Here is a 144,179-nt window from a genome sequence, read left to right as displayed (position 1 = left end):
GCAAGGCGTAGGTTTCTGTGCCTGTTAATCTCACTTGTTAAGTTACATCTTTTTTAGACTTAGATTTATAAACATTTTCAATTAAATTCAGACAAAAGTATAACATGTGCATCTTAGTTTAAACTAGTATCATTTATTAACATGCCTGTGGTGGCAAACATAATAAATGTGGTTATTTTTTCCTGCCACAGGTGTTCCAGATCATCTTTCTTTGATTTACCTGTAACCCAACAGATCTCCAGCTTCAAACCAATTTCTAACTTTTCCTTTAAACCTTCTCTTGGGACTGTGTGAAAACGTTTAGTGTCAGACAACAAATGGCCCCATTTATTATATTATTAAGAAAATCAATTTGTTTCTCCAGGCCCTTAAAAAGAACACAGAGTCATATAAGTGTCACCTGGAGAGACGGAGCTGCAGACACACTGTAATTTATCTGTCTCTGCTTGGTTATCAACTTCACCTGCATAACACAGCAGCAGTGGCGCTAATCACACCTGAGTGAAGTGCAGCTAAAGTGTACAGCTCAAGAAAACTTTATAAGAATAGTAGCCAGAGATAAGAGTGTAATCTGTGTCATGAAACCCAAAGTGCAGCGGACTTTTAAATGAGAGATACAAGTTGAAGATAGAGCAAAATAAGGCTTCACTAAAATATAATCATTAACATTCCCACAGAGAGCAGTGTCTCATGGACTCAGCAGTGGATTGTTAATGACCTTATGAACTTTGTGTTTATATTTATTCCTGTATTGTTACTGTTATATTCATATATTAGTTACACTCAGATCATCATAATCACTTTCTGCACTTCCACCAACGTCATGTTGTGTTTAGGAAAATCCCGCTGCATCATATTAGCTCCGATGCTAATAGGCTCAGGGCAATACTACGTATTACTAATGATCAACCACATTGATACTACACTGAAAGATTACATGTCTAACCAATAATTGTCTAAGTATCTTGTTGTAAACCACCAGGCATGTTCACAAAGGAGGTCAGTGGCTTCTGTGTCCATGCTGTTTTTGTTTACAGCCAAGTTTTGATTGCAGAAAGCGCAAACTGTGTCTTTTTTCTCTGTACCTTCTTCATTAGAGAGAGAGAAAGTCAGAATTATATGTGCTTGTGGAAAATATTATATTATGAAGAAAAGGATTACACCTGTTAGTCATTAGCATTCAGAAGAATCCTGGATTTTCTTTTCTAAAAACAGCTCACGTACAGATTATATGTATCTGTTTCTGTGCCAACTTATACCTTAAAACAAACTGTCTGTACAGGAAGCTGATCTGAACTGCTGGTCTCAGGTCAGTTTTCTGGCTCCACCACCTTCTGCTTACACATTTTATGATTTTCATGATACTGTGGATATACAGTGAGTCAACATATATGACAATTTTTTATCATCTTGTTACAATTTAAGAATTTAGTCATACAAACTTTAACAGTTTAAAGTAATATTGATACATTTCTAAGTGTAAAGCATGCTAGTCAACTAATGCAAGGGCGTAGGACTCATAAAACAGGGGCTTCGGTGTGTCTCCTCCAGAAAAGTTTGAGCATCAAACACTTAATTTCCTGCAATTTGGTGACTTTTCATGCATCAATTTTTGCCTTTTCGGCATCACTTTATGGTGTAAATAATGTACATTTTTACAAATAAAAGTCCTCTGCTACTTTAATGTTTTTCTTCCAGGGGGACAAATGTACATGTTCTAAATATTGAGGGGGACATGTCCCCTGTGTCATCCCTGAAATCTTCACCCATGAACTAATGTAATTTGAATAGCCTAGAAATAATGTTCTTTTTGCAGGGTTTATGTATGTCAGTAGGTAATGCAATTAATTTTACAATACAGAAAGTTCATAAAGATATTTTGTCACTGTAAAAATACAATTTTTTACCACTGTGACTCATTTCAGATGCCATTTAACTGTAAATCCAGAGTATATTACTTGTTTAATGCCATTTAATGTTTATTATTTAATATTTATCATCTCTGATACACACACTGATCTACATCAGGCTATAGAACTGCTGATGTAAAGCTGCAACATGCCAACACATCAGCCAACACAATAATAAATGATGATGAACAACATACAGCTCAATTATAACTTTGGGTTCAGTTATTTTACTTTTATTTATTTATTTATTTATTTATATTTATTTGCCAATGCTGTAAATATCTGTGCTACATATTTAATGTTTCTTGGTGTGAACATGACAGCTGTTTAATTCTAAATTGTGAAAGGATCGACGTCTCTGTACGAATCCAACTTGAGTTTTTAACTTTGAGTTAACCAACATTTTTTATTTTTGACATTTTCCGCATGTTCTATAAAAAAACCCATCACACTCTACCAAAACGTATGCACTGAGATTTATGTTGAAAAGTCTTCATGCAAAAATAAATAAATAAACAAATGCAGAATTTTTGCAGATTTAGATTAAAAGCACATTTACTCTGACAGCTTCAGATAAAATTTAAACCACCTTTGAAGACCAGCAATTTTCAGACTCATATAAATCATCAACAGTGAAACGAGGCAAAATCACTCATTCACGTACTTTACTTTTCAGGATTTTTGATCCGCTAAATACCCCTTATTGACTATATCCAAACCGCAGGCAGCTGGAGAACATACCATTTGATGTTTGCAATAAAATCGTGTTTAATAAAGCTTACAAAATAAATGTGTATGTGTTTACTTGGACCTTACAGCCACATTGGACACCTTGAACATCGCGCTGCACCTGCTGCTCTGAGTTCAGCCCTCAGTCAGTCTTTGGTTCACATGGCACAGCTAAATGAGGATAAACAGCTTTATTATTGTTTTATTTACAGAACAGTTCCACCTGGAAACAAAGGTGGAGAAAAATCCTTAATTAACCCCATTCTGCTTTTACATTAATGATTAATGGTTTGTTTAACTCCTGAGTGAATTGAAGGTTTATGGGTCTTTTTCTAAATTTGCAAAGTGAGATAAAACTGAGGAGTTTCATTTAGCACCTTAAAGGACCCAATAGTTTATATTGTCATTGGGCGCAGATAAGAGACAATTGGAGCAATTTAAAACTTTTTAAAGGGATTTTTGTCCCAAGTTTGAAGGTATTCTGTATATTTTTAGATTATTATAACGTTTTATTTACACATGTAATTCTGGAGATGGGGCCAAATTATTTTTGTAGTGATTATTATGCCAGTTTTTTCTCAGAGAAAGTTAAAAAATGAAACCATTTCTTCTTTCTAATACATTAGCATTTTTCTGTGCACAATGTGAGTATTTGCCTAAAAACTAATTAACCTGGATGATTAGGCTTCATTAAAGGAAACAAACAGCTCGTTAACACCTATACGATTATCTCATTAAGTAGGCCTAACAATAACAATAGGCTACATATACAATAATAGAAATGTACCCCTTTAATAAGTAAAATAAATAAATGAAAAGACAAGGGGTTAGGGTTAGGGACAAGACAGAGAGACAAGAGACAAAAGCCTCCACCTGTAGAGCTACATCTACACGCCATTATAATAAAACTGGATCCAGCGGTGTGAATATGTGCAGCTCGCCTTTCTTAAAAGTCTTTACTGCGTATACAACAGGGTCCAAAGTCCATGAAAGTTTTGCTGATAAGGGGAGCCAATAAAAGCAGCAGTGCAGCAGAGTAAACACATGTCTACCTCGGCCCAGAGCGGGCCTTATTCAGTGGATTTACATAAGGCTCCCATCAGCCGGCCCACTCATTACCACGTTTTATATCCCCCTGCACTCAGAAAGCATCATGACAAAGTAGCTCCATCCTCCCCTTCAACAGGGAAGTGAAGCAGCTTCTCGGAGCAGGTGTCAGCAGCCGCAAACTCCCCACCACACTGGAGCAGAGAGGAAGAAGGGAACTTTATTTTTTACTTTTTTTTATCACACCCCTCTGCGTCCTGTCTTTTCCCATCTGCTGCAGCGCGCGCACACAGCAGGCCTATGTTGTGTTTTTAATGTTTTCTAAAATGGTATCCAAGCTGACATCCCTGCAGCAGGAGCTCCTCAGCGCCCTGCTGGACTCAGGAGTTACCAAAGATGTTCTGATCCAGGCCCTGGATGATATGGACCCCAGCCCGACGGGCTTTGGAGTAAAACTGGAGAGCCTGCCCATGTCCCCCGCTCCGCCTCAGAGCGTCAAGATGAACGGGGCGGACACCGACTCGAAGCCCGTCTTCCACACGCTCACCAACGGCCACAGCAAGGGTAAGCTCTCCGGGGATGAGGGCTCCGAGGACGGGGACGACTACGACACCCCGCCGATACTGAAGGAGCTCCAGTCGCTCAACACGGAGGAGGCCGCCGAGCAGAGGGCGGAGGTGGAGCGCATGTTGGCGTAAGTTCTCCAACTTTTTTACAGAGGTGTAAAAACTAGTTAAAAGTAAGTTAAATCGCAATTTGAAGGGCTGAAGAAAAATGTGAAAATAAGCGCTTATATGGCTTTATTTTGTTTATTATAGCGCACTTTAAATTATTTTATTTTTTACGTGTAAAAGTTAGAAAATGACGCACACATTTAAAAAAAATGGCCCTTCATATACCAAAAGTCCTTTCCCCTCTGTGTTTACAATTTTAAAATAACCCGCCACGGCTCTGTTTTCACATTCTGGTTACTAATTATCCACATGGATTATTATTTCTTTACCTTTGCAAAATATCAGCTGAACTTAGATCCTATTTATTATTAACTATACACTCCACCTCTCCATGATAAAAATCCGACATGGAGACAAAGTGAATCCAAGCAAGTCTGGCTGTGAATTTAGGATGGAAAATAAGCTTGGGAAATATAATAAAACATGCGGAATATTAATATTAATATTAATAATACATTTAAATTTAATTAAAATAAAACAATTTTAACTTTTCCATTTATTTATGTGTCAGTAAACTCATCATGACATAAACAAAATACTAATTGGACATCCTTAACCCTTTTATTAACTCATTTATTTCTAATTATCTCCATTCAGACCACTTGATTTACTGTAACACTAATATCTGAGGCTCCAACACGGACCGAAAGAATATCAAAACTAACCACGTGTAGTTAAGTTATTATTAATTTTATTCTATAAATCATCAACTGAAAGATACACAGTGGCGTGTGATTAGAGTGAATGGAGATCTGGTTATTCATTGTCAAAAGTTATAAACTAACATCTCCCACTTAACCCACAGACTTAGATGTAGGCCTTCACATTCTCCAAAACAAACAGACGTGTGTAGATTTGCTATAATTACCGATGTCAGTGTGACTGGGCCCGCTAATCTCGGACTGTAGGATTAGGCTGCGTTTTACCTCCGTGTAGTTTATGTTACACTTTAAAACTGCTGCCAAAAATTGACTAATAATGGAGAAGTTAAGTCTACAGGTAAGACCATGTTTTAATACTAAACGTGTATTTGGAATCAAAGAAAAAAATCTTTCTTTTTGCTGAATTTTGCCTTTCTTTTAAATTAACCTCTTTATATCATTCATTTTACAGACAACTAGTAACCCTGACCTTAGATGACATTTATAAATTTTCATTTATACTTATGTATAGCCTACAAATAGGCATATATATATTTATATGGAGACTGAAAAGTAAAAACTACTTGATTATAATTACAAATTATTTCACAGTTTTTGGGATCTTTTTAATTTAGATTTGCTTCCTTTAAATTTACATGAACCTAATCTAACTGTTTCCAGGCTGAAACGCTAAGTCCAAGTTTCTCAACCTGCCTCAATCCACTTGAACTAACCTTTGAAAATATTTACAGCCTATTGAACACAATGATAAACAGGTCGTCAGTAAAGGGACTTGTTACCCTTTAAACTTGAGGCCTTGAAAAACAGTGAAGCTGAAGAACAGGAACAAGCTCATATGTGTGTGTGATTAGAGCATTTCTATATCTGTAGATTTAATTAGATATGAATAAACAACTTTCAAAACAAAACAACAAAACTACCAAAATTCCCCCTTCACATGAGGCATTTCATGACGTATGACAGCATGACATTGACCAAACAACTTTATTTCAGCCATTAAATGTGATTAAAGCTGGTTTTGCTCTTTACCACTTCCCTCTGAGAGTCACACGAAGTTCAGTGGTGAAATGAGTGTTTTCTGCTCCTGTGTTTTATCTGAACCCAGAGAGGATCCATGGCGTGCTGCCCGCATGATCAAAGGTTACATGCAACAGCACAACATCCCCCAAAGGGAGGTGGTGGACGTCACGGGGCTTAACCAGTCTCACCTCTCCCAGCACCTCAACAAAGGCACGCCCATGAAAACACAGAAGCGAGCGGCCCTCTACACCTGGTATGTCAGGAAACAGCGGGAAATTCTCCGACGTAAGTTAATATTTGAGTTTCTCACAGCTTTGCCCAGGCTTGTATGTACAGTAGTTTGCAGCAGCACAGCGATTTATTTGGGTTTCAAACCTGTGGGGATATCAAGTTGAGTTGACATACACATGCTGGATGACACATACATGCACCTACAGCAACAGGCCTGTGCTAAATCCCACTGCAGTTTGTCATAATGCATCAGAAGAGGAATTTTATTTATGGATTGAAAACACCACTTTCATGTGTCTGACTAACTTTTACAAATGTCTTCTCCTGTAGTTCCCATTTTTGCAATAAAAGAAAACACTGTGTTTTGTTGAATGAACCTCTCCTTGTTTTGCAGAGTTCAACCAGGCAGTGCAAGGCTCTGGCAGCAACATGATAGACAAAGGCAATCAGGATCCGATGTTTTTTTTCCCAGAGTACAACCCAACCAGTCAGGGCATGGGCCAGCCTGGTGACGAGGTCGGCAGCGAACCCTCCTGCAAGAAAATGAGACGTAACCGTTTCAAATGGGGTCCTGCATCCCAGCAAATCCTGTACCAGGCCTATGAACGGCAGAAGAACCCCAGCAAGGAGGAGAGGGAAGCTTTGGTAGAAGAGTGCAACAGGTAGATAAACATGACACCTTCCTCTACTCTCTCACGTTAATCTTACCCAAACAACGCCAACCCCAGTTTCTCTCCGTGCACATATGTCTCCTGCAGAGCCGAGTGTCTCCAGAGAGGCGTCTCCCCTTCCAAAGCTCAGGGCCTCGGCTCTAATCTGGTCACTGAAGTGCGAGTCTATAACTGGTTTGCCAACCGACGTAAAGAGGAAGCCTTCAGGCAGAAATTAGCCCTGGACGCCATCAACGTACCGCCACACAGCATGAACCCTCTGCTGTCACACAGCTCGCCACATCATAACAGCACTTCACCTCCCAGTAAGATGCCAGGTGGCTTTTCTTTGCATGCAGTTCAGCATCACAGAGAGCAGACAGGATGTGAAATGATTTTCCTTTACTCTACCAATTTAGCATTGCACTCTCATAACAGTGTCAGGCCATTTAAAAAGAAAAGTCTAAAAACTGATGCAGCAGAACAAGAGACACCGTCTTTCTCAAAACCTGGTGCCTACATTACCCATAATGCACATTAATTCCAAGACCTATAGATTGAATTTAATGTGTAAAATTGGTGGCATTCCCCTTCAAATGTCATGTGTACAGATTCATTGCGTAGGCTTAAACATTCCACACAAGTGACACAGAGTGCCCGAGGAAATATACACTAACTTAGAGGAAAGTTTTGTTCTTTGGTCCCAAATTTTAGTTAATATTGCAAAAAAAAGTGCATGATTTAGTTTTCTTCGGTGTGAAAATGCCATCAGAGGTTTGAAGCACAGTTGATGTGATCAGAGGGGCAGAGAAAGAGGCAACAAGTGATCAATGAGCATGAGTGAGTGAGCTGAGCAAATGCTATTGTTATTCTGATCTTTGAAAACACACTGAGAACAATCCACATTGTACCTGCAATCTCCACTCCAAAGTCAGCATGGAGAAGCATGACACAAAGGGCAGCAATCCTGTCAGGCCAGGGTCAGGCCAGGGTCAGGGAGGGGGGACAGACACATCCAGATTACCTCGACATAACGCCGTCATTTCCACATTTCCTCCTCCCATGCAGGTTGCTAATGACTCCGCTCAGAGAGTCTCCAAAACAAGGAACCGCTGTGCGTTATTGCTCTGACCATTTCACCCTGACCTGATGTTTGCATTTGGAGTAATTAGTATTGACTGAGTCTACCTGGTGTATACGACATAAAAACAAAGCTGATAGGCCTCACGGAGCATTATCCTCCGTGCCATCACTCACCCTCCATAAAACTGTGATTTGAGAGTCTCTCTCAGAGCCCATTGTTGTCCCCTCGTGTTCGAACACGAGGCGAGCTTTGAAGGGAAAACAAACTGTTTGCTTTGGCTTGCTCTTTTACCTTTGGTGATTGTCTGTTTGCTTGAGGTTTTTGTGTTGTTGTTGCTCAGAACACCTGACCAGGCATTGAACTCAGGTTGCCAAGCCAGAGAGGTCAGCGATAAGGATGCAGAAGTGAAGGGTCGGTGCATGGCGGAAAACACCTTGCTCCTCTGAAAAGAGAAAAAAAAAAACCCTCAGCTGGCTGCTTACAAGGTGTCCTGCTGGCATCCTGCCGACAGCATCAGCTGTTTTTCAGTGTCAGCCCCTGGCCTGACAATAATATCTCAACGGGGCGTCTCATTGCGTTGCTAGGGCACGGCCTGTATTATGCATGCTTAATGGACAATTAAAATCCTTTGCTACTACATCTCCCAGGCCTTTGATAAGGGGCTTCTCTGACTTCTACACTCTATACTCTCCCTCAGCAGGGGGTCCCATTGTCTGTGGTGTATTAGAAGACTGCAGTGACTGTAACCTAGGTTCATTTATCTCTGCTGGGCCTTGAGGAGAACTGATTTTAAAGCCTCCCCCCTCATCTTTATGGGCTCTGGTATAGTTGCTAGGGCTGGGTGCAGACTTGGAGCAGCAGGAGCTGTCCACTGGGGTATTGGCTCTTTTCTGGCCAGACAGGACTGATGACCCCTTCTTCGCCTACAGAGAAAGCTGGTCACCCCCATCCTTAAACCCTCCGTCGCCACACCTTCAGTCATACGAGAAAGGTCACTGCAGGGTCAGATAAAAGGAACTCCTCTGACTTTGGGAGTTTTTATTGATTCTGCTTCAGTTCATTGAACAGTCGGTCACAACTGGATAGACATTCAAACAGTGTGACGTGCAGTTTTGGTGGTGACCTTTTTTACTTTCAGAAATGGAACTGATCTCAGGCAGATTACATAGCTGGCCAGCAGGTGTATGTGTGCACACACCTGTGTTTTTCTATGTAATATTTATTCACCGTTCATCCACTAATTACGTTTACTGAGCTCAAGTAATCCGTCTTATTCAGGCCATTTTACTATTAAGCATTAATCTGTGCTAACAAGTTAGTTAATGTCATAAATTCATAGACTGAGTCATAACTTACAACTGTGTGTTTAGAGTCAATAGATTTTCTCATACAACAATATTCTAAAGACTAGGTTGAGAAAATGTTGTACTTTTGCTGCACTTTATTAAAGACCTTTTCAGATTCAGATTTTACATTAAATATGATAACCAAACAGAAAACGACGCATTGTTACGGATTAAACCACTGACTCAAGATGCTTGATCAATCAGTGAACAATTAGTGTGTGGTCGGGGCCCCTTGTCAATTTTCAGATGTCTATGAGTTGTTAGCTGCTCCACCAAAAATACTTTTCCCCTCTAAACTCTCCAATATTTCACAAACAAGACAAATGAATGTCAATGACGTTGCGCTAACACTTCCGGATAGACAAGTGGCAGTTGTTTTGAATTTCGGAGATGTGTATATCAGCAAACTTGTTTAATTCTCTCGTCATTTCTTCACCCGTAACTGTAATGTTTAAAGATATATAGTTAAAAACGGTGGTCCGACATATCTAACATTTCTGCTATGCTTATGTTATGTACTGTGCTGCTTTCGTAGCATCTTTGATAAACCAAATCTACTGATACAGAAGCTCAGTTTGACCTTACACACTTACCAATCGAGGCAGTGGTAGACCAGCAACTCCTGTATTCTAAAATGACAATTTTTGTCAGTAGAGTCTGCTGGCTTTAATATAACAGCTTAAATTCACTGTCAGAAATCACTGCCTATCAGCAAAGTAAAGCACTGAAGATATTCTGAATATAACGTACGCTGAAAGTGATACAAATTTTTTGGGGTGGGCCTTTTTTTAGGTGGCTAAACAGTAAGCAATTGAGGCAGTGTTTGCTCAGCGCCATTGCATTTTATGTTCATGACGTAGAGGTTTTCTACCTGGAAGTTACTGAAAACAAATATTGCGATTCGGTGCATAACAAATGAATACAACTCCCTATTGCAGAGCTTTATTATTTCTTCTTTCCTGCCCCACTAATCATCTCACAAACCCACAGATTTATGTTGTGACCCTTTGGAGGGGACCGACCCCTAGATTAAGAACCACTGCACTAAACTACCTAAACTAGCTACAACACTAAGATGCTGCCTACACATTGGCACATCAGTAACAATCTCATCTAATACTTTAGTCACAAGGGTTGTTTATCTGCTTGACAAGTACTTTTACTTTTGACACTTAAAGTACATTTTGCCAGTACTTTTAGTTGCATAGGGTTTTAAATGAAGGACTTTTACTTGTAATGATTTATTTTTAGATAAGTTCTTATTCAGCTACTGCTCATTTGGCAGCTGAAGTCACCATAAAACTGTATCATTGCCTTGTAAGCTGAGCTGCATCGTTCTGCATGTTACAAACTAGCAAACTCAGAAGTTCCTGATCAGACACAGCAGTGGGGGGATTATCCGTGGGCTGTGTTGCTTTCCGTCACCTCAGGCTAGCTTGAAACAAGACACACACAGAAAAGGATGGCCTAGCTCTGCACTTTCCACTGCTCTGTGTCTCCCAGTGAGCCACAAAGAAGGGACTGGATACGTCCTGCAGAGACCCAGGAGGTCTGTCATATGCAGCGGCACTACAATGAGCACTGCCTGGGGTTGGGGAGGCATGCTTTGATATTACATGGGTCACACAGGGAGCTAGAGCCTTTTAAACTTGCTGAAGATCCTTGCTACCACTCCTCTTCTGAGGTTCTCGCCCTCCCCCTGCTCTCCTAAAGGATGCCTCCGTTTTTCATGGATTGTCCCATCTTGCTGAATTCAGTTTTACAGAATCCCCTAGTAGGATTAGTAAGTGTCTGTAGAAAATCTTCTTTCAAGAAACTCAGAGTCTCTTCGTTCAGATCGTGGAAGTCCTCCTTACTTACTCTGAGGTTCCCTGCAGCTAGAATTACTGCCAAACCCAAAGAAACAAAACTGGCCTGAATAGCATCCTTTTCTCTCTCTGACACTTTAAGAGGTCACCCAGCACCGATATAACTGCCTTTTTATGAGTCCTCCTCTATTCTGTGGCAATGGGGGTCATGAGTCCAATGGAGTGCTTTATTGTTCTGCGGCAGTGTTTACAAGGCACGGTGGAGTGTTGTGGGGTTGCTAGTATGTTGCTGAAGACAATATGAAGTCTGTGGGCTGAACAAAATGGACGACAGGTAGTTTCAAGGATGAAATATGGCACTGTGGCCTCAGACATGGCGGTGTCTGTATTTTAAGTGTCTGTAGTTAAAGGAATAGTTCAGCATTATGGGAAATATGCTTGTTTGCTTCTTGCTGAGAGTAAATTGAAGATTAATTCCACTCTCATGTCTGTGCATTAAGACCCAGACACACCAAACCAGTGGCAACAAAGGCCAACTGTTGTGTCACCTTCTACATGCTCTAATCCCAATTTGTCAAATGTCATCAGTAGCTACACACATCAAAATGTGACACACTGGGATACCCTCCTGCATTTGTTTTGGATGTTTACAGACGACATGTCAATTTACGCTTGTCACATGCAGTGAAATCTTTTCAAAATACACTTCCCTCTTCACAGGAAAGGTACAGTTTCTGTTTGTTTCATGCATGAAGTCTTTTTCAAAATGAACGTACAATGTGGGTAAAATAATTCAATTTTAGGTTGATTTTAGGATTAGGCAACAAAAGCATGTGGATAGGATTAGAAAAAAACATCATGGTTTATCTTAAAACGCACACAGGAACCAAACGGCAGGCTCCCAGGTGAAAGTCCAAAGTTTGTTTGACCCATCCAACTGGCCTCCCGCCTGCTCTGCATGGACTTTCTCATTCCTTTATATTACGAAAGTTGCCAGCAGCGCAACAAACCGCCACCGACTGGTGTGTATCATACTGCGTCTATGTCTGAGGCTGAGGTCCACTTACAAAGCGACAGTATTTAACTACTTTGTTGCATGCTGCCTTTAAAACTGATGCGCCTGGTGCTTTTCATATGCCAAAATCACTGACAAAGCAGCAGTATTTGACAAGTTGAGAGTGAGAACAGGCTGGTCACCTCATGTCCTCTGTGTCTTGGCCAAAAAGTTACGCTTGAATGCACCACAATGACTACAGTCAATGGCAAACTAGCACGTACGTGAGCGGAATTAAGTCTTCATAGCAGCAAGCGGCGGCAGTCTGTATTCATCATTCAAAAAGGGAAACAGGAAGACTGACAGGATGGAATCAAGATGCTAGTTAGCCAGTTAGCACAATAACAACACAACCAGATGTTAGAAAGAACAAATGATATCTACCGTACGAACAGTTTCTGCTGAAGAGCTCCATGACTAAAATAGAAAAATCTTACCTACCTACCTACCTGTTTCAATCTCACACCCTCTTAACTAGTCGTTCACTTTCCTCACTTCTGTTTCTCTCCTTGTGCGCTGAGCTGAACTACCAATAAGAGCGATTTCATGCTCTACTGGGCTCCGCTGGTCTGATGCCGACATGCCGAATCAGCTGAAAAACAACCGACAAAGGCCGACTAGTGCCAACGATGAAGGGTGTACAAACTAGGGCGACAGTCACTCACTGACAGCTCAACATTTATTGACAGCTGACACAGCTTGGTATGTCAGGACCCTTAAATGTAAAGCTGAAGCGTAAAGACAGATCACTTAGTTTAGCATAAAAGCTGGAGACAGGGGGAACCAGCTAGTGTGGCTCTGTCTAAATGCAAAAAAAATCTGCCTAAAGTTACCAGCATCTCTAACACTCACTAGGTAGGCTAACATGTAATGTCTTGTTTGTTAATGCTGGTGAGTGAATTTTGTTACTTGTTTGTAATCTTTATGCTTAGCTAAGATAGCCGGCTTCTGGTTATAGCTTCGAGAGTGGTATCAGTGTTCTCAGCTAACTCTTAAAAAGCTTCAAACTATTGCCTTAAATGTATGACATCGTTACAATATTATTACGATTACTGCTGGGATACATGTGAATCTGCACACATCAACTCAAAGATTTTGCAGGACTTCAGGATATACAAATGATGCCCAGTTGTTTCCCTGATACCTGAAGCAAACATTCACATCTACAAACACATCCTGTTCCAGGTTCCAGCAGCGACAAGAAATCAATGCCCTCCTCATTGGCCTCATTTAGCGTCAGCGCCTCTCCCTCTTTTATCTCAAAACGGCTGTATATCAATGCCTCCTGTCATGTGTGACCGACTTCGGCAGGGCATTCAGGCTGTCACACCTGGGTCAGGGACGGAGGGCTCGGGGAAGATGGGAGATCTGAGCGCAAACAGAGTCTGTCTCTACACTGTCACTGAGGGAGGGACGCTCTCTGTGTCTGTATGAGGCTGAGACCACAGGATAAGAATGTGTTTGACATTGCTTGTAATTGTGTAATGTTTACTCTGTTGGTATCAGAGGGGGCCTGCATCAGCAAACAGGCATTTGATTGTCGGTGCTGGTGGGGTGAAGCATTCCTCTGGGCCTCCAGTGAGAGACAACAAGAAGTCTAGACACAGGATTAAGCGATGGCACTAAAAGAAGAATTGCATTTTCATTTCAACTTCACTGTGAATATGTGGACAAAAAGTACATTTACTCAAGCACTGTATTTGAGTAGAATGTTTTAAGTACCGCATTTTCCATTTACTGCCACTTCATACTTATACTCATCTACATGTCAGAGAGGAAAATAATGTTTTAAAAGATTTTATATGAAAAAAAAAAACCCAACAGAAGACATATAATAAGCTTATGAAATACACTTCTCTGATGTTTAATTTAGGCTGGAAGAGGTACATTTATCCAATATTTCCCCAAATAAATGTAAGTAGCAAACTGCCAGACCTAGCATGTTTGGCACCCTAGGGAACTTCCCCTGCCACCCCACCCAAAGAAAAATAAAATAAAATAAAATAAAATAAACAACAAAACAAAATAAAATAAAATAAAATAAGATAAAATAAAATAAAAAATCATAAAAAAAACAACATAAAAAAATTAAAAAATATGAAATGAAATGAAATTAAATTAAATTAAAAGGAAATTTACATGTTACATGGTGGCCACCTATGTCACCTGCAGGAAAATCCACCACTGTTGTGACCCTTTGGAGAGAGTCTTACCTCTAGGTTGGAAAACACTGGACTAAACTACCAACTGTTTATCAACAGTAAAATGCTGCTTACACACTGATGTATCAGTATTAAAAATCTGGGGGGGCTGTTTATCTGCAGAAAGAGTACTTTAATTTCTACGTACAGATATTTCTTCTAATTACATTTTGTTGTTGGTACTAATGAAGCTTCAGACTGACGTAATTACGAACATCATCATTAGGATTTGTGTGCTAATCAGACGGGAGTTCTGCTGTTGTGAATGAGTGAACACAGTGAATGGCCTTGGCTGAGCTACGCAGATAGCAGCAGACGGATCAGTGTGTTTGTTTGCTCTGTCCTCCCCTGTCTGAGTCAAAGAGCAGGTTGGTTGGGGAGACAGCGTCGTTTCTCAGCACAGAATGAGGACTGCGCTGCTATCTCTCTGCCCTACTTAACTGTTTTAGTTGTAGGACACCGCAAGTGAAACTAACTGTCTCTCTCTCCCTCTCTGTCAGTGCGTTACAGCCAAGGCCCCGGTGAGGTCACCTCCTCCACGGCCATCAGTCACCACAGTAGCAACGCGATGGCGACCAGCCAGTCAGTGCTCCAGCAGGTGTCTCCGGGAGGATTGGACCACAGCCACAATCTGCTGTCACCTGACGCCAAGATGGTGAGTGAACACACCTGGGCCCTCATGGCCTCAGATTAGATAAGACCCAGCCTGCGCTTAGCATAAACGTACAAAGCAGGTTCCTGAACCTCCTCTCCCATGGACCCATGGGCAAGAGCCAACAATTAGCACATTGTGCTGCTCTGTTTGGAAGGTGGAGCTGGGGTGGCAGGCCATGGCTGGAGTAGCATGCAACCTTCACCAGAGTGTACCAGGCATGTATGTCGCTCAGCCAATAAACCTGACAAAGAAACATTATGCTCTTATTGATTAAATGCCTCGCAAAGAGGAGCCACAGGTGGAGCGCTGCTTGTTCTGTCAAAGAAATGACGCCAACATTTGATTGTAGCAGATTTTTTTTGTGTGTCTACCTCAGAGTTTCTCCCTTCTGCCCTAGTCCAATATTTGATCAGTGACAAGGAAACCTGTGCATGGATCTATAGCGTTTGAGTGGTGGTGCAATACTTTTGATATATGTGATTTACTGGAAATTGTATACTATTTTGGTATAAAAAAAATGCCAACAACCCTAAATTCTACCATTTGAACTACTTCTGTTGTCCAAGATGACATAAAATATAAAGTTAAGCAGCTGCATGTAGTTCACTAACTTCCCTGTCAGTTCAAAATACTTCTCCCTTTTGGAGCGGCAGTATGGGAAATGACCACATCGAGGGCAGGCAGTGTAGAGTGCAGCAGGTCAGAGCTGACAGTTTCTTATCGGCAGATGTGTGTTTGACCGGTCTGCCCACTGTGGGCAGCTGGCAGTAGTCAAATAGTTGCAGCCCCACCGAGTGGGAGGATCTCCATCCAGATAGCTGATACTGTAAATGCTGTTTATTTAGCAAATACGTGTGTAAGCATTTGTATGAATCAACATGCAGTTACAAACACTGTCAGTGTGCTTCACAAACTCATGTCTTCTAGCTGCATTTTTAGGACGATTTATTTCTGCACCTTTTGTGTTTAATCAGTATTTGCTTGTGTGCTGTGTACAAGTGGAGTTACACAAGCACAGTGTCATACAAAAGAATCTGAACCAAGTCAATATTTATGTCTTTTGTTTGTTTTGCAGCCAACATCTATTTTACTTTGAAAATACATTCATGTGAATTTACACAGCAGAAAGTCAAAGTTCTCATAACTTACGGTGTTGTAGTCTGTTATAACAAATATTCCAGCATTAAATCAGTACTTTCACTTTGCTGATTTCCTTCTTCTTTCCCCAGATTTCAGGTTCAGGTGGAGGACTTCCTCCAGTCAGCACACTGACCAACATCCACAGTTCCCATCACGGCCACCAGCAGACACAGAACCTCATCATGCCCCTAACTGGAGTCATGGCCATAGCACAGAGTAAGTCCTCCGTCCCTCCTGGAAAAAAAGTCATTGAATTTATTTCATCATGGTATAGTTTGACTAAGGTTTCTCTGTGTCTCATTAGGTTTAAACACATCGCAATCTCAGACAGTGCCAGTGATCAACAGCGTGGCGGGCAGCCTTGCAGCGCTGCAACCGGTGCAGTTTTCCCAGCAGCTCCACAGCCCCCACCAGCAGAGCCTGATGCAGCAGTCCCCCAGCCACATGAGCCAGCAGCCGTTCATGGCTACTGTCACACACTCGCACAGTCAGTAACACTCAGTTCTACCCTCAGCTTCTTTGTATATAAGCCTTTAGTCATGATATATCTGTTATATCACCAACCTTTTTGGCTTGTGTTGCTTTAAAAGCTATAAAGCAGTGAACCTTAACTTGTGGCCCACGTGTTGGCTGATCCACCAACCATTTTCTAATTCACAATAAAAATAAATTGATTCACACTAGGTTTTTTTTTTATTATTTGAATGCGATTAAGGTGCCAGGGTGCATAAAAAGAAGCATTTAAATAAGCCCCGAAAAAAAAGTGCTAGGCGTTTGAGCCGCTGGACTCCTCAGCAGAGGTTTGCACTATGCCCCAAATTTCCTTAAATCCTAGAAATGGCCCTGCTCACACTTTACTAGTGCAGGGCTGCTCTGACTGGATTTGCCTTTTCGCAAAGATGAATAAGGACAGCAAATGTCAAAAGCTTTAAAACAGGCAATTCATTCATTATATATGCTGATAAATATTATTGTTCATTTATTAATTGGCCCTTGGTCTTTTGTCATTTTGCAAAAGTCGTCCCCAGGCAAAGCAAATTAAGTATCCCTGGTATACCATCTGTGTGAGCAGTTATAAAGGTGATTTATCTCTTTTAATTTGCTTACCACAACAATTTTTGAGGGCCGAAAAGCTAAAACTGTCCAGTATTTCCCAAGGCAAAAAATGAATAATTGAAGAAAAAATAAATAAAATGTACCTTTTAGAGGTCTCAAGCTTGGTAACCAGTGAGTAATAACAGCTGGATAGATACTGCAGTGTAAACTTCTCAAGCACTGAAAGCTAAAATGCGTATGAAGTTTAAGAAATAAAGCCTAAAAAACAACCTATTGTGATCTAATAGGTTTGATTTTGTTAACCAAAATCTGATTTTGGAGTCATGCATGGACACAACTCGGCCCAAATGATGAGAACAGTCAAATTTTTTGCCACTTTCTAATTTGTCTCTCAATATTACAGTAAAAGCAGAAAGATAAAGCGAAAGCTTCACTCACAAATTCTAGATTTTAGATCAGAACTTCTCTTGCAACTTTAGCATCTTCAGTAACTAACCCTCGTTATTTAACAAAAAAAATTGTTTTTTTTTTCCTGTTTCAAAAAAAAACACGTTCCACTGTTGAAACCTAATTATTTGTCTGTCTTTCCTTTGCAGTGTATCCTCACAAGCAAGAGCCCCCGCAATATTCCCACCCGTCACGTTTCCCCTCGGCCATGGTGGTCACAGACGCCAACAGCATCAGCACCATCAGCTCCATGTCCTCGAGCAAGACGGTCAGTCCTTACTCTGTCACATCATATCACATCACAGAGGCCACACTAAGATGCATGTTCTCACCTCTGTCTGCCTGCCATTGTGTGTTTTAGTGTGAAAAACTCGAAGTCTGTGATCAGTGTGGGGGCGTTTGCATGAGAATCAGCAGTAAATCTGAGTTGTTACTGCAGCTTTTGTTGTAATTCTTACAATTTGCAACAGGGATCATGACCTTTTCATCAGATCTCAATTTTCAGAAGTACTGTAACACTTTGATTAGCTCACTCCTCACCTATTGATACACACAAATCACCCTCACTCTGCTCTGTTTGAGAGAAAAGACACAATTAACAGCGCACACTTAACAGTAGGATCTACATCATGACAGAGAGAAGTGTGTGTGTGTGTTACGATTGTGTGTTGACTTGTTTAATTCCTGTCACATTAGGACGCTCCTGTAAACAAGATGGTGCAACTCGGGGGTCTCTCCTGGGTAAATACAATTTTATCAGTTCAGTCACGTAGTTTAAATGAGTAAAATCACCAAAATTGCACACAAATCATTTGAGTAGCCGTGCACACTGCTTCTTTAACTGTTCAAAGTTTTTGTTTGGGGCTGCTGCTGATGTTCAAATGCTTTCATTTGGCTCCAAAGTCATAGACGAGACAGATATATGGATAGTTTACTCCTCAGAATTCCTATTTCCTCTTAAACAGACATCTAATCAATCACCTGTTCCCTCAGCCTGAACGCCTCTTGATTAATGGTGCCTCCTTTTACTCTCCTCTCCCTGGTGAGAGTTGCCTCTGCGATCAGGAAATGAGCCCCGCTGTTAATCAAAGTTCTCAGGCCTTGTGTGCTGCTACTTTCCTCCATGCTACAGTGAGGCTGGAGATGAGATGGGCTGGGTGGGGGGGTGGAATTTTTTTTTTTTTCTTTTTTGGTAATTACACCTCTTCCTCTTTCCTACTTCTCCCTGCTCTCGGTGATCGCTCTAGCCTGAAATGTTGTCCACGGTGCTTTCACACGCTCGATTTCCCACGCTGAGGCCGAGCACTCGTACCACCACGCTGCTACTGACAGACAGATGGGGTGATGGGATGATAGCTCAGAGTGTCATGTATCCTCTGCAGAGGATACATGGCAGAAGTATAACAAATCTTTTTGAGGCTGCAAAATATGGGTACACTTTGGCCAGGGTGTTACTCTCTCTGTTGGGGACAATCTGCTGTTTATTAATGCACTTAAAAAAGTATGTTGTAATTAAAGCTTTACCCAGTGAAGGAAGAAGTTCTCAGATCTTTTACTTGTGTAAAAAAACACAATGTAAGAATACTTAAGTTTCAATATTAATTTCTGAATTTTAAATCATCTTGTCAGTTTGATGGTTTATACTCAAAATAATACCAATAAAAATAGTCATTTGAGTATGTCAACTAATACTATTTTTCACTGTTACACCTTATTTGTGATAACATACTCAAGAATTACTGTAATACTTCAAATACTGTAGGAACAATACAGATGAAGTGGTTTCAGATATTTGATCGACCGTTCCAATGTATGAAAACTAAATATTGACTTGACGAGGAGCTGATTTTTATAAGGAAGGTCGCAAGCCAAAAAAAAAGTTGGGAGCCACTGGTTTAATCTTTAACAATACATTGTAGGACTGCAACTGGCCATTCATTTTGTTATCAGTTAATCTGCCGACTTTCTTTGTCAATTAAATGTTTCAAACATCAGAAAAACTGTAAAATACCTGAGGTGATGTCATCAAATGTCTTGTTTTGTCTGGCCAACAGTCCAAAACACAAAACTAATTAATTTATCAAGATATAATACCAAGAAAAGCAGCAAATTTTCAAATTTCAGAGCCTGTAACTATTTCTTTAAGTATTCTCTCTTGACTTATATTCTGTTGATCAACTTATTGATAGGTCTACTAATCGTTGCAGCTCTAATGCAAAGCAGGGCAAGTTAATTTTATAGCACATTTCAGCAACAAGGCAATTGGGAGTGCTCTGTATAAAACATCAGAGGCATTGAGACAGAGTGCAAAAGAAACACATCACAAAAGGACTTTTGAATACAACTAAAAATGTCATTAAAGACCTACAGTATTGAAAATAACACAACCTAAAATATACTAAGATGGGTACAAAATGCAAGAATAAAAGTCACAGTTCAGTGTAAGAAATTAATAAATATTTGATTTGATAAAATGCAGCAGCAAACATAAAAGTCTTCAGCTAAGCACTCCCTCCTAAAATGTAAAAATGCATTGTATTTTAGAAGCATTTTCCTGTTTTTTTTTTTGTAAAATCTTAATATGACAAGTAGCCACTCACACGTCTGTCAAAAAAATGGAATTAAAAGTAAAATATTTCCCTCCAAAATGTATGGGAGTAAAAAGTACTAAAAGTAAACCACAAGTACCTCAAAACTGTACAAAATTACAGTACTGGAGTAAAAGTACTGGTGGTTACTCTCCACCACTGGCATCATCACCGGGTGGCATTTCACAAAACCATTTATTTAGAGAGCAATTAGCCAGCAGGCTCTCCCAGGTATTTTCTTATCAGGACTTTATTTGGACGGGGCAGCCTTCTTCTCGTGACACGACCAGCGCGCTCGGGCTTTATAATGCTCATTGTTTACCGAGAACCCTCCATTATACCTGAGCCTGTTCCAAACTCACCTCTGCGTCTAATGACTCGAGTCTTAGCTGCAGGTCAGCTTTATCAGGTGAGGCTGTTTGCTGGCCGCAGGGTCACGCCGGGGTCACCTGCCTCCACCCTTGGAGAGGCAGGGGAAAAATAAATTCCACAAACAATCTAAAAAAAGAGAGACTGAGAGGGCATTTGAATGGAAACAAGGCTTTACAGAGTCAGGAGAAGAGGGATGAGGAATGTATTTGGTCAGGTGTGGCATATGAAGGTGCAGGGGTGATGTATTTACCAGTGGTGGAAGAAGTATTCAGATTGTTTACTTAAGTAAAAGTACCACATCATGAAAACACTTCATGACAAGTAAAAGTCCTGAAATCAAAGCAACTAAATCTACTGAAAGTTTCAAAAGTAAAATGGATCTTACCAGTGTTTTATTACTGAATCATGTAACCTCCATTTTATGTTGTAGTATGTTATGATGGAGCTGTTTTACTTATTACATATAGTAGATTAATCGTAGCACCAAATTCTGTTCCCTTTGCAAAAGCAGTCTCGATGTGCCCCCTGCCTTTCCTCTCTTGATCCATGCCTCTGTCATGTACCACGTGATTTTTTTTCCTTTGTTTCTGGAGTCCTGATATCCCTTTCGTGGGGAAAACCATGCATGCCTTGGTGCTCTAGCCACATGAGCAGTTATTTACTTAGCTCTAGCTGCATTAGTGCAGGGGCGGCCTAAACTGTTTTGCGCCCTCAAGGGGTGAGAGGGGCCTCAGGGAGCCTCCACTACTTCTTTTGTATACAAAGTTTGGTATTTCAAACAGTTTATTCATTCAGTTTTAATTTAGTTATGGAGCTGATGTCTTAAAAAATAAAATATTGCAAATAAAACTAAACTTTTCATCCCAGGCTTTTTGAGGGCCCCTCACCCATAATCAGTCCTTTTTCTCCCCCCACTACCATGCCCCTGAGTTTAACCTGTATATTGTGATATATTTTGCATTTGCATCTTAATCTAAAAAGCACAAAGTAACTATAGCCGTATAGGGCTGCAACTTATGATTATTTTCATTATTAGGTAATCTGCAGATTGTTTTTTCAATTAATCAATAAATTGTTTGGTCCATAAAATGTCAGAAAATAGTGAAAAATGTCTGCCCCAGTTTCTCACATTCCAAATTGATGTATTTAAATGTCTTTTTTTAGTCAGTCCAAACCCCCAAAATATTCAGTTTAGTATGATATAAAGTAGAAAAAAGCTGGTATTCATATTTTTGAAGCTGAAAGGGGCATTTTCTGCCAATTTTGCATGAAAAAATGCTTTAAATAATGAGCTAATTGTCCAAAAAGTTGCAGATTATTTTTCTGTTGACTGACTAATCGATTAGCCAACTAATCGCTGCAGCTCTATAGCTGTAAAATCAATATACTGGATTAAAACATATAATATATATAGCCCAGTAGAAGTATAAAGTAGCATAAAATGGAAAAACTATAAGTAGGCTACCTTCCATGATGAAATGTACTCGTTGCTTTGGTATTTATGTATGTTTCATGTGTCACTTTAAGGAGGCCTTGATGTACATTACATATACCTGTGTCACTGGACAGATTGTATTTATTGTTTTATGTAACACCTGCCTACTTTGTCTCACATTTCTCTCCTTCTCCTTTCAGTGTCCTCTTCAAGCTTGGTGAGAGCGTCCACCTGACTTCCTCGGTGCCCAGCAACCGGAGCACATTTTTCCACCCTCTCACTGCGGTAACCATGACAACTCTTAATAACCGGCAACGGCGTGCTGGATGATGAGTCAGTCAACAAAACAAGAGGAGCAGCGTCGACGGTGGGCCAGGCGGTGAAATTGAGAAATGGGTACAGAGAGGGGGGAAAAGGAAAAAAAACCTCACTGCACCTGAGAGTGAGGAGACTGGATCCCCCTCTGTCGCACACAAATGATCAACAAGGATGATTTTAACACAATCTTTGAAAACAGTATTCAGTTTTTTTTAATCCCCCCTGTCATCCTCTTTTTCTGACACTACAAAGGAACAAAAACCAAGCATCCAAAAAGTGCTCACAAACTGCTGCGGTACGGACTTGAATGAAGGCTCTGGGACATCTTACACTGTGATTTAAGGTGGAATTATGAAGAAACCCTGACACTAACAGAGACACTGATCAGCCTCTGTGAAGGCTGAAAGACTCACAACAAGTTCCTGGATGCCTCCTTCCACACTTTGCCTTGCACGTGAGCAGAACTGTGTGACAATCACAAAAACCCCGTATTGATCTTGTGCATGTATGTGACATTCTTACTGGGCTTTAAAGGAGTCTTCCATGTTATTCTTTCACGCTCAGTTTTGCTGTGCTAGCGTTAGTGCAGGTGATGAATGCGAGGAATTCATCATTTGGAGTTGTTCAATGTGTAAACTGTGATTGAAAAGACTTTGACAATCTTGAAAGGACTATGCAATGCGTCAATAGTTGTATGCAATGCTTTGAATAACTGGATTCTGCACAGAACTCCACACACTCGAGACTGGAAATGAATATGCACTATCAATGAAGTCACCAATAGGTATATATATAGATGTGCTATATAGGTATATATACTGGAGTTGCTGTTGATAAAGCTGCCTTTAAAATAACACAAAAGCAGATGGATGTGACAAATATGCCAAAGAATAAGAGTCAGCCTGCAATGTCTACGCAGGGAGGGCTGACTCACACACTTTAACTGTGGCCCTTCCCCTCCATGTTGTTTGCACACAGGTTCAGGTGAATTTCAGGAATGGGACTCACCCTCCTCCTCCTTCTCCCACTTCCTGCCTCAATGTGAAGAGATACCAAATAGGACAAATATTGTTAATAACTCCTCATCATAAGTCAGGACCCCCCTGGGGGTGGTTAGAATGAAAATATTGACAAGTATTCAGAAACAAAACAGTCATCTTAGTCTGGTATTTTGTGCAGGAGAGAGACATGAAAGACGGCGGTGTTGTGACAGCAGCTGCTCTAATCATGAAGGAATCCACAAAGACTGAGAGCTGTTGGGGAAAGGAGTAGCTGCTGTGGGCACAGACGCCCACACACAGTTCCAGTTTCACTCATACTTTGACTTTGCTGGGTGAGAAAGGTCGAGATGGGGACCAAATATGGCAGCATTACATCATCACTATACTACCCATGTTTCTACGAGACAAAAAAAAGCAATGTCGACTATCAAACCCTGCATATCGCAAGCGTGTCAGATCCAGTCTCCTGTTCAATATTAGGTCATTACATTTGTTATTATTATGTTGGTTGGTCTGTGACTGTTATTATAGGCACATCTACTGCCATCTGATCAGAGGGCACTCTTACTTGTGTGACAGGACATGATTTTTTTTTTTCTCCTCCTAATGTATTATTTTTGTATAAAAATTGAAATCAATCATAAATCATTATTTATACTTTCTGAGAAAATGTTGATATTTCAAGTAAAAGTTTTTTTTCAAAATGAACACATGGTTTGGATTATTTTGTTAAAGATAGATAGATAGATAGATAGATAGATAGATAGATAGATAGATAGATAGATAGATAGATAGATAGATAGAAAAGTGGAGTAGAAGTTTAAAGTAACTTAAAATGAAAGTACCTTAAATGTGTACGTAAGTGCAGTACTTCAGTTACTTTCCACGACTGCAAAACTTTTATGGCCTCTACAAAGATGTTGTGGTGCAGCTGTGTGATAAGACAAACAGCCTCTTTGAAGTTCATAGATCTAAAGTGCACATTACATTTCAGGCAACAGGTTCACTGAACCCGATATGTTGATAGCATAATTCATTTCAGCCCTTATCTGGGACTGACACAGAGCCCACTGTAAAAAATATATAGCTGTCATCATAGTTCCTGTAGTGACAAGAAACACAGCTTTCAATTTTAAGGGGTTTAAGTTGAGGAAAAGGTCGTAGTTAATTTTAACATATCACACAGTTTCTAAACTTTATATTCCATGTTATGTCTAGTTGGTCAGGAGGTATCTGAGCTGTGTGGCCTAGGCAATATTTTTCTACCCATAGTACGGTAAAATCTCATATTATAAATTCACATATTCTTGAATGTAGTTTTTAAAAGAGAACAAAACTAAATAAAAAATATAGAGAGTTTGGTGAGCAGTGACATAAAGTCTGACACAATTCATTGGCCTGTGCTGCTTATAAAACATTTTATTATATTAAAAAAATCATATAGAAGCTTTTAAAACATCAGCTTTAAAATTAGAGTTAAAAAAACCTAACAGGGTTGTGAATTATGTCACCCCAAAGACTTTATCCCTACGCTGACCTGCAGCCTCCATAGTGGAGCCCTACTGAGGGGATCCTTGTAATCCACTGATGTTGCTCTATTTGGTTTATAATGGGGCCTTTGATTTTCAGACCCAGGAGGCCTCTAAAGATCTGACCATGTCTCTTTTACTCTGTTCTACAAAAGAAACTGAAATAAGGCTCATTAGCATCTGTTAGAGTCGGAAATAAAACACTGAACTCTCTAAATATGACATTAATTCAGCTGGGATTGATTTGTTAGCAGGTTCTTGGACAAGTGTTAGAAATATGCTAAAGATTTTTCTGGCTGTAAACACAGTTTATATTCGCAGAGCAATTAGTGATAGTAGTATTAGGCTTATTGTATTTTTAGGCTTTATCTCCCAAACTGTTTTATTGTAGGTTAATCTAATATTTGAGTGATGCGTTTGTGTTTAATCACCAAGTGACACTTCTGAGGAAGGCGGAAGTTTCCGCCGAAACGTGTCAAGGTATGTAACATCCTAACATGTCTGAGATAAAAGAACAACTAAAGTCATTGGAAAAGTTTTGTTGATTCATTTCATTCTTACCTCACAGCTAACTTTGAATGAAATACAATGAGTGGTGTTCTGGTTATACACATACATGATCAACTTGATGGACACTTTTTTAAATGTCCATCTCAAAACACATCTTTGCCATAACCAACATGCTAAATGTTACAGTAATTACACCAAGAATTTAAAGTTACAACATGCTGCCACGTGCTGTTCTGTGTTCACTACTAACATTCACATACTCACATTTAATCTTTGGAAAAATATTGTTTTCAGTGTGACAAATGACTCTTTATTGCTCCATCAGCAGGGGGCACCATAACTCATTTGGGAATTTATGCCTACTATATAATGTACAGTAGATTAACAACAAGAAACTAAAAGAATTAAATTCGTTTTTGTGATTTTTTTTTTTTTTTTTTTTTTTTTTTGGTGGGGGGGGGGGGTATTCTAGTGACATTTAACTCAAATAAAATCTGCAGCTTTCACTTGAAAATGTTCATTTCAAACTACTTACTTAATATTTGATCAACATGCCTATGTGTGAGGAGCCACATTAGTTATTTAAAGCTAATTAAACTCCAAAAGATCAGAATCAATTTCTCCACTTGCTGGACAGCTTCTTTGCACAGGAAGTTTTAGCCAGACTTCAGGACACTATTCATCCAGTTTTACAAGACAATCGTCACCTCCTTCACAGCTCTCTGGTACAGCGCTGCTTCTGTCTGATCAAAGCACAAAACTTCCAGGGAACAGAGGATCATTGACTCTCCCTTCACCTCCTGTGAGAGGGCTGGCATGACTCCCAGGCAGCGGAGCGTAAAACAGGGAAAGTCATGACTGATGCCAACTCTGGCCAGACGAAGTTCATGTGGGCACATGTTGTCAGTCAAAACATGACGTCTTCAAAAAAAAGTTTATCACTTTAGCGATAATTCAAACTAGTACATGACTTTTTTTATGTATGAAGTCATTAAACTCTGAACCTGCTCTGCATATGTTTGCACTCAGACTGAGGTCAAGACTCTTGATCCACATTCACACTATGAGATATATACTGTAGAACTTACTGCAGTAAAACCATAAATACAGCTGCCGGTATCACTGTTAGCAAGTGTCACTGCCCCTGTATTGGTTCTTTTATTAGTATCATTTAAATGCCTATGTATTGTGATGTGGAGAGCAGCTCCATTACAAAGGTGGTGACACATGTGACCTACAAAACTATTGGCCAGTATCTACGTCCTGCTGGTGTAAAATATTTGTGGATGAACTATATCATATAATAATATCATAGTCATCATCATCGCAAGTGCTTGCTAGATATTCCTTATAGTGTTGATAAATTAGATCATATTCATGTCAAGTCAAGGTAAAGTCACATTTCAGTCTAATTATATACATACAGCATAACAATCATAGAAGAAGATATACTTTATTAATCCCTGCAGGGAAATTTTATTTTTTCACTCTGTAATCATGTACACACAGGCCCAAAATACACACACATACACAAACAGGACCTGAACATGCATTAAAAGGAGAGATGTCAGAGTGAGGGAGCTGCCTTGGACAGGCACCCCAAGCAGTTCTGGGTTCAGTGCCTTGCTAAAGGCTAAAGTTTACTTTGTTTCTGTTACCATGTGCATCGTGTTCTTTAATGTCTGACTACTTTGTCTTGTTTATGAAATGTACACTGACATACCAAGGCAAATTAGAAAACATTATAACCCAAAGTAAGTTTATAATCAATTGCCTTCATTGACTGATAGGCAGTGGTGGACTCGGGCTGTCTGAGGGGCAGGGGCGAAAAAAAATAAAAAGGGCACCAGGACGCACAAAGTTTTCTAGCATGTAGGGTGGCTTATATGGTACTAGATCATATTTTACTAATTTTAAGGCCACCCTAGAGGGCCCTTTGTTATGTTTTATCTACTGTTGACTGAATCACATTGTTAAAGATAACTTCCGGGTAGAAAACCTCAGCCTCACATACATAAAATGAAATGGCGCTGAGCAAACACTGCCTCAACTGGTTAGTTTTTAGCCACCTAAAAAAAGGCCTACCAAAAAAAAATTAAAAAAAATTAAAATTAATATCAGTTTAAGTGTATGCTATCTTTAGAATATCTTAACCAATTTACCTTGCTTGAAACAGCCCGTGAATTTGAAGTCCTTATCCCAGAGTCCTTTGACAAAAACAGTATTTTTCAGTTTTATCTTAGAGAATATCAGAGTTGCTGGTCTACCACTGCCTCGATCAGTGTGAGGTAGTGTAGAGAAAATAATCCAAATATTGTGAACACTTCAACTGATATTGAGTTTTTCGGGTGGCTAAAATACATTTTGCTGCAGCCCCCCATCCACAGCAGTACATTGTAAGCTTCCATGCTGGTAGATCTGGTTCAATAAAGACGCTAGCAAAGCAACACAGTGCATAATATTAGCACAGCAGAAATGTCAGATAGATCGACCACTGTGTTTAACTCTTTAAATGTTATAGTTTGAGCTGAAAATGACAGAAATAACCAAGTTTGCTGATTTTGTTCTCAAGTTTGTCTGTTGTTTACCCGAAAGTGACTGTTGTTGCCAGTGTGATTTCACAGTGATTTGGTCTATTGGGGCATCCAAGAGGACACTTTTGCTACGGTTTGTTCACATATGGGGGTAAAATGCTGTTAAACTGGTTTTTGGATTCAGTCCATCACACCATCCATTCTACACTGTATATAAATTCAAGTAAACATCTCATCTTTTACCGAAATGTATTTATTTAACCTTTATTTTTACAAGGTAAAATGGCTGGACATACATTTTTTGTAGCACACAATGTCCTTTTAACAGAAAAATAGAGACAAAATAATGGGAACGGGCAGAGTCAATAAATAAAACTGACCATTATTAAAGAGCAAGTAATCACAGTTAGGGAGAGAATGGTTGAAAATAATACAAATACAAGAAGAGGACACCATGCAAACTAAACAGAGATACAGTGTAGAAGATGCTCTGTTAGAGAGTCTGCTGCAGCAGTGTGGTGGTGCTGGAGGTGGACCAACAGTTTCATAGCGATCAGGGACTCAAGAGGTCAACACAAGGAGTGAGCTGACACCCGGGACACAGAGGAGAGGGCCAGAGAGACAGAAAGTCGAAGCTGCAGGGTGAATGTGGCCCGTGTGTTTAGCAGCGCCAGAAGAAAGGACACTACATCAACTCCAGCTGGGGCCCAAGGGGTTAATGGATAAGACTACCCAGCAGGGGTCAAGGGTCAGGAGGCCACTCTCTGCCAGGGCTAATTGGTCACTGTGACGAGAGCTAACACCACCTTTCTATGGAGAAATACATACACATGTATGGAGGCGCTCTGACAGGAGTCTTCCATCAAAAGCCAACATCAAGGAGGCCTCTGTTGTGTTCCTGCACAGTCATGGAGATCAGTCAGGCCTCCGTAGTAACAATCAGTGCCCTTCACCGTACATCGCCACCACCGCCACCTACAGTGACAGCTAGGCCGGATTAATGGAAAGATGGGTGGCTTTTGATCTCAAGTTATGTCATTCACTTCCATTCAGCTAATTAGCATTCACTTTATTTAGCTTTAATATGAAAGATGATCCCTAGATCTGTATAATTTGGTCTATAAATCTAAAAATTTTGAGCTTGTTTTCATTTACTGTCGATTGAATATTAGAAAACCATTCTCTCTGTATAATGCATACAAAGTTTCTACAGTATCAGAGAGTATTTCTTGAGTATGTTATTGTAAAATACAAATATAAATATGGGATTTATATCTTGAGCAGAACAAATTTATTTGCAGTATATGGCACATTTCATGCATGAGGGAGGTTTAAAAAATTCTTAGACATTTAAACTTTAGAAACGAATATAAAGCTGGAAGCAATAGTGATATTATAATAAAGACATGAAAGCAAAATAATGGTAATAAACACAACATTAGAAGGCAACAGGGTATTGAGCCTGCTTTTAAAGTTAATTAAATGTATTAATTATATTGTGTGTAACTCTTTATTACAAGCATATGAGGTGCTTTATATTAGATCATTAAATTAATGAATTCATGATTAATGTTCATGACTACAAATAATCCAAAAATAAAGACATCTGAACAGAATATTTACAATAAAATTTTAGGATGTTTCAATCTACAACAAAATGTATTAATCATTTAAAAAACATGCACGGAGTCATACTGACAAATCAAACTGAATGCTATATCAGTAGTGCATCTCACCTCCTTTTTAGGATTTTGAGACAGAGTTAGCAAACTGAAACTCATAAAAACAATCTTTGATCATCTCCACACCTGAACATCTCAGGGTTTGTGCAGTGCAAAGGAAAATGAGACTCACTTTCCACTTTTACCAAATCACACAGCTCATGCAATCTGTTTTTCTCCTGAATAGTTTTAAATCTGCCACCATCAATAGCCACAGGGAGAACACCAGCTCCCAACTGTCTAACTAAAGATCTTCAGCTGTGACATTAGCTAGATATGACATAACTCAGGCATACGTTTGTCAAGTGTACAAATATATCCTTAATTTTGTCTTAAAATGTAGACAAAAAAAAGGTTATTTGAGTGTATATATATTACATGTCACTGAAAATCAAGATTTGTTTATTGAATATAGGCAACTTATAATAAAGAGAAATTTCCTGAAAGAGAAAATTAAACCCTCATATTTTGTCTACTTGAGACAGCTGTCACAAGCATGACCCCAGACTGTGATCAATCTTACATAGGTTTTAAGAGCCGGTCATATGCTTCATGCTGGAGCTATTTACCCCTTAATGACCTTGTTCAGTATCTAATTGTTTGGAGGAAAATCCCCTTGTCACTGTCCAAGAAAAACACCAGGGAAATGATGCTTGTTCATGGCTCTCTATGCGGGATTTACCTGAAAGAAATCATTAAATAAACAAGCATTAAACAAAATTTTAGAGCCACATACGTTGTTACAGATGAGTCTCTGCAGGGCAAAAGTGCAAGTTTCACCAGAATGAGTCTTAATTCACTCAATTTGCATCTGAGGCTGAAAACCTGGTTCAGAGGAATCCTGACAGATTGATGTTGTCATGCTGATGCTGTCACAGGCTTGATGCTGGATGGGTTAATGATTTATGGGGAATAGTGGGATGCCCAGAATGGGACCTGGGTTAATGTTCACCTCTCTTGCCAGACCTCCTCTCTGGGGGGCTGCCCACAGCCAGTCCAGGTCCAACTGTCGAGGGGACGTGACTGACTGAGTGACTGAGTCGGCCGGCCTCCAGCTAAACCCGGCACACACAGCAGGGAGTGAGCCCACGCTCTGCTCTCAGAGGACCGGGGGGGGGGGGGGGGGGGGGGCACGAGACTGACGAGACCTTCCGTCTTTTTAATGAGTATCAATAGAAGCAATAAAGAGCAGCAGAAAATAAAGCAAACAGTTGTAATGAGCACTCATATAGAAATCAACCACACAGGTGATAACTAAAATCACCCTCCACTTAAAATTGTTACTTAAATTGGATCTTTGAGCTTCACTGTGCAGGATAACGTATGTAGTCTGATAATACTGGACAGGAAAAGTTTCTCTGTGTTCACCTTAAATCTACATTTAAGAGGTGTACAAACAAGCAGGATTTTGTAACATTGCAACCAGTGTAAAAGTCAATCATAGTCTAATATGCACAGGATGTCTACTGGTGTCAGACACTTAAACTGAAAGCTTTTTAAGACCTTTTCGAGATAGTTTTTAACCAAATTTAAGACAGATTTTTGGACAAATCATCTTTTTTAATTCAAGCATTGCAGGTATAAAGTTAAGCAGTATATATCTTGGCCTGTGTTTTCTGTAGGAATATGGTTATGAGAGTGAGTTAGGTTAATCTACATTTTGCCAACAGGTAAGTCCAAGTATGCAGACACAGTTTTAGATTCAGTGGTGGGTTTAAGGATTTGTAACATCAGAAATGTGAACCGTCACACAGAAGAGCTTCACTCATTTTGACAAAAATAAGTTAAAAGATGGATAAATGAAATTAGGTAAAATGATAGTGACTGCACAAAGTCAAATTTAAGATTATTTAATGACTTTTAAGGCCTTATTTTTATATAATTTAATTTAAAATGTTGTAAGACTTTTTATCTGTCTGTAGACACACTGATGCAACTTACACAAGAGTGATGCGGAAACATCCAGCACACCGAGAACTGACTTGTCAGTAAAGTTGGACATTCCATTTTTGAAATGAAAGATATGTGCTCATTCATTGATTGAGCTTTTTCTCAATGTGAGTGAATGAGTACATTTAATTTCAAGAACTGTCTTTTCTGTCAGAAAACCACAACACCAAATCAGTCACAAATTATTACTCCAAGCAGAGTATCTATTATAAGACCTAAACATGTCTGGAGGGGGTCTTTAACCAAATTTAAATCCCCAGGGTGAGGAACAGAGTGTGACATTTGGATGTTTAGAAACACATAGGAATACATTAGTCCAAGTTCCCCAATAAAACCCCCTCTATTCATTTAATGTTTTATTCTAATTTGGATGTTTCTTATTTTACTTTTTCAGCCATCTGTTTAAATAAAATGTTCTTACATTTTATTCCCCAACATTAAATGCTGTTTCTGGGCCTTCTGTTTACTTTCATTCCCTTATGGGGCTGAGTATAAAACCTCAATACCAACCAAAATGTGTTGCTCATTGAATGTTTGTTTGGATTCTTCTTCTTGATTACTGCCTTATTCGTCAGATATTTCTCACTTCTAATAAGCCATTGTATCTAATTTAGGCTATATTGTAATTAGGCAAAGTTCAAAAGGGTAAGGGTAAAAATTTGCTGATATTCCCCCAAATTAAGGTATCATAATGTACTTATTTATACAATCAGTTATATGGTCTTTTAAAGATACTGAAGTCCCAATATTTGAAAGAGTCTGGAGTCTAAAAAAAGACAGAATAAGCCTGCAAATCTATCACGTGTGTTTGTGCGCAAGTGTAGAATATAAACTTCTCCTCAGTAAAAAAAAAACAGTTTGCAAGAGATAGTGCTGAGAACGGGTGACCACACAAGCACCATGTCTTGATATCTAGATACAGATCTTTATCAATTGCTCATACTGAATGTAGTTAAATGTGACTATTCACCAAGTCTGATACAGCAAAATCAACTTGTTAAACATCCACCATGTCTAAGTTTCTAATTGTAAAATGTAAACCAACCATATTCACAGAAAAAACATACCAAGAACATGACCACAGATCTGTCCTGTGACACTGGCTGTGATGATGTAAATGAGAAAGATGAAAAAATATTTCTATACTTACTAAAAAAGTTCCCCACTTGCATAAAAAAAATGTTTTGCTCTCTAAGACCTTTATCTGTAAAACTAAAAGTGCAGTTTTTCTTTTAGCTGTGAGTCACAGTGAAACCTAAATGGCCGTATTAGTCCCTCTGTCATGTATATGGACTCTGAATCATTGCTGCTGAATAGAGCAGAGGTATAGGGACGGTTGAGGGCAGACCAGGTGATGGATAGCAGCGGGGCTTGTCATCCGCTGCTTTACACTGCTCTCATTAAGCTGTAAATCTTTCACAACAACACCCGCTATGAGACAATGTTGGGGAGGCTTTTCCTTGTTGCTCCACCTTGTCATTGGTGTAACAATGAAATTGCCAACTGAATCACTTTGTCGGGACACACAATGGCCTCAATACTTCACACAGTCAGTAAAAATGTTGCACAAGACATCAGGAGGATATATACAGGTGGAGTGAGATACAGCAAATAACGGATTTACAAAATACACTTCTAATAATGCAAATCAGAGATATGAAGCCAGTGACACATTTCAGTAAATTAACTTCAAAAATGTGTTGAAATAAGGTTTCAGTCAACAGGAAGTGAAAACAGTCGGTGCCGTTTGCCACATGAACATTACATAATTAAAATGTACAATATGTGTCATAGTGCAAGTTTGGGAATGCCTCTGTTGGTGTCTTTGCCATAGGTCACAACTGTAGGATTACTTCTGCTCACAAGAAAAAAAAATTAAAGCATATAAGTCAAATACAAGATGTTGGTGGAAATATTTTTGTCACCTTTAACCTACTTTATGGAGATTTTTATGGGGAAATTTGTGGTTTGAATGAACATACAGATCACAACTTCCCATCATCATGGTCTCTGTCAACATGACAACTGATAATTAAGATTACTAGAAGGCATACACTACATAGCCAGTGTCACACTGTACAACTGCATGCAGGCTTTGTCATAAAGAGGAGCTCTGCTCTTGTGATTGTTTGTACTGTATGTGTTTACATGGACAAAGCTGCAAACAAGCTAAACACTGACATCTGCTGGAAAAGATCTTTCATTGCATCAGAGGTATTGGGAACTGTCTGCCCTGTGATGTGTCTCTCAGGTAGTCCAGGTGAGTATGCACATGGGAGAAATTTTCTTCCAGGGCTTTCTGGCATAATTATAATACGTATTTTAATTAAGTAATTAAGATTACCCCCTCCTTTACCAGCTACAACATCACTAGTTAAAATTCAGTAGTATACATTATTCTGAGATTGGCCATTTTGCACATTGAGTCATTTCACTTGTGGTGCTATAGGTGTGTTTTGATGCTAATATTTTTCTACATGAATGGAGGGCTACACTGTTTGCAATTTATAACAAACGATCCAAAAGAAGACTGGAAGAACAGCCTGATTGTAGAAGTAGCTGTGCCTGACAGACTTTACTCGGGGACTCACTATCCCATATACACGCCGTCACTGCTGACGTCATCTTCCTACTAGTGACTGCTGTTATCAAGATGGCGCTGCGGCCAGGATCTGGAGGAGGCAGCAGGTATTTTAGCCTTTTAAAATCCACTCAGTCGCTAAAATGTAAAACATTTGTGAAATATGAACCTTGTCTGTCGCTTAGCAACACATTAACCACACAGGAAGGCCTCAAAGACGGCGAGTACAGGCTGGTTTTGTTGTCGGGGGTAGGGTGATGTGATGGTTGTCAGGTGTCACAGCTAACGTTAGTCTACCGGGGGGAGCTAACGTTAGCTAGCTGATACTGCTGTCTGTCCATCTTCAGAGGGGTCCAAAACAATGCCACAGTGTTAGTATATTAACAAATTTCACGTGTCAAGTCTTGTGTAAACGTTATTGTTCCTTCAGCTGACGGTATCCAGTGCTAGAATATGGTATTTATCGAAAATAAATATGCATTACACTGTTGCAGCATTGTCAGGAATATAGCTAGCACCTGTGCAGACAGGCCTGTGGACGGCTGATGGTGTCAATATCTGGCCTTATCAAGTTTCTGACTGTGTCATTATCTCCTGTGGGGGAACTTTGGTATCATATTGATACACTGTTGAGTATTTAAGAAAGTGAAGCAGATAGGCAGTGAAGATAATGCAAAAAGCTGATAAATCAGTTAAGATTGTCTCATCTAACACACCAGCTGTAACCTCTCATCAGTAGTCAGACTGCTTAGCATCATATTTAATGAGTCATTCTTTACTGAATCACACAGTCAACCCTGTCACTCATGCTTATACCACACATCTAACCAGTATATGGTTGTAAATGTGCATGAGGTGTACAGGTGTCTTATTAGAGCAGTGTGATGATGGTCTGCAGACGTGATGAAAAGACCAGCCTCATGATTCTTTCATAAGCTGAGCTCGACTGGTTTGAATAATAAATATGCTCTGGCTACAAACATCTCGACCAGCCAGGTGATACTGATACGACAGGTGAAACCAAAGCCCTCAAGACTGTACATGAGAGTGGGCAGTAGGGATAAGCAGGTGTAATGTGAAAACCTGGAGGTAATAGTAGTTCTCTTTCATATGCTTATCATTCTGTAGATGTCTGGTAGATAGTAATTGACTTGTGCTGTAATGTCTGGTGCCATGGGCAGTATTGTTTACTGGTGTAATGTGCACTTGATGCAAACTTATGAGAAAAATTAGTAGAGCAGGAAAAACTTGACTTAATAATTCATTCATACACAAATGTGCCAGTACTTCTTTTTCACTGCTGTTAATATAGCCTCACCTTTAGGCACTGGTGGATGTGAGAAAATATAAAATTGTCCAGTGTCTGAAATTTAAATGCACTGTTAATATCACGTAATTGTCCTGTCATTGTGTGTTAACGTATAAGTCATTGTGGGCAACGTTTCAAATGAATGGGGACTGGTTTTTGGTAATAATGCATTTTTACAGGATTTTTTAACGAGGCCCAGGCTATGAGATGAAGTAGTTTGATTTGTATTATTTTATTTGCCTTTAAAAAATGAGCAAAAACAAGAAAAAACTAAACAGAAAACAGACCTTCCCTGCTGGTTATGTTGTCCATAAACAGTTTTCCAACTGATTTTTCCCAAAAAAAAGTCCCCATAGTATTACATATACATCCTAATATACAAAAGAATTTATCTATATTGGTCACTTCTAACTATTAGGCCTACCAGTTTTTCACGATGCTAATAAGGCTCTGAACTTGCATTAAGTATACATACTTCAAGCCTGGTACATCTGTTAGCATCTGCAGTATGTTCAAGTCTGTTTCCATGCCAAATATTATGGATATGAAAAGTGCAGTGCAGTGTTTTTGGCTGCCAGACGTGATAATTATACAGCAATAATAACTTAAATGTGTCAGGACTGGCAGAATGGAAAGCCAGGAGGTGGAGCAGTAGCACAGCATACAAAACCTGCCTGACAGCTGAAGCAACCTGTGTTGGTGTTTGGAGGAAATTCATCAATGATAATGTTGCTAACTTTTGAAGTTAAATATGCAGTAGCAGTATGTCTTCCATGGAGATGGTGACAAATATGCATGGTATATTTTGTGTCAGGTGATAATAGCTCCTTGCAGATGTCTCTGTCTTCAACAGGCCATGTGATTGTCAGACATTTGACCTTTTGTCAGATGATGCTCTGTTGTCCTTGTTAACAGTGTATTATTGTGCGGTATGTTTTGCAACTATCGGCCACATTCCACATTGTAATTAGAAATACATTTTCTAAGATTTCTGTCTAATCATCAGTTTTGGGGAACTGGTGGATACATGACAAATAATCTATGACAGCCTAAGTTGTAATTTTAAAGTTATAGGTTTTCGTTGCCAGGTTGATGTGTAGCAGGTAGCAGGACAGAACCCCTCTTGTGCATTCCCTGTGATGTTTAGTAGGCCTGAAAAAAACTTTATTGAAAGACCTTATGCCACTTTCTGTATCATTGAATTGACTCAGTTATTAACAGGAACCAAAGCAGATATTATAAAACTCAAAACACATTGACAGGGTTCCTACTCAAGTATGGAAAGTATGGAAAAGTATGGAAATAAATTTGATCAATTTCCAGGTATTGAAAAGTATGGGAAATGAAAAATAAAGTATGGAAAAATATTTATTTCCAGACTATTACCACTGTTCTAAAATACCGTTTTCTAAAATAGAAAATTAGATATTTCCAAAAATAATTTAATCAATCCGGATCGTGTTTAATGCTGGGCCAAGCACAGTGGCTTGACAATACCGTATATAAATACTGGTTGGCCAAGGATTCCCAATTCACACACAGAGCTAGATGCAAGCTTTGTGTGAAATCATTTGACATCGCCAACATGGGGGAGAAGGCGATTCTGAGCCACATGAAAGGAAAAAACACTGACGTCTCCTTACTGCATTGCTTGCACCCAGAGTCCCAACCTTTTTGCCTCAGCCCAGACATTGAGCTTACCTGAGTTTTTATTTGCATGCCATTATGGTACTTGGCTACAATCGCCTATTAAGAATAATTAAATATGATGTGAAATATGATACACTGATATATTTACTCAGATGTCGCATATTCTCTGAGGGGGGGGGGAAAAAAAAAAAAACGCCAAGAAGTCTGGAAATTAGGGTATGGAAAAGTATGGAATTTTGAAATTCCAAATGTGTAGGAACCCTGCATTGAGTTTACAATGATATTAAACAGAGAGAAGTAGCAAATCCAGTGTGGCTAGAACCTAAAAATGTTTGGTATTTTTTTATTTGGTATATTGATTATTCAGCTTTCTGAGCTATTCTTTCAAGAAGAAATAATGGGTTCAGTGTTTCATCTCAGTCTGTATTTCCCCTTGAAGGAGAGCACATAATATCCACTGTATATTCCAGTATAAAAGCAACTTCAGAATAAGATGAATAATTTTAGTTTTAAGGGCAGTCCATCAGAAGTCCCTGACTTCATCCCTTTTGATTTGAACATCATTTTACCCTAAATAATAAGAGAGTACAAGAGCCATGTTTGTTAGCCCTCCGATGACCGGAAAACAGTACTGATAGTTTTATTTAATATAAGAGATCTGAGGGGTGGTTGGCCTATATGTGCAACTTTAAAGACTCCTGTTTCCTGGATGGTTGCTCATTCTCGTTAATCAAACCATGTTCAAACAAATCTCTCATATAGGAATAATAATTATTATTTAAATAGAAAGGGGTGGGGTTGCCCTTTTAGCTTCCTCAGTGATGGTGACATTGACTTCAACTCCTGACCCTGCTTTCTGTCTCCCAGCTCTGATGATGATTACAGGCCTTTTACAAGGCACTGGCCTGCCCTGCGTTCACAGCAGCTATCACTGCTTATCTCCCTTTATGTTAATCTGCCCAGCCATGACCTGATATTTGCTGCAGGATGGTGGGCAGCAGCACTATAGTGTTCCTATAAAAGCTTTTTTTAAGCTGCAAGTCTTAAAGAGAGAGCAGATGTGAGAGTCTGAAACCCTCCAAGTCAAGCATCATCACCAAAGCTAACACCCTCAAATATGTGTATTTGCTGCTTTTCTCAGTTTTATATCTTTGTAAATTAAAATATATCTGGGTTTTTGTATTGGCGAGACAGTGTGAGTGATGACAAGACGTACGATACATCGGAATTTAGTAAAAGGTAGTGGCAATTTTTAAATTTTTGTGACAGTTTATGAACAAAAAAATTAATTTATCAATTAAAAGATGATCAAAAGGGTTAATTGATAATGAATGCAATGGTTAGTTGCAGCCCTGGTGTACAGTTCCAATACTTGCACTGTCAAAAAATAACATTTTCTTTGTAATGATGAGTTAACAAAGCTTCCAAAAGTTAATTTTGCATGTAAAAGTCAAACTCAAGTCTAAATTATTCTTTATTTGCCGCAGGGAGCTGGTAATTGCTTTGGCAAATGCTTGAACTGTCTCCCAATGAGTTCCCTGCCTCCCTTTTGTAGCACAGTTGTGTCGGTACTAAAGTTATCAGTATGATAATGTCACTCACCCATTGGATTAGTGATGCTCAAATTCAGCTTAGAGTCAGTCGGGGCCCGTCTGGCTCTTTCCTCTGTTTGTCTCTGCATCATCAGTTCCAGCCTGAAGAACTGGGTTGTAATAAGTTATTTGACAAATAGCTGAAGGCCTGTGTGGGTTGGCTCTGGTGAGGAGAGACTTGGCTGACTTGTAGAGACTTCCTCTGATTATTTCTTCTCAAGGCCTCAGCACAGACCCAGTGACAGAGTCCAAGTCGCCTGTGGAAACTAAACTGCACCAATTCTGCTGCCTTTTGGGCATTGATGCTAAAACTTTAAAGAATAATAGAACGTGTCTGAAAATTCACCTTGACTCTGGTCTCTGTGAATAAATGGAGACGAGTTTACAGAACAAAGGCACATTGCGAGGCTGATCAGTGACTGACAACAGCAAACTTTTATAGGAACTTTTTTTCCCTTTTACTAGTCAGATGTAGGCTAGTGCTTGCAGTGAAAGCAGTCATATGGTCTTTGGAATAAGACGCTCCTTGCATTCAGATGCGGTCTAGCTGTGTCATTTCAAGTTCATGTATTTTTGCTTCATTTCTTTGTCAACAACAAAGTACAACCAGACATTAAAACTTAAACACACATTGAAACCAAAGCTAATTAAATGAAATTATTTGATGAGGTAATTGCACTGTTTTTGAGCCTCCACAATCAAGGTCAAGGTCAAGGTAAACTTTATTATCCCACAAGTGGGAAATTCATGTAGTCACCATTACACATTCCATTGTTCTACAGCCTACTGTATAGCATTAAAAACAATAAATACAAAACATTAGAAAAGAAAAATGGGGACAAGACAGACAGAACAGTAAGAACATTGAGTAGGGATGCACCGAAATGAAAATTTGTGGCCGAAGCCAAAGCCGAATAATATTAAATGCTTGGCCGAATACTGAGTACCGAATACCGAATATCGTTGTTTAGTTTTTCATTAGTTTTTGCAGATGAACCCCCTCCAGATTATTGTTGTCACGGTAACAAAATTGGATCCCACTGTACGATACCAATGAAAATATCATGGTTCTGAGTAGTATCACGATACCACAGCGAAAATGAGGCAGATGTGCCTTTTGTCATTTATAAAAAGATAAATCACTTTTCTATAATACATCAATGATATTTCAATGGAATAAATTACTTATTGATTTATTCATACTTCAAAAACAGCATCAATGAGTGATGAACATAGGGGGGATCAAAATAAAATAAATAAATAAAATAAGAATCAACCAGCCACCCTCCTCCCCTTCATAAGTAAAGAACAGTTCCTAAAGTGCGGTGAGGTTTGTGGGCCGTGAACGGCTCGTTTCTCTTCTGACACGTCACGTACCTGTGTTCAGCTGGCTCGGCTGTTCAGGTACTTCTGGGCAGTCCACAAACCAAGAAGAGGATATTATTGGAGCCGACTCCTCCGTCGCCGGTAAGCCGATGGCTGCCGTATTTGACAGGAATACATTACTGTCTGTGTCTGTGACCCCCGTTCAACTAGGGCTGCACGGTATATGCGGTAGACGGTAGAAATGATATAAATTTGGCCCACGGTAGAGATTTGCGCTCTACCGTCCTATCGTCGATGACGTCATCGCACCTGCCTCAGTGTGAAAATGGCTGCGAGCACAGAGACAGCGGAGCAAGAGGAGCTGGTTCACGTCCGTGATTTAGCGTAGCACGTGCAACATGTGTTGCTGGAGAACTTGTGAGTGAGTGAGTTAAAGTTTTATGAACAGCCCCGGACTTCTCAGACTCTTTTAGCGACTTACCGCTCAGAGGGAACTCATTCAGTGTCTCCTCTGGCAGCAGCACAGCGTCTCTCCCTCTCCTCTCTCGCCTTGTGCACACGGGAGTTGATTTTCGGCAAGAGAGTTTGTCATAAACCTTTGGTAATGTAAACCTATGTGACGCTAGGGGCTCCACAAAAAACTCCATATGTGAATGTGTGATAGTTGTGGTGTCATAACAGCCTGTCACAGGTTACAGCGTGATGATTAGAGGAGAAATGGCAGAGCATAAAGGTCCAGGTGGAAAAAACACAACTCAGTCATTTAGGATTTTGCTAAAAGAAGGAAATTACCTTTTGATATAGATCCCAGGGGACATTTTGCACCATAGAGTACTGGGTTTTAATTTTGAGTTTTGAGATCTGCATTCTGCACAATAAATGCTTTAAAAAATACATTATATCTTTGCTTTTGTTTTTTTTTTTTTTATCAATTTAGCTTTGCTAAGGGACTACAAAACCCATTCAGAAACACTTCCATCATAACTTTTACACTTAAATTTATACCGCGATATATACCGTTACCGTGAAGGGATTCGATTTATACCGTGATATAAATTTTAGGTCATACCGCCCAGCCCTACGTTCAACCCACAATCGGTGGGATTCGCCTTTCGTTTCTGCTGGTGGTTGAAATCTGTAGGCTGCTCGCACAGCGTGTTGAATGATTTAAGCCTATTTTGCTCGCTCAAAATTATTTTTAGTTGCAAATGCGAATGCCGTGACGGGCAGATCGCCACACTGCCGACATTCTACTCCGCCTGTCACGCACGCTGATTGATTGCGTTATCAAAACACGCCGCTATTATTTGGCCTTGCTTTTAACTTATTCCACCGAATACCGAATGTGTGTTTTTTTGCAATATTCGGCCGAATATATTCGGTTCCCGAATATTCGGTGCATCCCTAACATTGAGGAAACATGACAAGCGTGCATGAATAAATAAAATAGTTGGATGCTCATATATATGCTCATAGTTTAAAGTGCTTAGGAATTTTTAAATCTATTGTTGTGCAGTGTAATTGCTGTAGGCACAAAAGACTTGCTATACCTTGTGGTCCTAATTTTCCTCTGCAGGATACTGCCACTTGACCTGTTACTTCTTAAAAACTTCAGATGAAGAGGGGGGGGGTTAAGTCATTTAGAATTTGTTCTGTCTTTTTTAGACTGAGGTCGTTGTACAGTTGCGCTCCAGATACCTGATCAACTCCAATGATCCTACTGGCTGTTTTGACTGTTTGTTGCAGTTTCTTCTGATCCTGAATATACATGTTTCCAAAGGCACAAATAAGGCCAAAGGATAAGACACTGTGCAAGAGAGCTTTGTAAAACATCTGAAGAATACAGCTATCTATTCTAAAATTATTGAGTTTTCTTTAAAAAAAACATCCTCTTCTGCAACTTTTTGGTCTTATTGTGTGCACATTCATTGAATGTCAGTTTGTTGTCAATTTCAACACCCAAATATGTGTATGTTGAGACCCGCTCTACCATTTCACCATTGATATTTGAGGGTGGAACTATAATTCCCTTTTTATTAAAATCTATGACCATCTCTTTTGTTTTCTTCGCATTAACCACAAGGAAATTATCTGTACACCATTTAATAAAACCCTGCATCTCCCTCTCAAAACCCTCTAGGGATGCAGTGTTAGACTTTAAAAAACCCACTAATGCTGTATCATCAGCATATTTAAAATAAGTGTGGTCTGAGAGGGTTGCTTGGCAGTTATTGGTGTTTATTACACGGCTCTATTAAATGCTGCATTCTGATTGGTCAGTCGCGGCATTCTGCGGTATTTTGATATTACTGTGTAATGACCGCTGCTAGTAGCAACGGTCATTACACACAGTTGCTATGTAGCCCGGCGTTGCTATAGGGACGCTGCCCTGACAACAGTTACTTTTTTTATCGGGCTAAAGTAGCCGTTACCGCTTACAAAATAATAATTTACAAAATACAAAGATGGAGTATTTTCATGAGATAACTTTTAATATATTTGGTGAGCATGAAAATCTTGAGACATGGTTACTGGCTGAAGATGAGAAGAATGCCGGAGAAGAGGGATGCTCAGAGGCGCACGGGAAAGAGAGGAGACACAAGATTGTGGATGACAGGGAGGTTGATCGCAGCGAAGAAGAAAGACATGAACTAAACACCAAACGGAGCACTTTATGGGGCTTGAAGGTGTTTAATGACTGGCTGAATGAGAAGAAAATGACAACAGATTTAGACAGTTATGGGTCAGAAGAGCTAAACCAAGTGCTGCGATCCTTTTATCCATCGGTGCAAAACTCTAACGGTCAAACCTACTCCGTTGCCAGTTATATCTCACTCAGGGGTGCTATTTGTCGTTACTTCTCAAAGTTTGACATCATGAACAGTGCTGCCTTCAAATCTAGCAATGGGGTATTTAAATCAGTAATAAAAAAACTCCGCAAAAACGGGAAGGACATGAGTCACCACCATCCCCCGATCTCAGCTACAGATATGCAGCTGCTCAGGTGCTCAGAGGTGCTGTCTCCGCACACAGCTGTCGGGTTGGTCCGAAAAGTGTGGTTTGATGTGCAGCTGCATTTGGCAAGACGAGGGAGAGAGGGCAACAGAGACTTGAAAAGAGACTCTTTTGTTTTGAAAAAGGATGAGAACGGTCTTGAGTATATAACCCTCGCTCACAACGCTGAGACCAAGAATCATAAAGATGCAAAAGATCCCTGTAAAGAAAATTACAGAGGTTTCATCTTTGCTGAGCCCGACAACCCAAACTGCACCGTCTCCAGTTTTAAGAAATATCTCTCCCTTTGCCCTCCTGACGCAAACGCTTTTTACCTTCACCCATTAAAAAAAGACCAGCAGCTACTCAACAAGCAACCAGTGTGGTTTTCTCGTGAACCCATGGGACACAATTTCCTCAGACAGATGTTACCTCAGATAAGCAAGGCAGCCGGACTTTCTCAATGATACACCAATCACAGCCTGAGAAGCACCGCTGTCCAGCTTCTCTCCCAGGCTGGCCTTGAGAGTCGTCAGATCATGTCTGTAACTGGGCACAGATGTGAAAGCAGCCTCAAGAGCTACTGGGCTCCGTCCACCTCGGATCGCGCAAATTGGAGCAGGATCCTGTCCTCAGGAAACAGTAGGTCTAGTGGAACGCTTTGATAAAGTCATAGTAGCCTAATAATAGCTTCTTACAACTTGTAGTCTAACGATAAACATTTTGTTTACAGGTGTGTCACCTCCGGAGCCACAGCCAGATGACAACAGCGACTATAATTTTAACATCCCAGCCGTCCCATTTACAATGTCTAATGTCACTTTCAATGGCAGTGTCCAATTTAATATACATTATAAATAGAAATAGCCTAAGTTGTCACTGACTTTTTGTTGAAGACATATAGCCTAATCTTTTAATGGTCAGTGACAGGAGAAATGATTATTGTGTTGTGAAAAATGGAAATGTATAAGCTAGCTATGGTTGTAAATAATAAATGTTGATTCATAATCTTAGAAAGTTAAACATTAGCCTTTACCAGAATAAAAAAAGATCTTAACTTTAAGTCCACTTTATAGCCTATGTGCATTGTTAGGCTATTTTCTTTTCATTTTCTCTTGTAGCTATTGTAGCGCATATTCAGCCGTTGCCGGCAGTTTGTTTTTTCTCTCCTCCCGATTTAATTTATAACTCAATAAAATTGTATAATTAATCAATATTCTGTCTATTCAACTGATAATTAGCCGTGTAATAAGCGGGATAATGTATAATGAGCCGGTGAATACTGGGAAAACAACTCCCTTCAGGGGAATAGAACCCCTCTGCTGCGCGTCGGGGTTCTATTCCCCTGTCGGGAGTTATTTTCCCAGTATTCACCGGCTCATTATACATTATCCCTTACATAAGGTGTATAGAATAGGGGACAGAACGCACCCTTGTGGTGCCCCCATGTTTATGGCTTTTAATGATGACACATGATTAAAAGCACATGAATTGAATTTGACTTGTTGACTGCGGTTAGTCAAAAAGTCATAAATCCACAAAACTAATCTTGGATTTACCCCATCAGGTGGGGTTGGATTGTGTTGAAGGCACTGCTGAAGTCTATGAACACAATCTTGACAAGACTCTTTGCCTATGCAATCACTGTATTAAGCCAAATACAGTTTAAAATATATATACAATACAGGCCAAAAGTTTGGACACACCTTCTCATTCAATGCGTTTTCTTTATTTTCATGACTATTTACATTGTAGATTCTCACTGAAGGCATCAAAACTATGAATGAACACATGTGGAGTTATGTACTTAACAAAAAAAGGTGAAATAACTGAAAACATGTTTTATATTTTAGTTTCTTCAAAATAGCCACCCTTTGCTCTGATTACTGCTTTGCACACTCTTGGCATTCTCTCCATGAGCTTCAAGAGGTAGTCACCTGAAATGGTTTTCCAACAGTCTTGAAGGAGTTCCCAGAGGTGTTTAGCACTTGTTGGCCCCTTTGCCTTCACTCTGCGGTCCAGCTCACCCCAAACCATCTGGATTGGGTTCAGGTCCGGTGACTGTGGAGGCCAGGTCATCTGCCGCAGCACTCCATCACTCTCCTTCTTGGTCAAATAGCCCTTACACAGCCTGGAGGTGTGTTTGGGGTCATTGTCCTGTTGAAAAATAAATGATGGTCCAACTAAACGCAAACCGGATGGGATGGCATGTCGCTGCAGGATGCTGTGGTAGCCATGCTGGTTCAGTGTGCCTTCAATTTTGAATAAATCCCCAACAGTGTCACCAGCAAAACACCCCCACACCATCACACCTCCTCCTCCATGCTTCACAGTGGGAACCAGGCATGTGGAATCCATCCGTTCACCTTTTCTGCGTCTCACAAAGACACGGCGGTTGGAACCAAAGATCTCAAATTTGGACTCATCAGACCAAAGCACAGATTTCCACTGGTCTAATGTCCATTCCTTGTGTTTCTTGGCCCAAACAAATCTCTTCTGCTTGTTGCCTCTCCTTAGCAGTGGTTTCCTAGCAGCTGTTTGACCATGAAGGCCTGATTCGCGCAGTCTCCTCTTAACAGTTGTTCTAGAGATGGGTCTGCTGCTAGAACTCTGTGTGGCATTCATCTGGTCTCTGATCTGAGCTGCTGTTAACTTGCCATTTCTGAGGCTGGTGACTCGGATGAACTTATCCTCAGAAGCAGAGGTGACTCTTGGTCTTCCTTTCCTGGGTCAGTCCTCATGTGTGCCAGTTTCGTTGTAGCGCTTGATGGTTTTTGCGACTCCACTTGGGGACACATTTAAAGTTTTTGCAATTTTGCGGACTGACTGACCTTCATTTCTTAAAGTAATGATGGCCACTCGTTTTTCTTTAGTTAGCTGATTGGTTCTTGCCATAATATGAATTTTAACAGTTGTCCAATAGGGCTGTCGGCTGTGTATTAACCTGACTTCTGCACAACACAACTGATGGTCCCAACCCCATTGATAAAGCAAGAAATTCCACTAATTAACCCTGATAAGGCACACCTGTGAAGTGGAAACCATTTCAGGTGACTACCTCTTGAAGCTCAACGAGAGAATGCCAAGAGTGTGCAAAGCAGTAATCAGAGCAAAGGGTGGCTATTTTGAAGAAACTAGAATATAAAACATGTTTTCAGTTATTTCACCTTTTTTTGTTAAGTACATAACTCCACATGTGTTCATTCATAGTTTTGATGCCTTCAGTGAGAATCTACAATGTAAATAGTCATGAAAATAAAGAAAACGCATTGAATGAGAAGGTGTGTCCAAACTTTTGGCCTGTACTGTACGTAATAGCTTAATGCAGTCATAGTTCTCACTTAATGAAGGCTTGTTAAACTGATTGCATGCCACTCACGCAGTGGGTGTGGAAAGGCACAGTTAATGAAAGAGTGATGGCTTTTATACTTTGCATTGCTTAAGGCTGCAGGCGACATGGTGCTGTTTCAAGCAGTATTATCTCTGTGTCTTTACTTTGGCCTCAGTTTGAACTCACAACCTGCTTTTATGTTTTTTTTCTTCCTCTAGTTTTATTTATCCTGTTGGAGGGGGCCTGGGCCCGCCACAAGGTGAGTGAACTATATTTGATCAAATAAATGAATAAATGAAAAGCATTTTTTCTCTGAATCTGAATTTGTTCGGTGACAGAATTAAACATTTTAAAGGTGACCTGTTGATTGTCTGGCACATTGTTTCAGAATATGTGTTTTTGTTGTGGTGTCCAGAGAGTCTGAGTGTGAACCGTTTTTAACCTGCTATGTGGGACATAGCTCAATCCAGTGCTCAAATAAAATGAGGATGTGACTGCTAGAAGTTTAGATTCAGATCACAACTTGCATTTTCACAGATTACAATCAAATGCAGAACATGTTGAGCTGTCGGGTGTCACAAATGGCACAGTACTGGGTTAACTCAATGAAGATTAAAAATAGATGTCTATAAAAATCCAGCCAGATTTTTTCTTCTTTTATTCTCATTGCTGTTTAAGATTACCATAAGCCATTAGCAAAAGTAAGTAGCAAGGATTTGTCACATTGGAGCCCATACCTTTGCCCAGTGCACTGTGGGGCTCAGATGTACTATCATTCACCTGTGCATGCTCACCGTATTTACGCTGTTGACTTTGCAGTAACGCTCCTGATAAACCATTCACACTCCGCTGGGGGACAAGCGTCTCTAAGGGGTCATTACATGCTCCCATTAGTAATGTCATTTTAGACAAAGTAGATTGTGTGCAGCCACCTAAACAAGCCACTTATTCAGCCCGGTTGAGCTGTAACATGGTGAATCATCTTGAGGCTCCAGTAGGAGCTGGCTGCTCAGCTCTGGCTGTCAGCTCACACAGCATCTGTGAAAACAAACAGACACTTTTCCATTTTTTTCCCTCACTCCTCTTGTTTTGCTCCATGCTGTCACAGTAGTTACCAGAAAAACAGATTTGGTTGTTGCTGAGCCCATGTCTTTTTCCAGCTGTCCAGGAAATTGATTTGCAATACTGAATCATGTCCAGACTCTGGAGACTTTTTTTATTCAATGTCCAGACTTGTATAGGTTCATCAGTGTACTTTAAATTAGGCATACTGTCTTGCTTACTATTCCTTGCCTTGTCTGCAGTGGATCGTAACAATGCTTGCATATGTTTCTGCAGGCATGGTACCCATGCAGCAACAGCAGCAGCAACAGCAGGGCTTCCCAATGGTTCCGGTCATGCAGCCGAACATGCAGGGCATGATGGGGATGAACTTTGGGGGACAAATGCCCCCAGGAGCCATGCCTATGCAGGTGAGCTTCGTGTAACTATTTTGGAGCTTCTATTCATGAATGCATAACACACAAGCACTGCTGTGTTGATTTACCTGATTTAATTCATACAGAGGTCTAGATTTAGAGCTCCTCTTAAACCCAATTGCTTGTTTTAAACGCACATTAAAAGGAATTTATTGCAGCCTGGTGATTTTTAATAAGACTTAAGTCCATTAACGTCATTCTCAACTGCATGGCTTTCCCTCAGTGTGAGCATTTAATATCAAGTGAAAGGAGTGTGACAGTGGGAATGCTAATGAGACCTCTGAGCTGTTGTGTATATGTTATTTTTTGTCTAACAGGGTGGGATGGCTATTGGGATGCAGACCCCTGGGATGCAGTTCTTGGGTCAGCCACAGTTTATGGGCATGAGACCTGCTGGACCCCAGTACACTGCGGACATGCAGAAACAAATGGCCGAGGAGCACCAGTAAGGCATCTTTACACTAATGTCACGGTTCATGTTTGTGTTTGTTTGTGTGTAAGTATGAATGCTCACATCTGCATGCCTGCAATATATCCAGCTGATTAACGCCACACTAGATTTTAAAAAGATGAAGTGTGATGGAGGCTGGGAATACTGTTTTGTTCCCACACCCGTCAGGCCTAACTATCATCATTTTGTAGTTCAACTGTATCCTGATCTAAACTAAGATGGTGAACATGGTAGACGCTGAACATCAGCACGTTAGAACTGTCACTGTGTGAACATCTTAGTATACTAATGTTGAGATTTAGCTCAAAGCTCTGCTGTGCACAAGTACAGCCTCACGGAGCAGCTTGCATGACTGTAGACTCTAAATCTTGTTAAGTTGTTTCCAAAAACTAAAACTTTACTAAGACATTGAATCACTTTAAGCTCCAGCGCTGCTGCTCTTGGGTTACCACTGATAGGAGAACTTTATGGTCCCTCTTTTAATGGTCTTTTTTCCACTTCAAAGGTTATTATAATAGTTCCCCTTTTTCTTTTTCTAAAGGTAGGCTTCCTTTCCGAGCAGTTTCTATTCTTATAGTCCCAGTAATTGCATTTATGTATAACACCATATCTTTGTTTTAAAAGTCTACAATATAGGGGCGTCCTGATGGTCAGGCCCTCACACACCAAGCTGACTGTTGGCTGAAGGTCAATGTCAGGCCATTTGTGAGCATCTGTCCCCATAGTATTTGTGCTGTTTCCTACACCATTGGCACTTGTCGGGCCTTATCAACTATTGTCAGCCTAATTAGCACGTTGAATTGGTACAGTAAATATTCTATGTTCTTATAGCATTGGAATGTGTTGTTCATGTGCTAACCTGATAACTGGCATCTTGAATCATCTTCTGGTTTTGCTTTTTGAATGTGGAATGTACTGCCCTCTGCTGGTATGGAGAGTTATTTTCTCTCACACAGGTGCAGAACGAACGTGCTTGTTGGCTGTTGGCAGTAGTCTTAGCAGTATGTTCAAGCACAACAGTTGGCCTTTGTCACCGCTAGTTCTTTGATATCTGTTGGGTGTGCCTCGGCCTAAGATGCTGACTAAGTAATAGCAGTGTTCCCAGAACAAATCTGGCTCTTAGTTGCACATCATCCTCTCTCTCCTCTCATTTCCTGTCAGCTCTCTACTGTCAACTACTTAAAGGGGCAAAAAGCGAAATCGTTTCACCACTAGGTGTGCCGTTGTGCACTGCCTGTAGACCAAAACAAAGTGTGTCATGAGCCACACCCCCCTCTACCTCTGCTCTACACCCCCCCACCCCCCACCCCACTAGCCTCGTCTGTGCAGCCGAGCACCGCAGCCTCTCCACGGACTATTACATTCAGATGGTCCTGGTGTTTCTTCCACAGGCTCCACTTCACTCAGCCTCACTCAGCTGCCCGATATACCCGCTGCTTCTTCCCACATTAACCTGAATAACAAACCAGGGCTCGGAGCTCCGGTTGGATCCAAACGGACAGCCGGGGCTAGCTGGGAAGCTAGCGGAGGCTAACTGGCTGTGCTGGCAGCTGAGTGAAGTGGAGCCTGAGGAGGAAGCACCGGTTAGCCCTGGTTTCACTACAGGCAGATTCACTCGCCACAAGGGTGAGGAAATAAAACCTAAACAGCCAGCTTAGTTTGGCTTAGTTTAGCAGTTAATGATGTCTTTCACTCACTCTCAGTCTCTGTTGTGTTTAGCTATTTCCCTGCTTTCCTAATAGCGTTAGCACTAGTCGGCTGCCACGCTAACGTTCCTACTCTTCTCCGTGAGCCCCGGAGCCTGGCGGGCTCACGACTCTGGCTCATGCAGAAGAGTAGGAACGTTAGCGTTAGCTCCCGGAGTTAGCACTAGAGCTACTACAGCTACTGGAGTAACTTACAGCTATGGAGCGCTTCTACCAGCTCTACTAGTCACTGAGCCTCGCCTCAATCTCAGCAAATATATTACATTTATTACAGGTACCATCATCACTGAAGTATTTCTTCCAATTGCAGTTAGTAGTCCACACTGTGGTAAATTATTGAATTTAATATTGTAGTTTTTTCCTTGTAACTATCATATATGATTCTAGATTGTTATTGTTATTCTGTATGTTTTTACTATGTATATAATTGTGTCCTGTGTGAGGACCCCAGGAAGAATAGCCATTACTCCCACAATGGAGTGATGGCTAATGGGTATCCTAATAAATAAACAAATAAACAAACTTGTAGGCAGGGGAATAGCTAAACACAGCCCGCCAGGCTGCCCGCCGGGCTACATTTTACAATGCTAATTGCAAATGTTAGCTGGGCTGCCGGGCTACTCACCTAGCACAACCGTAACGCCTGACCCATTGCTGGGACCGAGCCGCTAATAACTCAGGCTCCAGACATTAACCCATGCTATAATTGTAACATTAAATTTAATTGAATCGACATAGCGACATGTGCTGGTATAGATACGATAACGATATATCGTTCAGCCCTCATATATATATATATATATATATATATATATATATATATATATATATATATATATATACATACATATATATACATGTATATATAAATATATAAATATATATATATATATATATATAAATATATAAATTTATTTTTATTTATTTATTTATTTTTTTGTTTTTTGCATTGTATTTTACTGAGTCAAAACCCCTTCCTCTTCAAATGGTTCAGTCCTATTCAGGAATATTATTTTCTTGGCTTTAATGTCTGTACTCATCTTGCCCTTTAGAAAACGTCTGGAGCAGCAGCAGAAGATGCTGGAGGAGGACAGGAAAAGAAGACAATTTGAGGAGCAGAAACAGAAGCTGAGGCTGCTGAGCAGTGTCAAACCCAAGGTGAATGTCTCTCCACATCCTGTTTATTTTGCTATTTTTATGGCACGTCCACTGCCCGTCTCTGTAACCCTTTGAGCTCTTGATCCTCTATTGTTCTGTACTCAGACAGGAGAGAAGAGCCGCGATGATGCCTTGGAGGCAATCAAAGGCAACCTGGATGGCTTCAGCAGAGACGCGAAGATGCACCCGACTCCATCCTCACAGACCAAGAAGCCAGGTACCGTCACCTCAGTGCTTTTAGTTGTAATCCCTGAGATTTTGTTGCTGTTGTTCCTCTCCATCAGCAAATCTGCTCTCTGTTGAAACGCCTCTGTCTGACAATAATAACTGGATTAGAGGAAGGTCAGCATGATGACTGCCCAGCTGGCAGCCAGACGAGCCAAAATTAGGATTTTCTGTCTGAGCTTTTAATATGTAACACAGATTCATAATCACATTTCTTTTATTACATTATTTTCCTGTCTCTCACGTCACCTGTAAGCTTGTCAGTATCAGTGTTTAGTAGTGTTTTAATTTTTATGTGTTCAATACAGCATCTGTTTATGAACCTTAGTCAGTGTTTCCCCTAGGTTGATTGCTTTGGGCTGGTGGCTGGGCTGATAGGGGTGGGGTTTGGGGGTGAATATTTAACAGTTAGCCTACCTTTCCGAATATTTATAAGTTACTTTTCGAAATCCACTTGAACCACCTGTTAAACTGGCATGAATTAGAGCACATTACAGCACTTAATTAAATATAGGCTATGCAGGACTATCAGCTAGGGTTTGTAAATGTGTTAAAAGTAAAAGCCAATCCCAGATTCATTATTTTTTGGTGTTTTACATTACTATGTATGTGTTTTTTTGTTGTTTTTTTTTAAATGGCTGTGTCTCTCAGATGCCTGCTGCTTACAGTCTGGCACCTGGTCAGTATACCACTACACACCTTTAGTGGATCATAAGTGATAATTGAGAGGAATTACTAGTAGTATAATTCTTTACATTGTTTTTTAGTAAAATTGTGCTTCTCTAGTGTATCTTTCAAAAGAAAATACATCACTTTGAAAGCTGGTTCGCTGTTACTCCTGTTTTTTCCGTCTTGTGAAAATGGTGTGAAACACCAGTCGTTAATGCCAGGAGTTGAGTTTTCATTAACTTGGAGAACAATGAGGGCAAAACAGCATCAGCAATCTGTTTTAACCAAATATTCTCTGGTCCCACTAATCTAAAAACACAAAACACTTAATCTGTCAGCATATTAGCTTGTTGTTCACGATTAATCCCCTGTGTCACAAAACAAAAACGTTATCTTCACGTAACCTTTTAAATTGACTTTAGCAGTTTAGATAACAAGCACTCAGCTTTCCTCCTGTTATTACACACGTTAACCGCCCAAACACACTTGCCTTGTCCATGGACTCTTGACAGTGTGGCTGCAGTAGGTCATGGTGCAGGGTGCTGTGCTACAGAATAAATATAGGGAAAATCTTTTTTTTTTGCCATTATTTTTTGGCATTCAGAAAAACCTAAATTTGGCATTACATTTTTTTTTATATTAAAAACTTTTTTGGCATTAAAAATATATATTTTTAGGCAGTCAAAAAAAAAACCCCTAAATTTGGCATTATATTTTTTTATATTAAACATGTTTTTGGCATTACAAATATATTTTTAGGCAGTCAAAAAAAACTAAATGTGGCATTAAATATTTTTTTTTTTTACATTAAAAATATTTTTGGCATTGAAAATGTTTTTGGCATTAAAAAACTATTAATTTGGCATTATTTTTTGCATTAAAAATAAATATTTTTGGCATAAAAAAAAACTAAATTTGGCATTAAAAATATTTTTACATCAAAAAATATTTTTTATGACAAAAAAATATTTTTTGGCATGGCAGGGGTTCGCGTTGGCCTTGCAGCCCACCAGGCTTGTAAAATTATTGGGGAAACACTGTCAGTGTTCACATTCTGAAGTTTTTACAAGGTCTTATAACTGTGGATTTCCCTCACTCAACTTATTTCTGTGCATTTCAGAAAATTGTAGTTCTGCATTTAACAAACACAGCCTGAAGTAATGCTTTACAGCAGAGGTTCCCAAACCTTTTGCATTGTGAAACCTTAGAATGAGGCAGTGTTTGCCAGTGGCTCCTCGTCACAGGTTTCATACATTTATGAGTTGTGAGTAGTTTGACCAAAAATGTATCTTTACCTTAAACTGTTAAAATGTTTTTTCAGATGTTTAAATGTCATTATTATCACTATTCGTAACTAGACAAGCTGAAAATGTCCAGTATTTCACAGAAAGCAAATCTCAGAAAAGAGAATACACATTCATGTTACAGAACAATGTTTTTTTCTTTTCATCTAATTAATCATTTCAAGACCTCTCAGACTTATCTTGTGATCCACTGGAGGGGTCTCAGCCCTAAGGCTGGGTCTGCTGTAGAGTCATTATTCTGGTGTTGACGTTTATACAAATATGCAAATGGTACAGTTTTAAAAACTGATCATCTGTATTCCAGTTAAATAGCATTTTATTATATCTAAAAATATCAATTAAATGCTGTATGTCAAAATTTTTGATGAAACTTGCAGTTCTTCAATTTCTGGTCTCGCACAAAATAGTCTTTATCTCACCCTTGCAATGTGCAGCCCATAATTCATTCTCCATTGTAGTGCGTGTCATGTGTTGTGCCATCATCATTATTTCTTCATTTTTGCAGACTCATCGCCACCACACCCGTCTGTCACCACTCACTCCCTCCCCCCAGCTTTGTCCGAGGACAGTGATGAGTTTAGTGACTTTCAGGGGCCTGTAGAGGCCCCCGCCTTCCTCCCTCTGCCCTCCTCCGTTTCCTCAACCTTCGGCCTCTCCTCTCAGGCCCCTGTCCAGCCTTCGTCCTCTGCCCCCAAGACAGGTTTCTCACAGGACGATGACGACTTTAGCGACTTTGTTCAGGGCCCTCTAAATGCTTTCCCTCCCTCCAACTTCCACCTCTCCACTCAGGCCCAAGTCCAACCTTCCTCCCCTTCCCTGAAGGCAGGTCTCTCCTCCTCCTCTTCCTCCTCCCTCCCTCAGTCCCTCCCTGCCTCTATGTCCATTCCCACTGTCACCCAACACTCTGCTGTCAACACCAGCTCCCAATCTACATTTCAAGGTAACTCTCCTTTGCTTTGTTGACTCCTCCTCCATCATCCTCATAGTTTATACTCATTTACACTTGAATGAATCCGGAGGATTTTTTTAACTTGTAGTGTTGCCTTTATTGCTGATGCTGAATATTTTTGTTGGCATGTGTGGATTTTGGTTTGGTTTTGGCCTGCTGTACAGTGTTAGAGCATGCAGCCAGCACAGCAGATGGCCTGGCCTCATTACCTAAACCTTTAAAGCCACCAGACACTACAAAATAGGCAAGCAAGGATGCAGAAGCAATGCAAAACTGGCTTTGCTTTATCATAAGAAAGTGACAACATTTCTCAGTAGGCTTTAACCATGTAGTAGCTGAATCTATCACTGAAACTGAATCTGTTTGTGGTTTGATAGATTACTGTCATGCTCATGTGTCATTTGCCGTATGATCTCTCGCATGATCAGCTGCTTTGTCATAGCCCTCAGTCTCTATACTATGCATGGAAGGACAGACAGATCACCTTCTGTCCAGAGAAATGCAACAGCAAGCCCTCCGTTGAGTGTCATCACCAATCCTCTGAGACATTTCTGACCTAGTTGTTTAGCATCTGGAATAAGCAGATTAGATGGCCTCAGGATTGCTTGCCTCTGATAAAAGAGAAGAGAGACTTTAGGAATATATTTTACAGCTTCATGTGGGAAATGAGCTAATTTTTCTGGTTCGGATCGTGTAGAATCAATTGCTGGTTGCATAACTACTTAGACATGGTTAACTGGTCTTTAAAAATCTGCATGGTGGAAATAGAGGATTTATATGTGCAGGCAGGAATGTAACAGGTTCTCATATATAGTAGAAGAGTATATATTGAATGGTTCATTTGCAAAAACAGATATCTTTGTTTTTTAATTATTTTACTTTATCATGTTTTTTGTGTGTCCAAGCCAAAGAATATCAAACAAACTGTTGGTGGTTATTCTAATTAAGAACAACTTTTATCTGTTTTTGTATATTAACTCTTGATACATAGCATAAAAGTATAAACACACAAAGGGGGATATTCACTAAGCCTACGCAAATTTCATCAGGGCGCACAATTACACCGCATTTCTTCCATTTAGTGGAGTATTTACTAAGATTACAATGTTAATGAGCCTAGCCACAGTTCATCTGATTTTCATAAAGTAACACTAAATAAGATCTGAAGCCAGGGAAGTTTTTGTCTCCTGGTAAACTTGTAATAGTGGTTAAAAAGAAGACAATTTAAAAACTGGAGGCATGTATTCAAACCACAAGAGGAAGGCTGTTTTATTTAAATAGCCTGTTGTTGATGCTTTCAGCTCAACAGCAAGATCACAGAATGAATGGGTTGCAAAATATAATTATGGGAGATTTTTGGTAAAACCTTCAAACTGCTTTGACGATTAATTCTGTAAATAGATAAAAGAATAATTTCAGAGCCCGCTTAATAAGTATTACTGGCTGCTTTGCCTTTATTTGAATTTTGCACCTGTCTTCCCAAACGTTGCATTTCGGCTACAGTTTCCTTTGGCACAGTGATAGATCAGGTACGGCAGCTTCCATATTTTGTGCCTCTGAACCGAATGTCCAAATTTTTCATTGGTGCCACTTTTCTCCCATTTAACTTGGGGTGGTTCTTTGGTAAATAAGAACCAACTAAATTTTACTGTGAAGCGCCGAAAAATTAGCCACAATGCTGAGTAAATATCCCCCTAATTCCCCCTATAGCAAGTCTAACTGTCAATTTGGCTTCAGAGAAATGAGAAACTTAAACTGCTTTGTATAGCCAGTGTGCATTATCAAGAAATCTGTTCCTCATTCACCCCTCTAGGCCCATCCCTGGAAGAGAAGCTATTCTCCTCATGCGATCTCACTGCTGATAAGATGGCTCAGGTTAGCTTTAAATCCAAGCAGAGTTTGGCTGAAATTGCTCCTAGAACTAAAGTTTCAGCCCAGTATCACTCCAGCACTAAAGCGAGAAACTGGGCTGTTGCCCCTGAGGACTTGAGTTCTGTCTTCGTCACAGAAAAGCGACCTGAGGTCCCTGTTTCAGCGCCCAGCGTCCCCCCATCAGCTGCTGAGTCAACTCCTCAAACCAGTAGTGACAGTGGTGAGAGAAGTGCCTGTTTATTAGACTTCATAGCTTCTTCTTCTTCTTCTCTCTCTTGCTTTGCTGCACACAATCAAGGCAGTGGTTTTCTTTCTGTCCTGGGGAAATATTTTCATACTTTCTTACCCTGACAATAATTCTTTACCTTTTGCAGCATCTTAATCATTTCTGTCTCTTTGGGTCTTTGGTTTATACCAGATTCTTGACATGTCATCATACTACTGTAGCCTGGGTGTGATGTTAAATGAAACCCTGCTGACATTTTGTTCACCTCTAAGATTATTATGGAGTGGTGGTTTCTTTGAGGTATCCTCCCCAGTGTCTTTACATCTTCTCCTAAGCTAAGTCTCTGCTCTTATGTCTGCCCTCTTTATACGTCTGCCACTTCAGGCCAAATCTCATTAGAGAGGCCTTCTTGTGTTGGTTTTCTCAGCACACATTCTGGAAATCGACTGCTGAGGTCCTGAGGTGATACCTGTTGACTCAATAAGCTGCCGTCTGCTCCCTCGCTGTGTAACACCCTCTCAGAGAACGACCTCTGGCGCATGCTGACTGCTTTGGTTTAACAGGGATGTGCATGGATTGGCAGGTGCCACTGGGGCTCCAACATAATCCAAGGCTGATTGTGCATGCCACTTGGCTACTCCTTTGTGCTGTTATTTGTTTGTCTGTGTCCGTGTCCTCTTTGTCATCGAGGGAAATATAGAGGCTCATCATGGAGACCAGGGCGATTTGTAATAAGATTCATCTAACTGCCCAAGACTGATGGGAGTATTATGTGCAAAGTGGCTGCCTGGGTAAACAGATTCCTTGCAGACTCAAAAGGATGCCTTGTTAGGTACTGAAAAAGAGCCATAGCTTTTTTAAGAAAATGTTTGTTAATCTATTTGCAGGAAAAAAAAGTTTATTTAGGTCAATGTCAGCAGTTAAATTAGATTTTTAATTATTTTTTCTTACAAGGCAGTCTCCTCCCTTCCCCTCCCTGAAGCTAGAAACAGCCCACAGACTGATTTATAGATGTCTGACGTGACAGGACACTTGTGATTCAGTGCAGGAGAGCATTACATCTGCACCGAGCCTTCCAGACATCAGGTGTATGATTTTGTTGAGTTCGATACAAGCAGGGCTCAGCTGCCAAGAGGCTTGGCAAATCGTATGGCTGGGCAAGGCTTTTGCTATAACAACTAACTGTGTGTCTGTGTTTGTGTGTGTGTGTGTGTGTGTGTCTGCTTGTGACAGCAGGTGTTGGCGTGTACCCACAACAAGAGCACATCCAGCCCATGCTGCCAGCGTGGATTTACAATGACAGCCTCGTCCCAGGTAAACATTTACACATGAATATGTCCAGTGTAATGAATCAGATATTCATAATTGACATTACACTGTTTTAGAAAAAGAAATAAAACTTGTTTCCTGTCAATTTTTCTTTCTTTAGAAATGTTCAAGAAGGTTCTTGAATTCACCATGACTCCGGCAGGGATAGACACAGCCAAGCTCTACCCAATACTAATGTCATCGGGTCTTCCAAGGGAAGCACTGGGGCAAATCTGGGCATCAGCCAACCGCACAACACCTGGCATGCTGACCAAGGAGGAGCTCTACACTGTACTTGCACTAATTGGTGTGGCGCAGGTAAACACAGGAGTCACAACAAATTATCCCCTTAGAACGACTTTGCTAATCATCGCCCGTGGCTTTCGCAGAGCCTCGCCATAAACTCCACACTGAAATTAGACAGGCTTAGCTAGAAATGGGGAGAAAGAGGCAACGCTGTGAATCAGCCCAGGGCTTGTGAAGCATTGTAAGCCAAATATATGGCTGAGTCCCCATCAGCCGAGTTTGGCAGGAGGCTTCTTATCATCCTTAGCCTGGGCCTGTCACCACCACCCCTGGGAGGATGCAAATCTGTAGGCAGCTCACGAAACACTGCATGCCACCGCTTCCATGCAAGGAATAATAAGACACCTTTGGTGATGTAAATCTTCAAGAGCTTTAAAACACAAACAAGGTGCATTCTCTTGTGAGAGGAAAAGGTTTGAGTCTGCCAGTGACATCTGTTCAAAAGGAACTTGACTGTATTGAATAATTTATACGCAAACACTGTCTTTTTTATCTTGTTTCAGGGAATACATGATTGTATTGATATTTGATGTTGATATTTATAATTTTGACAAATTATGTGTATTTATGAGCAGGTGTGAGGATGGAATCGGTAAACTTGAAAGTCTTAAGGTTTATTAAAAAAAGTGATGTTTGCTTTCTCAAAAAGTTAGTTTTTCCATTTCTGTGTGCTTCATGACAGAATTTGACCAACAATTGATTCTTGCTTTTTTGGATTTCTGTATGGTCTTGGCAATAGCTAGGGCAACTAGTGTGTGTTTTGGTGTAAGTTCAACTTCAGGTCAGTCACCTTTTATGCACAATAAGGGAGAGAGGGGACTGCTGCAACAAGTTTGAGGAAATTTTCAGAGTCATAAAGAGTGAAGGTAGTTGTCTGTGGTGCCCATGGTGCAATGCAAACATTTATCTGTGTTGGAGAGGCCCATTTTGTGCATTTTGTCTTGAGTGGTGGGTATTCTAGGGCGAATCTTATACTAGATTAGCTGTAGATTTGTGCTCTTTTATTTTTGAATGTATAAATGCAGACCTTTGTCAAGAGGGCTGTCTTACAGAGGGGAGACTATTTTCCAGTGAGCACTAGGCAGGCATATGCTATCTGTATAGGTTATTAATTTATTTAAGTTAGAAAGCATTTTGGTGTTTGTAGAACATTTCAAGGTCTCATCTACAAATCAGGATGGCTGTAGTGGATTATTCATTATTTTGATTTTATTTTTGAAGAAGCATGCACACTAATAACTGATTTTAATTGTAGGTACTGGAGGAAATTGCCCCTCTCAGTAACTCTGGGTCAGGTCTTTAACTGAGATCAACGAATTTTCCTGAAATAGGTGGTTTGAAACCATTTAAAATTGCTACTGCTTTTTACTAATAGTGGGCTCAAAAATAATTGAGCTGAGATAACTTTACAGCTTGGCAGGGGTGTTAATGTCCAAATATTTGATTTTGTCATAGATGAACTACTAGTAGTGTGCCTCGTGGTTGTAGGATTCCATGAAATGTCACAGATAGGAAGTTTGACTGATGAGGTCCAGTTTATGGTGTAATCAGAGTTATGAGAAGTTACTTATGAGATTGATTAACTTCCTGTAGGGATTTTTGTGGATCTTAAAGGTAAAGTAAGATATCATCTGCATATGAATTAATTTTGTGCTCTAAGTTTCCAGAGTGAATTTATTGTATTTCATATTTTTGTCTGATGGTACAAGCAATGAGTTAAATGAAAATGGCACAAAATAAAGTTTGAATCATTGTGATATAATCCTGTTAGTGGCGACAGTTGCCATGAGTGTTTTGATAAGTGTTTTTATCCAGGAAATAAACAACTTTCCAAGTCAAAGTCAAATTGTTGTAGAACACTGATAAGAAAGATCTAGTTTACTCAATCAAATGCTCTCTCTGCATCAAGTGTATGTATTATGATTTATTTTCCCAATGGGTCCATTATTGAGGTATTAGAGGAGAATGTATTTGTTTATGAATCAGAATGGATCCACCTCTTTGTTTATTTATAGATACCAGGTTATATTGTGAAGATTTTAAGAGTTGGACTTATTTAGCGAATTGTAAAGGCTCATGTCCACCGTCAATCTGATTCGGTGATCTATGACTTTTATTGCTCTTTTCCTGTGAATGAATGCTACGTTCATCCCATGAAAGGTTGGTTTCACAAAAAAGAAAAATGATAAAAGGCAAAAAAAAAAAAAAAAGAAACATAACTTAGTTACTCTTTGAGGTATGTGGGGCTGGAACGTAGTGTGTGGAAGTCTGAGTTTGTGAAACCGGGAGGCAGCAGGAAGAAAGAAAATGCAGGGATGTGTGTGCAGGTTTGAATACAATTATCTTCCAATTGTATTACCTTAAGTTCCTTTGCTTTTGATGAGTTCTCTGTAGTATTCCAGTTTGGCAGTGATTGGCCAGCAATTTAATTGAAGCTATTCTGCGTTGTGAATGTGATGGAAGATAATTTAGTATCTGAGTGAATTTTGAGCTGAGAGAGCATGAAGGTTTGTAGCAGAGCCTCTGGGACATCAAATGTGTTGTTTTCAGGTATGTCTGAGAAGATCAGATCATAGTGCATACTCTGGGTTTGAATGTCCAGAAGGGATTCTTTAATGTGCTCATTTTTGTTGGTCAGAATGTCCATTTGTTTAGTGAGGATTTCTACAATAGTTTGGAGGGATATGTATTCAATCAGGTTATGTGCAATTTCTAAGCTAGACATGTTACCAACAGGTCAAGGTTATGGTTTAATAAGCATTATAAAAAAAAAAAAATACATATATAAATGTATTTTAATAGTTTGTGTACAACAGTTTAGCTCATTGCATACACTTTTTGGTTTTAGTTCTTCCATTGGATTTGTTAACAGTAAGAAAACATCACTTCTTACATCCTTTGTACCTGTTTCCTGTGTTTCAGAGTGGCCTCCCAGCAATGAATGTGGAAATCCTCAGTCAGTTCCCATCCCCACCAGTGCCCAACCTGCCGGCCCTGGCTATGGCCATGGCCCCTGTCATGCCCCAGCACCAGCAGCCCATGATGACCAAGCCCCCAGTTTCCATGGCCATGCCCACACCAGCACCACCAGTAATGGCCATGACACCTGCAGCACCGGCTCAAGCACCCACAAACACTAACTTCATCGCCAGTTTCCCTCCTGCACAAGTAACAAAGCCGTGCCTTTAGTTCTGCATTATTCTTTAGTTGATCATAATTCACATCTCACTCACTAACATGTTGTTTGCTCAGGGGACCAAAGCTGATGACGATGACTTCCAGGACTTCCAGGAGGCTCCGAAGGCAGGAGCAGGAGACCAGGCCTTCACTGAGTTCCAGGGGGAGTCAGGTGGAAGTTTCCCAACAACCATCGCACCACAGCACCAAAACAGGTAACAGCTATGAGTGCAGTGGAGAGTATGCTGCAACAATTCATTATTCTTCATGCAAAATGCAGTTTTGATTCTAGCTTACATAATTAGCAATGCCTTCCAAAGCTAAAAGTTTAGGTTGGTGATTCTAACTATCTGATATGACCATAGTGCTGAGTTTACATTGCAGGAGGTATACATCTTCAGTTCTCCTCATTATTTCTGTCTCTTTTGGCACACTAACTGTTTTTCTGAAGAACAGATGTAAATGTTGTAGTGATGAGGGTCTAATATTCAGCCCTCTTTGGTTATTTATAGCTGAGCTATTCTACATAATATTTGTGTCTTGCATCGTCTATCTTGGAAACCATACAGACACACTGTCTTAATATCTGGTAATAACCTCCCTAGAATAGCAATGAGTTCGGGTCATCTCTTAATGAATTCATTTCAGTGGACAGTAGATAAGCTCATTTCTTTATATTACTTCGCAAGCCCATATGGAGGGATCGTCCTTTCGTGGAGAGGAAGCTGAAAGGCAATTATCTGTTGAAAGACAAAGAGAAAGCAGAACTAAAGTATCTCACATCTAAGTGGCAAAGGCGTTTTAAATTCCTCCTATTTCTCCCCTGAAAACATACACTCCTGACTGTTTCAGCAATGTAAGAAGAATTCCCCACAGTCTGAGATTGCTGTCTAATTAAATGTGAAGTTGAAAAGCTCATGTTGGTGTGCCAGCTTGGACTGGCAGGCATAACTTACTGTCAGATGTGTTGCAGATAACGGCTTTAAGGAAACCAATATTCACTGAAAAGTGGTTTAATGATTTCACTTAATATTCGATTCTGTGTTGTCAGATCAGCTACTTTTACCATGGAAAGTAAGATTTTTGTACATGTTCACTTTGTTTATTTGTATCTCACAGTGGCATCAGAACATAACACAAATGGTATCATACTAATTCATTAGTTTGTGATACATATATACAGAAAGAACATTCACTTGAAGGGGTAGTTCAACATTTTTGGGAATATACTTATTTGTTTTCTGGTGGTGAGTTAGATACCTCTCTCATATCTGTACAGCAAAAATGAAGCTGCCAGCACCAGCCAGTTACCTTAGCACACGTACTGGAAACAGCTAGCCTGGCTATGTCCAAAAGTAACAAAATCGGCCTACATACACTTCTAAAGCTCACCAACCAGTGTATAACCTGTTTGATCAACTCATATAAAAAACCAAAGTGTAAAAATAATAATTTGTTGTTGTTTTGGCTGGGACCAGTAACTTCCTGGAGTCTCCAGTGTTTCCCTGGCAACATAACCGCCCAGTAAAATGGCATTTTTGTACAGATTAAACAAACAAGATATATCATGGTAATTAGTGATCTTTAGAGGTGCTGGTGGGCGGATTTGTTTTTAATACTTTTTTCCTGTTTCCAGCCTTTTGCCATCCAAACTAACCGTCTGTGGTTGGGTGGTATCAATTATCTCTTCTAACTCAGGACAAGAAAGCAAATAGGCAGATTTACCAAAATGTCAAACTGTATCTTATTACGTTACTTTGATTTAAGGCAAGGTACAAGTTCAGTAAAAAACTTCATGAGAAGGAGTATGAATTTGAAAAACAAAAGCAAAATTGCAAGCACCACAGCAGAGCTGGGCTTTATTGGGCTGAATGTCATTTGGCACCATAACTTCAGAGAGGCCCAGATGTTAATGACAAACATTAACAGACTGCAGACTGAACAAGACATCTGTGAAAACTAACAGACATTTACAGTATATGAAGCTAGACAAATAATGATGTAACCCGAATTTGTGGCAGTTGTTTTAATTGTGATTTTGATTTTTTTTTCTTGGGTTTGCTTGACTAAAACAAATACATAAAAGTAGAGCTACAACCATCCATTGGGTGTCAGCTATTATATTAATTGCCAACTAATTAGATAATCGTTTAATTGATTTGAGTAAGTTTTTAGGAAGAAAAAAATAAAAATCTTATTCCAGCCTCTTAAATGTGATTATTTTTGGGTGTTATTACTCCTACATTACTCCTTCTATGACAGTAAATTGAATATTTTTGGTTTATGGGCAAGACAAGACAAGACATTTAATTCTTTTCTTTTCTTTTTTAGGCTTTTTGCCTTCATTAGACAAGACAGCTTTAGTGTGAAAGCGGGACAGAGAGAGAGGGGATGACATGCAGCAAAGGGCCGCAGGTTGGAATCGCACATGTGGCCGCTGCTGCAAAGACATAGCCTTTATACATGGTGCTCTACTGCATGAGCTACCGGGCATCCCCAAAACAAGACATCTGAGGATGTCATCCTACGCTTTGGGAAACACTCATTGACATTTTTCGCTATTGTTTGACATTTAATAGAAAAAAAAACCAACTAGTTGATTAATCGAGAAAATAATCAATATATTAACCAACAATGAAAATAATTGTTTGTTGCAGCCCTATAAGTATCCTCAGCCTCCATCAGCATCGCTGTCACTATAATAGTACAATGCTGAATGAGAAGCTTTTAACGAACACTCACCAAACTTTTTGAGCCCAGGGCAAATGCTCAATCAGCTTATGGGGATTAAACTCTTCCATTGAACCTCACTCTTCTTGATGTCTGACTGTAGCTATTGTGTCCCTGCAGTGCGCCTGCCATGCTGACTCCAGTGTCTGGTTCCTCGTCCGTCTCCGTCATGTCCTCTGATAAGTACGCTGTCTTCAAGCAGCTGTCTGTGGATCAGCCTGCAGAGCCTACACCCCCTGCCACAGGTACCTTCTTTACCTCTCATGTGTTAGGAACATTGTGTGCTCCCCATGGAATGCTCCAGCCACGTAAACTTGGGAAAAGTTAAAGTGTAGGTTAGGGAGGGAAAAAAATCTGATCTTCAGCTGTTTAAACCAACTTAGCAACACAATTAATGTCTCATCTCTCATATGGGTTTCTACATGTTTCACCATGACACAGTTGAGGTATAGTCCAACCACTTGTTATCCTTTACCGTCTACCTTCATTTAGCATTTCTATGCCTTTGTGGTGGCGATAGCTGTAGCCGGCAGCATTATGTTTTCTGGTTGTCCGTCTGTCTGTCCATCTTCCTTTACCTCTGGAGGCACAGCCCAGAGTTTTTCGACTAACGGAAGCACAGGGGCCTCGGCGATCGCTCACGCCCTTCACTTCCGGCGGTGCCCCTAGGGAATCGCCGTGTTGTTTACAAATACTTACAGACAGATAGAAAACCAGCAGAGTTTAGCTATATATCACATTTTTCACGTCACTATATCACCGTGTAGACTAATCTGATGTTTGTTAAGTCTATAAACACAATGATTGAACAAACGTTACTATTTCTGTGTGCACATTTTGTAATTAACATGGTTATCGTAGATTAGCTGGGCTAACCGTTAGCTGTTAACGTTAGCCGTTAGCGGTGTCTGTAATAACCATAGACTGTATAAAACTAAGGTAATAACTCAATAAACGGTCCGTGAATAAAATATTTTTTCCAGCGGATATCTTAGTTACAACATGATTGAGCTAGCAAAGCAGTTTTGTGTTGCTATGTGTGGTATTTATTCACGATTAATCACGATGTCTAGAAAGCAGCAGTGGCTGCAGCTGACAGGGACATTTAGCAAAGCCTACATCAGGACGTCATCTGTTAAAAGCCTCCCGTTGTCGGATACGACATGAAACTACTCCAGTTAGCTCAATTATGTTGTAACTAAGACATCCGCTGGAAAAAATATTTTTTTTCCACGTTGACGAGACGGCGTTTTGGGTGGAGCGGTCGCTATGGACGCGGAGCTTGCTGTTTCTGTAGGTACACAATTCCTGGGGACACCTGCACGTCTTTGCCACGCCCCCTCCATTGTGATTGGCTAAAGCGCAGCATCGTTCAAACTCAAAGCCCTGCCCTACCCCCCTCTCTACAACGTAAATTGCAGAATCTGTCTTGAGAGATTACTATGACCTTGAATCTGTCTCTGTCTTCTGAGCGTGTAATCTCCAGAACACCCTGAGGGAATGTCTTCAAATTTGACAAAAACGTCCACTTGGACTGAAGAATAACCTGATTAATGGTCCAGGGTCAAAAGTCAAGGTCAACATGACCTCACAAAACATGTTTTTGGCCATAACTCAAGAATTCCTGTGCTACTTTTGACAAAACTTCAAACAAATGTCTAATAGGATATAATGATGAAGTAATGACATTTTATATCCAAAAAGTCAAAGGTCAACTTTACTGTAACGCAGTAATATTCTGCATAAAACACTTTCCTGGCCTTCACTCAGTGTCATATCTCAGGACTGAATTGGTGACACTATTCTTGGGTGTCCACCTTGAAACTGTGCTGATTACATAGATCTGTGTTGTGCTGTGACTGTCACAAATATAGATGTAACCTCTGAGAGAAACTTGACTGGTGCACGGAGGCATACCACTGCAGGGCGGTAATTTTGGTTCTTACTTCTAAAATAACGCTGATTTCTAAACGTCCCCTGATGAAACTTTATGTGCTTAAATTGTAACGCAGAGGAAATTATTTTCAAAGCTACTGAAATGAGGGCACCTTTAGTGTTATGGAAATGTTTTCAAGTGAAATTGTTATAAACTCAGTGGTCCTTGGACAAAAATAGAGAACCATAGCAACCATTGTTTGTCATAGCAAACTGCATTAAGGCAGCAACTGCTTACCTGTGTTGTATTTTCTGTTCATACTTTACCCATTCTTCTTTATTTGTTCTGATCCAGATATTGGAGACAAATACAGCGTGTTCAGACAACTTGAGCAACCTGCTGACAAGAAACCAGTCGGTAAGAAACTGACGTACTCTTTCTCACACATCCGAGTCTCTCTCTGTCTCTAAAAAACACACATATTGTCAAAGCTCTTGTTTTTTTAAAGACATTTTAGGGTAATTCTGAGACAAATCCCTTTGGCCTTTTTGCAAAATACAGAGAGGACCTATTGGGCTCTGAGATGGTCCCTAGTGTGAGGTTCCCTCTAATTTAACATTGTATTAGAACTTTGGTGTACCTCCTTGTATGTGTACACATTATTGGCCAATGAAGGGGATTCTGATTGTGGTGATTCTGATCCTGTAAAGCTGTCAGATCACTACAATGCAATATGTTAATGCCATTTCTTTACAATATATCTTGTTTTGCAAGCCTGTAGTGTTGATATCGGTGTGTTTCCCGTCCCTGTTTCATTAGAACAGTTTCCGATGGGGACAGCTCTTACAACTCCAGTAAGTCATGCTTTGCGGTGACCTTTCCTTGGCATTGTCAGGCTCCATCTCCTTAATGAGCCCATTAGTTATCTCTTTTCCACCGTACACCAGCAGTGTGAACAGATTCTCTGTTTCAGACCATGCATATATTACACCGCAGTGGATTAACAACCGTTGAAACACAAAAATGCATTCTGACTTTTTTCTTTGTGGTTTATACCAGCGGCTTGTTTCAAAAATTTGAGACAAAAAGATTCTGTTCCAAAAATAAGACTTTTGTAGCTTAAATGGAGTTTTTCTCATTGCAAAAAAACAGCCATCTTAACTGGTAATTTCAGCTTTTATTGAATTCAAAACATTTTATCAACAAAAAAGCAAAACAGCCCACTTTATACTAACTGTATAACTACTTAAATTATTTCATTTCATCAAAGAAGAATGATATTTTCTTATTCAACAGGAGGAAACTAGAAAATCTTATTTTGTTACTGAACACTGGCTCTTCTTCTTTCTGCTCATGTACAACTTATCACATATTCTGACTCATTCTTTTGAGCATAAACTTAACTGTGCAGTATAAAAACTAATATTAAAGTAATGAATGTTTTTGTATTTATCCAGCATTCAGTCAAATCTGTCTTCTCCAGACCATTTTTTCTTCTTTTGCCATTCCTAAAAAAATGACTATTGTAGACCATTGTGTCTCCCTTATTCTGCTTAATTTTAAAATATTCTTGACACTAAAAATTAAAACAAACAAAAAAAATGCTGTAATAGCATTGGCAGCAAGTTGACCTTTACTACCTCACTGGGATAAATTTTTACTTGAAAAGTTGAGGGATTTTCAGACATGAGGAGACAAAATAACTTGTTAAGATGGACATTTTTTTTTTTGCAGAATTGCTTTATCACGTTCTGTTCAGTGTGAACAGTTCATTGCATGGTAGTGCAGAAGTATCTTTAGTGTCTTTTGATGATGAGTTTTTTTTGTGCAGTGATGTGTGCTGTTGATTTGACACTCTGCAGCCCACTGTTCATCAGAAGGCTGGAAGTTTACCATGAACAGTCACAAAGCGACAGAGCCATAACTAATTTACCCGTTTCCTTTCTTGTAGGATTGTAAAATGACGGAAGCATAGCTGGTGCAGCTGTCAGTTTCCCATTATGTCTCTCAGCCATGATAAATATTTTTTAATGATCTTAAATTGTTCTCTCTTTGATTTGCAGGGGAAGGATTTGCAGATTTCAAGTCTGTCAGCGCTGACGATGGCTTCACAGACTTTAAAACCGCCGACAGCGTCTCTCCATTAGACCCTTCAGACCAGGCCAAGATCTTTCAACCCGCCTTCCCTTCTACTTTCCCAACCTCTCAGTCTCTACAACAGCTACCACAGCAGCAGCAACAGCCAGCAGTGTCTCTTTCTCAGCCCAAAAATCCTCTCAACATGGCCGACCTGGACCTTTTCTCTTCTATAGCTCCCTCCGTCCCTGCCCCTACTGAGACAAAAGCTAGCACATTCCCTTCAGTGTCTGTGCCCCCCTCTCTAGTGCTCCTACCAGGTGGAGCCAAACCTCCAGGGGGAAGAGCAGATGATTTTGGAGATTTTGCCCTCTTTGGCTCATCCTCTGATGCTGCTCAAGCTTCAGCGGCAGGAGGAGCTGTGGCAGTGCCTCAGGATGACTTTGCAGACTTCATGGCGTTTGGCAGTTCTGGTGGGGAGCCTAAAGGCGAGAGTAGCAGCGTGGGGGTCCAAGGGGAGACCTCTACTCAGCAGCGGCAACAGCAGAGCTCAGACAAGTATGATGTATTCAAACAGCTGTCCCTGGAGGGAGGCTTGGCCTATGACGATACTAAGGAGAGTGGCGGTGGCTCCTTCTCATCTCTCAAAAGTGATACAGATGACTTTGCTGACTTTCAGTCCTCGAAGTTCTGCACAGCTCTCGGGGCTTCAGAAAAGACTCTGGTGGACAAGGTGGCCGCTTTCAAACAGGCCAAAGAGGACTCTGCCTCTGTAAAGTCCCTCGACCTCCCGTCCATCGGGGGGAGCAGCGTAGGAAAGGACGACTCCGAGGACGCACTCTCAGTGCAGCTGGACATGAAGCTCTCGGACATGGGCGGAGACCTGAAACATGTGATGTCGGACAGCTCTCTGGATTTGCCGGGTCTCTCGGCCCACCAGCCCCCCGCCACAGGTGAGGAACTAGTGCGATTGCTCTGGTGAGGCCCCATCCAGTCACACACAGTATTATTTCCAAGGCCAACAGTGGCCTCTCCTCCTCAGTGCCCACTCGTGAGCACCTAACCGGAGGTCAAAGGGCAAGTCATGAGGTCATAATTGAATGAATATGCTCAAATATTGAAGACAGACGTAACACTACATGATAAACATATCAGACTAGATGCATCATATCTTTCATACTACATTTCATCATTCATCTCATCTTATTTATATATTTATGTATTTATTTAAATCCTTAGTTCCTCCCCTCTTCTCTTTTTATTTCCATAGTCCTCACTCACTCCATTCATATATTGTAATTGTAATGACAGAAAGATCCTGGCCCATGTCTCTCTATTTATTTACATATGGCGAGTGCCTGGTTTTGATGTGCTGGCAGTCATAGTTCATAGACAAGGTCCCTGGCTGCTATCTGTGTGACTCGGATAAGCTCCCTGTTTGTTGTGTCCACGCTGCAGCGGCAGACACCTCCCTTCAGTGTACCTTTTGTCTCTACAGGCCATACGCTGCGTGTGTTTGTGTTGTTGATGTGCCATGCAACGCAAACAGAGAGGTTGAATTGAATACAGGCGAGTACAGGAGGGTGTTTCGCCGACGATCCTCTTGTTTATTCTAATCACAGGTTTCGCACAATAGGCTGCGGCTTACCAAAGGCATTATCTGTAAGCCATCATTCACCTTTTTAACAGTTGACATTTGGTTTGTGCTGAGTGCATAATATAATTTTGATTAGCTGAAAATGAATTGTTTCTGTAAATAGGAAATGAGAGATTCTGAAATAAAGCAGCAGTGAACTGTGTCACAAAGCAGCCAAGAAATCAGGTGCATCATAGCTGGATGCAATACAATTTTCAGGCCAGAGTGTTTGAGTGTGAGTGCGTGTTTTTTGCATCTTTCTGTCTGTCAGCTATTGTATTACTCTGCAGTATTTGAGGCTTACCGTGAAGTATTATTTGGATCAAATGGCCCTCTAATTATGAGATAACAATAGCGTGTCACCTTTTCCTCCCCTACCTCACGTCCATGTAATTGGAGTTAAAGTTTACATAAAACTTGTTGTTGGGTCATTTATTAAAAGAAAAGATGGACCCAGTTTTGGTAATAATCAGGTGATATTCATGTCAGACAACGCTCCCTCTCCTCCACTCTTCAGTGCTCATCATTTATTCATCAAGCATATCACTGTCCATGTCATTGCTCATGTTTGACAGAAAATATTCAAGATCAATTCTTAATGTGACCCGAGACAGCTGGTAATTGTTGTCAGGTGAAAGCCTTGCAACTCAAAGCATTTGTGATTTTTAGTGTTTCTAAATCTTAATGAAGGATTTCAAGGGGTTGAGAAAGTTGTACAAGTTGACAAAGTCTTCAACTGACAACATTAACACTTTGTTTTGTGCATTCGATTGTCTGCATGGACAGCAGTTGTTTCCAAGCTTTCAAGGCCCAGTGTGTAGGATTTAAGGGGATATATTGGCAGAAATGGAATATGATAAGTAGGTTTTCTTTAGTATATAATCACCTGAAAATCATGTTTTCATTGCCTTAGAATGAGCTGCTTATATCTAGGCATGGTGCTGGTCCTCGTCTATAGAGATTGGCATGTTTCACCACCATGTTTTCACAGTAGCCCGTAATAGACAAACCAAATACTGGCTCTTAATACGGCCATTAGTGTTTTCATGTCAGTCACTGTAGTTAGCAGCCCCTCCACAATAAGAGCATTGGAAAAACACAGAATTTTTTTTTACATAAAACTTGTTTATTCAGTGTTTTTTCCAATTTAAATCACTGTTTGAGTTTTAGATGAAGAGACCTCTGCAGATAATTCTGCTCCTGTTAAAAACCACCTGAATGTCTCGATCTTAAGATATCAGAGAGAAAAATGAGCACACATTAGCAGGTGCTGGGCTAGCGGGCCTTCTCTGACATGCTGAACAGCATTGGAGAATTGTTGATCTGTAATGTAAAACTGCTTTATTCAGTGTTTTGTTTTCGGGAGGAGGAGACCTCTGCAGGTAACTCTGCTCCCTGTAAAAATTTCCTGAACAGTGAACACGGAAAGAATTGTAACCAGGAGAAGTTTCAGCTGGTTGCAAGCTGCAGTCCACACCTCTAGATGCCACTAAATCCCCCTAAATCTTACGTACTGTTCTTTAAAGTATTTTGACACATCAGTTAATCAAACAACATGTATGTCATATCATTTCATCCAGGGAATTGACAATTTCTCTACCTGATCAGAAGAAATCATAAATGTAAACATCCCCATTGCCTTATTTCATTTTCTTTACAGTGGTCAAAAGAAATCGGGCCCCTCTCTGTACTGACGGAGTAAGATAATGTGTTCAAACAAACAGTCCATGGAGCTGCAGCAAAACAGTTAGGCTACTGCTGATAACAGTGCCCAGTTTAACATCGATACATTCCTAAGGAGCTTTTACTCCACTGTAACAACTGCTCCACATTTCCGTGTCACCCTTATTTATCCGATGTTCTTGTTCTCGCAGAGCTCTGGGACTAACCTGTTGTTAAAGTGTAGCAGGCCGAGCAGTTTGAGCACCTCACCATGCTTTGCACTGTGTTTCTGGACATGTACGCAATCTTAAAGAGACAGTATTTCTTTTGTAAGGTTCCTTTTTAGGAACCTGATTTTATTTTTATTTATTTTTTCACCGTTATCTGTGATATTGCAGCATGAATTATCATGTGCAGCTCTGCGGTCTGGCTCTCTGAGAACATAATGACGTTAGTATTACCCTTCCTGCCTTGCTTTTTGCTGCAGTGTGCCTGCCTTTTCAATTTGTGAAATTGACAAGAACATCATACAAGATAGCATTTTATGCATAACAGTATTGCAAGTTGTTTTTATCAGAGGAAAAAAAAGTGTATACATACAGATTTAATAGTGTATTTTTATTACAGGAATATGAGCTCTTATTATGAAAGACTCCTCGATCTTGTTGTGATTTGCCAACTATGTAAATTAAATGTAGCCTACAGTATTTAGTAAGATTACAATATTTTAGGTTAACATTCCAAACTAAACATTGTTGTCTTGAGTAATAATGATGTGCTATTATTTAGGGGATCATAAGAGTTTGTGCACATTAGCCTGCTTTCACAAACAATCACCGTAGCAAGAGAAAAAGGATACTGTCTCTTTAAACCTGTTTCTGCATCTGTGATTGGATGTAAATAAGGTCCTCTCTGGGATGTCAGGTGTAAGGATGGCCCTCTTTGTTTTCTGTAACCCTTTGAGTGCTTGAACAAGATCACTTCATGTTTTAACTTACAGATTAATGCAGATATTGTGATCACCTCCTCTTATTAAGATAAAAGAATAAACACCAGGACTAAAATCTTATTCCATAATTGTAAATGTATAAAGATGGCAGACTTTTAAGTCCTCACTGCTTCTAAAGTGCAGTTTGTACACAGCCTTTCCACACAAGCATTGATTTTTGGGATGCTGTACCATTTGTTCCCCTCAGGTCCTCAAAGGGTTAATGCTTCCTGCCTTGAGCTTGTTCTTTGAATTATCTTTTCAAACTGGCTTTTCAAGTGTTCTGTACTCATATCTTCTTCAAAACACCTGTTGCTTTACATCCTTATAGTAAAACAGAGTTTGTCATCTCCCCAGAATTACTGATTTTAGTCTGTGAATGTGCCTTCTCATTCTGGTTCCTGCTTCTATATCCTCGGATTATCTTTGTTTTACCTTCTCGCTGTTTGTTTTCTTCCTTTTTCTCCTGACTCTGCATGCCCTTGTATTCTAAATGACTGAAATCTAATTTTACAAGTGTTAGTTTGACAAACCTCTTGTAATGATAGACCTCTTTCACAGTACTTTGTGACCTTTCTCTCTTTCTCTCTACTCATGTTGTCGTAATAAATATTACTGTTGGTATTGCTGAAATGCGTACCGTCTTATTTTCTCCTTTCCTTTCTTGAGAAGCCGTAAAGTGATCTAACGACACAAGGCTTACAACACTAGGTCCTTGTCAATTTCACAAATTGCTCTTTGTATCTGAGGGTGCTGTCATGCAAAATAGGAAGGGTTCAACAAGGTCGATTTGTGTGTTTGTGAGTGTGTGTGCGAGGGAAACTGACATGAATACTTAAGTGCTGACAAATGTGTGCAAGCTTTGTCAGTTAGTATCTGTCATAAAGAAACTGATAACAACACATGTACAAAACAGAGCAGACGTAGTGACAGGAAAGATCTTTTATTGATGTTGTGCGAGCCTTGAGACGAGATTCTTCAGGTTGCATGTAATAGAAAGAGATCATCTCTGGCTATTGTTAGGGAAGCTGTTTGTCACCAATGAGAACAGCATCTGTTAGCCAGAGCAGAGGGACTCATCCACTACAGAACATCAGTGTTAGCGTTCATTGTGTTTCAGTAGAATGACGACTGTAATTTTCTTCTCATAAACATGATTCAGCTCAGACATCAAAACAACTTGTTTACCATTTGCGAGAGAATAAACAGAACTCTCAAAAATGTGGGTGAGAGGATGTATTACTGTGACAACAATAATTAGTCAGGCGCCAGTATAATAATAAAGAAGTCAGCATCACAAATTGGCTGAATTACGATGTATGTGATTGCCCGTGTGCTACAGGATTTGTTTTCACACCTTTAATATAAAGACTATGGGGCAGAGTCCTGCATTGGTCTTGGTACCTGTGAGTACCCGGCAGGTGACCCGCAAAGAAAGTGATTCACCGGTTGTAGTTTGTCTTAATCTCTCTCTTGTGTTCAGTTTTGGGTGAAAAAAGAACATGCTGGTAACATTGCAGGTGTTGGATGATAAATATATTAAAATTAATTAAGAAGAATAATTAATGTTCTAAAGTTTTAGTCCTCATACTGCTGAGTTTGTGTGTCACCTCTGCCTTCTTCGCCAGCTAGAAAATAAGAACCACTTCAAAGAAGTGCGTCACTAACAGGCACATTAAGTGTGGAGATGTACTGCTCAATATAATGAGATTAAGTAAAAAATATTCATTTAAATTTTATTCCAGTATTACCTTTTTACCATTTTAAAATTTTATATCTTAGTTTGACATTTATAAAATATCCCAAAGAGATCACTGCCTAACTAAATTATTTTAACAGCTCATGGTCATTGGAGGATTTGCGTTTTGATCCTATGTCAGTGGGTCAGGTCAGCGGGTTGCATAACTTATTGGTCATGTGCAGGCGGCAGGGCAGGTGCAGTATTGCACGTTGCAGTTCTGGTTCAGGAATGGGTCTTAAAAATCAGACCTGTGCAGGACTCTGCTATCCTTTTGCAATACATCTCATTTTTGTCTCTACTGAATATGCAGGTTAGCACAGATGATGATACACAGGAAGGTGGAGGGTTGGTTTTAAATAACAAAACAGTATATTACTCCCTTACCTGTACCAAGTGTACAATGGAGACTTTTATTTGTGGTGCTTACAGTGTTGAAAAATAACATTTCAAAGATAATTATCAGGTTACTCCACAGACTGTTTTCATAGGGACTATTCTTTGGTTGTCCAGTGAAAACTGTCCACAGTGTGCTTGGATTATCCAGGGTAACCTGGGACATTGTTTTTAGAAAGAATTTTTTTGAAGTGCACTATCTACTCAACACCGCTAGGGGTAAGTGAGGAAATATGTTTTAGGTGAAGTGAATCTTTAAGGATCATTGAAATCCCTGAGTTTTTCTCACAACCTAATGCTCATTAGAGGAAAAGAGATATCACTTGAACCGTAGGTAAGTGACATAGGGACACTCCAACCAAAATCTCAGTCTTTCAGCCAGGCTCATTAATCTACCACCTATCATGACAGCATCTGTGCTATATCTAGGAACCACCGGTATGTCTGTGTTGTCATTACAGAGGGAGACGACGTGAAATTTGACCCCTTTGGGACGTCGGCCCTCAGCACCCTGGCCAGCTATGACTGGTCAGACCGGGAGGAATGTCTGCCCGGTGAGGTCAGAAAGCCGCAGGGCTTTGAAGGAACTTCCCTTCCATCTTTAGTGCCAGCACAGAGGAAGGAGCTGACCTTTGGCAGCACAGAGAACATCACAAGCAGCTCTGTAGCAAAGATCACCACCTCCTTCCCCGCCGAGGATGGCTCATCCACAGATGACAAGTTTGAAGCCTTTGCTGATTTTGGCTCCAGTGAGCAGGGAGGTGTCGATGATGAGGACGACTTTGGGGACTTTGCAAGTACTGTTTCTGAAAAGTCCGACTCGCCCGCCGCCACCGCTGAGGCTGGCTCTGAGGGAAACCAAAGTGAGGTGTCTGATGAGTTTGGCGCCTTCCAGGGGGACAAGCCAAAGTTTGGCAAGTCTGACTTCCTCAAAGCCAGCGCTCAGACCAAAGTCAAGTCCAGTGAGGAGATGATCAAGAACGAATTGGCGACCTTTGACTTGTCTGTTCAAGGTGAGTCACAATTATCATGTTGAACCTACATTAACAATGTGTTTCATCATTCATTTATTGTCACCATGGAGTCTGGGACCATTTGATTGACAGTTTTTGCTGTTTCCTGATATTTTATATAATCCAAACAACCAATTAGTCAAGAAAATGATGAGCAGCATGTAAGTCTGTAAAGGTCCATTGTGTGGGATTTATGGTGATATACTTGCAGAAATGGAATATAATATCCATAACTGTGTTTTAATTAGTTTATAATTGCCTGAAACTAATAATTGTGTTTACGTTACCTTAGAATGAGCCGTGTATCTACATGCAGAGCGAGTTCTCTCCCATGGAGTTCACCATGTTGTTTATATAATAGCCTATAGCAGACAAACCAAGCACTGGCTCTAGATAGGGCAAATTGTGTCCCATCGGCCACCATAGTTCTCCTACAAGCTTTACATACAGGGGAAGTTTCAGTTGGTTGCAGTCTGCAACCTTACTGTTGGATGCCACTAAATCCTACACCACAGACCTTTACTTGCAGCCCTCTCACATCTGAGAAGCTTGAATGAAGAGTGAATCTTTGCATTGTTGCTTGACAAATGATTTATTAATTAATTTAATGTCGATTAATTAATCACTTAATTCAATAATAAATTTCAGCACAAAACTGTGGTGAAAAAACAAATATTTTGACCAAAACATCACATATTTTACATTTAGACTTTGACCCTCTTGGCCAACTCTGAGCCCTTGGCCCTAAAATGGCGCAACAGCACTCCTCAACCGTCTTCTCCCACCCCACCCCCACATGCTGGGCCCATCAGACCTGTGATAAAGCTGTCAGACATTAGATGGCAGTGTTGAGATGACAGCTCTGCTCTAATGGCAGTGACTTGTGAGATGGATTAGCAGAGGCCAACAAATCCATGAGCTCAAATTAACCGTATCCACTGAAAGGCTGTTCGTTTTTTAACTGCTGTTTGCGGGTGTCATGTTCCACGAATAATTTATCAGCCTTTCCTGCGCTGTGATAAAAGCCCATTTACCCCACAGATTTATCTCCCTTTGCTGGATTTAATTTGTGTGAGAAAAAGGGCTTTACTTTCTCTTCTTTGCCCAGTGGAACAGTAATCTGATCATGGTGGGGTTTCTGGGTTGTGGGGAGGATGACGCATGTCTCTGTGGGTGGTGGAGCAGTGGGGTGGGAGGTAGATTACCTGTGTCTGGACAAACCACACACACGCACACACTAACTGCCAGCCCCACTGGAATAGCCTATGTTTGTTGTGGTACCCTGCCAGGATTTGTCCGTCTGTGAGTCCCTATGAATAATTCATACCTGCATATTTGTGCCTCTGTTTTGTACGTAATTATTGTTTGTCGTAAATTAAGTATTTACTCATGCTGTCCTTGTCCGGGAGGAATTAGCTGCAACAGAATGGAAGTATAATGATTGCAAACAAACAGGTGCATATCTTAAAATGAGTCATTGCCATGGGTTGCTGAACTGATATGGAAAAACAAAAAGAAGTTTATATATGTTGCTGATTCTCGCTAACATAATTCATCTCCCTCTTCTTTCCTGTTTTTTCCTTAGGCTCCCACAAACGCAGTCATAGTTTGGGCGACAAGGAGATTGGGCGTTCACCCCCGTCTCCGGCTCCAGAGCAGCCCTTCAGAGACAGATCCAACACCCTGAGCGAGAAACCCGCCCTGCCTGTCATCAGGGACAAGTACAAGGACCTGACTGGGGAGGTGGAGGTGAGGAGGGCCTAGCGTTAACCGCACTACATGTTAGCGCTGTTATCAGCCACCAGATTTCAGCACAATACTTTGGACTGTGAAAGGCTACAGAATGCAGATATTTCCTTCTGTTCTCTTGCCTTTGTGTCCATTTGAGATAATTTTGTGCTGTGTTGTTGCAGGAGAGCGAGCGTTACGCATATGAGTGGCAAAGGTGTCTGGAAAGCGCTCTGGAGGTTTGTATTTGTTTGCGTCCTGTGTCTGACCTTGTCCCATGGAGAGACTTAATTGTGAGAGTGACAATACAAATGTAGTAGAATAATTAAGATAACCAGAAGGCACTGAAATGTTTTTCAACCAGAAGGTGTTTTTCTTATCACGTACGTTGTGGGACAATCATTTTTTTCCCCATGCAAGCACACCTTTATAATTTGGATTTAAAACAATTTTGAAGTGTCCTTCAAAACTTGAAAAAGTCTGCACACCTGGGTACATGACAGATGTATCAGAGGGAAACAGTATGAACTTGAAAAACACACTCATCTCATTTTGAAACTTCGTAAATGAGTAAATATTCCAGGAATAATTGAGACAGTATACAGGAGTTTTATAAAAGACAAACACAGACTTTGTGGTCAAAAAATGGTGAAGACTTCAGTTGAGGTTTTGTGGCCAAAACACATATGCAGCCACTCTCCCACTGGACAAAAACCCACTAACACCCACTAACACCTAGCCTCTGCATTTAATTGGAAAGCTTACAATTGACATTTACCACCGGGACAAATGACTCTGCCCCGTTTTCTTTAACAGGTATTCTCGCATTTAAAAAACCTGCCTACCCATGCTAATCTTTGGTGGAGGGTATGTGTATACATTTTATGCTGTGTCATAACATTGGCTTCTGTCTTCCCACATTAAGGTCATCACCAAAGCCAACAACATCCTCAATGGCATCAGCAGCTCCTCTGTCTGCACTGAGGTCATCCAGTCCGCTCAGGGCATGGAGTACCTGCTGGGTGAGGAATCACAAAGCACACACACACTCACGCACACACACCACCATAAGCAAGGCAGGACTAGCTGTACAGTGTGAACAAGAGGCTGTTAAGGAAACCCTGTGTGGCCTTGCACCCTCTGAAGGACAGAGTGGACAAGATTAAAACGAGCTCTGGTGTGATGGCTTATCTCCGCCTGGTCAGACAAGGTCCCACTCCCTTAGTGTGTTTCTCTGTTTTTAATGAGCTGCGAGTGGCAAGCATGTCACAGCCAGGGACTGAACACAGTGTGACTGCCTGGAGATGGAACAAAAAGAGCAACAAAACATGTTTTTGTGATTTGTGTGCTTGTGTATTTTCTCTGACAGGGGTGGTGGAAGTGTATCGCGTCACCAGGCGTGTGGAGCTGGGCATCAAGGCGACAGCCGTGTGCTCCGAAAAGCTGCAGCAGCTGCTGAAGGACATCAGCCGGGTGTGGAACAACCTCATGGGCTTCATGTCGCTGGCCAAGCTCGCCGTAAGATGCCCCATAAATATATATATATATATATATATATATATATATAGATATAGATATAGATATATAGATATATAGATATAGATATAGATATGCCAGAGCACAGAGCAGTTTTTGAGGATAGCACCCAAACACGGAAACACATAGAGAGTATGCAGCAGCTATTATCACCCAGACATGCTCAAACTCTTCACATGCAGATAATCCACATGATAAAAGAGCACTGTGGGTCAGTTTACAATTAAAAGGCTGCCGATAACATAATGAAATGTTAGCGAATCCAATATTGTCGGTCCATTAGCTTAAAATCAATGATTCATCGATTTGGTTGCGGTGGTAGGCCGGTGTTCAGATCAAAGGGGATGACAAGGAGTTTATAGATTTATTTATCCAGCTGTCTGCTGCCGTCTGTAAAGCAGAAGCAGAGAGGACAGTCTTCAACCACAGAGCCAGCAGAGACGGAATATTGTTTTTCACACTGCAGAAGATAAAACACACAGTATCTCAAGGAGAGAGAGAAACAAAATGGAACCAATGTTTAATTGAAGCATGCAGGTAGCTTATTTTTTCTTAAAAGAAGAAAGATAGTTATGCTGGTCGTGTTTGTTCTTACTGCACATAGCTGAAGTCAAGCAGGGTCTTCATGAAAAGTTGATGATCCTTGGAGATGTTTACTGTAAGCAGATTTGTTCTCAGTGCTGTTATTATAAGAATAGAAATGACTACATTTTGCCCTGCAGCAGGAAGTAAAATTTGTATGTGTGTGTGTGTGTGTGTGTGTGTCTAGCCTGATGAAAGCTCCCTCGATTTCTCCTCCTGTATTCTGAGGCACGGCATCAAGAATGCCAAGGAGTTGGCTTGCGGGGTGTGTCTGCTCAACGTTGATGCTCGCAGCAAGGTTTGTGCACACACACAGAAAAACTGTTAGTGCATATATTTTTACATAAATGTTCATACACAGCAGATAACGACTGACATTTTTTTGACTTTGAAACGTTTTGCAGAACAAAGAAGAAAGCACTATTGGACGTCTGTTTAAACGAGTATGAGACATTCAACTGTCAACCAAATCTCATTTCGCTCTTTCCCACTGGGGGCCTCAGGGGGCCTATTCTCCTCTTACCGACGAGCCCTGCAGGGGGGCCAAAGTGACAGGATTCACTTCTCTCCACTTCTCTGCTCCTCTTGCAGCCAAACAACAGTTACCTGCATAGACACACACTGTAACAAAGAGAATCACCAAAGACTCATTTAGAAACTTTAACAGGTAGAACAATGGACTGGTTGTTAAGCCCCTCCCCTCTTAGTTACTGTTACTATGCCTGTCAAGCTTTCTGGTTCTCACATGACACATACGTTTGTATTGACTCCTCCACTGGTCTCATAGCTATATACCTTAACACCATGCTAAAATACTGTAGCTAAATCTGAATGTCCCCAGCAAAGAGAAAAGTAATGTATGAGAAAAGAAATGTAGAAAACCTGGAAATAAAGAAATCGTGTGTCTGCGTAGCTTAACTTGTTTGTACTTTCAGACTCTGTATTTAACTTTAAGAGGAAAGACTTTTAGGATGAAGACTAAGTAGTGTGTTTGTCAAATGTTGAGCTATCTCAGTTGACGTTTGCTGGAATTTAAACTCCCCTAAATCTAAGACTGTCCTCCTCCAGAATACGACCACATAGATCGTTTAAGCAGACAATACAGCCCGTGTTAACGTTTTGTCCTTAGGCGGCAACCTTAAGTGGCTATGGTAATTATGACAGGAGCAAAGGAGGAAGTTAGGCGACATAGTGTAAAGAGCGGCAAAGTGAGCTTAAGGTGGTAGAGGGGGGGCATGACATAAACACAGCATCTTCATCCAGGAGACTGACGTTCACATCATATGTTAAACCAAATTTATTTTCACAAAGTAAAGAAGTAGTACGTCGACATATGTCAAATGTGTGTCCCATGAGAAGCGTCACATTGCGTTACCTTAGCAACAAACGTACTTCGATCTGTTTTCCTAAATCTAACCATGTTATGCTATTATTTACTAACTTTACTGTATTTAGCCAGACATGCTAATGATTGCAGCTTACCTTAGGGGAGTCAAACACAATGTTAAATCATTTTTTAATGCTTTTTCTTGTGTTTTAGATTTTGGGAAGGCTTAAAAAGATGCCACCATCCAAACTCTTTTAATGCTGGTTGTTTGTCTTATTAGGGCCACGTGCTTACAACTTAAACACGTGAAGAAATTCAATGCTTGACAGGCTCGAGACACCTAGTTACAGTTGCTAGGCTATGATTGGCCAATCAACATTTGGAGGAGGGGTTTAACAGTCCTAGCTTTTATACTGACAATGACCCCAAAAAAAGCCTCAAGATAATTATGTGCACTCTTGTAATAAGTGAGAGAGGAGACTGGTCACTTTGGCACCTCAGGGTGGGTTTCTTGCACTCTGGGATTGGTTCTTCAAGGTCACAAAGGTCATCACTTTGTCTTGGAAGGGTTTCATTTTCTATTCTGTCACCTCTATCTCGAGGTAACTACTCACCTTACCACTTTCAGCTAACAACCACTGGTGTTTTTGAAAAGTGTTCAGTTATTAACTACAACTGGGGCGCTATGTGTAGAATTGCTGTATGTCTACCTCCTTGCCTACGGTGGCTGTGCTTTTCATCGACGTGGGCCATTAATGGTATTCTCGGACCCTGCGGTTTAGAGGGCAGGATGGTGCCGCTGATTGTTTCTCGCGTTCCCTCTGCTGCTCCGCCAGAAACAGATGGATGGTCTAGGCAAGATACGGCTGACTGAGAGGCATCTAGGATGCGAGCAGATGTGGCTTAGTCATAAGTAGGGAGTACAGCTGACAATCAACCTGCACACACAAACACACTCTCTCACCTCTCACTCTTGTGTGCACAGAGGCAGGCTGAAATTAATGCAGTTTTATTTTGTCTCTGTGCCACAAGCATGAGATTAATAACCCATCTTTTAATTGCATTTTTGGCAGAGCCACACTGGTAGGAACAAATAAAAGCCAAGTGGAGAATAGCATCCCCTCAGAGGATAATGAAGTGAAAGAACAGCTTTGGCTACAGCAGACGGCACTGATTGTTGCATTGTCCTTTACTGAAGAGGTGCTGATTTGTTTTTCAACCGAAGGTACTGAAGGAAGGAGATGTTGATGCTGTTGTTCAAGGAAATGTGAAAAATTCTTTACAGCAGATGAGCTTCATGGCTTGTGCTTAATTTGTGTTGTGAATTTTAATCTTACAACAGTAAGAGTCTCAGTTTCACCTTGTCGCTATTGGACTGATCATTCTGAGATGCTGCAGTCGTGTCATCTGTTTTTCAGGACAGGAGGCAGGGATGGGCAGCAGCTTCATCTCAGTTGTCACTCAAAGGCAGCAGCAGTTATGTTTTATCATAAGTGATACTTTTCAGCTAATGATGCTCCAGCGCTTCTGCTAAATGATAAATGCTAATTTGAGCAATTACAGGGAGAAGCACTGGAAAGGATTTTAAGTTGAATAATTTAGCATTTCTGGCTATTTATATTAATGCAGGTTTCTGAAGTGCCTGGAGGGTTTGGATTGATTATTCTGTGAAGCTTTTCCTTGAGGAAGCATGACAGCAGTGCTTTGTCAGTATTTTCCCCAAATGTCCCCATCTCCTCAAAATTTTAGTTTTGAAATCTGTATTTTCGGTGGCCCATCTCTTATAACAGCTCACTGTATTGTGCCTCAGGTTACCAGAGTTCTCACACTGTTAAAAAAAAATAACTGCTTGGGTAAAACCAGACCTGAAAAGACTGTAGAATTAGTAAAAAAAAAATCTGTCTGGAAAACTTGAAAAGTAAAGAACAAAGAACACAACACAAATCTTTGTAGATTTTCTGGCTATTTTTCCAGTGAGAATATTCCTTAGCAACAGACGGATCCAGCTGCTGATGTGTTTTGGTCTCAAGTGCTGCCGCCTTTACTGCATTTACACTGACGGTGACAGCAGAGTTGTTTGGGTTAATCGCGGTCAGCAACAATTGCTCCCTCCAACAGATGAAGGTAGTCTGTGGGAATCAAGAAGTTATTCAGTCTGAAAATGGTTATGACACAGGCTTTGGGATAAAAAATAACAAACGCACGACTTCTGTTTGACTTCCACAGTCTGGATGTGACTGTGTTGTGTAGAGCTGGATTAGCTAATTAAACTCAGCAGGAATGACTTGCTAGCTTGTGATTCAAATCACCAAACTATAATTTGTACCACCGTAATCAGAAGAAATGTATGATTTTAGGTCCAGTGTGGAGGATTTAGGGGATATATTGGCAGAAATTGAATTTAATATAGTAAGTATGTTTTCATTAGTGTATAATCTCCTGAAAAGAATTGTGGTATTTTTCTTACCTTAGAATGTGCTGTTTATATCAACATAGGGAGCAGGTCCTCATCCACAGAGATTGCCATGTTGCACCACCATGTTTCTACAGTAGCCCAGAATGTACAAACCAAACACTGGCTCTAGACAGGGCCATTCATGTTTTCGCGTCAGCCACTTAGTAAGCAGCCCCTTTGCGACAAGCAGTAATGGGGGGGAAAAAAATAACATGAGACTACATTATTCAGTGCTTTTCCAGCTTGAAATCACCAGTTTGTTTTGGAGAGGAAGAGAGCTCTGTGGATAACTCGGCTCCCGTCAACGTGCTAACAGCTACCAAGCTAGCAAGAGCTTTTGCAGGGTGGCAGCTCACCATTGGCTCCTGTGTGCAGATCGCTTGGTCTTTAGGGGTTCCAGAACATTAGGATTTATCATAAATTTATGAAAGTAAAAATGATTTCACAGATCTGAGGCTTTTACATTGCATTTTTTCACAAAAGTCTAATTTTATTGTTAGAGTAGGTAGTAAGAAGAAAAAACATCTCAACATCTATTAAAACTTAAAAAAAAAAAAAAAAAAAATACATGTTAATATGCTCCAATTTGGTTTTTGATGACCATATTTTCAACATGTAGCCAGTCAGATTTCTTGTGATAGACTGCAATGATCTGCTGCTATAAACATACTCTGCGCTGACTGACACCTTAAATCAGTGTTCCTGATCAATTAAGGCCAAATCTCTGGAATTGTGAGATGGAAAAATGTGCAGGAGCCCTCAGTGATAATAACTTGGATGCTTTTTCATGTATTCACTCACAGATAATCTGGGAACAGGTTTAAACTGCTGATCTGAATGTTTGCTTGCTGCTCATTCTATGCACCATTTTCTTTGCTCTGGGCTTTACATGAACATGCTGACTCCTCTTGTGTTTACAGGCACTGACTAAAGACAGTGACAGGAGGTTAAGGGTAATTATGCGTCATTTATTTCTGACTCTCACAGAGTAGAGGTATAGAAAGCCAGATAGTAGATTTTGATATTCTCTAACCTGGCTGAGTCTGAATACAAAGGTCAGCTGAATTAGTAGAGTCATAGTTGTATTGGAGCGGCTCCAGCTTGAAAGCATGAATACTCTCATTCGTGTTTTAGAGTGGAGTGGCTGCCTGTATGAAAGGCTCAAAAATACACAGCATCTGTCTCGTTATAATAGACTAAATTGAACCACATTTCATACAGGTGATGTCTAAGAAGGAGTCGGAGTGTCTAAGGGGAGGGAAAGGCTCTGCAGTGAAAGGTGGAGGCATCACAGTGTGTCTTTGTATGACCACCCTTTAATTTAGCATCCTCTACCTCCAACATTTTCCAGTTTTGGCAGTCTTAAGTGCAGGTTTGTGGAGACAAGTAGGCCAAGGCAAAAAAGAGCTCCAAAAGGAAATCGCTCTGCTTGAGAAATGTGAGTGAGGAGAGGGGGGGGGGGGGCAAAGAGTGGAAATGTGTCATTCAGTTTGCGTGAGAAAGCCCTTCATCCAGCAGGAGCATCTGTGCCGCAGACTGCATTCAGGCAGGTGGAGATGTATTCGACGTAATGGTGTGCCGTGGTGGTGTGTTTTGTATGCAGTTGTTGCTTTCTGCATGCAGCTCCACTCTCCTTCTGTGTGGGAGGCTATGATTCACTGCACATGACTCATTCCTCTCTCCCGGCTTCAGCTTCCAGTATTTCACCAGGGATGCAAACTCTTAAGCAGCACATCACACACATTAGCATCTCCTGATTGCACACACACACACACAGCACTCAAGTGGGGATCAGTTCGCCACATATTCATATTCTGAACAGCCACAGTGTGTTCAGATCGTTAAAGTTTAAATAAGTTTTGACAAAACCAGGCACAAAAGCAAACTGTGTTACAAAGCAACAGGTTTGGTTTGCCACTGTGGAGACTGTTGCCCTTTTGTCTCTCGCTTAATTGATGAATTGAACCATATCTGTTGGTACAGAGCACTGACAGTGACAGATGAAGCATCAAGTCATGCAAAGTGTAATGAAAGAAAAGAACATCAACATGTGGTTTGAACTCCCTAGCACAACTTCTTAGCCTGTTTTTCTTAAAAAGTAGACCAGATATTTAATATATTTAGACTCTTAACGCTGTCTTTTTAGATATAACATCCTGGGTCAACTTTGAGGCAAAAAGACAGCGTTGCCAACTGTCAGATCTGGCAGATGAAATCAAAATCACTGGCACTGTCATCTTGGCCTCAACTGGTACATGGGAAGGTTCAGATTAAGTTGTTTAATATCTGTAAAAACACACAATCTAACACATTAGATACCATGTAGAGAAATTGCTATCAAGGGGATACAATCAATTTTTTTTTATTAAAGATAAAATTAACAAGGCTATAACATGACGACAACATTTTTTTTGTCTTGGCTAGTAGCGGAGAACAGCAGAATAACTGTAGTAAACATCAACGATATGTATTGGTATATCAATATTTTTGACAACATCATCTACATCACCCACCTTACAACCCACCATTGCTGTGATATTTTGGGTTGTTTTCATGCCACCTGTTGTGAGGGAACCAGATGATTCTGAGAGTTCACGTTTTGTTTGGTCTGGCAGATGTTCCTGGTCCCCCTCCTGCTCAAACAGATTTCCAGCGGATCCTCGTCAGGCCAATCACAACCATTCATCTAATATGATCTAATATGTTTCAGATGATGACTGACAACCTGTGGAGCCCTGACACTTCACATAAAATATGTGATGATGTAATTTTTGGATTGTGCACCCTTGCACACTAAGATGGCTGCAGCTGACGTGGAACTTTCTCTTGGAGTCTGGTTTGGTGATGTCACCTGGCCAATTTCTTCTCTCTAATGTGCCCGCAAAGTGCTCTTGGCTAATCTTGGTCCTTTTTTGTGAGACATTCAGCTGCAACATTTTTCCCAGATTAATTTTTCCCCGTTTACCATAAAAACTGCAGACGCATCATCATCTGATGAGACATACAGTATGGCCTCAAGCCAGTGCTTATATGAGATTGTCTTCATGTCTTCATGCTTGTCCATCTTCATTTGTGTCATCAAAGAGGATGAAGTGATAAAGCAACATGCATCAAGATACCGTTTGTTTCAAAAGACGTGATCTGTCATTTCATGCTATCTTGGGATGTGGGCCAAATTTAAGTGTTTTGGATTAGATATTAGAAACATGTTTTATATACAGAGATGTCTTACACTGTACCTTTGCTGTACCTTAGTTCTCTTTGTGTCTCTCTCATTGTCATGTCGTGTACACTTATTTATTTCACCACAGTAAAAGAAATACCAAAGAGATTTCTTATTTCCACAAGTCACAGGATGTCGTATCCTTGTGGTTTGAATTTCAACATGACCACATTCTTCAGAAAACATTGTCAATATTCTGTAGATTTATTTAAACTCTTTGTACGTAATTTCAGTTTTGTAATATTTATAAGCAGTGGATTTTTTGAGCACTCTTTGCACAACTACTCATGCACAGTTCTATGTAGGCCTTTTTAAACAAATGAGAAAGTTGAGTCTTGCCTAGCAGGTATTGCATGCTTGCAAACCCATGTGTATTGAAATCCCTCTCTTGCCAGAGGCTGATTTTCTCATGCGTAACTTGGCTGTAATGTACAGCATGGTCACGTACATGAAAGCTGAACTGTGCACTCCAGCGCCGCTCTACAAAAAAAGATTTAAATCATGCCGTTAATGAGCATCAGTGGCCATTTTTAGTATTCAGACTTGAAACCGTATGATGGTGCACACACAACAGGCGGATATGTGGCTGATAAATAGTGTGTTAATACTGGTTCTTTCAGTTGAGCAGTAGCGAGAACAAGTAGCATCACACTAGAATCAAAGCAAGTCTCCTTGTCCCTGTCCATATCTATCCCTCTCCCTCCTGTGGGCACAGATGGGTTTATTGTCTCTGATTCAGGTGTGTAATATCTCACCCTTTTACTCTGACAGGCCTTCAACTCGGAGACGGACAACTTCAAGCTGCTGTACGGGGGCCACCAGTACCACGCCAGCTGTGCCAATTTCTGGATCAACTGCGTGGAGCCCAAACCCCCCGGCCTCATACTGCCTGACCTGCTCTGAGCTCTGGGCTGCTGCTGCCATAGTAACGGGGCACACAGGCTAATCAACATCAGATAGGTGGAGCAACAACGAGCCTCGCGCTGCACGGGCTCTCACCTTGGACTGAGAGAAGGACGTTTAAAGTCACTGGATCCCTCTGTATTTTTTTGTTTTTGTTCTCCCTCTTGTCATGACTCAGCTGTCTGTCAGATCTAGTAGTTTGTTAAAATTTAAAGCTTTTCTATGAATATTTACCGTCTACGCTGTTATCCTTACCCTTTTGTTTCTCCCCGTGAATTATCTACACACAGGTCAGCAGTATAGGTCATATTTAAATTAATTACAATGCTTTTAAGAGATGGTTTCTGCTGCAGAAAAAAGTCAATATTACTAAATAATCACAACTCATACTTAAATTATTAGGTGTGCAATACCATTAAAAACACTGGAAGAGGAAGACTGTAAACATCCTGAGTTTTTAATGTCGCTTGTTGGTCTGCTTCTGTTTGAGAGGATTTTTATTCATGACTCTCTTTGTTCCTACTGAGCCAGAGCTGTTGAATCATAAGCCTATTGTTGTACTTGAATTACATTTGTTGGTCGGGTCTTTTTGATGAAACTCTGTGGCTGGTTTGGTTTTTAAAAGTAATCTTCAACATTCAAGGGAAGGCAGGAGTTTTACCTTTTTCTGAATTTTGTTGATTGGGGTTTTGTTTTTTGCACTGTTGATATTTCAGCATCTCTGGGGGTATTTAAATTATGTATTTTATAAGGGGGGAAAGATGTGATTTGGGGACTTGAAGGGACCATGTTAACGGTTTTGTTTTTGTGTCTTGGTGTTGTGTGCAACTGCAGCTGAACATCTGGAAGAGGTTAACTAATTCTGAACTAAAATTGCAGCAGCACTTTTTGTATATTACAATGTCATGCTGTAGCATTGTAATGATGACTAACTGTAATGTGAATGTGTTGTAAATAAATATGCATACAGTTTATTCAAAGTGTCACAGATTACTGTATTGGTCTGATTTTTTTAAAGTCTTTTTTTATGTCATACTGTATGATGACTTTTTTGAATCATAATACACTATAACATTTTGACTTTTTATGGTATACTTTACTATGACTTTTTTTATAACATGTCAAACTATACAGTGACTTTTTTATGTCATTCTTTACTGTGACATATTTTTTACTTTTTTACGGCATGCTATACTATGTCTTTTATTACGTTTAATGTCATACTATACAATGACTTTATGTCATACTAAAACATGTATGTCAAACAATACTATAACAATGACCGTTGGCATACTATACTACAAAATGTTTTATTCGTCTGTCATAACTTTTTTTTTTAATCTATTTTTATGACAGACTGTACTATGACTTTATTGTTATTTTTTATGTCATACCATGCTATGACATTTTAATGGCATACTATACTATGAAATTATGACTTATTTTAGGACATACTATACTATGACTTTGTTGTTACTTTTTTATATCATACTATACTATGATTTTTTTATGTTGCACTATATGTCATAGTATGGACCGTTTCATTGCTATTCTGTTGCTAGGGCAACAACTTTGGTCCCTGTTTACTTCCTGTCAGCTTCTGCATTAACATACATTCAAACAGGAAATACAAAGGGACCCATTTAGAATGTTTATGTTGTCCAGTTTGAAACCTTTTTATTACATTAATTGCATACTATACTATGACCTTTATTACTTTTTCATGTCATAACACGAGATTTCAATGTCATATTACAGTATGGCATTTTTATTACTTTCTCTTGGCATACTATACTTTAAATTTGTTATTACTTTTATGTTCTCATGCGTAACTTGGCTGTAATGTACAGCAGGGTCACGTACATGAAAGCTGAACTGTGCACTCCAGCGCCGCTCTACAAAAAAAGATTTAAATCATGCCGTTAATGAGCATCAGTGGCCATTTTTAGTATTCAGACTTGAAACCGTAGGATGGTGCACACACAACAGGCGGATATGTGGCTGATAAATAGTGTGTTAATAGTAACTTTAAAATTTTATGTCATACTATGAGTTTTAAATGTAATACTGAACCACAAGATTTTATGACTTTTTTTATTCATACTATACCAAAAAAAAATTTCTGGCCTACTATCTATGAAATAATGACTTTTATATGACATACTATACTTTGACTTTTTTATATCTTTATTATGTCATGCTATACTTTGGCGTTTTTAATACTTTTTATTTTATACTGTACTATGACTTTTTTTAAATTATTTTTTCTGTCATACTATTCTATGATGTTTTTATGTTTGCGACTTTTCTATGACATACTATACTATGTTTTGTTTTTTTTTTACCTTTTTAATGAGCTTTTTGCAGTTTCATTGTGAACTTAGACTTGCATGGCTTAATCTTCGAGAAATAGGCAATACAGTAACGGAATCCTGGTTTATATTTGATCAGCACTGCAGTTTGATGTGACTCTGGTCCACGTTTGAGAGAGCGGTGGAGTGATTCAAGATCCATTTCTACTCTCTTAGTGTCTATGGAGGTGGGCATACGGGCATGTAGAAGTACAATATGTGGTTTGTGCAACAGCCATAGAACCAGTGAAAATACACCGGATGATGCGTCTAGTGTATTTGAGCTGAGTTATGTGCAGGGAGAACGAGGTGCTGGTAAGATGGAGTCAAGTTTACCATAGATCATTTATACATACGACCCACGCTGTTATGTTACAGAGCTGGTTGAAAATTAGCAAAGTATTCCTTTAAATGAAAGCTACCGAAAGTGAAATCTGACATGGACTGTGACTGATTCAAATATAATGCATGTGTTTCATGTCACATTTAGTGTTTCTGAGGGCCACCATTGGCCCATGGGCCGCACTTTGTGACACCATGCCGTAAGCTATCATTACTGTGATATCTTAATCATCATTAGGCCTATTAAAATGTCAGAGAGATTACTAATGCTGAAACAGACTTTATTAATTGCCTCCCAACTCAATATAAACTCAAGAGATCATTACAGGATAATTTTATACGCAGCAGTTGATGTTTTGGGGCTGTGAATGCTAAAGAGGAAATGTCATAGGAGTGAAAAGGGCCTCGCCTCCAACTCTGTATCCATTTTTATGGATTAAACACACAAGATGCTAGTAGTTGAGTTTGTTTCCTTACGACAGAGCCAGGCTAGGTGTTTCCCCCCTATTTCCAGTCTTTATGCTAAGCTAAGCTAACCAGCTTCTGGTGGTAGCGTCACATGTAGCAAACAGATGTGAGAGTGATGTTGATCTTCTAATCAAACTCTAAGAAAGCATGTTAGTGTATTTCCCAGAAGTAGTGTTCTACTTGTGAGCAATGTTGGTTCTCTTTATTTATCCTGAACTTCTATGTGTGTGTATTAAGCCTTGAAATGAGTAATTTAAATCATGTGGCTTTTGATCTCATGTTGCCTGCTGTCCCGAGAAGCTTCCTCCTCCAAATGCATGAATGTTGCTCCACATTTTCCCTCCGTCATTTCACTCCATAATGTACTTTCTCTCCGGCCAGAGAGGCCTCATCTCCATCACTTTGTGACAAAATGGAATAAATTCTACTTCGACAAGCCTGCGGGGCCATCGCTGGCGGTTGAGCTCAGCCAATCAAATGAGATGTCTGGGGGCTCTGTGAAACCAGTCTCATTATCGTTCTCACACTTGTGTTCAGGTGTGCTCTCCAACATCCATTTTATCTCTCGCCGTTCCCTAATTCATTTCCTGCAGAAAATGAATTCCTCTCCTCTCACGGTGAACACCGGGATTACAGAAAATTACAAACGCTGAAATCAATTACTGAATAAGGCTGTGTAATTCCAAATGCAGACCGTCTGTGCCTGTCATCTTCACGCCTATTGTCTGCGATGCTGAAATTATCACTCTGGGAGAGGAGCGAGATTGAAGTGATACTGTGCTGTATTGACTGCTGCTCTTTGGTATTTCGTGGCCATAGTCAATCACATTATTGATTAAAAACAGCTGCTTCTGCACATTAAGATTGCCTTCACCTTTTGAATAGAGTTGCTTCCTGCTTTACGTTCGTCTGATAACATTTCCATTCATCCACAAATTAAAAAAGCTGGTTAAAAAAAAAAAAAGCAAAGGCTGCTCTGGGTCAAGAGTTAACGGGATTAAATAGTGGTGAGAGTGGAGGAGGAGCCTGAAAATAGTAGTTATTATATTAATAGTATCTTCTGATCATGATCCTAACTAATTCTGGATTGTGGAGATTGATAATGATTATAATATTTGAGAGTTTAAAACAACTGAGCTGTTGTTTTTTATTTTAAACAAACACATAATTCATCAAGAACAATCTGTCAAATAATTGGCTATTCAATCAAATTAATTTGGACAATCAATATAAAATGATAAACATTCACTGGTTCTAGCCTCTCAACTGTGAAAATTAATATTATTTGGATCTCTGGCAAATTGATTATTTGAAAAACAGAATTGACAGATTAATTGATAAAGCTAATTTAAAATAATCGTTAGTTGCAGCCCTAAGATAACGGTAACTGAGACATTTACTGAGCGAGACATTTAACAGTTGAATAAATAAATCAGTCACTGCTCTCACGTGGACAAACTATGTTGGTACAGTTTCTAAATAACCTCAAACATACGATATTTCTTTTCAGCAATTTCTTGTTATTTATCAGCTGACAAAAACGCTGACAGTTGTTTCTTAGTTCCACCCAGCTGCAAGAAAGCGGTCTTATAAAACAGTCCTAAAATCAATCCTATTGTCAAGAAGGTAATGTTAACTTAGAGTTGAAACTGTTTTGACAGGTGTTGATTCAACTTTATAGTAATTCGGAGGACTGAAGTTTGTGTATTCAATATATTTATCATTATGAACAACTACAAAAAGACCAAAACTAACAATGTGCTGGTCTTTTTCTAAATGCTTTTTGACTTCCCTACATCATCTGTGGCGCTCAGCCAAACCACTTGTTCCCACATGAGACATAAATCTTTTTTCCATTTTATTTAATTTATTTGTCAGGGACCATTACAACATTTATCTCACGAAAGGAGAAAAGATTAAATAACTGTAGTTAGTTACGCACGAAAAGACAACAGAAATAAACAAGTTTGCCAATTTCACATCTCTGCCTTTGAAATTAATTGCCAGTTGTCTCCCTGGAAGTGATTGTTGCTATTAGTGTGATGTCACAGTAATTCGGTCTATATAGTTTTAGTTTAGAAAAAATGCTAAGTAACTTTGTAAAACAGCTGGGCACTGTAGTTTTTAGCAAATGCCACTAAAGTGGGACTAAATAGTGCATTTGTGAGGGACTATTTTCAGTGGCGGATTAATACACATTTGGTGCTCTCGTGTTTCAAGGAGCAGGATGGTGTCTGTGGATTGACCTAAAACAAACTACAGTGCCCACATTCTTTGTGATGAAGGATCATGTCATCCAGTGCACACTGATGCATCTTACTATATAATGATGAAAACTCTCTCTGTTTGTGTGCCTATTCCACATTTTTCTCCTCACTGACTTGGTCAATCCATGTGAAATTTGGCACAGTGGTAGAGGGTCATGGGAGGATACGAATGAAGCAATATTACATCAATTGGCCAAAGGGGGGCGCTATAGCAACCGACTGAAATTGCAAACTTTGAATGGGCATATCTCATGACCCGTATGTCGTAGAGACATGAAACTTTGCACAGAGATGCCTCTCCTCATGAGGAACAAATTTGCCCCAAGAACCCATAACTTCCGATTATATAGATTTTCCACAATTTTGAATTTTTTGAAAAGCACTTAAAATGGATCTCTTCATAGGAAGTTTGAACTTACTAAAACTGAGCTTCTATAAGGCAATGAATATTGTGGAGGGCGTGGCTCATCACATAAAGGTGTATAACATCTCAAGGGTTTCACCGATCACCACGCAACCTTGTAGGCATATGACCACACATAATCTGAGGGGACCCCTCCATTATTGACCCAATCAAACAAAATGGGGGCGCTAGAGAGCTAATTTCTTATCTAGGCCTAGCCGCCATATTGATTTTTACTAAACTTGGTAGATATGTAGAACAGGACGCCTCAAGGTGACTGGAGAAATTTAACTCTAATTGGCAACTGGGTGGCGCTGTAACAACAGAAAAATAGTTAAAATGAGACTGATCTCTGTGGCTCCCCCTGTGGCCCAATGTTGGAGTTTTTTTCCTAATTTTTGGTCTGACTAAGTCATGGTATGGTATGCTGTACATAATCACGGAAACTGTCAGTCAGTCATTCTGTCTGTCCCAAGGTTTTTCTACTCACTGACGTGGTCAATCTACTGTACTTTCAATAAAGCAATCGTACTATCAAATTCACAGAAACTCTGTCTAAATACATTGCTCTTCTTAATGGGTATGGACTAGTTTTAATAGTTTTGGATGACAGTGAGGGTCTGTGACACTGAGGAATAAGATACATCAGGCTTTAACCTGTAGGATCAACTGCTGGCGTCTGTCTTTCAGGAGCTTAGCTGACAAAGAGAAAATTTTCCTTTGACACTAGTTCTCCCTTTCATAGAAGCGATTAGTTAAAAGAAAGCACCAAGGCGAACTTGAGTAGATTTATGATGGCTCAATTTCACCATTAATGGACCTGAACACAAATATTAGTCATTTTTTACTGTTGAGATGTTCAGTACAAATTGAATACAGCTCCGTGGCTCAGAGTCTTTTGCCTCAGTGTCCGTTCTATCAATCAGTTCAGACAGTTAAGGCTTTAAAAGCGACGGCTGGATGAGTCAGTGTTACACCACTGAGACGACACACTCATTCAGCTGCTCACTGAGGAAGAATGACTTGTTTCAATACAGACCAAACTGTATCAGCCAGAGTCTCCTACTGAGCCTTAGATGATCCTTTGTCTGGCTGCGAGGCTTTTTTACTCTCTTACTCTCGTGTTTTATTTTCAGTTATGGATTCTTTATATCGCTGCTTCAATTCTACGTTTTCATGGTTTTTACATGAAGCACTGACAACATTTAAAAATTGTCCTCTGGGAGGTTTATTAAGGTTTCCAAGTGCTGCTGGCAGCCAAATAATCAGCATTCTCCATGTGGCTGATTCCTTTGTGTTTGCGACTATAAAATACATATTTTGAATCACATCCAACAGCATATGTTGCTGTGTGGCTAAATCAGGTTGTCAAATTATTATAACTATAACGAGGGCGGTGAGCCTGAAATTGAAGCAGCACTGAAAGCAGCATGTTTATATTAATAACTGGCCTTGTGCGTATGGCCTTGTTAAAATGGAAATTCAGGATTTACACTTATTGATACGGGAGTAGCGCTGCAGCTCATGCTGATTATAGTGAATTATTAAAGGCCGTATAATTTGAAGCCACAAGTGAGTAATCCATTGCAGCTACGGCAGATGTTCATATTATTTGTTTTGTGTGGTTGAAATAAAACCTGAAAAAATGTTACATTTTATTTATTCATCTTGTGGTTGAGTTGATTTTTTGCACAATTTATCTTGAATATTTTGTATTTAAAAGCAGTCAAATATTAAGATATTTCTTTCTTTCTTTTTTTTGTTTTAAGTCTGAATCATCCTTGAAAAGCTACCATATGGAATTAGTGTGCAAATGTAGATCTGAAAGGTACAGTTCACCCCTAATTCAAAAATACATATTTTTCCTCAAAAGACTCAATTATGCTCAAGGTTAAGATATGAACACAAACAGAGCCTTCTATTTGTACTTTGTGTTCTCGTCATCTGTATTTGTGCATGTTTTCTGAAAGCATATGGATACAGACAAAACGGAGCAGTACCATCGGAAATTGTGGGGGCAGTGTAGCGTAGATCAAATGAGACCTGACCTAAGGAGACGACAAAACATTTTTAAAATGGCAGAATAAATCAGTAATATAATGAAAATATATCTCCGTCCACGTGGCACATTGTATTTAATGGCTTCACAGACCACTGCCATCTACAACGCTGCCTTTGTTAAGAGTAAGGCAGCATCGTTGAGACTCCCTCCACCATCACTATGTTTGTTGTTGTCAGAAACTTTTGACTTAGCCTCTAGTACCATCTTTTGGCTGTTTCTATGCCAATATAATGGATGCATGGAGGTATGGAAGTGATGGTTATAACATCTGAAATTAACGAATCCATTTTTGTACATAAAGGGAGTATAAATGAGCCTTTACCTCTAATGCTAGTTTGTGTTTGTAAAGATTCATGAGGCTGTGATTATCCTGCTCTGAGGTCACAAAAGGTCATTTATGACCTATTCAAAAAATGGTCTCACTATAATGAAATTGCTACTATGGGGACCAACATCATCACATATGAATACAGTTGGGTCATTGAATCTACGACAGTCTCAGTCATGTCCAGTTCACCATTTTTAGAATAGGCAAAAATAACTCATATGCTGCATGCAAAAACCAGCATGTTTTTATGTCCAAAAACTGCGTGTGATTAGCATTAAGTGGGCATGTTTGTAAAGAGGAGACTCGTTGGTAAGCACAGAACCCATTTTCTTCAGATATTTTGAGATGTCCTCCACTGTTGGCGCTAGTCGGCTTTTGTCAGCCCTTATCAGCTTTTTTTTTCAGCTGAGTCAGCATGTTGAATTGGCGTCTGGGACGGTAATGCCCAGCAGTGAATTATATCATCCTGACTGGCTGTTTAGCTCAGTGCATGAGAAAAGAAACGGAAGCAATTCAAGTCAAGAGGGCATCAAATGTAAACAAACTCATTCTTTCAACATCAGGTTGTGTTTTTATGTGCTAACTGACAAACTAGTGTCTTAAATTCGTCCTGTTGGTCTTACAGTTTCCCTTTTTTGAATGATGAATACAGACTATTTCTGCCTACTAGTATGGAGAATTATTTCCTCTCAAGAAGGCACAGAACGTCTGTGCTAGTTGACCATTGATTGTAGTCTTTGTGGTGTGTTTATGTGCAACATTTCAGCCAAGACACTATTAGGTTGTCTAGTTGCCTGTGATAAGACTACTTTCGCGCTAGCCCATAAATGAGCCTCTTAAAGACTGTCATGTTGGCCAAGATTGCTGTCCCGTGGGTCTCCCAGAGTAAATGCTTTTTTGCTTTATGTCATTGTAAAGTGAATATCTTTTGATTTGAAGCCATGGAGGTATAAAGAGAACTGGATATAGCGTTGGAGACGGGGCCTCGTTTATTTCAATTAAAGTTGCTCAGTGGTGCATGAAGCAAAAATAGCTCTTTTCTGCAGTATGAAACTGTCTGGATCTTCCACACTGTGGGGCCCAGAGACCAAGCACACTAGAGACTTGTGGTGGTTGAGCAGCTAACTAATGGCTCAGCCCACTGCTAACTTAAATGGTGATTAAAACGATTTTATTGTTTGGCTCGTCAACACTTTCAACATGGTATCAGACCAAATGATCAACCATCCATCCAATGAGTCATTTTGCAGGGGTTGTGACAATCAAAAATATTAACTTACTGATCTACAGAAATCTCTTTCACAATGTGGGTCTATGGGAAAAATTCTTTTTGGGCCCTATAGAATCACTTGATGAACCAGGAAGTTGTAATTCCACATTTGGCCACTATGTAAAATTGGCTTCAAAGTCTGCTGCTGTTCCCAGGGGCTTGGACAAAACTTAAACATGTGACCATGGGCTTGAGGAAAGCATGACAGACCTATTTTCACTATTAATTCATTAAACATAAATTATCAATAAAACAAATTAATACATAATGAAGATAATAGTAAAACACAGCAGTTTATTGCAGCTCACCAGTGTCAGATGTATCCTGTTGAGCTGCTGCAGTCTTGAATGTCATCTCCCCAAACTTCATCAGTGTTGTTCGTTCTGCATGGCCTGCCTCTGAAGCTCAGGATGATGCAAATGGCTGCTTACTGCTTTAATGATAGATGGTAATATCCCGCTGCTGGTGAGGGATGTGTTTACTTTTGGCGCTTGACTATGCCCCGGACACCCTGTGTATGTGCTCACGTTAACACTGTGAAGATGGGGGAGATGGCAGGAGGAAAAGATGATATTTTTTTTGGTTGTGAGAAAATAGCATGTGCAGTGTGTAATTTGGGCCCATCACTTGTACATCTCCAAAGGTGGTCGGCCTGTCATCAGACATGTCTCTGGGTAATGGCATTCGTTGTAGAGACCACTCCGGAGGTCCCTCAGAAAGTGTGGGCACAAGACAAATGGTGCTCATCAATAATCTGCCTGCTGCTCTGTAGCCACAGCAAAATGAAAATGAATGACAGAGCGTTTCTTTGACATCTGAAGACGTCTCTCGGGGAAAATGGCCGTGCAGAGTGAACATCAAGAGGCGTTTGGAGGAGGAAACGCTGCAGCCTGTTCATGCGAAGACATTTCATAGATGTCGTCGTGGTCAGAAAAAAAAGGCATTCTTATTCCAGTGCGTATAAGAGATGTTTTTCTTCTATTAAATTCAAACACATTTAAACACAAACCAACATGAGCTCTTTTTCTTATTATTTTAATATGACTGTCTTGGGGCATGAAATAATTAGAAGTCAGATTACAGAACATCTTTTCCTGCTAACAATCATTAACCCCTGAACTTTTATTCTTTTTTATTAATATTATTGTAATATCACACTTAATTTATTATGGCATTGTTGAAAAAACATTGTTGCACTGATCTCTGTGGGTTGAATATGTCAACTGTGTTGCACTCGACACCACATCCAACATCACTGCTGTGTGCAGCCTGTTACACGACCCATACCCAACAGTGATGTTATACCACAGTATAGTGTAGGGGTGAGAGTCACAATACAAAACTGACACGATACATTCACTGCTCACGGTAATGATGGTATCACAGTCTGTAACATGAGCTATCTGGTACATCTATTGCTGAAACAATTAGTTCAGATTAGCTGATAGAAAGAAAATGAAATGATAATTGTTCACAGTTTTAATTATCATTTATCTCAGGTTAATCTTCTAAAATGTGAGAATTTGCTGCATTTTCTCTTGATATCTTTTGAACACGTCATTGCGGTGTACAGGTTTACATTGAAAACAATGGGTGCAGGTGTTTTGATGAATGTCAGATGCTGCCAGTTTTTGTTTGATGGCCATTTTTCACCATTTTCTAATGTTTTAAAGAATCAAGTATATAATCAAGTATATATAAGTAACCCGGGAGGTTTTGATCTCTAGTGGTAGGGCTGCACAATAAATTAAAATATAATTTAAATCGCAACAGGGCCAAGTGTAATATCCAAATTGCTGGAACTTGATAAAGATAAATGTGTAATAATATATCATTGTAAATGAAGCACATTGGTGGCAGATTCCTGGGCCTTCAAATCATATTCTAGATGTAAGTGAATGTTTGTTTTGTTGTTTGTTTTTATAGGGTAATATTGGTGGCAAACTTGATGGTTGTGTGTATTTACTGTGCTATCTTTTTTTAATCTCACCCCTACGACTTAAGAGCTGAACAGCAGCATTGGGCCGGTGTAAAGTTTTTTAAACCGGTTTGATATTAAGCCAAACACTGGACCAGACTGGTATACTGAATTTTACCACTAGGTGTCGCACTGCACTCAAAAGCCGCTCTGGAATGGAACATAATGACACCGTTCACTAACAGCTAACATACTTCTGACTATCATGTTGTATTGTGTAACATTGGAGCTCTCTGTCCACACTAAATCTATTAAATATGCACTTTAGTTATAACATATACCTTAGCAGAAACTTTCAGCCCCCTGGCGATCTCACTCCAACCAGTTGCCAAATTATTTTAGTTTATGTAGAGAAATGAGGAGGTATCATATAGATAATTCCTCATTTCAACTTCATCAATCAGTCATTCTCCTTCTACGCTGAGTTTTCAATGTGTGCTACAGGAATAAATAGAAACAGGGTGTACAACACAAGTTCTGCTCAAAAAGGCGCACCACATGGCTCACAGCCAGTTACACACCTCTTTTGCTTGCTTCAAATCCGAAATGTTGCCATACTGATGCAGTTTTCTTGAAAGACTCTGCTATGTCTCATCGTATCACCCCAAAAACACATGACGTTTCTAGAAAACAAACACAACATGCACCCCCCTCTCCCACCTCTGCTGAAATTTGATCTCCACATTACCAGTGCTAGGTTCTGCAGTAAATTGTTCACGGCCTGTCAGACACTACTGTAGTGGCTCCTTTAGTCCATTTAAAAATATATTATGTTGATCCTGTTGTCACATTGCTTATTACCAGTGCAATACAAGTTGGACTTAGTGCCATGATGCCATCAGCACAGGTGGATGATGTAGGCTACTTTTTAATTTGCCATAGTATGTCATAATGTCACATGGCGGTTCAGCCACTTTGCATAAAATCAAACCGGTTTAAGTTCGTACACCAGACTGGATAAACCGGAAATCAACCCAACTCTACTCAACATCACTTGTGGAGTGTGGACAGCAAGTGCAGCAAGGTAAAATTTCAACCAGCAGACGACATCAGAAGAATCTTCAGCCAGTGTGATATCGCTCTTTTAAGTTGGTTTACATAAAGAAATAAAATGTCTTTTTTGTACTGCTCTGATCTCCCTCCAACCTATGGACACAAGGCAAAACAGTGGGATAGAAAATACTCTTTCAAGCATCTATCATAGAGCTACCAGTTCCCTTGAAGCTGCAGCTTTTTTTTTTCTTCAAATACAGCATCAAATAGCACTACAATAACATAGTGTGGTCACAGGATGGAACAAACAACCCTGTGGTACACAGGAGCTTTCCCTAAACCTTGACTTTTAGCTTGCATCTTCTAGATTTTCACCTTAAAAAAGGTAGATATAATAACATCTTTAAATGTTCAGTTAAAGTGTGCCATTTTTTCTCCTCACTACCAGCACATCCCAATAAAATAATTTGCCTATATATATATTTTTTTTCTGTACACTTATCTTAAATGCTACCATAAATTGAGAGCATGCTGCTGCCCTTCACACCAAAAATTACTGCAAAACTGGCACAATACCACCACATGACATCATCACGTCAGGAAAGGACTTCAGTCACATCGCTGTCAGAGCTCCAGAGTCTCGAGCACAGCCAACATCTTCACCATCTTCCACTGGAACTGGAAAGATAGACTGGGAGATAGATGGCACCAACATCCACGCTCTGATCACTTCATCTTGTTTTGGTGTCTGACATCATCGTGGTCCCAATCGATCCTTTGGTCCAAAAGGATTCTGGGCTTGAAGTCGCCTTGCTCCCGCTCAAAGACTAAATGGAGGCAACTGGTTGGACGAACAGCATCAACAACCAGTGTTTGGTTAAGGCTCCCTCTGTCCAAACGCACCAGTATTCATTAAATAAGCCTCACACAGATGTACACTCACACGCGTCTCACTTCGCCGGTCCTGAACACGCATGAAGCTGCAGTCCAGGGGGGCAAAAGGGCTCATCCTCACTTCCTCCTCAATCTCCTCGCTGCGAATTTTACAGGCCCCAGTACGGAGCCAGGCTCCTGCGGTCCCTCTCATAAACATCAGGTATGACCCCGTAGGGAGTCTGAACCATCTTAACAGAGTTTCTACCAAACAGCTTTCTCTCGTACTCGATGAGTTGGCGCCAGAAACCACCGTTGGGCCTGATGACAGGGCGGCGGGCTTTTACCCAGGCGTGGGCCTCAGCCAGAGACACACGATGATACTTCATGAGGTACGCCAGGCAGAGAGAAGCTGAGCGGCTCACGCCTGCTGCACAGTGCACCAGCACAGCCCCTCGCTTTCGTCCCACGCTGTGGATCTTATCAGCCACACTGTCGAAGTACAAGGAGATGGGGGAGTGGGGCATATCGGCCAGAGGGACTTTTACATACTCCATGTGTGGCCAGTTGAAGTTGGGGAGCTCGATAGTGGCATTGACCACACAGGTGATGCCTTTGGACAGCAGCAGGCTGCGGTTGGATGCCACATTCCCTCTGCTGAGGAAGAGGTTGGGGGTAATTTGCGCGATGCCCCCCAGCAGGCTGCCATTCTCAGGCAGCAGCCTGGGCACAACAGTGGGCACCATGGAGCTACGATGATGGTTGTGGTGATGGTGGAAGAACCCTTGGCTGCGGGAACCCATCGAGGAATTAAGTGGGCTTCAGGAAGGATGGCAATTTCGTTTTTTAAAGCAAATCTTCAGGAGCTCAGAGTCATAGTAGTGCAGCCAGCCAGACAGCTCCTGTAACACACAAACAGATTTCACTTTCAATCTAAATTAAACATTTTTCCACTTCACTGTAGACCGAGTGCTCAGGCTGACAAACAAAAGGACGAGTAGCGTCACCACTGTTTGCAAAGACTCCAAAACAAAAGTGCTAAAATCCGTCTTTTTTTGTTTTGGAAGACGGTGGCTTCCAGTAAATGTTATTCTGCAGTCTGTCTTTAAAAAACAGACAGACACAATAGATGACTAACTCAAAAACTTGCTGCTGTGACCCACTGATCCAGAGTCTTCACTTTATAATTACATCAAAGGGTTTTCATGGATCCATGGACCGATGAAAAGTGTTTCTATCCCAGCTTGCGAGGCCCGTCTATTTCTGCTGCATGTCTCTCTACATTCAGGTCCAATGGCCTCGATGCTGCACTCTGAAACGTGCCTCCCTCTGCCATGTGAGCACAGACCCCCTGGAGGCGTGCACTCACCTCATCTCATGTTCATCCATCCACAGCCTGCACATACAGATTACATCTCTCGTCTCTCTGGTAATCGCTGCTTTTAATGCCATTTTAGAAGGCATCAAAGGTGGAAAGTAATCATATACGTTATGATTGCACCAACGTATGCTGATAAATACTTAACTTAAGCATGAAATATTTCTAAAATTTTATAAGCTAATTCCATTTTCTTTTTCCAAAACTGGATAAACAAAATAATCTTTCACCTTATGTTCACAAGCTGTAAACTATCATGAAGATGCACCACGAAAAGATATTATAGTCGCCTCAACGTGAAATTTCTAGCGACACTGTATATGAGGGAAACAGCCTCCTGTTTTAATACTTAAGCTATCAGCAGAGAGCCCACAGCTGCGAGCGCTACTTCACACGCTGTTGCACTTGTCGTGCGTCATCCACACCTTGTGCACCAGTCTGGCCGGCAGGTCTTTTTCTTTCATTTTCTGCTACAGTCTGGTTAACAAGACACACGGGTCAACTGCTTTAAACTGGAACTCAACCTGCAAAAAAACCAACAACAACCACCTACCGTTACCTGCAAAGAGTCTGCAGAGACAGATCGGGATTCTTCTAATTCTTCTTAATTGAATCAGAAGCAAAAAAAAAACAGCAAAAAGACATGAATTTAACCTTAGTTTCATGTTTATTGCCTAAATTTTGCATGAAAACAGAAAAGCAGGGATCCAGAACACAGAAATACTGTTTTTTTTCTTCATCTCCAGAAGCTTCCTTGTCTCATAGTCACCTTCCTCAGCACCCTCTACACCTATCGATCTCAGCTTTGCCACCTCAGCATGGTCTGCTTCGCTTTCCAAAAGAAAAAAAAAAAGGATCAGAGGCTATAACAACACCCTCGCCCTTGTCCTTCCTCAGTCAGGCAGAGTTTTTCTGGCTTGCTCCGATCACCATGGACTGCTTCTGAAATGGTTGCCTTGATCCACTTCTCTACACACCGTCGCCACTGGTGATGAGACAACAAATGCAGCGATCCAGGCCGAGGAAATGAGTGCTACAAACAAACCACATCAGCAGGTGTTAGTTAGCGCTACTAGTTGTTGTTAGAGCACAGCAAAACCTGTGCACGCTTTTGTCTCAACTCGAACTGAAACAATCAGTTGATTAATCGATTGGATGATTGAGAGGAAACCAATTAAGTCTTTTTTGAAGCAAAAATAAAAAAAACATCGTACATAGTAAATCTTTGGGTTTCGAACTGTTTGTCAGAGTATTTGAAGACTTCAACATTTTTTTTTACTGTTTTCTTTAATTTTCTTCATTCTTTCCATTTTACTGCCCAATCACTATTTAGAACACAATGGTAATCAGAAAATTTTAAAAAAGATATAGGAAATGTGCCAACAACTGTTGAGGCAACTGTTGCCTAAAAATCAAACTGAACTTCCTTTTCTGTTTCACTTCATTACTAAGTTTAACACTGTGTTTATATTAGACATTTCCATGCTTGGTAAAAGAGTTTATCTTGCTCTAATCAATCCGTAGTAAATATTATATCTTTGTTCACGGACATGGATGCAGTAGTGTTTTCTAGCCATACTGAAACCCATCGGCAATCGGTCTGACAACAGCAGAGCCTCTGGGGGTGAGGGCCAATATTTCAGCAGTAGCTAGCAGGTATCTGAGCCGAGACTTCCTCTTCTGTGCGCCGGTCTTTTTGGCTAATCTCTATAAACAAACAGATATTTGCATATGAATGCAGATTTTAAAAAACTAAAAATAATAAAATGCTAAATCATCGTCAGACGATAGCTGATGGATTCCGAGATCGCATTTTGGCTGATGCGTTCCATCTATTATATCAGTATCCTGATATGAGACAAGATATCATCTTAGATTTTGTATATCATACTATCATAAGTGTTGTCTTTTGCTGGTTTTAAAGGCTACATTACAGTAAAGTGAGGTAGATTTAATAGCTTAACAGAATGTTCTAGCTGTTCTATTACCTATTTATTTATTATTCACCTTACTGATGATTATTTATGACTGTGTAAATATTTTGTGAAAGCACTACAATATCATTGCAATGTCAATGTCAAACTATTTGGTCAAAAATATTGTGATATTTGATTTTCTCCACATTGCCCTGCCCTACTTTCAGCTCCTTGTTTTGGGTCTATGGCCCACAGCTCTTCTGTTCAGTCATATCACTCTTGTGTCTTGTTCTTGGAGAAGAGACAAAATAAACGGTGCTCACAACAGTGGATTTACATCATGTTGTGCTCTCCCTAGTGGCCAAAGTATAGATGCAGGTTTAATGTAATGTTGGATCGAAAAATCAGTCAATCTAGAAGTTGATATATCGGTAAGTCGACGTACAACAGTCTATACAGCTGAGTGTAGCTCCTCTACACAAGTCTGATCAGCTCGGCTGTTTTTGCAACTCAGAGAAATCAATGAGAACAGACTGATCTGAATCTGGGACGTGGGCAGTGATTCAGAGTCTGGTACCCGTCTACAATAACAGGGACATCTTGCTTAAACTGAAAAAGTGAACCATTAACAGATGTCCTTCTTGCAAGACACTTTCTGTTTCAGTGGGAGGCACAGTCACTGCATTATTTCATGAGGACAGATAGCATGTATACCATCAGCTGAAGTACGAACTCTGTTGCTGCGGCAACCTACTGACCACAGTGTAAGACGGCCAACTGAGAGATGAAGAAGATAAGAGAACCAAATAATCCCCGACCCTCTCCAACGTGCTGATGTACCACAGCGCTGGTCTTTGCTGAGATTTGCTCCATCCACATGGTTATTTATACCCCGGGCAGGGCAGGAGTGAGGCTGCAGAGAGCGGAGGAGGGAGAATTATGCAGAGAGAAAAATCTACTCTAATGTTGGAGATAGTGGGGATGCTGCAGCTCACTGTCAATCAAATTTACAGTGAGGATTAATTCTCATTTAAAAAAAGAAAAAAGAAAAGGAGAAAACACTGAGGAAGGTCAGCGGCATTCACGGGACAACTGAGATCAGAGCACCTTTTCATCCTCTTCATATTCCAAAAAGCAACCCCCTCTCAATCATGCAGGGTGGATCTGTCAACAGGTGGTCCCACCCCACTAATCTTCTCTCACACATCTTCCTCGCACGCTCTGTGGGGGGAGATTCCTCAGGGGTCCAGTTCCACCTCCGCTAACACAAATTGGAAATGTGACCCACCTGCAGGAAAACTAGAGTGGCAAACCTCACCCTCACCCTCACAATGGAAACCTCTACGAAAACGGGATCTGAGCTGAACTTGGCACGAGATTCCTGACTGTCGCTCCCTCACACCACAGAATAAGATGAATGAAACCAGTAGAATAGCTGGAAAAGGTGCACAAGTGGCCACACAGCTCTGAGCAGTGTCTCTCAATTAAAGTCAATCCATTTATTCAGTCTGAGTGATCTCTGAAAGTGACTCTGCTGCCAACAGTCTAGATACCAATCAGGAGAAAATGAGGAGCAATGACACAGCTCCTCAAATTCACCCAAACACAACTGGGTGCAACTTCACATCCCCCAAACGATGCTGCTGCAAAACAAAGTCAACTGCGAAGGGTTCAAACAAGAGTCAACATGAGTTTAGGGACACATTTTTCTCAAGGACGGGGATCAGTTTTGGCACCTTCCTGCAAACAGCAGCAGCTGGGTGCCGCTCACTCCGTCCACAATGTTACACCTCAGACACAAACATGAGCCTGAGAAACGAGGCCAATGAGTCTGTCGTCAGAGATGTTGAGTGTACAAATTCACTGCTAAACAGACTGTGGCTGACAGTGCACATACAAATGCAGTTTTTCATAAATATTGCATAAAGAAGCCTATTGCACATCGTAGAATTCAATTATAGGAACAAGTATTGTTGCAGCAGACAGATGAGACATAAATGGAGTGGCTCTACTTTTAGACAATGACACGCTGCTCTCACTTTAATGAGACAGACTTATCATTACCTATTATTGGCGCTAGCAGCAGTGAATATCAAATGGAGCTGAAACCAATTTCAGTTTGATAATTAATCTGCAATTATTCTGGAAAGTGATTGATTGTTTCGGTCACTATTCAAGCAAAAAAGCCAAAAGATGTGAATCTTAAATGTTAAATTTGGTCCTTTTGTTTGACATTTCTGATATGAAACAGAATATTTTAAACTTTTTAACTCTTGACATTCAAATGGACTTTCAATTGAGAACATAGGCTAACAGGAAGATAATTCAGTCATAAAAATAATGTTAGTTGCTGTACTATTATCAAATATTGCCTTTTATAAATGAGTATCGTGATGATACAGCCATTACTACACATTCTTAGTCTTATAAATCATTCAGGAGAATACAAGCTGTTGTAATTCTTGAAACTTAAAATATTTCAGTCTGCTCCTTCATGCAAACAGAGGGTGACACAGCCGTGTGTGAAAATGTGGAGCTTTAAGTGAATGACTCCACGAGTTTAATAATTTATGATCCGAGCGGTGAATGAGGACTGCTCCTCTGCGCACGCGCCGCTCGTCCTTGTGCGCGTGCGTTCACAAGTTCAGGTGTCAGAAATAGATCATTAGGCTATGAGTGTTGCATATAAAAGCACTTTAATATATTATATGTTGCCTAGTTTGAACAACACCACAAAATAAAACGACGTGTCTTCTTTAAAGAGAAGTGAGGCAGGTGCGCTTGTTTCTACAATTTCACCCCTCTTACATCAGAAAATTGATCATGATCAACCCTCAAAATAAATGCCTCTTTTTGAAATATATTTATGCTTTATTGAATTTAAGTTGAAACCATCTTATTCTGGCTCATAATGACGCCGATAAACTGCCTCCATCAGATGCAAAACTCAACTTACCAGTCGACTCTCAGTCGGGCAGCGATGGAGGTTTTTCAAAGCGCCTTCATCGCCTGCAGCAATCCGGCGGGCTGCTCTCTCACTCCGGACATTTACCTTCAGTCAGTCCGCTCTCACAGACGTCCGGAGGGATGGCGAGGGGCCAGGTGGAGGGAGACCAACCGCGACACACAACGACATAATGTGAAAGTCAAGAGAAATACGAGCCATCAGTGCATCCGCCTGCTTCTACGCTGACTGGAGCGGCGTGCACAGGGCAGCCTGCTGTGTATGAGGAGCGATAAGTGCCACACAGGAGCGGAGGATGAGGAGGAGGAGGAGGAGGAGGAGGACGAGGATGTTACCAGTCTGTATAAGCCTATAAACAGAGGTGGGAAAAGTACTGAAAAATTCTACTCAAGTATAAGTACCTTTATTTTGATGAAATTCTACTCAAGTAAAAGTAAAAAGTAGTTTGTTTAAAATGTACGTAAAGTAGAAGTTACTTAGTATCTTCCAACAACTTGATGGGGGTCACTGCTATGCAGTACAAAAATGGTCCAGGGGTCATAAATCCAGTCCAAAAACTGGTTGTTTCTCTATGATGAACCATAGAATTCAATTCAGTTTAGGGCTGCACAATATCATGAGAGCATCATCAGCGCAATGTGTTCTTGTACAATAGTCACATTGTGATACTCGCAGTATAAGTTCATCATATCAATATAATATTAGTCAAAGACAATATGCCATACTTATTTTGCTGGTTAATACTTTAGGTTGTGAAGTTCTCAATTTCCATGACAGTTTGATTGTAAAATGTATATTTCACGCAAATACATCCTTTCCAAATCCCAAATGATGACTTCTTTCCAAATAGAGCTATTCAAGTTATTGCAATACACAGTATATTGCAATACATATCGCAGTATACAAAATCGTCGCATTGTCAGTTTTGTCTAATATTACACAGCCCTCATTCATTTTGACTCACCAACACAACTGTTAGACTGATGATACACAGAGCAACTTTTTGAGCAATGTTGTTGGGCATTATTCTCAGGGATGCAAACAGGTGTATGGTCAAAAAAGAGAGAGCTTGTCGAAGCGAAATTCTCAATAGTAATACACTAACACTAATTTGGAAGAATACTGTGTATTCCAAAACAGAACAAATCCATTGAGCAACAGTGTTTCCCCTATATGCAACTAGCAGTGGTGGTGCTCCGCCGCTGAAATATGACCGCCGCTGCTGATTTCTTTTTCTTTTTTTTTGTCTTAGCTCATTAGAAACTATCGTTATATTATTTGGCACTATGGACGCTTCGTATCCAGGTCAATTCACACACTTGTGAATAAAGCATATAAGAGGAGAGGAGAGGGCTCCGTCTTATCTCTTCATAAACTAAAGTTATATTATTTGAGCGACAGACGCTTCATATAATAACATAACAATATACTATAGTGTTATATGGTGAAACGTTTCACGTTATAATGTGATGACTTATATTGTTTACACGACAGCATGTCATGTCACACACACACAGACATAGACACAGACACAGGTGAGCACACAAGAGCGCGGCTCAGGCCACATTTTTTTGAACGACAATTATAAACGGCACTGTGCAAACGGGGTTTTCTTTCGTTTCTTCGTTCTTTCTCCACCCTCCTCCATCTCTCTCTCCAGTAACTCGCCGGCACCGGAGCTGAATTAGGGTCTCTTCTCTCCAAAACAGGAAGACCTGTTTCTTATTTATAAAACAATGCGTAAGATCCATACTAAAAATGTACGACAAATGCCAAAAATGGCATGTGCCAAAAAATATGTGACTGTTTCTACAATCAGGCATCCACCTCATCATCTGCGTCGCCACTTTCCTGTCTGCAAAATGTTCATAAGCATTGGTCAAAGTTTTTCCCATCAAGTCTGTTTTTATGGATCACAACTGTTGCGGGGGAAGTGGCGTACACTTTCTTCAGGCCTTGTTTTGTATGTACGCAATGTTTATATATGAGACCCCAGATGATTTAAACTGGTACAAACACTGAATAAAGCAATTTCATGTTACAGCTCGTCGTAGACAGGCCACGAGCCTAGCACCTGCTAATATGTGCTCACCTCTTTTATCTGATAACTTAAAGGGAAATTTCGGTTTATTTCAACCTGTCTCCTATCGTCCGAGATTTGTTGTGACTAGTGACATAAAAATAAACACATAAAAAGCACCAGACCTGTTAAAACGTAAGTGAACGAGCTTTTTTTTTCACAAAGACCGCCTCATATCGTTAGGATAAATGTCAGAGAACATATAGAAAACGACATGTAAACGTGTTGTCTTACCTTACCGGTGTGCTGCTATGTTTGTTTACCATCTAGCTCTGCTTTCCAAAGCGCGGCCGAAATATATCTCGCAAGCTCTAGATAAAGCCCAGCTGGATATTACTCCAGGTGGAGGTGTCTCTTCCTCGGTCACTTCCAGACCTTGAAAATAAGGCTGCAACCGGTCCCATTCCTTTCAACAGAGGTATTCCTCTTCTGTGGGCACTAGGGTACAGCATTCACAGGTAACGTTACACCACCAATCTCCAGAGCTACGCAGCCTTGCAGCAGCCATTCCTCCTCTCTCGTCCTCTACCTGTTGCACCTCTCTCTCTCTCCTCCTCCGTTCTTCAATTTCACGAAGCTCTTCGTCAGTGTATTCTGGCTCAAATAAATAAGGGCGGCTATCAAACTCTGCATAATCAAATTCCTCCTCCACAAAGTTGAAGTCTGGCAAAAAGTCAGCCATTATTCTATAAATCTTTCATAAAATAAATGAATGAACTTTTCAGGCTACTGTCGGGTTCTGCCTTCCAGCTGTTGCTGCTTGTTCTCGCGAGATTTCGGCCGCACTTTGGAAAGCAGAGCTAGATGGTAAACAAACACGGCACCACACTGGTAAGGTAAGACAACACCTTTACATGTCGTTTTCTTTATGTTCTCTGACATTTATCCTCATGATATGAGGTGGTCTTTGTGGAAAAAAAACTTGTTTAGTGGACTAACTTTGCACTTGAAGGTTGCCTGTTCACTCACGTTTTAATAGGTCTGAAGCTACTATGCGCCTCGGCTGTATCTAGGCTAACGGCTAACATGCTAACTATTAATTTTATGTCACTAGTCACTTGAAACAAATTTAGGACGACAGGAGACAGGTTGAAATAAACCGAAATTTCCCTTTAAGATCCAGATGCTCAGGAGGTCTTTACCAGGAGACAAATTGTCCACTAAGGTCTCTTCCTGTCCAAAAGAAACAGATGTGGTGATTTAAACTGGTAAAACCACAGCATAAAGCAGTGTCACATTAAAAATCAGTGTTTTTTTAACACCATGAAAACACGACAAATCTTAGTTTCAAGTGATTATACACTAAAGAAAACATACTCATTATATTTTCATCCATTTCTGCCAATATATCCCCCTACATCCCACACACTGGACCTTTAAAGCATCAGTAATGATACAATAACATATGGACAATGCTGTCCATTAAGTATTTTTACTTTGATTCTTTACATACATTTTGCTGTTTATACTTGTGTACTTTAAGTGAAATCTTACATGTAGAATTTGTTATGTAAAAGAATATTTTCGACATGCAATATTACTCTTACTTTAACGAGAGATATACTTCTTCCACAACTGGGAAGCATTCAAACAGGGCTGCAACATGTTTACAGCATTATGTGAGCCAGGGATTCGGACACATTATTCTTAATACATTGAATATAATCACCCCTGCCAGACCACAAACTGCAGCATCACTCTCATACACCGTTTTCACCTTTTTGGGGGCTATGTGTGGGGCAATTTCATTGAATGGAGGGCAGATGTGATCATACCTGAACACCTCTTTAGTGTGACGTATTGCATGGTGATGATGAAATCTCATCTCAGGAAAGCACAATTTGTTCCAGTGCTGCTGAAACACAAGGCAGCAGGCTGTGTCCCAATTCCATATGATTTACAGATTCTATTCAGCATGGACTATAAACTAATGCATACAGTATGCTTTTATACAAGAATATGAGAACTGATTGTACTTTGTTTTCTACAAGATAAAAATATTCCAGATGTGCTAAAGGACATCAATATGACCGTAACTTTGGAACACAGCTCACAAACTCAAAAAGGCAAAAAAGAAAGCACGAAAGAGGAGAAAAAAATGAATGAAAGCATGTTTGAGATGTCAGTTTTCCTTTCACAGAAAATCTGTAGGCCACTCTGCTCCTCCTTTCTCCCACTGGCACCAATTACTCCTCATACAGAGGCAGTGGGGGGGGGGAGGGTCAAGCACCTCCCCAGAGCACAATGCTGAAAACTATTGGTGAGATGCAACTACAGAACAAACAAACCTCTTGTCTCAGAGAAGAATCATCAAAGCCTGACTGAAATGCAATTTTGATGGCTTTCGCAATTTTGACTCTTTCTAAACAAAAGACCATTTGTTTTCCTCAAAATGTTCCTGATGTTTTTTCTCAGAAGTTAGTGGAGTGTAAACTCTAAAAGTCAGCACGTCAGCAGGGCTGTAGCCATTATTTTAGAAACATTATGATCACAAGTCCAAATTGTTTTTTCCAAAACCTACCCATCTAAATAACTTTTGACTTGCTACCAAACTCTGTAAAAAAACCCAAAACAAAATAGAGTCATTTAGAAAAACACAAAATTTCACATTTATTCATTCACACTTATATTTAACATTATGGTCTACTCTAATGTTTCAAAGCCTTCTTTACAATGATAGGTCTGTAATTCTGTTGGAGGATGCCAAATCCCTTTCATTTTTTCTAACCTAAAACAATTTAGAGGACAGCCAAACCAGCCTTAAAAAAAATCAAAATATGCAATGTCATTTCAAGAGATCCCCAATGTCTCAGAAATATTTCTGAGACAATGAACTTGATGGCCTTAAAGGAATACTTCACCTGATCATTATCAATTACTCACCTTGTATTGTGCCTTTGGTAAATGAAAAATCCAAATCTGAGAAAATTCTTGATGAATTAAAGTTGTAGGGGTCCATATTGAACAACAGCAAATCTCTTGCAGTATAATCCAAGTCTCATTCATCTCCAATCATATGCCCAGTACTTTCCAAACAGACAGCCCTTTCTGATGGGGAACTGAACTTAAAATAAAAAAAGACAAAAAACAAAACAAAAAGGAACTTATGTATGCTCTCTTTAAAGCAACTGATAAAAACAGTAATTGTACCTCGATGAATACGGGAGCTTCTGGTTAACTATGACCTCAGTCAGTAGTTAGTTTGGTGCCATGCCATTGTTCCAAAAATTCCAAAGCCCCATTATTCCAAAAAATATTCCACTGGACCAAAAGTCCATTTCTTCAACAGTCCGTACTCCTAAAAAAAAAAAAAAAAAATCGGTCCAAAGTCCCGTTTTTTGAAAAAACACTCTCTGCAGTTAGTTTTAGTTTCGCAGCAGCGTTTAAGCTACCTATACCGGGTGTCTTTACAGACCCTTCGCAGCATTTCTCAGCTGTGTTTGAGCTCCTGATCCCAAGTGTTAACTGATCCATCCCAGATTTTTCAGCAACTTACTGTATGTGTTACATAACGTGGGTGTTTTGAGCGAAAACGTGATTTCAACCATAACCCAAGTTTTTTTTGTACCTGAACCTAACCACACGTTCCCCATAGTGTTGATGATAAACATAAAGTTTCAATGTATCTGCTACAAAATAATGTACAGATGTAATGTATACATGGTTTACAGTAACGTACAATGCAAACATTTTTTTTTTTTTTTTTTGGCGTTTGGAAGGTCAAACTGCAGGGAGTGTAAATTTAAAAAAAAAAAAAAAAACAGGACTTCTGAGTAATGGCCATTTGTTTTTGGGTTAATGGACTGTAGGAGAGATGAGCTTCTGGTCCAATAGGACATTTTTTAGACTAACAGGGCTAACAGAACAACGCATAGTCCCTGTTAGTTTGTGCTATTAGGGTTAAAAATACAACTAAAAATTGTAATTTTGGGGGTGAAGTCCTCCTTAAATGATACAGCCCTGCTTATCAGATCCTTTTCTTGAAAAAAATGCACTCTGCATGTATTTTTTGATAGATAAATTAACCGTGATAGATCAATCAATACAGACAGAATCAAGTTCAAAAAGCTCTATTTTGTGATGCAGATCTACCATAAATGGAAACATGATCTCTGGTGTGTAAAATAAGTCTAGATGCTTCTCATGGGGCATCACAGGCTGCAGTGTGCATCAGTTCAACATCCTGGCTGTGCTGTTTAGTGTTAAAACCCCAAACTTCACACTGACACTCATGCGTTATATTTGCTACTTAAACCTAAAGGTGTTTTCTTGAGCCTGTCACCTTCTAGTGCACAGACAGCTGTACCTTACAAGTGACCCGACACAGCGCTGTCACATATAGCTGTTTATTTGAATGCTTGCAGAGACCTGTGTGATCATGTTGCAGGTCCTGAACTTATAAATCCCAGAGAGCAAACTGAGAGTCAGAGATGCAATAAACAATGTAGGCTCACACTCCACAGTGGCTCAGGCAATATGTTTCCATTTCAGTAGTAATCTAATTGTTTAACACAGACACAAATGCACACATTACCAATTTAAATGTTGCCCTGGCATGGTGGGCTACAGGCGGAAATGGAAAACAAATATAGTGTCTGTTCTTTAGGTCTGCTATTTCAAATCTCATTATGCCCTGCCCCGGAGGAAACAGCTTGATATCCTCGCCGAGTCTGAGACTTGTGGACGGTATGACCATCTACATGGCCGCAACTCTGAGACCTTCAAGACTGCAGCATAGCTCTCTGTGCAGCCCGTCGTGAGTATATCCGTGTACAAAACCATAATTAGACATGCCTTCCAAAGTCAATCCTATTTCAAAGGGCTCCTGGGGGAGATATTACGCTATCCATAAACCCATGGCCCCTGCCTCAGAGTCACTCCTAATTACATTGCAAATTCAATCAACTGGAAACAAACAGCAGCAGCAGTACCAGGCGGTGTAAACTGGTGCAAGGGTGACCATTTCTGCACTATGAGGGGAAAAAAAGGAGAGAGACGTTGACACTGATTTTTAACCCTTTTCATTTTTAACTTGAAATGCCATGCATCAGAGATAAGAGCTCATGTTGATTGAAATTCACCTGATGAATGTTTAAAGAGATGAAGAAATGGCGACACGAAACGTCTGTGGACAAAATAAGCAGGACATAAAAAGGGGGAAAAAAGTGGTAACCTTGAATTTGAACAGTGAAATGCAAGAGGAAGATGGATAGAGAGATAATGGGGGGAAAGACAGAGCTGCAGGCTGGAGAGACAAAGACTGGGGTTCAGACTGAAATGTCAGATGAGTCAGAGGCATTCTGGGAAGATGCTCCTATTTAATATGGCTGCCATGGAAGCTGAAAATTTACAATGACACCATCACCGTAATAACAAGCACCTCCAGCGACGTTCTGTAGGAGCTGTCTGCTCTGAATGAAGCGGGTAGTGACATTGATTAACCCTGACCGCCTGTAACACAAGATAACTGATGGGCTCAACAGCACAGAGGGTGCCACAGTGATTTAACCGTAAAAATCCTTTGCACATCTTTCAAACGTACAGACACTCAATAACCTGTGCTGTTCAGTTAGGGCTACTTTCTGAGAGGCAGCAGAGATCTGTCAATCCACATACAGTAAATTATGAGCAGCCATTTATGCTGCTAAAAGAAATTATTCAAGGAGAGTGTTGAAGAGAAAAACACAAGTGTTCTCTGGAAATACTGGCACAAGCAGAGAGTCCAAGCCTCAGCACATTATTAGAGTGTCGTCTGCTAAGAAGTTGATGAATGATTATCCTTGAGAAAGTAAACCAAAGATACAGTGTAAATCTCCAGCTGGCTTGTGACACTAGAGATGTTTATTTCAGTCTGCGCTGATGTGTGTGACCGACGGGCCGAGGGGTGGTAAGATGAGGAGAAAGCGTTTTGTGGTCAGCAGTGATGGAGATGCTAGAGCAGGCGTGCAGGAGGGAGGAGGGAGAAGGGGGGGGCAAGGCAGGATGGGGGTCTAAATAAAGTCTCTGCTGATCCCACAGGTGCCCCCACGGCTCCAGCTGTGGCGGCGGTAAATAGACATGGGATCTAAATGTTTGCTGTGGCAACATGTGAGAGGAGCGAGGTGGCTGAGCGCAGCGTGGTGCCTCCCTGTCGCTCTGATCAGTGCTGCTCTGACATCAAACAAACACATTTTGCTGCTGTGCAGAAGGAACGAGACCTGAGACGCCCCCCCACCACCACCACACACACACACATCATGTTACCATCTATCCATGAAGAAGAAGAAATAACACAGAGGCGACATCTTTCCCCAATATAATGTCTTATTGAGTGCTGATGGGCTCACATTTATTTGCTCCCTTTCTCCCGTGATAGTGAGTCAGTGAGAGAGAGCACGTACGCAGATGGGTTGGGGGGGGGGCGAGGGGAGCCTCTGGTTAGTCACGACTCCTCTGCCCAGCAAATGAGCATGAGCAACAGGGCGAATGTCTGCCCCCTGCCTCCCTCCTTCTCCACCGCCGCTCCTTCTCCTGGACTTCAGCATGCCACAAACCTGGTTGCCAAGGTAACCTCTTGTGTTGATGGGTTCACCTCTGTGTTAATCACTACCTAACAATAATGGCTAAAGCAGGGCTGCTGACTTGTATAGAGTCTGTCCTTTGAAAAGAGGGTTACACAGAGCAAAGATGTGGGAGACATCTTTTTCCATTTGCCCTGAATAGCAGCAAAGTTAAAAATCAATAAGACACCAGCAGAGGAGAAGCTCTGAAACCGATGGATCAATTTTTCTCAGGAGATGTTGTGTTTTCTTTTTAATTTCCCAAAAACATGCATGGCAGCCTAGTTTCCCTGCTCTAATAAAAACAACACAGCTCCCTGACTATGACAGAAGATGTCTATTTTAATACTGTAACCATGCAAATCATTTGATAGAGATATAACTGACAGCAAATTAACATATCTTAATGGGGATCACATCATTTCCTCTGGATCTTGTTTGCTATCCTATCTCACTGTGTTCTGTGGGATAAAAAAAACAACTAATAAACTGATGCAAAATAATTAATCCTGATTAACTTGTGATCCTGATTATCTTTGTTGTGAAATGTGTTTTTTTTTAATTAAATATAGATAGAAAAATTATAACAAAGATGATAGACAACACTTCTATAACTTCAGTCTGCACACCCGAGAACATAAGAACAGAGGACACACACGAAAAATACTACTACTAAAAAACAAACAGTAACAAAACAAATAATGAACAAAGACTTGAGCTTATTGATTTATTCTTAAAATAATTAAGCTCCCCCTGCCTATTTGCAACAAATGAAAAGCCATAAAAGTCAAACTTTCTTTTGCCTTCACATCAAAAATGATTTTTCAGCCATTAGCAGAAGAGTATTTAAAGGTCCAGTGTGTAGTCTGCGAAATTATCCACAGATGTCTCCTCCTCTCCAAAACAAGCAGATTTAAACTGGAAAAAAACACTGAACTGAAGGAGTTTCACGTAAAATCTGTTATTTTCAGATGCTGTTACGTTCGATATGGAGGGGCTGCTCACTACGGTGACCAAAGTGGAACTGCGAATGGCCATGTCTAGAGTCAGTGTTTAGTTCGTCTGTTCTAGGCTACTGTAAAAACATGGTGGAGCAACATGGCAGACTCTGTGGACAAAGACCTGCTCCCTATGTAGATATAGAGGACTCACTCTAAGGTGACGAAAACACAACAGTTCTTATTGTCAGATGATTACACACTAAAGAAAACATATTTCATCCCTAAGTCCTACACACTGGACCTTTAAGACAGGAGGGCTTCCTGTTCTTCAATCACCCATAAACTGTATTGATTCAAACCACAAGACCATAGGACAAAACCAAAAAGACATGTTCTAACCCCCATCTGAAAAGCTTTGTCTTGTTTAAAATGATGAATTGAAAATAGACTCCTGATAATCAAATAATTAAATAACGTAAAATAATTAATCCTGATGCAGATTGTTGTTAATTCACATGATCCTGATTATCTGGCTTTCCTGTTAAATGTGTTAGAAATTTTATATCATGCCAAGGATACAGGTTTGTTGTGTGTTGGAGCCTTTCTCTCCATTGCTGATGCTAATGTTGATGTTTATAAGATCAACACTGATAAACAAGTTTCCTCTTAAAGGAAGTCAGCATCAATTTACCTTTGCAGGGGACTCTGAGACCAGCCAAGAGCAGGAGGCAAATAGAGAAGACGCCATCTGAGAAGAAGAGTGTGTGGGAGGGCTGAAAAATGTTGCATCTCTGCACACGTGCAGAGCATTGACACTAACATCTGCTCCATCTGCTGCCCCTGCCACTACAGCACAGACTCTACAGTGACGGAGAGAGGGCCATGCCACAACATGTGCCGGGTAACACAGGTGAGGAGTCTGCTCTGCTTGACTGCCAATATTAGACGCATTCTGCACGGTGAATAAACATGTGATCAGTGCAGCGTAAAAAAAAAAGGCTAATTAACTCATGACTCCATCATATTTTATTTCACTGCACTTGATGAATGTCTCAAAAACACCTACTGTCATCTGCGAGCGTCGTCTTCATTCACATCCCTCTTCTTGAGTCAGCCGAGCCACAAAGCAAGTCACAGACTGAGACACACGCGTCCTTGAAAAAAGAAATAAAGCTGTCGAGAACAATATAGCACTCAGCTCAACGTGGCCTCCAGAGCTGAAGAAGCTAAATTCTGTACAGAAAAAAATCTCAAACAAGAGCTTGTACAAACATATAATGCAGTATTTATTGACACATATGCAACCTGAATTTAAAAATAAATAAATTACTCAGCACAATAAGGGGCTGGATCTGGGTAAAAGGCAATTATCCTAATTTCAAATCCTACAATAAAGAGATTTAGATCAATTAGAGGGATTTTGAGGCTTTAATCAGTTGGCTGCAAGGGTTAAAACTCCAGCAAAACTCAAAGTATTATGAGCAGTTGCATTGCAGACCAATGCTGGGCTAAATCACCTCTGATTAATCAAATTGAATTAATCACCTCTGATTAAATGAGGGATGTGACTGGTTAAATGCAAAATGACTATGTAAAAAAACCTGATCTATAGCCACATAGTGAATTTGTGTTCAATCCACAGTGACACTGAAGCCAAGCAATGTTCCGCTGTAGACGGGGGTTGCAGCAAACCATAGTTTAGCAACCTAAAACATCAATATCACAAAAGTGTACGCTGTATTTAGAATATTTTCTATGCTTTATTTTACAGGCTAACCAATCGAAGCAGCGTTAGACCAGCAACTTCAATGTTCTGCCAATTGTTTTTGTCAATGAAGTCTGGCGGCTTTGAGATAACAGCTTTAGCTCCCTGTCAGAAAAAGGCTGACAAACGGCAACATAAAGTGTTAAAAATATTCTAAGTATAGCGCACACTTAAACTGATGTTGATCTTTTTAGGTGACCCTTTTTGGGGCGGGCATTTGCTCAGAGATGTTTGATTTTATGTACATGATGCAGGGGGTTTCTACCTGGAAGTGACTGTAAACAAACACTGTTGATACTATGACGTCACTATTGAATGACTGCTGTGTCTGTGCAGTATTTATAAGGTTGAATTCCTTTAAAAAAAAAAAAAAAAAATCTAATGTTTTTTGTGAATATGAAGGCCATAACCAGAAATCAAAATGGTCTCATCATAAAGTTGTACTTAATAGTTGAAGTACTGCTGGAGTTTGACCCTTTAAAACTGTTCTCTTTTCCATGCACTTTGCAGCTAAGTGCCAGAATCCCCACTCTACTATAAATGGGCTGCAGCACATAATAACGCAAGATTCAGCTTTTGTATTCTATATTATTATATATTCAGTGGTCTTGTGGCTTCATTGTCAGTGATATGTACGACTTCTCAGTCTGTTTGTTCTGATTGTAGTGCCTCACTTCTGAATCCAGAAAAATTCAGGTCACATTTGTTCATCTGCTTTCACCGCAGACTGAACGCCAACTGCCACTATTTACAGCCGTAAGAGCTGAAGCTTTAAACAGCACATAAAAAGGAGAAGAGGATAGATCAAAGGCTGGGTTGTTGAGGCTGGCTGGAGCTGATTCTCGGGTAAAGACGTCAAGTGTGACACGAGGAAAACTGTATCCTGTGAAATGAGCAGAAGTGAAAGGAGTAATTTAACTCTGCTGCTTCTCGTTTGTTGTGCAGCCTTGATTTGATAAGACACATGGAGGCGTGTGAGAAAAAAAAAAAAATCAGAATTTCTTCTCCTTCACATCCTCTTAAATCCAGATCCAATCCCAGCATTTCAGTAGTCAGCCCAGACGCTCCTCCACAGTCGTCTCGCCCTTATCATCAAAGGTTGAATCTGCTGTTATAATCAGGCCGTTAGCTGAGGTTGATGTGGCGGCTGCTCTCTGCTCAGATAAGCCTGTCGGAGGCTGGTGGCCTCCTGCAGGTGTTAGATTCATCACAGTTCTCCCACGTCACACCGGGCAAACACATCCACAGATGGAGACCGAAAGGATCGATTCACTGATGCTACTAACTGTCTGTGTCACTGTGGAGCATCATTCAAAAATGCTGACAAAACAATCAGCTCAACACTGAATCTCATGAATCTACACTCAGACCTCCAGATCTATCATCTGCAAACATGTAGTGCTCATTCATAAATGGGAATCCATGATTATTTACTTAATACATCTTGTTAGTGTAGTTTAAAGCTGCTGAAAGAGCAACAGATGATCAATATATTGAAGCTGTTTGTCTGGTGTCATGGTTGATTCATATCTATTGACTCTCATGCTTGTTCATATCAGCATTGTTGAGATAATGTGCGCGGTTTTGTAAACCAAGTCTGCCGTCTAACATTTGATAACACACAATTTTGCATGTGTGTAATTTCCTAATCATTTCCTTGGAAGTTTCTTAAAAGAACGATTTGTTTTGTCACCAATTATGGGGAAAATCCAGAGAAGGGCGCTTTGGTTATTAAAATGTAAATAGTTAAGTTTAAGACCAATTTGTGATTCCAATAGAAATTGTCTTGAAAGAACTGCTCAATTTAAACTAAAGTATGTAAGCATGATTTGTTAAGTTCGTCTACAGTGATCGCCACATTGAACTGCCATGTTTCTACAGTAGCTCAGAATGGACAAACCAAACACTGGCTCTAGATAGGGCCATTAGAGCTTTCACCTCTGCCCCATAGTTAGAGGCCCCTCTGCAACAAGCAGTAACTGAGTCACACTGGGTCTGTTTGTTGAAAATCTCCTCAACATCTGGATCTTAAGTTACCTGAGAAAAGAAGCGAGCACACATTAGCAGGTGGTGGATGAGTCACCTGCACCGACATGCTAAACAGCATAGGAGTTACATTGATTTATAACATGAAACTGCTCTACCAGTTTTCATCTTCTGGTCTGTTTGTTTGTGAGAGGAAGCGACGTCTGCAGGTGATTCAGTTAACAGTAAAAACATCCTGAACAATAAACACTGAAGGAACTCAATCTGCAGTTCACTGCTAGACTTCACTAAATCCCCCTAAATCTTACACACTTCACCTTTAATTTATAATTTGAATCTTTATCCTCCATATATATTGGATTGTATGCCTAAAGACATATTTCAGATTTTTGCTTGTTCAGTTTAGCACTGACTAACAGACTCTCCAGTTAGACTACTATTTGACTGGAATTGATGAATGATAACACAGTCTCTGTTTGTCTTATAATTAGTGTGTTTTCCCCCTTAAAAATGTCTTAGGAATTTACAATACATATCAATTAACTACAACTAAACTACAGGACCTGTAAGATAAAGGGTTACCAAACATTTTCATAACAGTAGGGCTAATTCAGATCAAGATAAAATATCAACATACACATAAAATTGTTTTTTCATAAACATTTTATAACAGGAGAAATAAATACATCCTCATTTCAGTATGAGCACCTGTTCTTCTGACAGAGAATTATACAAACCATTTTAATACATGTCAAACTCAATAACACAAACAGACCGTCCAAATGTTACAAAATTTCAAAGGAGCAGCAACAAACTGAACCTATTACCAAACACAGGCTTACGATGTTACAAGATAAGGGGAAAAAAAGAACCACTGACCACAATTCAATCTCTTCTGTGGTCAAATCAAATGCTCCTAGGCCTTAGTGATGTAGCCCTCCTTGATGAGGAAATCATAGATTTTGCGCGTCTTGTTGACGTCGATCTTGATCAGCGCACGGGCCTGTGCCAGCCGCAGCCCGCCCTGCCGTCTGCACTCATTCAGCAAGGCCTGCTTGTATTCCAGGTAGGCTCCTGGCACCAGCCGCACCACCTGGCATAACTGCAAGCACAAAATAAATACAAGGGTTAGAAACATTTAAAAACATTAATGGAATTTTTTATTGATATTCATAGTCCCCAGAGAAAGAAACCTACTGACTGTGATCCTCTGACTTTTTAATTCGGTACCATTATCGGATCAAAATCTTAATATGTCCCATACTTTGGTCATACCTGCTAATTAGAAAGGCTAACATGCTAAACTTAGATGGTGAGCATGGTAAAAATCATACCTGCTACATATCAGCATGTTAACTTTGTGACTGTGAGCACGTCAGCATAGCGATGTTAGCATTTAGCTCAAAGCACCATAGCAAGGCTGCAGACTGCTAGTCATGTTGGACACCTGACACAATCTCAGCTGCTCTATTTTTACACCTGCTTTTAAGAGGCGAGAGTTTTCTGTCCTTAACTGACTGTGACCTTAATAAAACCAGTGCAATACATAATAAACTGTCGACCTGTCTCCGCCTACTATTTGCATGATCCTCCCTTAAAGTATAGAGGGTATAAAGTGTTCTGCTTTTGTAACAGCTCAACACAACCTATTTCATTTGAAGCATACTGAGGTTTTTTTTGGGGGGGGGGGGGCAGATAACAGAGAGCTTCTTCACCTCTTTCTCCCGCTCGTTAAGTTTCTCCGTCCCCGGCAGCCCAGTCAGGTTGAGAGGAGGGGCGCTCCGCCTACCTGTTGCTGTGGAGAAGAAATGAAACAACAGTCAAACACATGTCCAGCACCCCAGCATCTGTCTGCACTACAAATAAGAGAACAGCAGTAAAGGGAAGCCTGACCAAAGCGTGAAGGAAGGTGGTAGGAGGCTGATGCAGATGGTATAACAAAACATGTTTTAATCATAACATGCCTTGTGATAGTATGCCTCCACGAACCGGTCAAGTTGCAGTTACTTTACTTTATGTCTGTGAAAACATGGCTGCTTCACACACATCTTCCCCCCAGCAAAACAGATGATCTAAACAATCAGCAGTTTCCAGGTTGACATGCAAGACGAGTGTCACCAATTCAATGTCTAAACAAATGCCTCCCCTTCTGTTCCTGAGTTATGATGCTGAATAATAGCCAGAAAAGTGTTTTATGAAAAATATTATGATGTCACAGTAAAGTTGACCTTTGACCTTTTGGATATAAAATGTCATCACTTAGACATTTTATCCATTTAGACATTTGTGTGAAATGTCGTCAAAATCAGCACATCAATTTCTTGTTTTATGGCCGTAAACATGTTTTGTGAGGTCACAGTGACCTTGACCTTTGACCTCTGACCATCAAACTCTAAACAGTTCATCCTTGACTCAAAGTGGACATTTGTGTCAAATTTGAAGAAATTCCCTCAAGGTGTTCTTGAGGTATCGTGTTCATGAGAATGGGACAGACGTGTAGACGGACAACCTTAAAACATAATGCCTCCGGCCACGGCTACTGTTAACTCGGAACAACTGAACAAACTCAACTCACAGTCATGCAACGTATACTGGCTTAAAATCATGTGCACACAGCTACACACTGACGTCCAAACAAACAAAACCTAAACATACCTGCAACCAAACATGAATCAAAACAGAAAGAAACGCGGGATAGTGTGTGACTGCATGTTACAGATCAATGGTGGAACTGTGAGTAAAACAAACAATTAACAATCATTGCTAAATTAGTGAGCAATACAGCCGTTATGGTGAAAACGGGGACAAATGGCATTTTCTCACCCACTTTGTAACAAGCAGGCTGACAACATGCAGTTAATTCCTTTGCTTGGAGGAGACAGAGGAACAAATATTTACGGTGTGCAAACTGTGTAAATATAGCCGTGTGGGAGTGTGCGTCCCATTTGTGCTCTGGAGGTTAAAGAAAGGCAACTAATTTGAAAGGGAAAAACAGCAAGATAAATATGCATGTAGGGGCCTATTTTTCGAGTGTATTTATGGAGGAGCATCTGCATTAATGTGACTGTGCCTGGGGCCATGCCAGAACTACAGAGAGGAGCGAGTACAGAGGGAAAGGTGGAGAGAAGCCTCGTACCTGACACCGTGATTGTTGTGACAGCTGGAGTGATGCCAGCATCTCTGTAATCAGAAAGAAAAGTGTTAGTGACTCTACAAGCTTATTTATATACACACACGTCCCACTTACACACAGCATTTCTGGGCTTTGTTCACTATTCTCACTCTAGGATCGTCATCCAAAAAAGATGAATCACTGCATTCAAGATTTTTTAAAAGGTGGAATAATTAGAGGAGCTTGGATACCACCCAGAGAAATTGCCTTGGATGGAAAAAAAAACAAAAACCAAGAGCAGCGGCACATTAAAAAGACTAAAAATACCAAGGAGACTGGAGTTGAAGTGGGATGCACAGTAACATAAACGTCTGCTCTGTTCGTCTCAGTACGGCTGGTGCTGAGTGCGGTGAGGGAGGTCAGCGTCTCAAGGGAGCACGACTCCACCAGCCCTTCTATTACACCCCGGATAACAAGCAGGAGGTCTCACATTGCAGCCTGTTTGCTGAGCCACTGCTGGCAGGCTCTGCCATCCTGGATGTACTGCAGCACGTCACACAACATGGTCCGCTTCCTCCGCTCCTCTTCCCGCATCCGCTTCACCCGCTCGTACACCTTGGCACCTGAGAGGTGGTTACACAGAGAGGTCAGCGGAGACATCATGGAAAAGTATGTTGTGTCACATGGGTTCAGAGTCGTGACTAATATTCTGAAAGTGATGATGGGCAGCGTCCAGGTGAGACAACTTTGTTCTGAATGAATTAATAAGGCTTAATTTACTGAAATAATTCATTATGTAAAAGGGAATATTCAAGTCTTTTAATTATTCTGGCAGCAGCTCCTTGATATCATTCCAACAGTAGCTGATACAGCAACTAAAGAAAATATTCAGTACCTCTGAGTGCCATGCATCAACAAATTAGCCAAACATTATCATTCCCAAAAATGATCCAAAGACCTGATACAATGTGCTGCTGCACATATCAATAATTAAACCGGTCTAAAGCCTAACTTCAGCTAAACTAAAGACTTCAGCTCAAATCTGAATATAAATACATCCTCCCTGCTTAGGCATGCAACTTTTAAAATGGAGTTGTGTTAAACAGAGGAGTGAAAAGGTCAAACCAGACTCACTGCAGAAAGACTTGATCCCTGCTTTTCTGTACTCCTGCAGCCTGCGGATCTCTCTCCTCAGCTCAAACTCCACTGCAAAGACAAGGAGATGAAGGCAAATCTGAACGAACGGTTACAAAGATGTCAACCTGAACTCTGTCTCTCATTGCCACAGCAGTCTCACCAGTCTCAACACAATGAATAAGCATTTGGCACCCCTTAGTCTCAAAAGAAGATGCAAATTTCAAACCATCGATGTCTGTTTATATGTGTGTACGTTGGTTTACACAGTGTGTATGTTGTTGACTGATATAGGTAAATTTAAAGGAATATATTGACATTGTGGGAAACATGACTATCTGCTTCCTGTTGGAGAGTTAGATGAGATGATTGAAACCACTCTCAGGATAAAATGCTGTCTTCAAAAGGAACTCATGAGCTTGCAGTTACAACATGGTAAGTTGCGTTCAAGATATACTTGCCGTTCATGTGGTAATGTCATAAGAACAGCACTGATTGGCAACAGCAACATGGAGGCTGCTGTCAGGGTCTAGAATCCACTGAGGCTAACAATTTAGCAAGCTATCTTAACCTCCTGAGGCCTCATGTCCTCAAATGAGGACATCACATTTTGAGTTTACTTGACTTGATACTTCATTCTACTTAACTTAGACCTGTTGTCCTCATTCTTGGACACTTTTTTGTGCCATCAAGTGGTAGTAAGACCACGACACACTAATCCATGTAAAAACAAGATGACAGCCATCTCTGCTGAGTCAGTCTGCAACAGATCCCGACACAAAAGTGGACAAGGTCTAAAACCTGATTACATTTTATGGTTGAAACTTTTATTTATGATTAATAATGTTTGTGGTTTGATATGGCAATACACTGTTAATTAGGAAGTACTAATTTAAAGACATTGGGACTTTAATATCATCTCGTTTGAGGTCACTGGGACTTAATTTTTGTTGACAATGCTTAGTTTATTATACTTATCGGGTCCTATTGATCCCAAATAGCAAGGAGAAATTAAAAATGCATGCCAAACAAAAGTGCAGGTCTCAGGAGGTTAACGCAAGAAATGCAAAGACATAATAACAGAAGAAAAAGATGAGGCTGTTGGTAAATAAACATTTTCCTCAGACATATACAACACGGAGGAACAACTCTATATGACTGAAATTACAATATATCAACTTACCATCCATAAAAAAGTGAACTTCCATGGCCTCTGTCATTTCTGAAGGTGTCAGCAAATATTTGAAAGCAGCATAAGAGTGGTTTCAATCTTCTCATCTAACTCTCCACCAGAATACAAATGAGTGAATTTCCCAGAATGGGGAACCTTTAGTTTTAGGAAAAAACCCAAAGAAATGAGTGAAGTAATAACACAGAGCTGTGCTTTTCAAAATCATCAAAACTCAAAATGAAAGAATATCTTTTATAAAAATGAATTTCAGATAGCTGCCCCATTTGTACACAACCATTCGTAAACACACAATCTCCTAAAAGAATAAATAAAAAATAACTTCGTCTGAAACCAGTCATCCAGTTATGTCGAGGCACTCTGGCAGGAACTGGTTAAATTAATTCTCCGTGTTTGTGTGACTGACTCTCAGAGCCTATCCATGTGTACTCAGCCAGATACTAACGTGCATGACTTTCGATGAATTTGTCATGTTCAATCGGTCCAACCACTCTGGCAAATCGTCTCATGACGTCATAAAGCTCCTGCACCTCCTTTGGGTAGCATCGCTCCAGCACTGACAGAGAGAGGAGAGGAGTGAGTGGGCAACAGATACAAACAAATATAACACAGAAATATGAAAGAAAAATCCACCCCTTAGATACTTTTACACATCAATAGTTGATGTGATTTTTATTGCATTTGAGGAAGAAGGGCAGTAATTTAGTTTCTGTCTGTTTACCTGATTTCCCACAAAGTGCACTGTCTACTTCACCAGCAGCTCTGAATCAACACTGGATTTATATTCATGTAAATATTACTAGTATCTGTTTTCACAGTCATTCTGTGCACTACTTTACGATCTCCTGAGGCTGCAGTCTGGGAGTTCCAGAACGTAATGTATGGACCTGTACGTTTTATTTTACTCCTGGTATCTTGGCACACTATGCACTGACTGTATATTTGACAAATTAAACAGAACCTTACTCCCTCTATAAACTCAGTTGTGTATATTGTTTTTGCAATGTTTAACACAAGATTGTATTGTCAACATGCTAACATACTGATGCTAAGCAACCAACCAGGCCCAGATCCTGTTTATCTATATATATTAAGAACATACAGAACAAACACATACATTTTTTTCTATTACACACTTAATTTCTAAGGTGTGAATGTGAGCGTGAATGGTTGTTTGTCTCTATGTGTCAGCCCTGTGATAGTCTGGCGACCTGTCCAGGGTGTATCCTGCCTCTCGCCCGATGTCAGCTGGGATAGGCTCCAGCCCCCCCGTGACCCTCAAGAGGATGAAGCAGTTAGAAGATGAATGAATGAATGAACTTAATTTCTAGGCTAAAGATTCTTATTTTCTCATAATTCCTTTTTTTCTGTAAACACGTCAGGCCTATTTAATTGGGAGCCTGTGGGTCACATCGGGCCCAGAAACAACCTCAGGGTGGCTGAGCATACATAAATCTGATATATCGATGTGACTACATATGTACTCTATATATAGTATCTGAAGTAGATAACAAATGAGCCATCTTGCCTCCGTCTTGTCAATATTGAGTTACACACGAGCAGTACCGATTGGGCAGCATGCTACAGATCAGTAGAGCAACACTGCCAATCATAGCTTAAACAAATCAACATTTTATCATGTGATGCAGTCCAACCACACTTAAACGTTTTTCAAAACATTCTTGGCTGCAGTCAAATCATCAAAAAATACATACACAAGGCTTCAAAACAGGAGTCCGCAAACCAATGGTTGATGTAACGGTAGCTATGTCCAATATTTTTACAGTCTATGGTCATGAGGTGAGGTGTGTGAGCATGCGCGTGTGTGTGTGTATGTGTGTGTGTGTGTGTGTGTAGGACAGAGAGGTAAGGAGATACTGGTAGAGATAGTGCGCTGTTGATCACTGTCAATGCAACTTGCATTGATAGCTCTTTTTTATTCTGTTTCTGCGCTTTGCGGTGTACCAGGGTCAGATATGTGACCAAAAACATACATTTATTTCAAAAGTGAAATAATAAACATTGCTATTTTTTTTTTACATTTATTTGCATTTGTTTAAAATGAGTCATTACCAAAAGCTAAAAAAGGCTTTGAACAGGCTGCTGAAAATGTCTGACTCATCTACATATCCTGGTTTTAAAATCTGGCCTGATTGAATTTGTAACTGAATAGCCCTGGTTTACTGTACTTGGTAAATAATCCTAAAAATCAGATCTCTGTCTAACAATTACTGAACACTGGTACTGAATGGTAATGGTTTACCCTGGCTTCTAATTATTGGTATTTATTTTTCAAGTTATACAACATCCAAAAAGAGCCCAGAGACTCTAGTTTCACTGCAAATTGCAGACATTTTAGTAAGTGTTAATCAGAGCCAAGTGTTCTAAATTTAATTTTGTTTTTTGCATCTTTTACTAATTCAGAGCCTGTTTGAAAAGCACATGGAAAATGTGATAAAACATCAGATAGAGCAACATTTCTGCATCAAAAAGCAACACCCCCCCCTCCCGAGATTCACTCCGCAGACTTGTATTCACCACCACTTAACTCACTCTACAAGCATACACACTCTGAGCTTGTTGTGTTCATCTCAAAGCAGCGCCCGTGTTGCTGAGTAACAGACAAGTGTCAAAGCCAGGGAGGAAAGCTGTCGTGTGGGTGCGAGAGGAGTGGTTGTGTGTGTTGGTCAAGTTCCTTCATCAGGCTCCTGCATGTGAGCGCTAATGAGCAGCTGCCGTGTCAGGCCAAACACATGAAATCATGCTCTTAAACAAAACTGTGGACGCACAGAACAATGTCGTCTCTAAGGAGACATCAACACTGGACGTTTGTGTGGTTGCACACAAACACTGGCTGCAAACAAAACAACACAGGCCGGATTCGTTTAATGTAACAAGCCCTTACAGGACTTCAGACAGACTGCTGCCCTAAAACAACAATGCTGGTCAATCTGCCTCCAGCACTCACCGAGACATGATACTGTGAGCCTTGCAGGCTGAGATACTGCCTCCATTATTGCGTGTGACACACACATGAACATACACACACACACACGCACGCACACACACCGCAGAAACAGTCTTTGACAGTCTCCATGACAACCAGTCTGCAGCTCTACAGTTACTGAGTTCCCTTTTGTCTTGAAAGACTGGGGAGATAAGAGAATGGAGGGAAAAAGGTAGGAGGGCTAACTGGAGGCTGGAGGATACATAAATAAAACATGAGGGGAGAACTCTTCAACTCCCAAACCACAGCCAATTTCACACAACACGTGGACATATAATGATGGGCTGGGTGGTCGGACGTAGTGTGTTTTTTTTTTTTTTTTAAAGATAGCCCCATTGCCGTCTGTCTGACCTCTAATGCAAAAACCCAAGAGATGCAACGAATTACATTACAGAGCTCGTTGAAATCCAACCTGTGACAGGTGGATCAATAAACGAAGCCCCCGAGCATTTCAGTCATTATGGCAGCAGTGCTCATCACACCAGGATCTATTCACAGCGAAGCAATTATGCTATGGCGCACTCCGGCACACAGACTATTCCCAGCCTTGATCGTAAATACGAGCCCCGTCAGTTGCCACACTTCAGCTACCCAAGGGGCCACAGAGGTTAACGGTGGTTATTACATCGGAGTTGTTTGCATGCGTCCATAGAAACGCTCAGCAGTGATTTGGCTGCTAGATATCAGATGCCTCCCTGAGCTGCTATGAATGTTGTCGCAGCCGAGCCCGTGTAAGTTTCACGAGGGGACTCACTCTGGAATTTGCGCAGGTTGATCAGTCCATGGTCTCGGATTACCCTGGAAGAAATGAAGATTTATTAATATGCAAATTAATATTCTGATTGCCATGTCTCTGCAAAATGAAACCTGGCATTAACCCATATGCAATTATCTCAGCTGCTACAGTCTATAACATCATCATGGCATTTAAAACCCAACACACACACACATATATATATATATATATATATATATATATATATATATATATATATATATATATATATATACACACACACACACACACACACACACATATATATATATATATACACAGTACAGGCCAAAAGTTTGGACACACCTTCTCATTCAATGCGTTTTCTTTATTTTCATGACTATTTACATTGTAGATTCTCACTGAAGGCATCAAAACTATGAATGAACACATGTGGAGTTATGTACTTAACAAAAAAAGGTGAAATAACTGAAAACATGTTTTATATTCTAGTTTCTTCAAAATAGCCACCCTTTGCTCTGATTACTGCTTTGCACACTCTTGGCATTCTCTCCATGAGCTTCAAGAGGTCGTCACCTGAAATGGTTTTCCAACAGTCTTGAAGGAGTTCCCAGAGGTGTTTAGCACTTGTTGGCCCCTTTGCCTTCACTCTGCGGTCCAGCTCACCCCAAACCATCTGGATTGGGTTCAGGTCCGGTGACTGTGGAGGCCAGGTCATCTGCCGCAGCACTCCATCACTCTCCTTCTTGGTCAAATAGCCCTTACACAGCCTGGAGGTGTGTTTGGGGTCATTGTCCTGTTGAAAAATAAATGATGGTCCAACTAAACGCAAACCGGATGGGATGGCATGTCGCTGCAGGATGCTGTGGTAGCCATGCTGGTTCAGTGTGCCTTCAATTTTGAATAAATCCCCAACAGTGTCACCAGCAAAACACCCCCACACCATCACACCTCCTCCTCCATGCTTCACAGTGGGAACCAGGCATGTGGAATCCATCCGTTCACCTTTTCTGCATCTCACAAAGACACGGCAGTTGGAACCAAAGATCTCAAATTTGGACTCATCAGACCAAAGCACAGATTTCCACTGGTCTAATGTCCATTCCTTGTGTTTCTTGGCCCAAACAAATCTCTTCTGCTTGTTGCCTCCCCTTAGCAGTGGTTTCCTAGCAGCTATTTGACCATGAAGGCCTGATTGGCGCAGTCTCCTCTTAACAGTTGTTCTAGAGATGGGTCTGCTGCTAGAACTCTGTGTGGCATTCATCTGGTCTCTGATCTGAGCTGCTGTTAACTTGCCATTTCTGAGGCTGGTGACTCGGATGAACTTATCCTCAGAAGCAGAGGTGACTCTTGGTCTTCCTTTCCTGGGTCGGTCCTCATGTGTGCCAGTTTCGTTGTAGCGCTTGATGGTTTTTGCGACTCCACTTGGGGACACATTTAAAGTTTTTGCAATTTTCCGGACTGACTGACCTTCATTTCTTAAATTAATGATGGCCACTCATTTTTCTTTAGTTAGCTGATTGGTTCTTGCCATAATATGAATTTTAACAGTTGTCCAATAGGGCTGTCGGCTGTGTATTAACCTGACTTCTGCACAACACAACTGATGGTCCCAACCCCATTGATAAAGCAAGAATTTCCACTAATTAACCCTGATAAGGCACACCTGTGAAGTGGAAACCATTTCAGGTGACTACCTCTTGAAGCTCATGGAGAGAATGCCAAGAGTGTGCAAAGCAGTAATCAGAGCAAAGGGTGGCTATTTTGAAGAAACTAGAATATAAAACATGTTTTCAGTTATTTCACCTTTTTTTGTTAAGTACATAACTCCACATGTGTTCATTCATAGTTTTGATGCCTTCAGTGAGAATCTACAATGTAAACAGTCATGAAAATAAAGAAAACGCATTGAATGAGAAGGTGTGTCCAAACTTTTGGCCTGTACTGTATATATATATATATATATATATATATGTCATATACCCTGCAGCTTGGTGAATATTGTGCAATTACTTGGTTTGGAACCAAAGTCAAATTGCTTCAAAGGTTTTGTAGTGGGCTTCTTTTCAAAGTGCACTCTAAGTTCAGGGTCAGCATTCAGGGTCTTGGCCTGTGTAAATAGTTTGGAAACTTCACAGACAAGCTACAAGCTATAAGAGATACACTGTGGATTACAGAAAGAGGAGGGGACTAGGAAACAGTGACACATGCCTACCGAGCCTGAAATGCCATTCCAACATGCTCGGAGAACACAAACTCATTAAGTTGATTTAGTGATGGATTTATTACAGCACTGACTAGATGTGGATGTCTATGTATGACAGCTCACAGTCTGAAGGTGGAGGAGATTCTCTAGGAGGAGTACCACATGACAACAATTTATTTTCTACAAAATAAACGAGGCAAATAGCGTAGCAACTACCCATTATTTTCATGTCTCCTCTTCAAACTGCTTTTTTTGTTTGACCAACAGTCCAAAACTATGCTAACTAAGTAAACTGTAGTAGGTACACTTAGCCAAAACTATTGCAATCTAATACAACTGTCCCTCAGTATGATCCTCTCCTTATGAAGGCTATAATGTTCACTTTTTGAGAGAGGTGTTGATTTGGAATGCGTTTTACTCACAGGGGTTCTATTATTTAGTCTACCATCACTGACATATATGGGATGGACATTTAGCTGATTATCTAGAAGTTTTTGGACTATTTTTGTTTTGATGATCTGAACTTTAAAGATACACTATGCAGGAATTGTCTGTTACCGCTTGTAAATGTATTGCCAGTGAAAGCTTAAGCCCCACATATACTCTCATTTTGGAAAGAGCTTTGTCTACTTGGCGTTTCACCTCCCTGTGTTTGTGTTTTTTTGGGCTGTGTCCGTGTTTTCATAGCTTCCTCTTGGATGCATGCTGCTTACAACCTAGCACCTTGTCGCTACCTTTCTATTAAGTCCTGACCTCACATGCACGCCTTGCCCAGGAGTGTCCGAGTAAACAAGTTAAATAAGAAGAAAGAAAGAAAGAAAATACAGGCAGAGGGCAGAGTCTTTGCAGATAAATACACTGCTGCACACTTCTAGTAGGTCACAAGTGATGACTGAGAGAAATTACTTTTGTATGAGTTTTTAGAAAATCCTGCACAGTATGCCTTTAAACTTGAAATGTCTTATAGCCAGACATTTTTTGTGTGAAATCAAAATGCAAAAATTCTCCAACATACATATTCTATAGGCTTTAAAACATTTTCCAAACTCTCCTATAGCGAGGATGATGACCTGAAACCAGGTCACAATGTCACAGTGTGACATGCAGAACGTTCACCAGGAGACAGACACATTTTCCACATTTCCAAAAATATTCGAGGCTTGAATAGAGGTTCCCGCAGCTTGTAAGTGGCACCTGAATGACTCCCTGTGGTCTGTAATGAGAGCCTGAAAAAAGGCTTGAATATGCAATTATAATCACTCTGCTGACTCTGAAACAACCCTAGTCTCCTAGGACTTGTGTCTTTAGAGTGCTTATAACAAAATAATAATGCAGTTCTGATTAGAAATTAGAAATATATTAGCATTCGAATTTGAATTCATTAATATTTAGGAAGATACAGACAGAGGTTTTAAAATTGTTTGCCTTGTTATTTTTAATTTAGTATGACATGCATTTATTCAGCCTGAGAGCATAACAAGTATCTGAGGGAAATAAGGCTCTAAAAGGTCACTACAGAAGCTTATAGTGCCATCTACTGACAGACAGGGGTCATCACATGATGCCAAATACATCAACACCTTTTATTACTCGTTTATTGGGGAAAGAAGGACCTACTTTTTCCTCCGTTGTCTCTCCTTTAGTCTTGAATGATATATATCGACAACTGAAAGTTTGAGTGCTGAAATAGAACAATACACATGAGTAAATGTTGAAGTTCACACTGCTATCTTCCATTTTATCAATGAAAAACAATTAAAAAAAAGTCTATTACAATTCTACTCACCACGAAGAATGTCTGAATCATCATCCACAAAGTCGATGTCCTTCAAATCCCATTCTGCATAGTTGTCGAACTCCTAGCAGGACAGCAAAAAATAACGTTCAAGTTTGATTTTAATTCACATGACCTCATGACTCACTGCTTCAGTAACATTTATTAATTAGACATGTAGTTTGTGGATTTCGTTTGTTTATTAATGTTGACAGGCTATATTGGCACACAGATGATAAACTACAGGACACATGTATCTCCTCACCTCCATGAAGTCTGCTCTGGCAGGCATGTAACCAGCCATATCTCGAGACAGAACCGAGTCAAATGTGGGCCGAGGAGGATCATCGCTGGCTGTAATATCAGAGAGATACAGTATATGCACACTGAAAGTTGAGCATATTCTTTGTGTTGTGCTTAAAAACAAAAAACGAGCCACCTGCAAAGGTCTTTCAGCAGTCATTAAGAAATATCAGAAATGTAAAAAAAATCCTCGCTCTGCCTCAAGTCTGCCAACTGCTGCGTGAACATGACAGCGAAATGTCTGTCGAGGTCTCAAACGTTGCGACAGATGGAGACCTAAAGCCCTCTGGAAACTGTGAAAAGTTCCTGACGCACCAACTGCTTCTGTCCAACTGGTCAGTGGCAAAACTTTATATGAATACTGTTTAATATTTAAGCAGACAGGCCCATAGATTGGAGGTGGCAACCAACTAATATCAAATGTCTCTTGCTGAACATGAGTGGAGATGTGGGTACGGAATAACTTCACTGATTCTGTTGTGTCTTATTCTTCGTGTCACATTAGTAAAAACAAAATGAAGAAGGCAGATAATGTGGATACTGACGTTTGAAAGGAATGGCGCCCTCTGCAAAGCGAGAGTCTTTTGTTTTGCGGAGGCTGAGCAAGGTGGAGGAGAAGAGCGGGTTATTGATGAAATTCTTCATATAGTGGCTCTCGCATTCCTCTTTGGTTTTAGTGCGCATCTGATATGCCACATCCTGCCTGCGGGAGAAAAATTGTACAAATAAAAATTGTTAGTGTACAATGATACCTCAAAGAAAGTTTGCCAAGTTTATACCATCAAGTAGTACAGCACAGTGTAAATTAACATGCTTTAGTCCTCAAATTAGTAATTGGAAAGGCCTTTAACTCAAGATTACAAGAAATTAAGCCACTAAATCCTTGTTTTAATGAAAAGCATGTTTCGCTCTGCTGACTCACAGCGCTTAAACGGCTTTTGTTCAAAGATCAATTTCATGATTAAAAAAAAAGCACAGACTTAATCATAAATCATGATAAACTTCAACCAGTTGGGCCAGTTTTAACAAATGTATTAATTTCCAATATCCTCACATCCCAAGACATAATCAGTAATTAATTTTCAGCCAGGAGCAGCACAATAACTAGGTTTTTAAAATCCACATTAAGGGCTATAGGCCAAAGATTTAACATCTTGTGTCAGCAAACAGCAGCCGTTCATCAGGTCACGTAATGTCATGCAAGTAGTTGTTTTGATATGATTAAATATTTCAATTGTGTTTCTTATCAACAATACTTGTAACAAATACTTTTTTTCTCCATTGCAAAGACATATTGCTTGAAATAAGGCTTCATTTCAAAACCCAAAATACACACCCATAACTGCACACTCATACTTACAAACTTAAAACTTCAACATCAGAACAAAACTCTCCACTCCTAACAGAATAACCTTACGTCTTAATCAATCTTTGGCCTCACACAGCACACACACCCTATCAAAAACACAAATTACATGATTGTTTGTTACACACTGTGGGGATCAATTAAAAACACTAATCACACTACTAAACTGTTCAGAAGGTTTTCAGAGAACTCTGTAAAATCACTGCACTGACTAACCAGATAAACCTTTCAAGAACAGCCCAGTGAGAGAAATTCAAAACAGTACTGTGATATACTGTATACCACTTGCAGTGGATAGAGGGAATACCACTGTATGCTGCTGATCTTTGCATTGTCACACTGACAGAACATGTGAGGAAGAGCTCATGCACAGTAAAATACCAGAACTCCAGACGCTTTAATTCCAAATGCAGCCAACGTACAGATTACCCATCATCAGCATTCTCATCATCTCTCCACAGGTGTGGCTCAGGCCATTATGTCTCATAAACATCACACATTATCTTTGCTCTTGCCAGACAGACAGCGTGGGATAATACCCTTGTGTGCCTTATCCAACTCTGGATAGACTCCACAGACACATTACCACAGGCTACCACCATCAATGGAAATGCTGATGCTTTCAATTCATTGCAAGACTATCTGGTCTTCAACTATTCATGTTTGAATTCCCCTCAAATTACTGTATCACTGTTACTGTAATCCATATATTCACCAGAGCAGTCTCCTGCTCAGAAGCCAAACATTTCTGCCTTTTCATCATCCATCATCGTGGTAAAAACTACATTGAGAGAAGAGATTCAGTCTATATGTGCTACAGCATTACATGTATCAAAGTAACAATGAGGCAAATGACCTGTTTTCCCTTCTGAAAGAATGGACAATGGATGCAACCGTGTAACAGTTTGGGTTAGGTTGCACTGGCTGTCCAGCTTCTCTAATGCGTGCATGATGAACTAGGCAGGCACAAAGTTGTCAGCTTGTCTTTATTGTTGTTGTCTTCCTTTTCCTTTCTGTTGTCTTGCAAATTCTGCATTGCATATCTGTTTACATTCTGCATATCATTTTGTCCTGTGGACTGTCTTGGGACATGCCTCGAAGTCCTCTTTATAAACCTGTGCAGTTCTGCACCTGGAGAAAGGTCTGGTATTTGTGTTTAAGTTGTGCTTACTTCAGTTAACTATATTGAGAGCATGTGTTTACTGAATGAATACACAGTCCAATGAATGACTTCTTTGTCTGCTTTTGTGTAAGGTTTTGCAGAAATAGTTTTGAATATTTAAACATGTTTGGAAACAGGTAAATAGTGTTTAAAGTTTTGGTAAATGTGTCTTTCCTTTTGGTAGACAGTGTTACAGTTTGGGATGTTTCATTCATAGGCTCAGTTATAGAGTTTATGCGATTGTGAAAAACGGTAATATGCATATCAGTCTTCAAAAATTCTGTCTGCATTCAAAACAATGCAAAAAATGACCACAGTGTGTCTGCAAATTGGAGAGTAATTACATGAAGAATTGGTGGAAAAAAGTGAAGAAGGGACAAACAAACAAGTGGATTGCTGAGTGAAAATATATTTTAACCCCAGCAGACCATCACTGGGGCATCAACACTTTGATGTCAATAATTTTAGTTTTTACAACCATCTGACCAACAGACTGGCTTACAAGCTCACACTCACCAGTTTCCAAAGCCACAGTCCATGACTGCCTCCAACAGGGCCATCTCTTCCTGTGCCGTCCACCCAGGCTCCAGCACAGGGAAGTCTGATGTCTGTATTAACAGTAAAGAGTGGTGATGAATGGTGTGTGTGTGTGTGTGTGTGTGTGTGTGTGTGTGTGTGTGGTGGGTGTATGTGTGTGTGAGACAAGTTTATATTTTACTTACCATGATTTCATATTTGTGATCACTCTCGTGCTTCTTGTATTCAAATCCTCGGGTGAAACACTGAAATAAAAACATTTCCTTTTAACCTGACTATATACAAGAGCTCTTATATCTGTTTTGTGTAGAACACCTGTCACCTGCTCACCTGGAGGCAGAGTAAGAAAGGTGATGGTCCACATTCTGCACACTTGATGTAAGGCTCAGTGAGATAAGATGAGCATCCTCTGCATGGTGGTTTATCAAAAGGATCATCTGAAATGGACATGTTAGTAAACTCATGGTTAGCTTTATCCAAATGACAGGACACATCATCAGGGTAACATTAGATGTCGTTTACATACTAGATAAGCTATTGACACAGTGGTCTTTCAAAGCAACCTGCAGTTAAAACCAGCGGATGCTCACGTTGGGCTGTAAACAAACCACCGCTAGCCCCAATGCTAGCTATGCTAACGCTACTCATAAAAGCCAACTAACATTATGTTTGACTTTGTTTTATCTAAGTTTTATCGCGTAACGTATCTGGGTGTTATCCAACAAGAAACTACACGATATTCGGCAACAAGATAATATTTCAAAGGCTGACAAATACGCAGAAATGTAACTATAGCTAATTGCTAACGCTAGCATAGCAATGCTAGCTGCAGTGTAGTTAATGCGGCTAACCACAGATAACTTGAGAAAGGAGCGACATGTTTAATGTAACGCTCCAGCGGTTACGTATCAATAACACAACTGATACTTACTTCCAAAAGATGCCAGGCGGTCCATTATTGTAATTTTATTAACAAAACTAAAGCCAGAATGAATGTCTTCTTCCTCTTCTTCTGTGAGGTTTAAAAGCAGCAGGCATCACTTTGTGTTACATTACTGCCATCTGCTGGAGGAGATGGAGAGTGCCGCTCAGATTCATGTGTCCTCTTCTTATTCTGGTCTTTATTAACTCATATTTTCTGTTTGCTCCTCACAGTATATTCTCTAAATAATAATAATAATAATGATAATAATAATAGTAACAATGATGATGAAGATGATAATGATAAAAATGATAAAAATAAAAGGAATGCAATATTTCCCCTTATCTCCTGATTCCCCCAAATGCTGTGCTGGCCCTCTTTATTGTTTGTTGCCATTGTTTTGAGAAGTAAATCAAGTTATCAAGTTATTCTATTGTCACAATAAACAACAATAAGAAGAGAAGCAGTGCTTGGCTATAAAATGTTTATTTCTCAGACTCCCTCAAACAAGGTTGATACAAGATTTCTTTTAAAGTTAAAATCTTAAAATCTTATTCTAAATGATAGTCTAAACTTTGGTTTAGTTTTCTTCACCGTAATTAATGACATGCTGAGATATAGGCCTACTGTATCTGTTTTTGTTTGTTTATTTGTTTGTTTTGTTTTATTGTCTTGCCCCATGATGCGTTGGTGACTTGCAGTGGGAGTCAGGACCCCTAGGTTGGGAACCACTGACCAGGACATAAAGTCAGTTTGTGCAGAAATTAGGAATAATAGAAAATAGTACATTGAACATGTGTATAGTAATTGCAAAATAAATAAAGTTTAATGTAAACATTAATGCAGGGTGAATAAAAATGTCCTACCTCATTACTGGATGCATGTGACTTAATACTGAAAAGAGCTGAGACTAAGTAACTACAGACTAGAACGTTGTTTGGTCTGTTCAATCCATTTTAAAAGCATCAAAATGATGTACAACTCAACAGCTGCTACACACAGCTAAGACATTTAAAGTCTGTATATTTCAGCTCTAGTAATCTGTTAATGTCTCTTTCTATCCATCAGTAAAATCCTGAACACAGTCCGTATATTAACTCCCTGTGTTATAAATCTCACTCACTCAATCTGCACTTTCAGCCTATGTCTTACGTTAATTTGAAGTAACTCCCAAACCACAAAGAGTTGTTAGTAACTGCACAGGCTTTATAAACCAAATCAAAGCTGCACCATAGTCTCCTGCTGCTGCATCTCCTGTCCAGCCAAAACTTGATTTTGCAGGCTATCCAAATTTACAGTATTATCCACCTATTTTCAAAATAATCAGGTTTTAATTAAGTTACTGACAAGCCAAGCAGTAGATTTATGTTTGTGCTGTACATCTAACAGAGTCTCCGAATTATTAAAAAAAAAAAAAAAAAAAAAAAAAGTCTATTCCTTGTATTCTGCTTTTTTCCCCCCATCAGTCAGGACAGAACAGTTGTTGACATCACCTCGGTCCCGGTATGAAACTGATGTGTGCTTCATCAAATTCTTCTGTTCGGTGCTTTGCTAAATTTAGAAAAAAATGTTGCAATAACTTAAGACAAAAGACATAAAGACAAAAAGACATTGAATTGTGTGACCTTTATTATTTCCATCATACTTCAATAAATTAAGTGAAGGCTGTCATTCTGCATTCTACCACAAGGTGTTGCTATTGTACCATGTCTGTTGACAAAACAATAAACGCCTTGCAAGTCTCTCTTTGTCTTTCTCTGAGCACACACTACCACCTGAGCCTTCTCCAGGCCAGTATGTATTAGGTTGGATAATAGTCAGATTTTTTTTCCCTCCTTAAACACACCCAGTACAGAATGACTTTCAGGAGTGCAGCTCACACTGATGCAATAAATATCTATGACTCCTGATATTTTCCAGTGCCTGTGTCCAGCTTTGGCCCCTGAATTAAATACAACTCTGCTACTCAAGGACAGTCCTGGTGACTGCACACTAGGGGACCTCGCAATACAAATATCTGAAAAGCTTGAGACATAAAACTGCAACTCTTTCTTCCTCAAACCCATCAAAAATAAGCAGCAAAGTATGCTTTTACTTGTGTGATTTGGGTGAAATGACCCTTTGATTCAGTACAGATGTGACATCCAGCAGTGAGCTGTAATCCATATCACATGACAGAGTAAAGTTAAACTAGGCCCATCACATAAAAGTGCAACTTGTGACATGTAGGGGGGAATTATATCTCTTTGACAGTCATATTTCTTTATAACTGATGCCAAAACTGTGTAATACACCCATAATTTTAGCAAACTTAGTAAGAGTCCATAAAGGGGTCATAGTGTGGCTACTAAACTGCACATTGGGTTAAATCTGAGTGTTCTCCTTTCCGCTTTTTACCCTGAGCCATCTCTGTGAGGACGATCCACAGTGACAAGTGCGTTCAGATGCAGCGTACCCTGTGTCCCGTCTCCTGACCCTCTGGGCTTGCCTTAGACCTCTGTGGAGAGACTCAGGCAGCATGAGGAGCCCTGAGCAGCACAGATCCATGAGTAACGACAAAGCGGCCTCCCGACAGACTGTGCACAATGAAGGGACAGTTGTACTTTCCCTCTCGGTGGAGTTTCCAGCTTACTGCCAGAACACAGTTTGTTCAACAGTCCTGTGAGAGCATTATGATTTATGTGTCTTCAAAAGAGGAACTTCTCTTTTCTGTGTAACAGTTGGCAGCTTTACACTGAGTGACCCTCACTAAGACTCACAACTACTGTACTTACATTAAACTTTATGGACAGCCATTTGAGATAGCTGAATCCATAATAGTATGTGTTATGATGCTGCCATAGCAGCCACTGCTACTCTGTGACAAGAAGATTTTGGACCTTGGCTGCAGGAAGTTCCCCCCATTCAGCCACAAGAGCATTAGTGTGGTCCGAAAACTCTGCTGTTGGTGCTCCAGTTTGTCCCAGAGGTGTTGGATCCAGGTTGAGGTTGAGTCTGTGCAGGCAGGTCAAGAGCCACCACTCCAAACTCCATAAAGAAAACCATTTGTTTAAAGGATAACGTTGGTATTTTTCAACCTGGGCTCTATTTCCCCATGTGTATGTGTGCGTATGATTCATAGGTACAACTCATTCTAAAATTGGTTCAGTTTTGAGGGAGGCAGATGCAGCCGCGAAACGAGCTAAACGGTAACGGGGGCAAATGCATCCCGTATAAGTTTGCGCATTAAAAGTGCTTTTTTTCACCACTGACTGGTTCAGATCGCCAGTGCTATCTCTGTAAATAACATACTAAACGTTTCCCTGACCCTTCACGCGGCTGTGACGTCATCTCGTGAGAGCTTTGCTTGTTGCCAGAAGAAAACAGAGGAGCCACGCTGAGCACCGCTCAGAGTGGCGCTGGTTGTCCCGGAGTACAGTTGAGAGTTTTACTGCATCGATTTAAAACAATGGTTCGTGTTTGTGCTTATCCAAATTGCAAGAACAGGATGTCGCGCAACACCCCGTACAGTTTTCACAGGCTGCCTTTGTCGGACGGTGAGATGCTGAAGTTGTGGCTAGTTGTGCTACAAATGGATGCTAACACTCCTGTCCAGACACTGCGCCTTGCAGACCATCGGGTCTGCAGTGCTCACTTCTCCCAAGATGACTACTGCCAGCCGAAGAAGAGAAGACATCCAATCCCAAAACACCTCTTCCTCAAGAAAACGGCTGTCCCACGAGTAGAGAGAGCTACAGACACAGTGGAGCAAAGCTCTCTCAAGATGACGTCACACAGCCCAGAGGTAAGGGAAACATTTACTATGCTATTTACAGAGATAGCACTGGCGATCTGAACCGGTCAGTGGTGAAAAAAAGCACTTCTAATGCGCAAACTTATACAGGACGCATTTGCCCCCGTTACCGTTTTAGCTCGTTTTGCAGCTCGCGGCTGTATCTGCCTCCCTCAATACTGAACCAATTTTAGAACGAGTTGTACCTATGAATCATACGCACACATACACATGGGGAAATAGGGTCCAGGTTGAAAAATACCGAAGTTATCCTTTAAGGACCTGACTCTGACATATTGAAATGAAAAAGGGTCTTTAGCAGACTGTTGCCATAGAGTTGTAAGCATGCTGTCGTGTAAAGCAATGGTTCCAAACCTTCTCCCTTAAGGGACCTCTATATTTATCACTGAGTAAACTGACAACCCCTGAATAATTGGATATATCATGTTATTTTCAGTGCATAACAACAACTTTCCAGAACAACTGATAAACTGTACAATTAACCCAAGTAGTGAACACAATAACAACAGAAAGTTTGTGTAAAACAAGCAATTTGGATGAATATTGAACACATTATTCCCTGTGAATATTAGATCAGAGATGAGTTTTCCTGATATATTTAGGAACTTTTTAGACAAATCTCTGTCTGTTGTTGCTTTTTAACAGCCATACAAACTTAATGGGTTTCTTTTTTGTCATATTCAATGTTTTCCTGTCCTAAATTCTTCACAATGGCTCTGTTAGCTCCTTGGTTGTCAACTGCAGGATGAGGCTGTTTAGCAGAGAGTGAAGACTCTGTAAATGCAGCTTGTGCTCAGGTCTTCAATCTGCCCATATCCTGTGAAATTATTTTAAAAGTTAATGTCTTGAATAATAATCTGAACTTTAAAAATAACATATTTATTGTGCTCTCTTCACAGAGATGAATGAAATGCTGAAATGTAGGCCTACTGTATACATTTTTTAAAGTTTTCTTGCACCCTTTAAAATCAAGTAGGCCTCCCGTGAGGCTTTAGTGACCCAATTCGGGATTCAGGCCCCCCAGGTTGGGAATCAGTGGTCTAAAATATTGGATTCTGCAGCATTCAAATTTCCCTGAATTACAACTAAGGGGTCTTAACCAAAAGTATGCCAAGAATATGTGCAAGGGAAAACAGTGGGCTAAAAAAATGACTGGCATGATGGTGTTCTGGTGTGCCGGTTGTCTAAGGTCCATACTATGTGGCCTTTATGTCCCTGGTTTAAATCTGAGGACCCCTTGCTCTCTACTGTAATCAACATAACAAAGGTAAAAATCTGAAAACAATTGCGTGGAAGCTTTTTGCTGCAGCCCAGTGTGTATGAAGACAGCACTGTAGCCTCCATATGACTCTAATAAAACAGAATTCTCACTGAAAGCCAATTTGAGTGCCAGGGTCAGCATATGTGGGAGCATGCTGTATAAAATCACATCTTGGCAGTGAATGTGAGCAGAATTCATTATCCACATGGAGACTAACAAAGAAAATAATGTCAGCCTCACAGAGTGACATGTGTGCTCCCCTATGACGGCCCCTGCCACAGCATCGCTGCCTGTGGGCAGACAACCTGCTGTCTCTCCAGCCACATGCCACCCCTGCCTACCCACAATGCCGTTCTCTCCTGTGCCTTCACACTCTGAGCAAAAGGCCTGAAAAACCAGGCAAACCCCCAGCCTGCAGGCCTCACACTGCTTATATGGATCAAAGACTGTGAACCTCGGGGTTTCTCTGGTATAGACGTGTGCCAGATTATACACTGGCCAAACAAACGCACCCCCCCCCCCCCCCCCCCCCCCACTATTACATCCTTAAAAACTCCCCCAGTCTCTGCCCACTCCTTTGCCTCTTACCAAAGCATTTCCCAGCTGCTGTGATTTGAATATGAGGGCCCCTCTGAAGAAAAGAGGGCATCTGGCACACGCCTTAGAGGCTAAGAAAAAGAGTTAAACTGCTCCTGTCATGGAAATGTTCTGAAACAAGATTAAGCCTCTTTAAAAAAGCAAAAGAGGTAAAATGGACACAAGCCCTTAAATAAGTTCAGACAAAAGGCAACACGAGGAGACACATCGATATCTCACAATGGGGGTTTGCTTGGAGTGGTCATCCACGTTAAGAGCTTTGCTTTGCAAATTAGATTTGTGAGTAAAGGTCAGCACGGAAAATCATATTTCTTTAGATTGAAGCTAAGGAAATTAAGTGTGAGCAGTAATTGCATAATCACTCTCTAAAGGATGCTTTCAACTCAGATTTATTAGGCTACCTGCCCCCATCTGGGCACTCCCACTAATTAACATACAGTTGCTGTGTTCACAGGAAAATGTCCTGAATGGAATGAATTCACTGCACACTGAGAAAGAAAGTCTGTTCTGTTTTTACAGTACAATGTCTGAGAAAGAGATATTTGTTTTGATTCACTGATTTTTTTTTTTTTGTGGAATTATTACCACTGTTAATACATTGAATTAACAGTAGCAACTAAATGGGTTTCAAGTGAAGGTAAATCACAATAAGGTCAATAAAATGCATGGAAACTTAGGATATTTTAGTCTATTTTAATTTCTCTTTTAAGTACATACATACTATAACAGACTGCATTTAGATATACAAGGAGCAGAGATAGCATAGGGGGCGGTGATGTGTTGTAACCAGAACATTAAACAGGGTAAACCAAAAAAATCTGACTTCCTGTAATAAGATGTAATACATATATGTGTTCGGACCTGTGTGTAATTGACAACAGAGTAGGGGAAAAAATATATATATATATATTTGAATTTCCCCTTGGGGATTAATAAAGAAAATTAAAAAAAAAAATTAAAAA

The 144,179-nt window shown here is 40.3% G+C and overlaps 4 protein-coding genes across 11 annotated transcripts; 2 read left to right on the top strand and 2 right to left on the bottom strand.

Moving 5' to 3' along the window:
- The first annotated feature begins 3,694 nt into the window (after positions 1-3,694).
- Positions 3,695-24,196, top strand: hnf1ba (HNF1 homeobox Ba). Of its 2 annotated transcripts, none has more exons than XM_033631727.2 (10): positions 3,695-4,380; positions 6,188-6,387; positions 6,806-6,995; positions 7,092-7,309; positions 14,977-15,131; positions 16,361-16,487; positions 16,576-16,758; positions 17,924-18,042; positions 18,471-18,515; positions 22,370-24,196. In XM_033631727.2, exons 1-10 carry the CDS (start codon positions 4,001-4,003, stop codon positions 22,388-22,390), a joined length of 1,638 nt encoding a protein of 545 aa, XP_033487618.1. In that variant the 5' UTR covers positions 3,695-4,000; the 3' UTR covers positions 22,391-24,196. The 2 variants fall into 2 exon arrangements, with proteins under 2 accessions (XP_033487618.1, XP_033487617.1); XM_033631726.2 differs by having other exon boundaries at positions 3,696-4,380; positions 6,728-6,995.
- Positions 24,197-34,358: 10,162 nt separating this feature from the next.
- Positions 34,359-88,195, top strand: synrg (synergin, gamma). Of its 7 annotated transcripts, none has more exons than XM_033631716.2 (23): positions 34,359-34,420; positions 46,734-46,774; positions 47,854-47,987; positions 48,311-48,438; positions 51,203-51,308; positions 51,414-51,525; positions 54,012-54,446; positions 56,269-56,547; positions 57,790-57,867; positions 57,983-58,179; positions 61,090-61,335; positions 61,420-61,559; positions 64,195-64,319; positions 66,305-66,367; positions 68,014-68,979; positions 74,908-75,459; positions 77,045-77,208; positions 77,373-77,426; positions 78,113-78,209; positions 78,557-78,705; positions 79,493-79,603; positions 79,710-79,748; positions 87,082-88,195. In XM_033631716.2, the coding sequence occupies exons 1-23, from the start codon at positions 34,386-34,388 to the stop codon at positions 87,211-87,213; spliced, it is 4,383 nt and encodes a 1,460-aa protein (XP_033487607.1). In that variant the 5' UTR covers positions 34,359-34,385; the 3' UTR covers positions 87,214-88,195. The 7 variants fall into 7 exon arrangements, with proteins under 7 accessions (XP_033487607.1, XP_033487606.1, XP_033487609.1 ...); XM_033631715.2 differs by having other exon boundaries at positions 57,787-57,867; XM_033631718.2 differs by lacking the exon at positions 56,269-56,547 and having other exon boundaries at positions 57,787-57,867.
- Positions 88,196-99,913: 11,718 nt separating this feature from the next.
- Positions 99,914-107,042, bottom strand: dusp14 (dual specificity phosphatase 14). The gene is made up of 2 exons (XM_033630319.2): positions 106,799-107,042; positions 99,914-101,450 (listed from the first exon to the last, which is right to left on the bottom strand). The coding sequence occupies exon 2, from the start codon at positions 101,349-101,351 to the stop codon at positions 100,719-100,721; it is 633 nt and encodes a 210-aa protein (XP_033486210.1). The 5' UTR covers positions 101,352-101,450; positions 106,799-107,042; the 3' UTR covers positions 99,914-100,718.
- Positions 107,043-120,757: 13,715 nt separating this feature from the next.
- On the bottom strand, positions 120,758-137,707 carry tada2a (transcriptional adaptor 2A). The gene is made up of 15 exons (XM_033630289.2): positions 137,576-137,707; positions 136,975-137,081; positions 136,830-136,889; positions 136,624-136,715; positions 134,125-134,282; positions 133,542-133,630; positions 133,289-133,361; positions 133,120-133,183; positions 129,315-129,358; positions 125,999-126,109; positions 124,365-124,436; positions 123,721-123,853; positions 123,255-123,298; positions 121,834-121,913; positions 120,758-121,220 (listed from the first exon to the last, which is right to left on the bottom strand). Exons 1-15 carry the CDS (start codon positions 137,598-137,600, stop codon positions 121,035-121,037), a joined length of 1,338 nt encoding a protein of 445 aa, XP_033486180.1. The 5' UTR covers positions 137,601-137,707; the 3' UTR covers positions 120,758-121,034.
- Positions 137,708-144,179: the final 6,472 nt, after the last annotated feature.

This window comes from Epinephelus lanceolatus, chromosome 4, assembly GCF_041903045.1.
Source record: "Epinephelus lanceolatus isolate andai-2023 chromosome 4, ASM4190304v1, whole genome shotgun sequence".
Classification (NCBI taxonomy): domain Eukaryota; kingdom Metazoa; phylum Chordata; class Actinopteri; order Perciformes; family Serranidae; genus Epinephelus; species Epinephelus lanceolatus.
Note: the sequence above shows the minus strand (reverse complement) of the source record. Positions and strands in the feature narration are given on the sequence as shown.

Excerpts from the sequence above, each read along its gene's own strand:
- hnf1ba (XM_033631726.2), top strand. The coding sequence starts at position 4,001 with ATGTTTTCTAAAATGGTATCCAAGCTGACATCCCTGCAGCAGGAGCTC. Across the intron at positions 16,488-16,575 it reads AGTCATGGCCATAGCACAGA|GTTTAAACACATCGCAATCT; the intron begins GTAAGTCCTCCG and ends GTGTCTCATTAG. Across the intron at positions 18,516-22,369 it reads AACTCGGGGGTCTCTCCTGG|TGTCCTCTTCAAGCTTGGTG; the intron begins GTAAATACAATT and ends TTCTCCTTTCAG.
- dusp14 (XM_033630319.2), bottom strand. The coding sequence starts at position 101,351 with ATGGGTTCCCGCAGCCAAGGGTTCTTCCACCATCACCACAACCATCAT.
- synrg (XM_033631715.2), top strand. The coding sequence starts at position 34,386 with ATGGCGCTGCGGCCAGGATCTGGAGGAGGCAGCAG. Across the intron at positions 34,421-46,733 it reads GGATCTGGAGGAGGCAGCAG|TTTTATTTATCCTGTTGGAG; the intron begins GTATTTTAGCCT and ends TTCTTCCTCTAG. Across the intron at positions 78,210-78,556 it reads GGGCATGGAGTACCTGCTGG|GGGTGGTGGAAGTGTATCGC; the intron begins GTGAGGAATCAC and ends TTTCTCTGACAG.
- tada2a (XM_033630289.2), bottom strand. The coding sequence starts at position 137,600 with ATGGACCGCCTGGCATCTTTTGGAA. Across the intron at positions 129,359-133,119 it reads GAGAGACAACGGAGGAAAAA|GGTAATCCGAGACCATGGAC; the intron begins GTAGGTCCTTCT and ends CATTTCTTCCAG. Across the intron at positions 121,221-121,833 it reads TTAACGAGCGGGAGAAAGAG|TTATGCCAGGTGGTGCGGCT; the intron begins GTGAAGAAGCTC and ends TTGTGCTTGCAG.